We start from the raw sequence: 144,179 nt of genomic DNA on the forward strand, positions 1-144,179 counted from the left end.
TAGGGCCTAGGGAATCGCTGGGAGCAGTCAGGACAAGCAATGCTGAAGTCGGGAATGGCCCTCGGGATTCGGGAGATGTGCGGAAAGCGCACGCATGCACCAATGTTAACCAATGGTGCGTAAAAGTTGTAAAGTTAAAGTTAAAGGACACTTCCGCTGAACCTAGAGGAACAAAACTTAACACACAGACCCTAGAGGTGTGCACCAGTGTGGGAACACCGGCGGAGCAAAGTTACCTCACCCACAGGAAGTGGGTGCACAGGGTCGAAGTGGCGTCGGGTTTTGACACGCAGGCTCTTGGTGCTTGGAGCTGAAAGGGCTGCAGGCGGGTTAAAGATGAAGTGTCCGGTGGAGTCCAAGGGTGGACTCAAGTTGTAGAGTACCTGAAAGCAGAGGGGACAGAGTCTGGGTCACTCAGCAGTGACCAGGGTGGAACCAGGACGGAACCAGGCAATGTCGGGCGCAATCAGGTGGTCGTCGCGGAGCTTCTCTCCGCTGTCACGTGGGCTCTGGGGCATCTGCGACGTCCAGGAGCAGGTCACGATCTGTCCCACGCAGGCTCTCACCGTCGGTGCAGTCGGCTTCAAGTTTGGAGCAAACAAGCCTTGGTAAGAGCAATCCACGCGGGATCGGAAGATTGCTTCTCACTCGGACCAGGAAGGTCAGAGTCGGGGCTCCTTTTCAGGGGAGCTGGTGTGGATCTGGAGCAACCAGATTCACGAGTCTTCTTAGGTAGTTCGTCGGCACAGGGACCACAAGCCAGCTGGCAAGTGACCGGGCCAACGCGTTGAGCCAAATCGTGCCAAAGGGCCCCACGCAGCACTCGTCGAGTGTGGAGGGCTGAACTTCGGCTCAGGAGTAGCTCAGGGTGGGGGCTTCTCAAACCCCGGTGCACAGCTTCGAGGGTCACTCGTGGGCTGCACGGTCAGCGTCTCGTGGTCAATTCAAGATGGCGTGCCCCACGCTTCCAGTCGCCTCCACGGGTCTCAGCTTTGCAGGGACTGTGGATCGGGCTGTTAGAAGCTGGGCAGGCTTGATCTCGTCGATCTCAGTCGCTCGAGTTCCGGCGGGAACTGCAACTAAGTAGACGTCGAGGGCTGGATGGTGCCTGCTGCTGCAGGGTGGTCACTCCTTGACCACAAGGGAGATTCTTCGGGCTTCCACGTTGAAATGGAGGGCGAAGGGTCCAGAATATCGTTTCAAATGTTTCTTCCAGGAAATCTGATGTGCATTGGCACTGCTCCCACTCTTATTCGAATCTGGTGGGCGTGATTACCTGCTAGGTCCCCTCCTATGGGTGGGACCCAGGAAGTGGGTGGATACACCCCCTTCCTTTGATCCAGGCCGCCCTGGCACGAGGGCTGGAGTGCCCCAGAACCGGTTTGGCCGGATTATGCAAGGGGCAGCCTTGTGCGCCCCAAGCAGTGTCTGGTTTCTTTCAAACCTCCCTGCTACAATACACTATCTCCTGTCTGGAGGGCGGTGACACCCTCCTGTGACAGGAAACCCTTTGTCCAGGACCCCCTTGACTGAGTTTCGGTCAGCTCCAGGGGTCCAGACATTTGTCTGTGGCAGAGGCATCCATTTTGTGGATCTTAAGGTCTTTGGAGAAATCAACCGCATTAAAGTAAAGTAACATGTCTTACCCCTCTAGAGGGGTGGAATGCCATCCCCGTCGCCAGAACTGGCGAGGGGATGGTATTCCAAAGCGTATGACACCTTACACGACATGTTTTGATAAAGCCAAACCAAAGTTGCTAAATAACCGCGAGGATTATAAGGCACTTAATAGTATATGGTATGGCATTATCCTGAAACAGCTTAGGGATTTGTTCCCGACGGCTGCAGACAGGCTCAGCTCATGCTAGAGCTCCATCTCACATAAAACCACGCACTCAGCCTCCAGGATTGATGAGGCCTGACTATAGGAGTGGCTCACAGGTTTACATGTGTCCAGATATAGGTTTAGACATAGGTATACTATATCTAAGCAAGGGGTGTGTACACCACCTTACCCCAGCTGAGTGATCAGCCAGTTGTGTCAATTTAAGAACCAGCCAGGGGTGGCAAAAGATATGCTGCAGCCCCTGGTAGGCCTTAGTGGCTCCTATGCCCTGTGCACCTATAGTGCATTCTACAGGAGCTGACAAGGAGTCCATTTCCAATTGGTATGTACCTAGGGTACATGGAATCCATTTTACAGAGAGAGCAGATGGCCTGGGGCCCTGATTAGCAGGGAACCAGGTCAACTAAGTCAAAAAACCAGCTAAACACAGGCAAAAATCTGGGGTAACCATAGTCAGGTAGCCACCTTCCTACATAACCCCCCCCCCAAACGAAAGGAGATAAGGCTATCCTTGGCCAGGTAAGCCTATATTGCCTGAGTGGCCATATAAGGAAGTACCTGCACTAGCATGGGTACCCCCTGTCTCATGGTCCACTAAGCAGTCCCTCACCCTTGGGGCATTAGAGGGTCTCCACCATAGGGAATCACTACCTTGGGTGTGTTTATGCATAGTTAAAGGCTGGTTTGGATATGGAGTATTGAAGTGAGGCTCTACTAATTTAGGGCTTAGCTTCCTCCAATTATCTTCCACCATGTGTGCCTTTCTCTCTTTAACTGAGTTGCACTGTGCTCTCAGGGTCAACCTCTGGCTACCTAAAGCTGGAGGCTGGGTCCCTCTGTTTGGCTTGCTGGAGGGACAGTTCAGGTTTGGGCCCCTTGGGTCCCAGGTTTGGCTGTGCCCAACAGAATCCATCTGTGGGAGGTCCCTAACTGTTTTTAAGGGGGCTCCCTCAGGAGTTTTTAAAGTTTTCACCTTACTAGGGCTACTAGTTTTGGTGCACCTAATCTTTTGATGGGGGTGCTTTATTTGACAGGGGGCCCTCTGGGTCTCACTGTCCTTCTTGTCCTCTGCAGCCCTGGGCTGGCTAAGGCAAGGTAGAGAGGGGCAGGTTACCTGCTCCAGACTGGGTCCCACCTGAGAAGGGTCCACCGCCATCAGAGGCTCTGCCAGGCCAGGCCTAACAACCTCTGGGGCAGTTCCTTCATCAGGGGTAAGATCAGTTCCCTGAGGAGGCTGATCCTGTCCTAAAGTCTGGTGAGGGGGAGATTTCTCTTCCTCCTCCATGCTCTCAGTTTGTGTGGAGTTATCCATCATTTCAGGTTTCACAACACACATGTCAGTTTGAGTTTGGGCTGTGGCCATCACAGCCCCACCAACCTTTTCAGGAGGAGACTCAGTTTGGGTTTCTGCTGTTATCATAACAGCTTTGCTATTCTGTTCAGGAAGAGCTTTTGCTAAAGATGGGGCAGAGAGTTTCTCAGCCCTACCAACCTTTTCAGGAAGGACATCTTGAATTGGGGCTGTAGCCATGACAGCCCCACTAACCTTTCCATTGGAATTCACCATTCTAGAATGGGTTTCCTGTTCAACCTCAGCCCAGGCTGAGATTTCCAAATCATTACCAAGTAGGCAGTCTACAGGCAAGGTTGGTGACACTGCCACTCTCTTTGGGCCAATGACACCTCCCCAGCTGAGACTTACTACTGCCATGGGATGATTTGTTTGGATTCCATCAATGTTTGTAACCTGGTATGTGGCACCAGGTAAAAGTTGCTTAGAGGGGACTATGCCATCAGCCACCATGGTGATGCTAGCCCCTGTGTCTCTAAAAGCTTCAACTTTCAAACCATTGATGATGGGTTCTTGTCTATACTTGCTCAAAGTATTTGGGCAAGCAGAGAAATTGGCAAACCCCATGCCAGTCTCATAAACAAGATCATTGGGTGATGGGGACCTGGATAGGCCAGGGTCCACCTGAGCTCCAACAGTAAACCCACCCAGATTCCTGGGTGTGCTTCCACTTCCTGGGGGATTACTGCTGACAGTAACAGGAGGTGTTGAAGCTGGCTTTGGAGGTATATTTTCTTTATTGTTATTCTTGGGACAACAGTTGTCTGTTTTGTAATGCCCCACCTGTTTACAGGCATAACAATAAGGCTTTTTCTCAGTTGAAGAAGTGTCTTGGGACCCACCCCCATTCTTGGAGTTTTGGGGCCCTGGGGAAGTCTTTTCTTTATTTTTATCCCCACCCTTATCTTGAGGCTTGGTAGACTCCTACTTCTGGTTACTGTCCTGATTCTTAGGCCTAATCCTGGTTCTGACCCACTAGTCTGCCTTCTTTCCCAATTCTTGGGGAGAGGTCAGATCAGAGTCCACCAGGTGCTGGTGTAAGAGCTGGTTCTGACAATTACTTAGGATCTGCTCCCTCATAATCAAATTATACAATCCTGTAAAGTCATGTACTTTGCTGCCATGTAGCCAACCCTCCAGAGCCTTAGTTGCACAATCAACAAAATCAGTCCAGTCCTGAGTCTGTGTCTTCTGGGTGTCTCTGAACTTCAACCTGTACTGTTCAGTGGTTAAGCCAAACCCATCTATCAGAACACTCTTCAGGACTTTGTAATTGTTTGCATCCTCATGTCTAACAGTGAGGAGCTTATCTCTCCCTTTCTCTGAAAAGGAGTACCACAAGATTGCTGCCCGCTGTTCCTCAGGAACCTGCTGTACCATGCAGGCTCTCTCAAGAGCAGTTATCCACTTGTGGATGTCATCCCCTTCCTTGTAGGGGGGCACAATCTTTGTCAGGTTTCTACTATCATAGGACCTGGGTTTCTCTTTTGGAATATTGCTGCCACCAGTGGCATCTAAGCCACACAATTTCTGCTCTCTTGCCAAGGCAAGTTTAGCTTGAGCCAAGGCTACCTCCTCCCTCTCTATCTGGAGTTTGACAGCCCTCATTCTGGCCCTATGCTCTAGCTTTTGAGAAGCATTCATGCCTCTCTGTGATTCTCTGGAGGCACTAGAAATATGAGAGTCCCCTGAGGGGGATCTCACTCTTCTGTTGCCTGGGAGAATAACATGTTGGGTTCTGGGGAGGTGCTGGCCCTCTCCATTCCCCAGTAGGTCCAAGTTGGCCTGGCTAAGCCTACCAACTGGAACCTGGCTACCCTGATCCTGTACTTCTAAGTCCTCAACCTCTGAGTCCTCATCCAAGTCATCATCATCCTCCTCTTCAGGGGGATCAACTGCAGGGGGGTTCCCTCCAGTTCCTGTATCTAGGGAAGCTGCTTTTGCCTTCTCTAAGTCATCCTGTTCTAGGATTTCTACCAGGATTAGGCAGGTGGGGCTTCTGCCCCTTTTTAACCCTCTTGCTTTGCACAAGGCAATCAAGTCTCTGCGGGTTAGTTTGTCATATCCAAAAGTTGCCTGGGTAGGGTCAACTGTCACAGGACTAGACCCTGAGGCCTTTCCTGTGTCAGACATGGTTACTAGTGAGGTGTAAGTGATGCACTTACCTACACTAAGTGTTTTCCTACTGGACCTTGCTAGTGAGTTGTAGTCAGGGGTGTGCTACTCCCTTCAACCTACAACTACTAAGTTCAGTAGAACTTAATATGCTAAGCTTTTGATTTTATATGTACCTAGAGGTACTTGATGTGATCTTTCAATTTGATATAAAGATTGCAATGGTAAAACAACAGCAAGCTCAAATCCGCACCGCTGCTCACCAATGTGAGAAGTTGGCCTGGTAGGGGATGTTTCCAATTCTGGAACCACCTACTACCTGACCAAACAATCCCTTATGGTGTCTGGTTGTAAGTCAACCTTATTAGACAAGCTATCCTAGGGGTAGCATGGACTAAGCAGCCTAAAGGCTTAACTTAAGAGGTCGTGTTAAGCGAGCTGTTTTACCACATACAATCCTGTAATACCAAATGAAAGGACACCACACAAGTATATATTATAAAAATATATGTGTTTATTACTAAAAACAATCCCCAGTATTCTTTATGAATAAAGGGGCACAAGCGTTAAATCAAAAGCACTGTTTAAACATACAAAGTTGCACAATTATGGATGAGGGCAGGGGGCCACTCAAACCATATACTAAACAAGTGGTATAAGAGATGCCACTCGAGCAGTGGTTAGGCCTAGGGCCTAGGGAATCGCTGGGAGCAGTCAGGACAAGCAATGCTGAAGTCGGGAATGGCCCTCGGGATTCGGGAGATGTGCGGAAAGCGCACGCATGCACCAATGTTAACCAATGGTGCGTAAAAGTTGTAAAGTTAAAGTTAAAGGACACTTCCGCTGAACCTAGAGGAACAAAACTTAACACACAGACCCTAGAGGTGTGCACCAGTGTGGGAACACCGGCGGAGCAAAGTTACCTCACCCACAGGAAGTGGGTGCACAGGGTCGAAGTGGCGTCGGGTTTTGACACGCAGGCTCTTGGTGCTTGGAGCTGAAAGGGCTGCAGGCGGGTTAAAGATGAAGTGTCCGGTGGAGTCCAAGGGTGGACTCAAGTTGTAGAGTACCTGAAAGCAGAGGGGACAGAGTCTGGGTCACTCAGCAGTGACCAGGGTGGAACCAGGACGGAACCAGGCAATGTCGGGCGCAATCAGGTGGTCGTCGAGGAGCTTCTCTCCGCTGTCACGTGGGCTCTGGGGCATCTGCGACGTCCAGGAGCAGGTCACGATCTGTCCCACGCAGGCTCTCACCGTCGGTGCAGTCGGCTTCAAGTTTGGAGCAAACAAGCCTTGGTAAGAGCAATCCATGCGGGATCGGAAGATTGCTTCTCACTCGGACCAGGAAGGTCAAAGTCGGGGCTCCTTTTCAGGGGAGCTGGTGTGGATCTGGAGCAACCAGATTCACGAGTCTTCTTAGGTAGTTCATCGGCACAGGGACCACAAGCCAGCTGGCAAGTGACCGGGCCAACGCGTTGAGCCAAATCGTGCCAAAGGGCCCCACGCAGCACTCGTCGAGTGTGGAGGGCTGAACTTCGGCTCAGGAGTAGCTCAGGGTGGGGGCTTCTCAAACCCCGGTGCACAGCTTCGAGGGTCACTCGTGGGCTGCACGGTCAGCGTCTCGTGGTCAATTCAAGATGGCGTGCCCCACGCTTCCGGTCACCTCCACGGGTCTCAGCTTTGCAGGGACTGTGGATCGGGCTGTTAGAAGCTGGGCAGGCTTGATCTCGTCGATCTCAGTCGCTCGAGTTCCGGCAGGAACTGCAACTAAGTAGACGTCGAGGGCTGGATGGTGCCTGCTGCTGCAGGGTGGTCACTCCTTGACCACAAGGGAGATTCTTCGGGCTTCCACGTTGAAATGGAGGGCGAAGGGTCCAGAATATCGTTTCAAATGTTTCTTCCAGGAAATCTGATGTGCATTGGCACTGCTCCCACTCTTATTCGAATCTGGTGGGCGTGATTACCTGCTAGGTCCCCTCCTATGGGTGGGACCCAGGAAGTGGGTGGATACACCCCCTTCCTTTGATCCAGGCCGCCCTGGCACGAGGGCTGGAGTGCCCCAGAACCGGTTTGGCCGGATTATGCAAGGGGCAGCCTTGTGCGCCCCAAGCAGTGTCTGGTTTCTTTCAAACCTCCCTGCTACAATACACTATCTCCTGTCTGGAGGGCGGTGACACCCTCCTGTGACAGGAAACCCTTTGTCCAGGACCCCCTTGACTGAGTTTCGGTCAGCTCCAGGGGTCCAGACATTTGTCTGTGGCAGAGGCATCCATTTTGTGGATCTTAAGGTCTTTGGAGAAATCAACCGCATTAAAGTAAAGTAACATGTCTTACCCCTCTAGAGGGGTGGAATGCCATCCCCGTCGCCAGAACTGGCGAGGGGATGGTATTCCAAAGCGTATGACACCTTACACGACATGTTTTGATAAAGCCAAACCAAAGTTGCTAAATAACCGCGAGGATTATAAGGCACTTAATAGTATATGGTATGGCATTATCCTGAAACAGCTTAGGGATTTGTTCCCGACGGCTGCAGACAGGCTCAGCTCATGCTAGAGCTCCATCTCACATAAAACCACGCACTCAGCCTCCAGGATTGATGAGGCCTGACTATAGGAGTGGCTCACAGGTTTACATGTGTCCAGATATAGGTTTAGACATAGGTATACTATATCTAAGCAAGGGGTGTGTACACCACCTTACCCCAGCTGAGTGATCAGCCAGTTGTGTCAATTTAAGAACCAGCCAGGGGTGGCAAAAGATATGCTGCAGCCCCTGGTAGGCCTTAGTGGCTCCTATGCCCTGTGCACCTATAGTGCATTCTACAGGGGCTGACAAGGAGTCCATTTCCAATTGGTATGTACCTAGGGTACATGGAATCCATTTTACAGAGAGAGCAGATGGCCTGGGGCCCTGATTAGCAGGGAACCAGGTCAACTAAGTCAAAAAACCAGCTAAACACAGGCAAAAATCTGGGGTAACCATAGTCAGGTAGCCACCTTCCTACACTATGTTTGCTATCTGACTGCCGTCAGGGAAGATGAGACGATGAGACCTGGGAGCCGAGGGAACACGGAAGGTCCTACTGGAGCAGCACGGCAATCCTATGCCTGATACCGAGACAGCCCTAGTGCCCGGAGTCCCTGAATGATGCCAGTCATACGGACGAACAAGGTCCAACCGACTGGCAGGGAGAGTGAGCAACTGACGGTGGCGCCCAGTCACAGTGCCTGGTAAGTGTGGTGGAGCGGGCCTGCACCCAGTACTGCGGAGGTGGGAGCGGGGGAGCAGGTCTGCGACATTGCATGAGCAGGAGCGGAGGCGCGCACCCGGAGGCATCGAGCAAGACGTGTGGGCTCGAGCTGGGAACGACACAGGGCGCAGAAACATTGCAGGCTAGGCCCGGAGTGCGCTGCGAACAGGGGAGGAGTGCGCATTTGGGCCCTGTGGACGCCAAAAAAGGGGCATTTGAATGTCTCCAGGAGGGCAATACTCTGAATCCAGAGTCATTGGGACCGACAAGCACCGGAAAAAGGAGACCACACTATTGAGAGCTGTGCTGTACACGCTGTGACAGGGGCCGTGAGTCTGCACAGGGAGCGACTGGGTGCGCAGTAGAACATACGCACCACAAAATCTGGGCGGAGGGAACCACTGGGCCCAAACCGGTGAGAGGTGCAGGGGTCTCCGGGCTTTCCCGGGATTGGCTGTGGAACTAAGGTACTGCCAGGGGCTGCTTGATGATAGTTCCTTGGTATATCAACACTGTGATAGTGCGGGCTTTACCAACTGGCATAATCATAGGATGTGAGTCCTGCCAATCTCTCTCTACCTAAAATTTCAGGACACGTGAAGGTTTATGAGAAGTCCTTGCGCAGGGAAGTATACTAGTACCGCACAGAGCAACAACTAGCCACACGAGATGAAACCAAAGAACAAGAAAGAGGAGGCTGCGGGGCAGGATGACACTCATGGCGCAGAGGGTGGGCCCGAGCCAGCGATGATGGAAATAGGACTGAGTCAACACCTTGATAAGATACTCGAGGCCATAGCGGCGACGAAGGACGCCCTTCAGCAGGACATTGCGCAGGTCGCGACGGGGCTAGGGCTCCTACGTGCGGTCCACTCGAAGCTGGCAGACAGAGTGAAGGAGACCGAGTTGGCCATACAGGACCTGAAGCCGGCACAAGCTCCCATGGAGGCCAAGCTGGGAGATGCGCTAGGACGTTTAGCAATGTTAGAAAAGAGAGCTGAAGATTCTGAAAGTAGGAACCGGCGAAATAACATACGCGTGGTGGACCTGCCGGAAAAAACAGAGGGAACTGATATGATTGCCTACTTGGAAACCTGGTTCAAAACAGAGGTCGCTCCGGAGGGGCTATCTCTCTTCTTCACACTTGAGAGAGCTCACAGGGTGCCAGCTCGGCAACCGCAGCTTGACTGTCCTCCTTGACCTGTGGTGGTTAAGCTACTGCACTATAAAGATAGAGATATGCTGATCCAAAGGGCGCGTGAGGCAGGTCCCTTCAAAGTGGGCAATGGGACAGTCACATATTCCCGGGTTACACCCAGGAAATACAAAGACGTAGGGCCTCCTATCTGGCAATTAAAAAAGAACTCAGGGAAGAGGGGATCCAGTACTCACTGATCTTCCCGGCAAAATTGAGGGTGATTGTGGATGGCACGACCCAGTTCTTCCTGACGCCCGAGGACGCATTGACATGGCTCGAGACATACAGAGCGGGCACTGATCGTCAGGTTCAAGGACGCTCAGGTCCACCTAACCCATCTCAGATGCGCAAATCCCAGCGTATCCGTAAAAAGAATAAAATTCGGAAGAAGCAGCAGCTGACTCAAATGGCGTTGGAAAGGCAAGGAGCATTGGCAGCGACAGCGGAGATAACGGGCTCACAGAGAACTGAGTCAGCAGTGGGAACGGGATCGGATGAGGAAAAGAGGAAGTCGGACACGGAGCTATCGGACAGTAATATGTGACCTGTGGTCACGCCAAGAACAGCAGAAGGAATGTTGGATGAATAGCCTATCTAAGCACACACTGGAGGTTGGATAGCCGCCACGGACTGCTCAATAGGGTTACCGTGCCTGGAAGCGATGGGGGCCAGAACGATTACAGAAAGTTACCATGTGGGATCTAGGGCGGTGGGGCTTGAGCGAAAGCTGCTACCTGTCGGGCCGAGTTACCCTTCCATTGCCCATAAGGCAACCTGTGGTGACTACTACAGGATAGAACTGTGTGTACTGTTGGAAGTTTGGATGGGAACTGATAGCTTGTCATTGGGTCCTGTTCTGGGGGGAGGCTTGAGGGGGTTGCATGGGATGTTGGTATTTGGGATCTGATGGTGGTGTGGGCACATACTACATGTACAGCTTGAGGCTGCAAGGCAAGCGCAATGGCAACATTACCTGATTTGAAATGCATCACATGGAACGTGAGGGGTTTGCACACAATGACTAGGCGCCACAAGGTTCATGCGTATTTGATGAGAAGAGGAGTCCACATAGCTCTGCTACAAGAGACACATCTTACTAGAGCGGAAGGCCAGGCGCTGCAGCGCAGATGGAGGGGACAGGTGTTCAGTACAGCGTATTCGGCGTTTGCCAGGGGAGTGCTCATATGGGTAAGGGCGGCTGACCCTTTTCAGGCCACCAGACATGTGTTGGATCCGGAGGGCAGGTATGCTGCGGTAGAGGGAAGGCTATATGGCAGGGATGTTGTGTTATGTAGTATATACGCCCCAAATGTAGACCAAGCTCATTTCTTGGATAGCTTATCAGGCGTGCTGGCGCATTACTTGGCTGGTCCTGCGGTGGTGGGTGGGGATTTTAATGCCATAGCAGACGTAGAGATGGACAGATCGCATCCTCCTCTAGCTAACACGCCGGTTCGGAAATTGGCTAAAAATAGATCTGACTGGCAAGAGAGGTGGGGGCTAATGGATGTATGGCGGGTGCAACATCCTCAAGACAGGGATTATTCTTTCTTTTCATCCATACATGAGCTTCATGTTAGAATTGATGCAATTCTCTGTTCCCACTCGATTGCTCATGTGGCGGCACACACTGAATACCTTACCAGAACTATCTCTCATCACAACCCGTTGTTGATGTCGATTAACTGGCAGCGAGTGCGATCCGTGATTCTGACGTGGCGCCTGCGCCCCGAAACTCTGGAAGATCAGGTCTTTAGAACTGAAATAGGAGAGGGCATCGAACATTATTTTCAAGAAAATCAGGGAACAGCTTCTACGAGAGCACTTGAATGGGACGCATTTAAGGTGGTCGTCAGGGGGATGTGTATTAGCAAATACGCGGGAGCCAGGAAGACAGTGCTTGAGGATATAAGGAAAGCAGAGGAGAAACTGAGAGACTTAGAACAGCAGAGGCCAGAACAGCCGGCGCTCCAGGGACAGCTATTAGAGGTGAAAGAAATGCTTGCGGTTGAAGTTGAGCGGTTGCGCAGCTTTGATCATAAAGGCTACCTGTCGAAGGTTCATGCAGAAGGGGACAAGGCCGGTACATTGTTGGCCAAGTTAGCAGACCCAATACCGAAGAATGGCCCGATTATGAGAATAGAATCGGATACCGGCCTACTGGTCCACTTGCAGGCGCTCTCTCGGTTCCTCGCTTATTATAAGTCTCTGTATAGCAGTAAGCTGGAAGCTGCAGAAACGGACGTAGAGGGGCATTTGGCGGAGATTTTGCTACCCCAGTTAGATGCAGACCAGGCAAAACTACTAGGGCAAGATATCACTCTAGCTGAGATCCGCAGCGCAATTAAACACATGGCCCGGAATAAGACGCCGGGGCCTGATGGGCTGCCCATTGAATTCTATGCCCAGTATGTTGATACTCTGGCGCCCCGTTTAGTGGAGATTTACAAGGAAGCAGGGGAAGTAGGCCAACTACCAAAGTCGATGCGTGAAGCGTTGGTTATTCCTCTCCTGAAACCAGGGCGGTCTGATATAGATGAAGCCTCTTATAGACCGCTGTCCATGTTGACGGTGGACTATAAGATTCTGAGCAGGATACTGGCGACCAGACTCCTTCCATATATGACCACGCTGGTACACACGGATCAAGAGGGATTTATCCCGACTAGGAACACTGCTTCGAATATACGACGCCTCCTAAGAGTTCTAGCTGAGAGATACGATGACCTCCAATCACCAGCGGTCCTCTCTATAGACATAGAGAAGGCGTTTGACAGCCTGCAATGGGCTTTCCTACACAAAGTGCTGGAACGATTCGGACTGGGCGACCAGTTCGGGAACTGGACGAGAGTGTTGTACTCCTCGGCCGTTGCCAGTGTACGGCTGGGGGAGGTGATATCTGACCAGTACCCGGTTATGAGAGGAACGAGGCAGGGCTGCTCGTTGTCGCCACTGCTATTTGCGCTGGCGATAGAGTCCTTGGCAGTTCAGGCGCGGGTGGGAGTGGCCTACCGGGGACTGCAGCTCCGTGGCATACCACACCATATTTCACTGTACGCAGATGATTTGCTTCTCTTTTTGAGAGATACTGAGGAAGCTTTACAAGGGGCGACCTCTTTGTTATCACAATATGGAGCTGTCTCTGGACTCAAAGTAAACTGGAGCAAGACGTGCCATTTCCCGATCCATCGGGGAATGAGCCCGCCACTTTTAATTGGTGAGATCACCTGGGAACCAACATGCTTCACCTATTTAGGGGTTAGGATATATCACGACAATATAGATCTGTTGGAGGGAAATGTAGGGCGCTGTATCAGGGCCTTGAAGGGATGTATGGCATTTTGGTCGACACTCCCTCTATCGGTGATAGGCAGAATCGCTTTACTTAAGATGGTGGCACTCCGCAAGCTGCTTTATTACTTCCGCACTTTGCCGATTTGGGTCCCACCACGACTCTTTAAAGAATTGAGGTAATTGACCATTGGCTTTGTGAGAAGTTGGCCTGGTAGGGGATGTTTCCAATTCTGGAACCACCTACTACCTGACCAAACAATCCCTTATGGTGTCTGGTTGTAAGTCAACCTTATTAGACAAGCTATCCTAGGGGTAGCATGGACTAAGCAGCCTAAAGGCTTAACTTAAGAGGTCGTGTTAAGCGAGCTGTTTTACCACATACAATCCTGTAATACCAAATGAAAGGACACCACACAAGTATATATTATAAAAATATATGTATTTATTACTAAAAACAATCCCCAGTATTCTTTATGAATAAAGGGGCACAAGCGTTAAATCAAAAAGCACTGTTTAAACATACAAGTTGCACAATTATGGATGAGGGCGGGTGGCCACTCAAACCATATACTAAACAAGTGGTATAAGAGATGCCACTCGAGCAGTGGTTAGGCCCAGGGCCTAGGGAATCGCTGGGAGCAGTCAGGACAAGCAATGCTGAAGTCGGGAATGGCCCTCGGGATTCGGGAGATGTGCGGAAAGCGCACGCATGCACCAATGTTAACCAATGGTGCGTAAAAGTCAAAGAGTTAAAGTTTAAGGGCACTTCCGCTGAACCTAGAGGAACAAGACTTAACACACAGACCCTAGAGGTGTGCACCAGTGTGGGAACACCGGCAGAGCAAAGTTACCTCACCCACAGGAAGTGGGTGCACAGGGTCGAAGTGGCGTCGGGTTTTGACACGCAGGCTCTTGGTGCTTGGAGCTGAAAGGGCTGCAGGCGGGTTAAAGATGAAGTGTCCGGTGGAGTCCAAGGGTGGACTCAAGTTGTAGAGTACCTGAAAGCAGAGGGGACAGAGTCTGGGTCACTCAGCAGTGAACAGGGTGGAACCAGGACGGAACCAGGCAATGTCGCGCGCAATCAGGTGGTCGTTGAGGAGCTTCTCTCCGCTGTCACGTGGGCTCTGGGGCATCTGCGACGTCCAGGAGCAGGTCACGATCTGTCCCACGCAGGCTCTCACCGTCGGTGCAGTCGGCTTCAAGTTTGGAGCAAACAAGCCTTGGTAAGAGCAATCCACGCAGGATCGGAAGATTGCTTCTCACTCGGACCAGGAAGGTCAGAGTCGGGGCTCCTTTTCAGGGGAGCTGGTGTGGATCTGGAGCAACCAGAATCACAAGTCTTCTTAGGTAGTTCGTCGGCACAGGGACCACAAGCCAGCTGGCAAGTGACCGGGCCAACGCGTTGAGCCAAATCGTGCCAAAGGGCCCCACGCAGCACTCGTCGAGTGTGGAGGGCTGAACTTCGGCACAGGAGTAGCTCAGGGTGGGGGCTTCTCAAACCCCGGTGTACAGCTTCGAGGGTCACTCGTGGGCTGCACGGTCAGCGTCTCGTGGTCACTTCAAGATGGCGTGCCCCACGCTTCCGGTCGCCTCCACGGGTCTCAGCTTTGCAGGGACTGTGGATCGGGCTGTTAGAAGCTGGGCAGGCTTGATCTCGTCGATCTCAGTCGCTCGAGTTCCGGCGGGAACTGCAACTAAGTAGACGTCGAGGGCTGGATGGTGCCTGCTGCTGCAGGGTGGTCACTCCTTGACCACAAGGGAGATTCTTCGGGCTTCCACGTTGTGATGGAGGGCGAAGGGTCCAGAATATTGTTTCAAATGTTTCTTCCAGGAAATCTGATGTGCATTGGCACTGCTCCCACTCTTATTCGAATCTGTTGGGCGTGATTACCTGCTAGGTCCCCTCCTATGGGTGGGACCCAGGAAGTGGGTGGATACACCCCCTTCCTTTGATCCAGGCCGCCCTGGCACGAGGGCTGGAGTGCCCCAGAACCGGTTTGGCCGGATTATGCAAGGGGCAGCCTTGTGCGCCCCAGGCAGTGTCTGGTTTCTTTCAAACCTCCCTGCTACAATACACTATCTCCTGTCTGGAGGGCGGTGACACCCTCCTGTGACAGGAAACCCTTTGTCCAGGACCCCCTTGACTGAGTTTCGGTCAGCTCCAGGGGTCCAGACATTTGTCTGTGGCAGAGGCATCCATTTTGTGGATCTTAAGGCCTTTGGAGAAATCAACCGCATTAAAGTGAAGTAACATGTCTTACCCCTCTAGAGGGGTGGAATGCCATCCCCGTCGCCAGAACTGGCGAGGGGATGGTATTCCAAAGCGTATGACACCTTACACGACATGTTTTGATAAAGCCAAACCAAAGTTGCTAAATAACCGCGAGGATTATAAGGCACTTAATAGTATATGGTATGGCATTATCCTGAAACAGCTTAGGGATTTGTTCCCGACGGCTGCAGACAGGCTCAGCTCATGCTAGAGCTCCATCTCACATAAAACCATGCACCCAGCCTCCAGGATTGGTGAGGCCTGACTATAGGAGTGGCTCATAGGTTTACATGTGTCCAGATATAGGTTTAGACATAGGTATACTATATCTAAGCAAGGGGTGTGTACACCACCTTACCCCAGCTGAGTGATCAGCCAGTTGTGTCAATTTAAGAACCAGCCAGGGGTGGCAAAAGATATGCTGCAGCCCCTGGTAGGCCTCAGTGGCTCCTGTGCCCTGTGCACCTATAGTGCATTCTACAGGGGCTGACAAGGAGTCCATTTCCAATTGGTATGTGCCTATAGCACATGTGTCATTAATTTAGTGAGAGAACAGCAGGCTGGGGGTCTGATCAGCAGGCCCACAGCCTCAGTAGTCGAAAACCAGTGAAGCAAAAAGCAAAAATTTGGGGTGACCATAGGATAGCAGACCCTACTCTCCTACACAACCCCCCCCCAAACGCAGGGACATTAAACTAACCTTGACCAGATAAGTCTTCATGTTCTAAGTGGAAGTACCTGGAGAGACCATCTGCATTACCATGGTCAGTCCCTGGGCGGTGCTCCACTGTAAAGTCCATCCCCTGTAGGGAAATGGACCACCTGAGTAGTTTGGGATTTTCACCCTTCATCTGATTAAGCCATAAGAGGGGCTTATGGTCTGTTTGCACCAGGAAGTGAGTTCCAAACAAGTAGGACCTCAACTTCTTTAATGCCCAAACCACAGCAAAGGCCTCCCTCTCAATGGCTGACCAACGTTTTTCTCTTGGGGTTAGCCTCCTGCTAATGAAAGCAATTGGCTGGTCTTGACCATCTTGATTAAGTTGTGAGAGTACAGCTCCCACCCCCAACTCAGAAGCATCTGTCTGAACAATGAACTGTTTGGAGTAGTCAGGACTCTTTAGGATAGGTGCAGAGCACATGGCCTTCTTCAGGTCTTCAAATGCCTTCTGACAGCTAACTGTCCACTGAACCTTTTTTGGCATCTTCTTGGATGTCAAGTCATTTAATGGTGTCACTATAGACCCATAGTTTTTCACAAACTTTCTGTAATACCCAGTCAGGCCCAAGAAGGCTCTGACTTGTGTCTGGGTAACTGGAGGAGCCCAGTCCTGTATGGCCTGGATTTTGCTTTCCAGTGGCTGAACCTGGCCTCCACCTACTAGGTGGCCCAGGTATACAACCTTACTCTGCCCTATCTGGCACTTTGTGGCCTTGATAGTTAGGCCTGCCTTTTGCAGGGCCTCCAAAACTTTCTTCAGGTGGATCAGGTGATCCTCCCAGGTGGAGCTAAATACAGCAATATCATCTAGATTAGCTGCACAAAAGTCATCCAACCCAGTAAGGACTTGGTTCACCAACCTTTGGAAAGTGGCAGGTGCATTCTTCAAACCAAAGGGCATTACCACAAACTGATAATGTCCACTAGGGGTAGAGAATGCTGTTTTGGCTTTTGACTCCTCAGCTAGTCTGATTTGCCAGTAGCCAGCTGTCAGATCAAATGTGCTCAGAAACTTGGCAGAAGCCAATCTGTCAATGAGCTCATCTGCTCTTGGAATGGGGTGAGCATCTGTCCTAGTGACAGCATTGAGACCCCTGTAATCCACGCAAAACCTCATTTCTCTCTTACCATCTTGGGTATGAGGTTTTGGCACCAGGACTACTGGGCTGGCCCATGGGCTCTCTGATGGCTCAATCACTCCAAGCTCCAACATCTTTTGCACCTCAGCCTTGATGCAATCCCTGACATGATCAGGTTGCCTGTAGATCTTATTCTTGACAGGCAGACTGTCACCAGTGTCCACAACATGGGTACACCAGTCAGTTTGGCTGGGTGTGAGTGAAAACATTTGCCTGTGAGCCTGCAAAACTTGTCTGCAGTCCCTCTGTTGTTGGTCAGTGAGGCTGCCTGCCAAGGCTACTCCATCAACTGAACCATCATCAGGGTTCTGAGAAAGCAGGTCTGGGAGAGGGTCACTCTCTTCCTCCTGTTCCCCATCTGTGGCCATGAGCAAGCTCATGTCCTCCCTGTCCACAAATGCTTTCAAGCGGTTCACATGGATTACCCTGTGAGGGCTCCTGGGTGTTCCAAAGTCTACCAAGTAGGTGACTTCCCCTTTCTTCTCAATAATAGGATAGGGTCCACTCCATTTGTCTTGGAGTGCTGCTGGAGCCACTGGCTCCAGTACCCATACCTTCTGTCCTGGTTGGAACTCTACCAGCACAGCCTTTTGGTCATGCCAAGCTTTCTGCAGTTCTTGGCTGGCCTCCAGGTTTTTGGATGCTCTTTCCATGTACTCAGCCATCCTGGAGCGGAGACCAAGTACATAGTCCACTATGTCTAGTTTGGGCTTTTTGAGAGGTAACTCCCATCCTTCCTTCACCAAACACAATGGACCTCTCACAGGGTGGCCAAACAAAAGTTCAAAAGGGCTGTAGCCAACCCCCTTCTGTGGGACCTCTCTGTAAGCAAAGAGCAGGCAGGGTAAAAGAATGTCCCATTTCCGCCTGAGCTTCTCTGGTAATCCTTTTATCATGCCCTTTAGGGTCTTGTTAAATCTCTCCACAAGCCCATTGCATTGTGGATGATATGGGGTGGTAAACTTATAGTTTACTCCACATTCCTTCCACATTGCTTTTAGATAGCTGGACATAAAATTCGTCCCTCTATCTGATAGTACCTCCTTAGGAAAGCCCACTCTTGAGAAAACTGCAATGAGGGCCTTTGCCACCACAGGTGCTGTGGTAGTCCTTAGGGGAATAGCCTCTGGGTACCTGGTGGCATGATCCACTACCACCAGTATGAATCTGTTCCCAGATGCTGTTTGGGGGTCCATTGGACCCACAATATCAATTCCAACTCTCTCAAAGGGGACCCCCACCACAGGTAGTGGTATTAGGGGGGCCTTTGTTGTGCCACCTGACTTACCACTGGCTTGGCAAGTGACACAGGAGCGACAAAACTCCATGACATCCTCTGACATGTGAGGCCAGTGAAAGTGTGGAACAAGCCTGTCCCACGTCTTGTTCTGGCCTAAGTGTCCTGCAAGGGGAATATCATGGGCCAAGGTAAGGAGGAATCCCCTAAACTGCAGAGGTATCACCAACCTCCTGGTCATGCCAGGCTTGGGGGCTCTAGCCTCTGAGTAAAGGAGTCCCTCATCCCAATACACAGTATGGGTACCTTGGGCATCCCCAGCAGCCTCAGCAGCAGCCTGCTGTCTGAGGGGTTCAAGTGAAGGGCAATCTAATTGAGCCTGCCTCAGGTCTGCCCTTGAGGGTCCCCCTGTCCCCAGAAACTCAACCTGGTCAGGTTCAAGCTCCTCAGAGACAGTCTCCTCTTGGACTGCAGAATCAGTTTCCTCTGAAACCTGATCCTCAACCTGGGGCAAGGTGGAAGGCGAGGCCTTTCCTCTCTTGCTCCTTCTCTTGGGTTGTGGCTGGTCTATTGTCTCAAGATCCACCACTGGTTCAGGAAGGCACTTCTTAGCCTGAGCCCTTGTCATGGCAAGGACATGCTCTGAAATCCCTAGCATTTCTGCATGAGTCCTGTACTCCACTTCTGACCATGCTGAGCTTTCAAGGTCATTGCCTAACAGACAGTCTACTGGTAGGTCTGCACTCACCACAACTTTCTTTAGGCCATCAACCCCTCCCCAGGAGAAGTTCACAACTGCCACACTATGGGAGGTAGTGGAGTTGCTTGCATTGGTTACTAGGTAGCTCTCTCCTAGTACAATCTGTCCAGGGTCCACAAAGCCAGGGGTCACCATGGTGACACTAGCACATGTGTCCCTGTAAGCTTGAGCCAGTTTCTCATTTATTAAGGGAGTCTGCCTGTATTTGCCCAGGTTAGTGGGGCTTACTGCAGTGGGCAACTCAATGTCCACATCATACAGGAGAACTGCCTGTGTAGGGACTCTGACTAGGCCAGATCCTACTTCAATACCCAGGGTCAACCCAGCTACACCCTTGGACTGTGTTCCACCACTGCTTACTGTACTTGGGGTTGCAGTTGCTTTAGGAGCTGTAGTGGTGGGAACTGGATTTGCCTTGGTGCACTCACTGCCCCATTGTGAAACTGATTTGCAGGTATTACACCAAGGTGTCTTTGGACCTTTGTTCTTCTTCTTCTTGTTACCATTTTGGGAACCACCCTCCTTACTATTAGTTTGGGGGCCTGAAGACTTCTGGTCTTTTTCTTTATCTTTCTGATTCTGATTACCAACCTTCTGGTCTGTTTTCTTCTGGTCACCACCTTGGTTCTGGGGTTTCTGCTTAATCCTTGTTCTGACCCATTTGTCTGCCTTCTTTCCCAATTCTTGGGGAGAGGTCAGATCAGAGTCAATAAGGTATTGATGCAACAGCTGGTTTGTACAGTTATTAAGGATCTGTTCTCTCATCATAAGATTGTACAATCCTGTATAGTCTGAAACTTTACTTCCCTGCAACCAACCCTCCAAAGCCTTAGTGGCACACTCCACAAAATCAGTCCAGTCTTGAGTCTGTGCTTTCTGGGTGTCTCTGAACAACAACCTGTATTGCTCAGTGGTTAGGCCATACCCTTCAATGAGAGCACTCTTCAAAACAGAGTAGTTTTTGGCATCCTCAGGTCTAACTGTGAGGAGCCTGTCCCTCCCTTTCTCAGAAAAGGAGTACCACAAAATTGCAGCCCACTGATTCTCAGGAACCTGCTGTACCATGCAGGCTCTCTCAAGAGCAGTCATCCATTTGTGGATGTCATCCCCTTCTTTAAAGGGGGGCACAATTTTGGTCAGGTTTCTATTATCATAGGCCCTGTCTTTTTCTCTTGGAAAATTGCTGCCACCAGTGACATCTAAGCCACTTAATTTCTGCTCTCTTGCCAAGGCAAGTCTAGCTTGAGCCAAGGCTACCTCCTCCCTCTCTATCTGGAGTTTGACAGCCCTCATTCTGGCCCTATGCTCTAGCTTTTGAGAAGCATTCATGCCTCTCTGTGATTCTCTGGAGGCACTAGAAATATGAGAGTCCCCTGAGGGGGATCTCACTCTTCTGTTGCCTGGGAGAATAACATGTTGGGTTCTGGGGAGGTGCTGGCCCTCTCCATTCCCCAGTAGGTCCAAGTTGGCCTGGCTAAGCCTACCAACTGGAACCTGGCTACCCTGATCCTGTACTTCTAAGTCCTCAACCTCTGAGTCCTCATCCAAGTCATCATCATCCTCCTCTTCAGGGGGATCAACTGCAGGGGGGTTCCCTCCAGTTCCTGTATCTAGGGAAGCTGCTTTTGCCTTCTCTAAGTCATCCTGTTCTAGGATTTCTACCAGGATTAGGCAGGTGGGGCTTCTGCCCCTTTTTAACCCTCTTGCTTTGCACAAGGCAATCAAGTCTCTGCGGGTTAGTTTGTCATATCCAAAAGTTGCCTGGGTAGGGTCAACTGTCACAGGACTAGACCCTGAGGCCTTTCCTGTGTCAGACATGGTTACTAGTGAGGTGTAAGTGGTGCACTTACCTACACTAAGTGTTTTCCTACTGGACCTTGCTAGTGAGTTGTAGTCAGGGGTGTGCTACTCCCTTCAACCTACAACTACTAAGTTCAGTAGAACTTAATATGCTAAGCTTTTGATTTTATATGTACCTAGAGGTACTTGATGTGATCTTTCAATTTGATATAAAGATTGCAATGGTAAAACAACAGCAAGCTCAAATCCGCACCGCTGCTCACCAATGTGAGAAGTTGGCCTGGTAGGGGATGTTTCCAATTCTGGAACCACCTACTACCTGACCAAACAATCCCTTATGGTGTCTGGTTGTAAGTCAACCTTATTAGACAAGCTATCCTAGGGGTAGCATGGACTAAGCAGCCTAAAGGCTTAACTTAAGAGGTCGTGTTAAGCGAGCTGTTTTACCACATACAATCCTGTAATACCAAATGAAAGGACACCACACAAGTATATATTATAAAAATATATGTATTTATTACTAAAAACAATCCCCAGTATTCTTTATGAATAAAGGGGCACAAGCGTTAAATCAAAAAGCACTGTTTAAACATACAAGTTGCACAATTATGGATGAGGGCGGGTGGCCACTCAAACCATATACTAAACAAGTGGTATAAGAGATGCCACTCGAGCAGTGGTTAGGCCCAGGGCCTAGGGAATCGCTGGGAGCAGTCAGGACAAGCAATGCTGAAGTCGGGAATGGCCCTCGGGATTCGGGAGATGTGCGGAAAGCGCACGCATGCACCAATGTTAACCAATGGTGCGTAAAAGTCAAAGAGTTAAAGTTTAAGGGCACTTCCGCTGAACCTAGAGGAACAAGACTTAACACACAGACCCTAGAGGTGTGCACCAGTGTGGGAACACCGGCGGAGCAAAGTTACCTCACCCACAGGAAGTGGGTGCACAGGGTCGAAGTGGCGTCGGGTTTTGACACGCAGGCTCTTGGTGCTTGGAGCTGAAAGGGCTGCAGGCGGGTTAAAGATGAAGTGTCCGGTGGAGTCCAAGGGTGGACTCAAGTTGTAGAGTACCTGAAAGCAGAGGGGACAGAGTCTGGGTCACTCAGCAGTGACCAGGGTGGAACCAGGACGCAACCAGGCAATGTCGCGCGCAATCAGGTGGTCGTCGAGGAGCTTCTCTCCGCTGTCACGTGGGCTCTGGGGCATCTGCGACGTCCAGGAGCAGGTCACGATCTGTCCCACGCAGGCTCTCGCCGTCGGTGCAGTCGGCTTCAAGTTTGGAGCAAACAAGCCTTGGTAAGAGCAATCCACGCAGGATCAGAAGATTGCTTCTCACTCGGACCAGGAAGGTCAGAGTCGGGGCTCCTTTTCAGGGGAGCTGGTGTGGATCTGGAGCAACCAGAATCACAAGTCTTCTTAGGTAGTTCGTCGGCACAGGGACCACAAGCCAGCTGGCAAGTGACCGGGCCAACGCGTTGAGCCAAATCGTGCCAAAGGGCCCCACGCAGCACTCGTCGAGTGTGGAGGGCTGAACTTCGGCTCAGGAGTAGCTCAGGGTGGGGGCTTCTCAAACCCCGGTGTACAGCTTCGAGGGTCACTCGTGGGCTGCACGGTCAGCGTCTCGTGGTCACTTCAAGATGGCGTGCCCCACGCTTCCGGTCGCCTCCACGGGTCTCAGCTTTGCAGGGACTGTGGATCGGGCTGTTAGAAGCTGGGCAGGCTTGATCTCGTCGATCTCAGTCGCTCGAGTTCCGGCGGGAACTGCAACTAAGTAGACGTCGAGGGCTGGATGGTGCCTGCTGCTGCAGGGTGGTCACTCCTTGACCACAAGGGAGATTCTTCGGGCTTCCACGTTGTGATGGAGGGTGAAGGGTCCAGAATATTGTTTCAAATGTTTCTTCCAGGAAATCTGATGTGCATTGGCACTGCTCCCACTCTTATTCGAATCTGGTGGGCGTGATTACCTGCTAGGTCCCCTCCTATGGGTGGGACCCAGGAAGTGGGTGGATACACCCCCTTCCTTTGATCCAGGCCGCCCTGGCACGAGGGCTGGAGTGCCCCAGAACCGGTTTGGCCGGATTATGCAAGGGGCAGCCTTGTGCGCCCCAGGCAGTGTCTGGTTTCTTTCAAACCTCCCTGCTACAATACACTATCTCCTGTCTGGAGGGCGGTGACACCCTCCTGTGACAGGAAACCCTTTGTCCAGGACCCCCTTGACTGAGTTTCGGTCAGCTCCAGGGGTCCAGACATTTGTCTGTGGCAGAGGCATCCATTTTGTGGATCTTAAGGCCTTTGGAGAAATCAACCGCATTAAAGTGAAGTAACATGTCTTACCCCTCTAGAGGGGTGGAATGCCATCCCCGTCGCCAGAACTGGCGAGGGGATGGTATTCCAAAGCGTATGACACCTTACACGACATGTTTTGATAAAGCCAAACCAAAGTTGCTAAATAACCGCGAGGATTATAAGGCACTTAATAGTATATGGTATGGCATTATCCTGAAACAGCTTAGGGATTTGTTCCCGACGGCTGCAGACAGGCTCAGCTCATGCTAGAGCTCCATCTCACATAAAACCATGCACCCAGCCTCCAGGATTGGTGAGGCCTGACTATAGGAGTGGCTCATAGGTTTACATGTGTCCAGATATAGGTTTAGACATAGGTATACTATATCTAAGCAAGGGGTGTGTACACCACCTTACCCCAGCTGAGTGATCAGCCAGTTGTGTCAATTTAAGAACCAGCCAGGGGTGGCAAAAGATATGCTGCAGCCCCTGGTAGGCCTTAGTGGCTCCTGTGCCCTGTGCACCTATAGTGCATTCTACAGGGGCTGACAAGGAGTCCATTTCCAATTGGTATGTGCCTATAGCACATGTGTCATTAATTTAGTGAGAGAACAGCAGGCTGGGGGTCTGATCAGCAGGCCCACAGCCTCAGTAGTCGAAAACCAGTGAAGCAAAAAGCAAAAATTTGGGGTGACCATAGGATAGCAGACCCTACTCTCCTACAGGCTTTATATGGGGCAATGGCAGACGCCGGGTAGCACTAACAACTTTGATGAGTCCTAAAACAGATGGGGGACTGGCGTTACCCGATTTTGAGCTCTACTACCTGGCGGCACAGCTGCAGGTCCTTACACAAAGTATAGCGCAGGAATTCCGAGGTCCCGACCATAAGCGAGGACAAGGGATACAACGACACGTCCTCTCTTACATAGTCCTACAACAAAAGCTTGATTTGAGTGACCTGACCATAGAGAAACGGACCCTGAGGCTTTGCTGGAATAGTAGCCAGCGTAAGGCGGGGGCTTCCCACCCATATGCACCGGAGATTCCATTGGGGATGCTGACGGCGCTCCCACACGGGGGGATTGGAACCCGTTAGCGGATTGGGAACAACTAGGTCTCCACATGATGGGGGATTTATACATGAATGGGGAACTGATGCCCTTTCAAGCGCTACAAGACATGTATGGCCTCCCCGAGGGAGACTCTCTGATTCATGCAGCGGTTGCAAACGCGATTCAAAAGCACTGGGGAGGTGGCCGAACGGAACCTGTGAACACATTGGCCTGTCAGTATGTCGTAATGGCTGCGGGGACCATCAAGGCGGTCACGTGCCTCCAGTCTCGGATGATGCGTGAGAGATGGCGCCAATTGGCGGACCTCAAGGCGAAGTGGGAAGCGGGTATAGGCTGCCCGATCCCGGATCCAACTTCGGAATCTATCCTTAAGAGGGAATGGAAAGGGAGCAGAAATGCTCGGTTTCAACAGATACAGTTCTTTATTCTGCATCGGGCTTATCTGACCCCGGGTAGGATCCGGAAATACTTCCGGGTCCAAGACGCGGCGTGTCCTAGATGCTTGGAGGAGGATGTCGAACTGGAACACATGCTATGGCATTACCCGAATATTGGGAGTTATTGGGAAGACGTAGGACACCTTTTGACTACCGTCACGGATAGACAGCTAGATTACGATATGGCTGCCTGTTTGCTGCATTGGTTCCCGCACACGGCTAAAACTAAAATAACCAGCAAGTTTATTGATTTAGGTCTATTGTTGGCCAAACGTGAAATAACTTGGCATTGGAAATCGAAAGAGGGGCCTTCGAGCAAGCGCTGGGGTACGGAATTCTGTAAGTGGGCAAAGTGTGAGAGTGCGGTCAGGCTCCGACAAGCGACACGCGTAGGTAGTGATAAAGCTTTGGAAATGGCAAGAGCGTGGGAGGCCCTAGCTCAGGCTTTGAGGGACTATCAGCTGGAAGAAGGGGATGAATGAGCAATACTCGTGCATGTGATGATCATACAGAGAACAATGATGTGCAAGCTTTCTGTACAACTGGTAATATAATGGAATATGAGACGCTGAACGTGCCCACACCACCGAGTATGTAGGGGGGAGGGCGCTAAGTGGGAAGGGGGGGTGAGTTGGGTATTAATCTGGAGACATATTTGGCAGATTTGAATGAGGCGATATATGTTTTATTGTATAGTAACCATATAAAATTCAATAAAATATGTTTTCAAAAAAATGAGGAAACACAGGATTGGCTGATTCAACAATTTCCGATTTTTTAAAATACTGAATCGCTAATTACTGAATCTGTATTAAGGAATTGGTAATACCAATTCAGTAATGGGGAATCAGTATTTTTTTTAGCGATTTTTACAAAATCGCTAAATATTACCGATTGTTACCGAATGAGTAATTTTTACCGACCGCTGGGGAACCTGTCCTGGTTTTCCCTGTGAGATGGTCCCTTTCTGGGTATCTCCAGGGTGAAACCAGGCATCCCCGGCGTCTGTGGGGGGCTGTTGTAGAGATGAGGCAAGCTTAATGCCCAGAGTTGCCGAGTGTGTTCCCTGGTTAGAGTAGGCACTGAGGCGAGAATTATCGAGTCCGTTGACCCTGGTCCCAGACCCTGCCGCGTCGGGAATTGAACCCTGGTCCCGGGCCGTTCTCTGCTTACAGGTCTGCCGCCTCTAACCAGTGAGCCACACCACTCCACTAGCCACCTCAATATTGTAAGCTGGGTAGTCAACGAACTGTCTAAAAGGATGGTTACTATTTTGCTGAGCTAAATGATTGGGTTGATAGAAAAAACCTAAAGGAAGAACATTTATACTCGTATGTGTGATACTTGTGTCTTGGCATCTTAGCAAGATTTCCTAAACTAGGGATTGTGAACCTAGGGGCATATGTAGGTCATTTCCATTTTGCGATTCTCAAATAGCGATTTTTAAGGAATCGCTATTTGAGAATCGCAAAATGGAATGTAGGTAATAATTCGCTATTTTCCTTTTACATTCCTTAATTGCGATTAGCAAATTGCGAATCGCAATTAAGGAATAAGTGTCCCATTCATTCCTATGGGCCAAGAGGCCCATAGGAATGAATGGGGATACATTCTCAAATTGCGATTTTCTATGAGAAAATCGCAATTTGAGAATCGCAATTCCAAGGGTGCCAGGGTGTCCAAAGGACACCTGTTGCACCCGTTGGAATGTGCCTGTAAGTACATATGGTGCACATACATGCCCTAAGGGCATGTCTGTGCGCCACATGGCACTTTGAATTTTTTTAATAAATGCCTTTTTGAAGGAAATCACAAAATACCATCTACTTGAAGTAGGTGGTATTTTGCGATTCCTTATGCAAAAATCGCAATTTTTAAAGCACCCCTGCATAGCATTTAAGGAATCGCAAAAATGCGATTCCTTAAATGCTATAAGCAAAATAAGGAATCGCAATTTTTGCGATTCCTTATTTTGCTAAGTGGCACCTACATATCAAAACTTCGTTTGCGATTCGCAAACGCCGAAATTCGCCGAATTTCGGCGTTTGCGAATCTCAAACGGCTACCTACATATGCCCCCTAGTGAGAGGACAAAACATTTGCCTTGAAAACGTTTTCTACTATCTCCAACCCAGTCTATTCTCCTGACCATTTTAAACTCTCGGAACATATCCCTTGTTAGTCCAGTTCTACTCCCCAGGTAGTGTATAGTTGTATTCCTTAATGTCATCCAGGTTTCTTTTTCCTCTGTTGCTAGAACTGGGACGTTAGCTAAAATGACCAAATAAGGGATGACTGCCGGAGGTAAGTTAAAGGTCTGTAGCCTCCTTACATTCTTCGTAGCACTATGCATTAAGTGTGTACCTGTTTTTACCTCGCCCTCCTCGCTCCCCACTCCCGCCTAGATAGTGTCCTGGTCTTTCTGTCCTGGTTTGCCTAGGAATATATCTGCTGGTTGGTACAGGGTTGTGAGTGATTCCTTCCGGGTTAAAGTGTGTCCCTGTCCCCAGTCCCCTCACCCCTAACTCTTTCTCCTGTCTGCCTTTTTTTGTACTGTGATCAACTCTTTTTGCGGTACGCACTCAGGCTGTTGGTGTGAACTTGATGGAGTAATAATATGTAGGTTCAATTTTTCTAAGACTTTCTCTAAACCTACTTTGATTTTGTCCAGCGTAACTGTCAAAACATTTATAGATTGTGATTGTATCAGTTATTACAGAAACAAGATACATTAGCAGTGCCTGGCTTATTTTGATTTTTTCCTTTTGGGCCCTGCTGTTTTTTCGAGTTAGTCTTTGACAGCCTAGGTTTCTGTAGGGTTGTGCGTGCACCATTTGACTGAATGTCTAGAGTTTCAGCACTTGATAACTTACAGGATTTTTTTGCGGGGGTACAGTGTCACTGTCTACGTCACTGTGAAGATATCATCATCAATTATCTGAATACACCCGTTTTTCAGTTGTCCCTCCTCTATGTTTCCCAAACTGTGATTAACAGTGTCCCCCCTACTCACACATACAGTAGTGTTATCCTTTGCTGTGGGCCCTAGAGTGTCCATTTTTAATGGTTCCTCAACAGAGGTGGTTTGTCTTTCAATAACACCTACCGCCCCAGGGAGATAGTTTAGCAATGTCATGTTAGCAGCTTTGGTCTTACTTATCGATTTCAGTGAATGGCTGTCCGTTGTTTTTCTTTTACCCCCCTTCTTCCCACTAGCTCAGGCAAGGATAGGGGTGCGATGTACCCTTCTGACAGATGCTGGATGATGTAGCCAAGAGAATGGGCCCAGTACAGCCTATTCCGACCTCTGACGGGCACGGACCGGCCCGAGCCCGCCCTTGGCCCGGTCTTTGCCGGGCAGGCCCGCTCTGCGGGAGCCTGGTTTCGTTTGTATGCGCGCCTCCTGGCGCGAAAATCTGGCGTCGGTTGTGGTGGCGACGGTAGAGGCCACGGGGAGCCTGAGACCTGCGGTCCGGCTCTGCTCCCTCTCCCTCAGGCCGGAATTCCCATGATGCACTGGGCCAGGGACAGACTAATTTGCATACAGCCAGGTTCTGAAACTGGGATGGTGCAATGAGCTAAAAAACGGTGTTGGATCTAGCCCTGATATCTTGACTGGGTGAGAGTACTCTGCTTAATTCAGAGACTCTGTCCATCACCACCCCTTGTTGTAAATAATTTTGTCCACCCTAAGCGTGGAAGGGTATACTCAGATGTGAGTCCCTTGCTCATTGCACCATCAGGATTCAAGCAAGCCGGGCCGAAGACGCCTGAAATGGCAGAAACCGGTCCCCGGAAGCTTGTTTCCTTCCCAGTGTAAGAATTGGCTTTTGTAGTCTGGTCTGCCCTGTTCCCATGATGCACTGGGCCAGGGACAGACTAATTTGCATACAGCCAGGTTCTGAAACTGGGATGGTGCAATGAGCTAAAAAACGGTGTTGGATCTAGCCCTGATCTCTTGACTGGGTGAGAGTACTCTGCTTAATTCAGAGACTCTGTCCATCACCACCCCTTGTTGTAAATAATTTTGTCCACCCTAAGCGTGGAAGGGTATACTCAGATGTGAGTCCCTTGCTCATTGCACCATCAGGATTCAAGCAAGCCGGGCCGAAGACGCCTGAAATGGCAGAAACCGGTCCCCGGAAGCTTGTTTCCTTCCCAGTGTAAGAATTGGCTTTTGTAGTCTGGTCTGCCCTGTTCCCATGATGCACTGGGCCAGGGACAGACTAATTTGCATACAGCCAGGTTCTGAAACTGGGATGGTGCAATGAGCTAAAAAACGGTGTTGGATCTAGCCCTGATCTCTTGACTGGGTGAGAGTACTCTGCTTAATTCAGAGACTCTGTCCATCACCACCCCTTGTTGTAAATAAGACCTGCTATAGACAGCAGCGAAGGAAGTGGGTGCAAACCATAAACCAACTGTAGTGATGGTTTTGCCATTTTCCGAGTTGTCTCTGGGGGCTGTGGTCGTCCTTTGACAGATCTGCCCTCATAAACTGGAGTGTGGCTCGACTCCGGTATTAAAGGCACTAGGCAAAATGGACGACCAGGAGCCCCTTATTGACTGGACAGAGCATCGAGAGGTATTGTTGCACATTTCTACTTGCACCTGCACTTTATAAAATGCTCGCTTAGGTGTTGGACGTCTATTGGCCCATATCTAAGGGTTAATTTCCATAGGGCTGTCAGCAAAACTGTAACTATTTGGTCAAATCCTCGTTTTTGTAACATAATAGATAACGTTTGCGCAGCAGGCTTGTGCTCTTGTTTTAATTCTGTTGCTTATAAGACAGCTTTCAGGCTTCCTAATAGGTTTAATTGCTCTGAGTAAGCAACAAGCAGACGGAGACGCCGGTGTCTGCACCTCGGTATGCGCATGTTATTTGGGACGCTTTGTAAGATCTAATGACCGCTCTATCTAATTGATTGGTTTTAATAGTGATGTACGTCATCCGTTTGCACTTGCACTTCACGTCAGATCATGGATTATGCGCAAAGTGTAGTATTTATATGATCTATGCTTAAGTCATTTTAAATGAACAAGAATTGTGATTGTTTTATTACGTGCTGTAAATATCAATGTTTTAGGCGTTATGGCCAATGTTCCCTCTAATTTTTTTCCTCTGTGTGCGGCAGTGGAGGGTCTCTGTGCGCTGCAACCATGGCTATGTGCGCCAGGAACCGAACCTCGCGTGTCTGCAGCGCCAAATGCCACTCGTTTTTGGTGCCCTCCTGCCCTCTGCCCCACTCGCTTTTGGTGCCCTTCTGCCCTCTGCCCCACTCGTTTTTGGTGCCCTTCTGCCCTCTGCCCCACTCGCTTTTGGTGCCCTTCTGCCCTCTTCCCCACTCGTTTTTGGTGCCCTTCTGCCCTCTGCCCCACTCGCTTTTGGTGCCCTTCTGCCCTCTGCCCCACTCGTTTTTGGTGCCCTTCTGCCCTCTGCCCCACTCGCTTTTGGTGCCCTTCTGCCCTCTGCCCCACTCGTTTTTGGTGCCCTTCTGCCCTCTGCCCCACTCGCTTTTGGTGCCCTTCTGCCCTCTGTCCCACTCGCTTTTGGTGCCCTTCTGTCCTCTGCCCCACTCGCTTTTGGTGCCCTTCTGCCCTCTGTCCCACTTGCTTTTGGTGCCCTCCTGCCCTCTGCCCCACTCGCTTTTGGTGCCCTTCTGCCCTCTGCCCCACTCGCTTTTGGTGCCCTCTTGCCCTCTGCCCCACTCGCTTTTGGTGCCCTTCTGCCCCACTCGTTTTTGGTGCCTTTCTGCCCTCTGCCCCACTCATTTTTGGTGCCCTCCTGCCCTCTGTCCCAGTCGCTTTTGGTGCCCTCCTGCCCTCTGCCCCACTCGCTTTTGGTGCCCTCCTGCCCTCTGCCCCACTCACCTTTGGTGCCCTCCTGCCCTCTGCCCCACTCGTTTTTGGTGCCCTGCTGCCCTCTGTCCCACTCGCTTTTGGTGCCCTCCTGCCCTCTGCCCCACTCGCTTTTGGAGCCCTTCTGCCCTCTGCCCCACTCGCTTTGAGTGCCCTTCTGCACTCTGTCCCACTCGCTTTTGGTGCCCTCCTGCCCTCTGCCCCACTTGCTTTTGGTGCCCTTCTGCCCTCTGCGCCACTCGCTTTTGGTGCCCTCCTACCCTCTGCCCCACTTGCTTTTGGTGCCCTTCTGCCCTCTGCCCGCCTCGTTTTTGGTGCCCTCCTGCCCTCTGTCCCACTCGCTTTTGGTGCCCTCCTGCCCTCTGTCCCACTCGTTTTCGTGGTTGCTTTTACTCAGGGCGCCACTCAGCACGGGCAGCATTGTTTGGCAGAGCAGCGCGCTCTTCACAGGCAGGCCCCTCCCTGTTAGTGCACTTCTTAGAGTTTCTTGTTGCTCAAATGGGTGTCATTTTTGATAATTATATGTTTCTCCATATGTTTCATGCTTGATTTTTGCTTCCGATAAAGTGTCACTCATAGTTGTTGAAATGTCACTCAAAATTACAATGAAATTATGAAAATGTGACACATAGCAATTTGTGGCGCTTGAGGCTATGAGGGAGGGCGGGGTAGACTCTGGCCTTTTGTTTAAGTATTGCTGTTAATCAGAGCCCCTTCACAGGCTCCGATTAACAGTAATACTTAAACAAAAGGCCAGAGTCTTTCCCGTGCTTTTCTAACAAAAGCGTAGGCAGTTTCCAAACACACGCTCTTTTGTTAGGAAAGCGCGGGGAAGACTCTGGCCTTTTGTTTAAGTATTACTGTTAATCGGAGCCCGTGAAGGGGCTCTGATTAACAGCAATACTTAAACAAAAGGCCAGAGTCTACCCCGCCCTCCCTCGTAGCCTCAAGCGCCACAAGCCCTCCCCCCACCTCCTTACCTGCACGCCTCACGACCGCTCCGCCGCATTCGCGCCGCTCTCTTTCAAAGCGGCCGGCGGCTTGACTTCCTGACTGTGTGCGCGCTCCACGCTAGGTGGTGCGTGGTGAGGTCAGGAGCGGTGCGAGCGCGCGCGCACACGCCTTAGAGGGAACGGTGGTTATGGCATAAACCGCTGACAATAAACCTTTGCCATCAAGTACCACACATGCAGGAATGCTCAGTGGGTTGTGCGCTGCTAGATTTAACATGGACGTCTGTGGAAGTGTGTCCCTCCAGAAAGCAGAGTAGATCATACGGGGGTCAAGAAAGGTTTATTTAAGTATCACAGCTACAGAGACCCTATCCTTCATCAAGCTAAGACTGAATGACAAATGTCTCTATCCCAGCCCACGGCCCAGCACCCATCCTCACATTCCAGAGTATCATGACACAGGACGACACACCTTCTCCCCCTCACACATTCTAAACTTAAAGAGAATAACAGGAAACTTAACTATGAATGCAAAGGATACAAAGAACATAATAGAGAATGCATGTAGGATCTTTGAAAAACTCAACAAAGCGATTTTATAGGCAAAGAGAAAACTGGAGTGCATGGCAAATGGGAAAAGAGCTCACTTTAAGAAACACAATTGTGCAAACGTCGGGGAATACATTTCAAGTGAAGTGGCCCAGAGCCCCTTTCTCCTGCAACAGGCTCTTCCACCTCAGAGCCTGTATCAGGCCCACCAGTTGCGGTGCTAGTATCAAAACTAGCACTAGCCTGGCACTTCACCACTCAACTTAAATTCCAAATTCTATGGTCACTGGTCTTTATTGCATTTTTGAAAACATTGATACCCTTAAACGGAAGACTGAATTTGTATCTGGGAGACTTCATCTTGACCCAGTCTCCCACGTCGACCACTGTTCTCTTCACAGCCCTCCTTTTATCATACAAGATCTGTATTTTTTTATCACCTCTTTCTCTCTTTCCAGTCCTCAATACTGCCCACTGTTAGACCTGGTAGCATTGGCATGAGACTCCCTTCCACTTCTAGTACTGCCATGTCGACTTGGTAAGTGCACCCACTGACCAGTCCCTAAACCTTCCCTTTTCGACATGGTAGTCACCCCTAAGGTAGGCCCTAGGGCAGGGTGTATTGCATGTGAGCACTGTGCCACTGCTATTCAGTGCCACAGTGCAAGTGCTCCCTATGTTAATTTGATGTCATGGATTAATAACTCTATGATTGGCTTATTTGGTTTACATGTCAGTCCCTAGTACACTGCACTGCGTGTGCCCAGGGCCTGTAAGTCAAATGCTGCTGGTGGGCTTGCAGCACTGATTGTGCCACCCACAGAAACAGCTTGTAAAGTGTGTCTCAGGCCTGCCATTGCAGAGCCTGTATGCAGTCTAGTACTGCCATGTGTACTTGGTAAGTGCACCCACTCACAGAATTATGTTAATTATTTCTCACAGGGGTTCATTGGGCACATATACACAATAGTAAGCACGGTTATTTTGTCTCACTATCACTTGTGTCACCACTTTTTTTGTGGTTCTCGAAAAGGAGAACAAACACAGTTTTTTCCTGTGTTTTCTTTACTTCTTACACACTCAGAGAGAGAGTTACCGATGATGAGAAGTGGGTAAGCTGGCGATTGTTAGTCAGCAACCCCGTTGGCGGTTCTACCATGAGGTACTCTCTCCCTTCTCTCACATTTTTTCACTGCTGGAAGGTGGGGAGTCTGGATAGTAGCAGTTGTTGTTTTTAGTGAGACACTGTGACAAACAAGAGTAGTTGAACTGTACACACTCGAGGGAATTGAGAAGAGTATTGAAAACCCGGGATTTTTTATTTACGTTAGGACTAAGTGTCTTTTAGGTGAGGCCTTATGTTGTTTATAAAGTGCACCCACTGACCAGTCTCTAAACCGTCCCTTTTCTACATGTTAGCCACCCCTAAGGTACGCCCTAGGGCAGGGTGCATTGTATGTGAAAGGTAGGACATGCACAGATGAGTGTAGCATGTGCTGGTAGTGAATTACAGCCAATTTTGTTTTTCACTACTGCAAGGCTACCAGTCCCCATAGGCCGGAATGGGCAGTTTGGTTATAACACCTTATAATCTTAACTATCCCAGGGAAAATGGAAGAAAAATGAATTTAATATGCCTGAACTCAGAATGATAAAATACATCTTTTAGTGAAGTTGGTTTTAAACATTCTGTGTTTGAAACTACCACTTTTAGAAATAGGTATTTTCTTGCCTAACCATCCAAGCCTGCTTCTGCAAGGATGTGTATTCCATGTCTGGTCTGTGAGTGACAGGGGCTGAGGGGGCTCCAGGAGACAGGGTGAGTCAGCACTGGGCTGAATAGACCTATCTGCATGTAGAGTGGTGAGAGGAGTAGCACCTGGGCCTGAATAGGGCTTTGCCTGCCTTCCACAATGCTGGCTCCACCTCCTGTGGTGTGTCTGTTGACCCTGGCCCACCCTGACAAAGGAAGAAGTTGTGCACTGGCAGGATGCACCCAGAACTGGTTTAGACTAGGTACAGACACTCTCTAACTTCAGAGACAAATGATTTGTGTGTATAAAAAGGGGGACCCAGACCCCAGAACTTTAGATCACTTCTGGGAATCAAGGAGAAGAACAAGAGAATCAGCAGGAGTTTTTGACTACCCCTATACCAGTGTGTTGTTTGCTGGGGATGACCTGCAGTGGTTTCTTTATTGTCAAGGAAAGGAGAAAAGACTTTTATTGAAACTTTCATCATCTTGCAGAAAATCTGCAAGGGCTTGAATTTGAGCATGCCACCTGTCTGAAGTCTCAGGGATACAAAGACTTCACCCCATATGCTTGCCTGCATCTGGAACTTGCTTTTCTGGCTGCTACAGAAGGAAATTGCAAAACTGACATCGGTGAGCAAAGCCATAATCTGCATCGAAGCCGTGATCGCTGCTCTGACTTACAACGTACCCGACGCCGGCCGCCGTGCCATATCGACACCAACAAGCGACATCGTAACCTGCCACAAGCCCTGAGCGCTGCTCCGACTTTGTGACGTAGGCCCGATGCCAGCTGCTATCCCGCATCGCCTCCAAAGCCGACATCAATGTGGAGCCAATCCTCGAAGTGGGTGGTCAGGAATCCATCGACATCGTGACATTGTAGGGAACTGTCGTTTCGGCGCTATCGTAAGGACCCAACGCCTCCCCTGCCTTGTGCAAGCATCGAGGACCTCACACGTCGCCTCCCCTGAAGCAAGGAACCGACGCAGCACAGTGCCAACTACGCTGTGAGCTGTCTTTGTTTTCACTTTTCCAAGGTACTGTTCTTTGTGGGTCTGTTTTGACTGCGCGTTCGAAGCCGCGCACCTCACGGTCGGCGCCGTACTTTGGGATTTCTTTGACCTCGACGTCGTGATAACTCCAGTTGGGGTTATCTGTTGCTAAAAACTGCGTTTAAGTGAATAACCTATTTTTGAGCTACTTCTACCATCTTATTTCTGCTTACAGTAATGTGGATTTTTTTGGTTTGAGTCTTGTGTTAAGTCTATATTAAGAATACTTATTTTTATAAAACCTGTGTAGTGTACACCTGTAGTGTTTTCCCTGTATTACTGTAAGTGTTCACAAATGCTTCACACACTGCCTCTGAGATAAACCTTCCTGCTCGTGCCAAGCTACCACAGGGTTGAGCAGGGGTTATTTTAGGAGTGTCACCCCCTTACTCTGTCTAGAATCAAGGGTCCCAATTTGGACAAAGGTGCAAGCCATTGCCGACTAGAGACCCCCAGTTCTAAAACCCACCTTTTCATCCACTAAGGTTCTTTTGATCATTACCCACAACAGAGTGACCTCCATGTTGGGGACCCTTCCTTTAAATAAACAAAAGGGAGTTTCCCCAGTGGACGAACAAGAAGTGAACCTATACTCGCTAACCTACTTCCTCATGGCCAACTCCCAACTTTCACCACAGACAACAGCTTGTTGCAGAGTCTCTTTAACAACCTTGACAAACCTTTCCACCACACCATTGCTTTGTGGATGGTACAGGGGCGCCTTCTTATGCTTGATCCCCCTGGAACTCCGAAACTCTTCCATGACTAAGGTTGTGAACTGAACACCATTCTCTGACAAGAGTGTTAACTGGAAACCCTCACGTTCAAATAACTCTTCTAGAAACTCAATCACTTCACCAGACTCAACGGAATAAACCACCTTTGATATCAGGCCAATGGGAAAACATATCAATACACACGATCAAATAGAGATCCTGAGTCTTCAACTTCACAGGTCCCAAAATATCTATAGAAGTGTCCACCACGGACCAGTAGCCTGTTCCCTAATAACCATGTGTTGCATCCTGCACTTCAATATCGTGTCACAACACGCACATTCAGCACATTCATGCACCAACCTCTCTACATGTACATCCATAGCAGGCCACCAAGATGCTTACCTGATCCTTTCCTTTGTCATGGCAATGCCCAGGTGCGAGGTGAGAGCACTCTTTACTAGCTTATCCCTTAGTGCAAGGGGTGCAACCAACTTACTACCACACACGAGGAGACCATCTTCCCCCACCAGATCATCCCTAACTTGCCAAATACCTTCAAGGACCTCTTCACAGTCCTTCTTCTCACACTAACCACCTTTGACCATGGTGAGGACTTTCTGCAAGTCTAAATAGATCATGTGATGTTCCCTCCACTCACTCTCAGAAATCAACCCTTCACTAATCACACACAAATTAATTCCTTCCTCCAATTATTCACCTCCAAACCTCTCAACATCATCTGTCAGTTCATACTCCACACCACGAGTCTTGACAGACAGTCTGCCAGAACTGTAGAACCACAACCCACTTCCGTAACCCATGGGAGACAGAGTCAATGCCTTTCTTGGAGAAGACCTCCCTAAGAGGTTTGTGGTCAGTACGAACTCTGAACATTTTCCCCCACAAATCCTTTCTCAGCTTGTGCACTGCCCAGGAAAAACCCAGAGCTTCTTTTTCCACAACAGAACAGTTGCATTCAGCACACCTCAAGGGCCTAGAGAGGAAAATAATCATTTTAACCTCCCCATCAACCTTTTGCAAAAGAACTGCTCCTAACCCCTTTGAGCTGGCATCAGTGATGAGATAAGATTCCTTTGTGGGGTCAAACCTTCCTAGACAAGGTGCTTCATTCAGATGTTTCTTAATGCACTCAAACTCTTCCTCACAGCCCTTGGACCAAACAAATGTGCCTCCCTTCTTGAGGAGAGACCTCAAACAAGAGGTTTTCCCTGCAAAGTTCGGAACAAACTTGTAATAAATTCAGCCATGCTTAGAAACTTTACAAACTCTTCTTTGTTCAAAGGGTTGTGCAAATTAAAATGGTGCTTACCAATGAGTGTTTAGGTTTGATGCCTGCAGCGGACACAAAACGCCCATGGTACTCTAATTCTTTGACATCAAATTTGCACTGGTCAATAATAAGGGTGAGGTCAGCATCACATAACTTCTTCAATACTGACCTCAGCCTCCCATTATGATCCTCAAGATCCACACCAAAGATGAGCACATCATCTGGGTACACCTTGAAACCCTGAAGGCTTCCAAGAATGCCCTCCATCGCCCTCTAAAAAACGGAGGCTGCAGAAATCAGTCGAAAGGCATTCTTAGAAACCTAAAGGTACCAAAGGGTGTTACCCAGGAGGTAAGGTCCTGGGAAGAGGTGTGAATGCTCTGAATGTTCTGAAGAGGAGTGAAGGCCGGCCTGGTGATAGGCGGAGGTCAAGTTCAAGGAAGAAAAATGCCTTGCCCACTCAAGAGAACACAGCATTTTAGTTATGTGGGTGAAAGCATAATGATCAACAATAACTGCTTTGTTGAGCTCCCTCAAGCTGACACAGAGCCTAGCCTCCCCATTGGCTTTGCGGGCCATAACAACAGGAGAGACCCACTCCGTTGCTTCAACTTCTTGAATGATAAACTTGGCTAGGAGATTGCCTAATTCAACTTTCATGCTCTCCCTTACTTACAGAGGTGCATTTCTGACCTTAGCTGTTTTTGGAACAGAGTTAGATTTGACCTTTATCCAATGTACATAGTTTTTGAAACAAACACAGTCCACCAGCAAAGACCTCAAGGAATTCCTTGATCCAGTCTCGATTAGCATTACTAACAACCCTAACTGGTGGTAATTATTTTAGGCAGACAGATCTCATTGGGATAAAGGCAGCTATGTAGATCACGTTGATGGAAGCAACTTATGAGCGAGTCCCGCTTCATCGAGACATAGATTTTACCAGGGATGACTCTCCCTTTGAAATCAATTGTGACCCACAAATAACCCAGCAACTCAATAGTCACCATACCGTAACCTTTTGGTCTAATGTCTGGCTTCAACAGGGTGAGTTTGCCCAGCAGATTACACTCATAAAATGTTTTGGGGACTTGCGGTATCTTGGCCCCAAAGTCGAAGAGCATGCTCACTGGAGCATCATTGATCAAAACTAGCTCCTGAGGGCCATCTCTAGCATTCCCTGTGACAGGGAGAACATTGATTCCTTCCAAATCTTCTTCATAAAGATAAACTTCCCTGACTTTTTTATGCCCGTGGCCCGATCTGCAGCTTTTTGATACGTGACGTTTTCTCTCTTTTTGCACATAGCCTTCCAACCTGGGCAGTCTTTAACCCGTTGACTGTGGCGTGAATTTCACCGCTGTGCGGGCATATTAATGAGTGGGTGCAGTTCGGACAGCCCCTAGTCGTCCTCCGCACATGCCCACTGTGACGTTAGGGGGCCGTCCGACGCACGCAACGGGTTAAAGTTGGCCATATGGCCAGAGTTGCCACACCTGAAGCACTTCCTCTGAAAATTCTTTGTGTTAAAGGGCTTTGAAGTGGTGCTCAATTTGGGTTTAACAAATGTATCCACCACCACCTTGACAATAATGTTCTCCTTTTTTCACCTGAACTGTCTTTGCGTATAATATCAACACACACTTTTGAATGCCCTTGACTTTTGGATATGGTCAGCACTTCTTAAGGCGATGGTGTGTCTTTTTGCCACAGGGCATGTCTCGTTTTGTCGAGGGCGCATCCTAACATGAACTAATCTCTTAAGCGATCCTCTAAAGCGGCACTAAAATTGCATGTGGAAGCCAATGTGCGCAAGGTAGTTATGTACTGTTCGACCGACTCATCCTGCCTTTGCATCCTTCTCCCGAAGTTATATCTTACAAGGACAGTACTCACTTTGGGGAGGTGGTGCAAGTCCAACTTTTTGAAGCAGATCTCGTATTCATTAAGAGTGTCGGAGTCACTATCAGAGAGTTCAGGAAGGTACTCAAAGAATTCTTGTCCCTCAGAGCCCAAGCAATGCATTAATAATGAGGCTTTCCTCTCTGCACTTAAGGAAGTGCCACAGACACGAGCATAATGTGTGGAAACCTTCTTCCACGAGAGAGGAGGAACTTCTGGAGATGTCAACAAGAAGGGAGGGGCAGTGACATTTTGCATGATGTAGGAGCTATGTTTTGACCTAGTTACTACTTAAGGGTGATTTTCAGTGATCTGCGTACAGTGCACAATATCCACAAACCTTATAAGCTGTGCGCATCAGGGGAACTGCGTGAAACTTCAGCAATTAAAATTTAGGCCTATGCGCACAATGCCAGAAACTGTATTTGCTGTGCGCATCAGTAGAACGATCAGCCCGATTACTGATGGCACATATTTATTCAGGGAGGAGTCACTTTAGTTTGGTGCTCAATTCCATGTGTAGATATGAGTCTGGTGGTGCCTGATAACTGAAAGGCACACATTTGTTTACATACAATTTCATATATGTCTGATTTATTATTCCTATTACAGTGCCTTCTACCTTGAGAAGGCCCGTCCTAGACCAGTGTGAGGACAAAACCCATGCCGACAAATGAGCGACCTGAAGTCTAATACTGAGAAAAAGTAACCTGGAGGATTGCTGTAAATTAAAGTAAATGAAAAAATAATAATAAAGAACTGCATAACAACAGCTGTGTGACCTGGAAGCCGATTGTTTCTCAATATAGTCCTAGTTTGTGATTACCTTACAGTGCTCACATTATCATCCACGCTAGAAGAGATGGGAGCCTGGGGTGTCTGGTCACAGAAGCTCATTTACATACAAAGGGGGTGACAGCCTGTTCACAACGCACAGCACAACTTGTTTACGTAAAGTACTAGTACACAGAACAGGTTACAGTCTTGTGTCTCTTTTTTTCATTTTCTTTAATATATCCTGCACCTTGCTCTGTTCTTCTCTTTCTCTCATTTCAATTCATAGCAAATTACTCAAATTCATTATTGCTTTATCAGCACGGCACAAGTCGGGGGTAGCCACAGTTTGAAGCGGTCCCCCCACTATTATCTAGAAACGGGACTCAGTTCCACATAGCTCCTTAGCCTGCAACTGGTAATTGTTACTTCGTGCCCCAGCACTGCAGACACAGGCCTCTGAGTGTTTGTTTGTGTGAGTGGCGCAAGAGAGGAACAGAGAACTTGACACAATTAGTCTTTCTATTGCTTAATACATTGGATGGATAAAGAATAACGTCAGGAAACAAGCGCAAATTAAAAGCATATTTTATTTATTCGCTGAAAACTTTTTTAAAATGTAATTTCCAAGTTCCACATATCTGTTTAAAAATATTTACACTTTCAGTCCTTTTTCGAGTTTAGTTACAAACTAATAGTGGGCAAAATACATGATGTATAAAAACTGAAACCAAAAACTTATTTTTACATTATTTTATGTTTCTTGTTTATTGTTTTTAAAACAGTCCATCAACCTTTCACGTGAAAATTATAAGGGCCTGACATCACTTCTTGTGATGTCACTACATATGACGTCACTGTGATTTGCATATGATAAAGGGCTCCTTCACTATTTTCCTTACTTGTGCCCTGTATATTGGCATGACATGGGTCTATAGGTATTAAAAATAAACATTAAATTCACAGGTGTTCAGCCCATTTCTCTGGTTATGTCACACATTGGCATGTATTCGGCTGCTTCTTCCATTTTTTAGATGAGTACAAATAACGTACGTTCCCCCTCCTTCCAATTCGTTCTTTTTCTCCCCCTTTCTTTGTCTCTCTCACTCTCTTTATCTCTCCCCCTCTCTATCTCCCACACACTCCTGTTAGCTTTAGCTTTATGAATGTCACTGCCACTTCTGGCATTCATACGACAAATCCTTCAGAACATTTGAGGACAAGGGACAATCAAGTGTGGAAGATGAGTTACTGGGAGTGCAACTGATTGTCCTGGCACATATATGCTTTTGTTGTGGGATTTGTTTTGGCAAGTCACAAAATGAATAGGGAGAGCCAAGTTGGGGAGGAGCCATGGGTCACACTTAGTTATAAGGCCCAAGCTGATCCATCAACCGATAACAGTGTGTAAAAGATGCAGCAAACGTTACTTAAAAACAAGGTATATGCTCTTTTATATCTGAAAATAGGTTATTTCTTGAACACCTGTGCTTCGCTTTAATTCATTATCTACACTGCAGTGGCATTTGTTAATAGTAATACATGCATTTTACCAATGAAGCTTCCATCTCCAGAGCCCTGACAACATGTCCACTCTGGGTGTGTTGGGTTTATAGGTTTTATCACTAATCCGACAAGTTAGCTGAAAATACCACTGTTAGTCCCAGTATTGTTCAGTTTTGCTTTTACAGGTAGTGTGATCAGGTGCGATTAAATGTTTTTCTTTGTATCTCTTCTTCACCAAATAAAAATCAACAATGTTTCTTTTCTTTTAATCCACATTGTGCTTGTCTCCCACTGTGCATCCTGGTACATAATGTCACTTTGCTATGTGTACGGAAGTGAACAATCACTGGAAACAAACACTTTTATAATCCTGCAAATACTGTTATCTGTTTTACTTCTTTACTGCTATTCGGGTCTTTTATCATCTGGTATTTCAATGTCCCACATAATTTGTATTGGATCTTTTTCTGTAATTCATTCCTCTCACAATAACTGCACTGTTTTGCTCTTTTCTATTTCCTCAGAAGGGTCAGAAGTGGAGAAATGTGGCTCAATGGTTAGAGCGGCAGACCCTGATGCAGAGGTCTGCCCCGGGACCTGGGTTCAATTCCCACCTCGGCGGGTCTTGGGCTCAATTTCCTCGGACCTGATAATTTTCGCCTCTGTGCCTATTCTAATCATGGGTCCCACTCTGCAACTCTGGACAATAGCTTGCTTAATCTCCACAACGGCCCCAACAGTGTTGGGATGACTGGCTTCACCCTGGGGGTGCCCAGGAGTGGACATTTTACAGGAAAGCCAGGAAGGGTTCCACAGCGGTATGCGTTACAGCACCAGGGCACCCCAGTTGGGGTATTAGTGCACTTTACAAGTACAAATTACATTTACATTTACAAGGGTCAATATTATTTTTGATGTTCTTAAGTGCTTTCCCGAATCTCTGCAGCTCTAGGATTATTTCCATGTGAGTTAAATGAAGGAGTGAATTCACTGAGGGCTGTGTGGGATCGAAAATTGACAAAAGCACTTCTCACTTTCAGTGCCCTTCTATGTTTTCCCCCTGTGAGTTTGCTGATGACTTTGTAGCTCTAATCGTCGACTAAAGCTCTTCCCACATTCATTGCACTTGAGTGGCTTTCCCCCTGTGTGTGTTTGTTGATGTTTTCGTAGGGTTGATAACTGACTAAAGCTCTTCAAACATTCACAGCAATCATATAGTTTTTCCCGTGTGTGTTCGCTGATGTCTTTGAAGGTGTGATAACTGACTAAAGCACTTTGCACATTTACTGCACTTGAATGGTTTTTCCCCTGTGTGTGTTCGCTGATGACTTTGAAGGTGTGATAACTGACTAAAGCACTTTGCACATTCACTGCACTTGAATGGTTTTTCCCCTGTGTGTATTCGCTGATGTCTTTGTAGTACTGATAATTGACAAAAGCTCTTCACACATTCACTGCACTTGAATGGTTTTTCTCCTGTGTGAGTTCGCTGATGATCCTTTAATGCTGTAGAGAAGCGAAAACTACTGTCACATTCACTACAATTATAGGGTTTTTCCCCTGTGTGTGTTCGCTGATGTCTTTGAAGGTTTGATAACCAACTAAAGCTCTTCCCACATTCATTGCACTTGAATGGTTTTTCTCCTGTGTGAGTTCGCTGATGATACCTTAATGCTGTAGAGAAGCGAAAACTACTGTCACATTCAGTACAATTATAGCGTTTTCCCTCTGTGTGTATTCGCTGATGTCTTTGTAGTACTGATAATTGACAAAAGCTCTTCACACATTCACTGCCCTTGAATGGTTTTTCTCCTGTGTGAGTTCGCTGATGATCCTTTAATGCTGTAGAGAAGCGAAAACTACTGTCACATTCACTACAATAATAGGGTTTTTTCCCCTGTGTGTGTTCGCTGATGTCTTTGAAGGTTTGATAACCAACTAAAGCTCTTCCCACATTCATTGCACTTGAATGGTTTTTCCCCTGTGTGTGTTCGCTGATGACTTTGGAGGTTTGATAACTGACTAAAGCACTTCCCACATTCACTGCACTTGAATGGTTTTTCCCCTGGGTGTATTCGCTGATGTGTTTGAAGGCTTGATAACTGACTAAAGCACTTCCCACATTCACTGCACTTGAATGGCTTTTCCCCTGTGTGGGTTCGCTGGTGTCTTTGTAGTTCTGATAACATACTAAAGCACTTTGCACATTCACTGCACTTGAATGGTTTTTCCCCTGTGTGTATTCGCTGATGACTTTGAAGCCTTGATAAGTGACTAAAGCACTTTGCACATTCACTGCACTTGAATGGCTTTTCCCCTGTGTGTGTTCGCTGATGACTTTGAAGGCTTGATAAGTGACTAAAGCACTTCCCACATTCACTGCACTTGAATGGTTTTTCCCCTGGGTGTATTCGCTGATGTGTTTGAAGGCTTGATAACTGACTAAAGCACTTCCCACATTCACTGCACTTGAATGGCTTTTCCCCTGTGTGTGTTCGTTGGTGTCTTTGTAGTTCTGATAACCTACTAAAGCACTTTGCACATTCACTGCACTTGAATGGTTTTTCCCCTGTGTGTATTCGCTGATGACTTTGAAGGCTTGATAAGTGACTAAAGCACTTTGCACATTCACTGCACTTGAATGGCTTTTCCCCTGTGTGTGTTCGCTGATGACTTTGTAGTTCTGATAACCTACTAAAGCACTTTGCACATTCACTGCACTTGAATGGTTTTTCCCCTGTGTGTATTCGCTGATGACTTTGAAGGCTTGATAAGTGACTAAAGCACTTTGCACATTCACTGCACTTGAATGGCTTTTCCCCTGTGTGTGTTCGCTGATGACTTTGTAGTTCTGATAACCTACTAAAGCTCTTTAAACATTCACTGCACTTGAATGGTTTTTCCCCTGTGTGTATTCGCTGATGACTTTGAAGGCTTGATAAGTGACTAAAGCACTTTGCACATTCACTGCACTTGAATGGCTTTTCCCCTGTGTGTGTTCGCTGGTGTCTTTGTAGTTTTGATAAGTGACTAAAGCTCTTTACACATTCACTGCACTTGAATGGTTTTTGTCCTGTGTACGTGTTCTGATGAAGCTTGCGTTGTGATGACAAACTAAAGCTCTTGCAGCATGTGTATGATTCTTCTTTCTTGGTTAGTGTCTGTGGGTCGGGTATATATTTGTCTACATCCCATGAATGCATTTCCTGATGGACCGACATGGCTTATAAAGCACTTGTGTTTTTCTCACACACTTTATATGTATGCAGTATTTTGCATGTTTTATTTCTGTTTTCACAAAAAAATGCGATAGCCACCAAATATTTGCCACACTCCTAATACGTAGAAGGTGTCTTTGTAGGCGATTGTGCTTTTAGATTGGATTATGGCTATGCACGATTGCGGGTAAAGATGTATCTTCCTTCAAATTAGGACAGTCTATTGTATTGTAGCTACAAGAACTCCTCTTTCCTTTACCCGTCAGTTGTCCGGCTCTGCTCTGTTGTGCTTTTCTCTGGTTACTGTGGTTTGTCAGGAAAGAGTTTACAATTCTCCTAGAGCACGGAATGATGGCTTGTCATCATTTTATAAAACAGAGCTCTGCGGTAATCACACCATACAGATCCCATGATATTGGACACTTGTTTATACAGGAGGCGGTTTGTTATTGTTGTTGCCTTAATTTTCCTAAGGTCATTTCTTCGTCTTGTGGCGTGGAGGTGCACAGCTCAGCGTCTTACAATCACTGAACTGCCCTTGATGCTTGATCCGGGATATGTCAGTTTGTGTGCAGGTTCCTCTGTCGCCGACTGCGCTGATGTTTTCCTGAATACTGTAGCTCAATATTTCTGCTATTATTGAAGATTTACAGCATTCGCTTTATTATTGATGTTCATTTCACACATTCAAGGCTTGTTTTCTGTTGGATGTAAAAATATTTAAAATTACTAAATTGAAACATAATGGAATGAGAATTCACAATAGTTGTAAAAGACATTTCGGGGGAGATTTACCAAATCTCCACACAATGCAGCACAGCCCTCCCCCCGCGAGGCTGCGCTGTGTGGCGCGACAGGAAGGGAACAGGAGAGCACCATATTTTCAAAGATATGGCTCTCTCCTTCCCTTTCCCTTGCGCCATCACTGATTACAGCAGCCGTGCGCCATGCACACACCTTAGCACCAGAGCGCTAGGGTGTGTGTGTGAGTGCAGCATCGGTTTTGTACAGGAAGGACATCCTTCCTGTACAAAATACTATGTCAGACACGAGGGAAGGCTTTTCCCACTTTGGATGCATGTTGCTCAGTGCAGCACGCATGCAAAGTCAGAAAAGGAAGGAGAAATTAAATAATTTCTCCTTCCTTGTGTCTAGTTTAAAATGGTGCAGTTTTCTCACGCTAAACCCAATCTACTGAATTTGGTAAAATGGGTTTAGCATGAGAAATCTTGGGTGGTTGCACGGGAATGCCCATGCACCCCCTTTGGCAGGCCCCCATGGTGCAAAGTAACGCGAAGCAGTGCTATGCGCTGCTTCACATTACTTTTACATTATTTCCAGCGCTAAAAAAGTTTAGCGCTGGAAAGTAAATTAGGAAAAAAAGATTTTGCGCTTTTTTGTGCCACTTTTGTGATGCAAATACGGCACAACATATTAGTATATCTCCCTCTTCTTCTTTACCGCCTTTAAAAATTAGCAAGAAATATTTCATCATACACAGATATTTAACTAAAGGTTCTGTTGATCAGGTGACATCTTATTAATGTCTGAAAAAGAGGTGATTTACCAGTGTTTACAGAGTAACTTAGCAAAGTAAGGGCGCTCACGGAGCACCCAAGTGCTTGAGGTTTTGCTTAAGATAGACGCATATGGTCAAGATTTCATTTAAACAACAATAGAGTTTACAAAAAGAGCTGGATCAGGCTGGGCTGCAGAATTTCCAGTAACTCTTCATGAAGCATACAACAAAAGCAACTCCATTCACACACTTCTTCTCATTCTTTCCGATTCACTTAAGATCATCTCAAATGCCAACTCCTGTCTTTACTCGCTGTTCATAAGCCACCTTTGACACTTTCAACAGCTCCCTTGGTTCAAGCATTTCTGGTTCCTTCTAACCTGGAAGATTGGAACATTATTGTGGGTTGAGGGGGGTTGCCTATCGCCATAACATCTGTCCATATCCCTGAAACTAGTGCCGCTTACAGAGCCTGGTTCTGGCCCTGGAAGACAACTTTAAAAAGCAAGTCTTTAGTTCTTCCTAAAGTAGATAAAGTTCTGTAAGATGCAGCTCCATCCGGGGCTTTTGTGTAAAACAGAACGAGGGGTTCAATGTAAGGCCCATCCTTTACATTATAAGCGCAGATCAGGCAAACAAACGTTGATTCATATAATTTAATATTCAATGAGATCAGTCACTTAGTACTTATAGAGAATCCATCACAACCAATAATTTACCTGACATATCCCCGCAGCAGATATGCGCCTATTACTCGTTTTCCCCCCTTTTCCAACATTACATGGCATCTGGCATGACGTTGTCCTTTTGGGGCCCAGGATGCCATTTGTGACCGGATGGTATTTGGAAGAGCGGGAGGAGGTGTCAGTTATCCACAGGTGATGCGGCATTTCTACCTTTCCATATTTCTCATATTCAAGTTGACCTATCGAAGCAAAAGGAGGGGCAGAGCCCTATGATCCTCTAGAGCCTTGGCCGCTCACTAGAAAACGACGACAAAGGACAGGACTCTAACAGGATAAACTGATTCAACACAAATATGAGGTCAATGTATTATTTATCGCCTTAATGGTCCAAAAATCACTCTGGAATTAAATCAATACAATTTGAATAATCAATGTTCGATTCATAATAGAGGCATTGCTGTGCTGCAATAAAAGAAATCAGTGGCAACAATAGCTATTCTCACAGCAAAGTGTACTTATTTCAAGTTTGGTTTGCATATTTTACAAGAAGGGAATAAAGCGACAACTGATAGACAACATTATAAAGCTTACCGACTTGCCTTATAAAGGTTACTGGTACTTTTAGAACAACACAAAGGTTAAGGAAAAGCCGAAGTATCAAGGTAGACAGTGTATCTGCAATGGCGGACAATAACCCCTTATTAATAGTGACCACATAACAACCGTCTCCAGGTAGGAGCGCCTAATTACAAAAGACCTGCTAATACGGCGAACGACTACAGTGCATCAAACTGTGACTATGACATTGTTCTATCAAAACATTTGAATTCTGCGTTTGTTCTTTTCGTTAGGTCTTGATCCTGAAAGATATAGGCTGATGGGTTTCGGGCTTGTGCTTTATGAACGCTTCAGGACTTCGCGGAACGAATGTCACCCAAACATCGCACCATTTGAGGAGGCCATTGGGGGGAGAGTTGGTCGCGTAAAATGGAGAGCCACGATAAAAGAACTGTTCGAAGAAGCACTGGGGTCACCAGCTTCTCAAAAGGGCATGGCCAGAGGGCCAGAGAGCTGGGTGGGGCCATCAATGTAAGCAATGGCCTGTAGCCGCCACGGCTAACTTGTAACTCCTGGGTCAGTTTGCCTGTGTGGTGGCAGCACAGTAAAAATATACAAGTCACTATTCATAGTGCACCAACCAGGATTTGCGACCCTCCAGTTTGAGACAAAGACATCAGAAATTATAACACTAAGCCCAGTGCCCCAGGCGATCTGAACGGCATCGGAGTTGAGCCCATTTACGTACATGCAGGCCACGGGCTGTGTGTCCAGCAGCTTCATACGAGATCTCAAACTCCCTGACATACCAAGCCGCCTAAACGTTTCTATCATAAAAGGCTACTCCAGGGAGTCAAGTGCCTTATCGGCATCAGCCTACTTCATGTCCCGCCCTCCCGCAGTATTTAAATCCTGTCATTCCTAACAGCGCGCTGATTGCTACCGTGCTGTTTTTTCTCTCCCCTGAGGCGGAAGCCGGGGGTTCTCTCAGCTACCTTGCTACTTTTATTTTCCACATTACTGTCATCACGATATTTTAAATCGCCGCATGTTCTCAAGTAGAGTACTTACTTGTTAGAACTTTTAGATCACTTGTTAGCCAGAAAATCGCCTTTACCGATTCCTGCGCAGCCGAGTAGGAGCTGGCGCAGAGAGATAGAAATAGGGCTTACCGCCACTGAGAGCCGCCATATTGAGAGGGGTAAGGGATTTACACTCTAGCAGCAGGACGCCTCCCACCCTCCTAAACACCCTATAAATTCCCTATGTCATCTCGTCCGCGCAGCAGGCGGGCGCAGCGGGCGCGCCGGCGGCACGCCAAAGGCAAGCCCGTCTGCGCCCGACCGGGACCAGGGGCCACCCCCCCTGGTTGCCCCCAACCACAAAGGCTAGCTTATAATAAGGACTTTCTACTTCGATCCTGTCCTCCCATTCCCAATGGCTGCCTTCATCACGTCCCCCCTCTAGAAACCCCCCATGTATGTCCTCACTGTAAACTTGAGCTAATTGACCACCTCACCCAATTGGATTCTAAGGACTACCAAATGTTTCTCCTTAACTGTCGATCTCTGGCCAAGCATAGTCTGGAGATGTCGCTGTTGTTAGAGGAACATATGCCGGATGTGGCATTTTTAACTGACACCTGGCTTACCCAATATTCCCAGCCTGATATAGTGCAAGCCCTCATTCCTGGCTATCAGATAGCCCGGTTAGATCGACCACAAGGCAAAGGTGGAGGGCTGGCTATCATTTATAAAGACATTTACACATGTCGCTGCCTAACGGAATCTATTGCGGACTGTGAAAGTTTCCCTTTTGTCATTGAATTTACACCTAACAATAGCTTCGCTGGCATCCTTATTTACCGTCCTCCTGGTCCCATAAAAACCAGGAGGTTTTGACTGAATTAGTCACCTGCCCCTCTAATTTTACCTTACTAGGAGATTTTAACATTCATTTTGATAACTTGCTAGACACCACTGCCATGGGAGTCACAACCAGTTTAGCTGCTATGCAACTAGATCAATTGGTGCCAGGACCTACACACAACAAGGGTCATCTTTTAGACCCAGGATTTAGCAATAGCAAAACTCTAAAGGTTGGCAATATTAGCCATCTTCCTTGGACTGTTCATTTTTTAATTTCCTTAACTTGGTCCATTCCCAAAATGTTACCTTCTATCCCCCTTTCTCGTACCACCCGAAATTGGTCAAAGATCAAAACAGACGAATGGATGAGCAATCTTACTGCCACTAATCCGTCACTCTCTCTTGATCCTTGCGCTAACAATGAGCTGTTTAACAACTGGATAACAAGCTCCTTGGACTCTGTACTTCCCTATCGAACCTCCGGTGCTAGAAGGAAACAAAAAACCGCCCCTTGGTACTCAGAAGATCTAAGGGGAAAAAAACGCCTCTGTAAAAGACTAGAGAGGAAGTGGTGCCTATCCTATGAGCCTACGGATAAAGCGACCTACAGAGAAGCAATTAGGAACTACAAAAACGAAATCAGAGATAAACAATCCATACATTATACGGAAAAGATTAAACTGGCAAAATCTAAGCCTAAAGAAATTTATCAGATTGTGAAAACACTGACCAGGTTGCCATCACCGTTATCAGCTGATGACAACTCATCCTCTCGTTGCGAGGAACTGGCCAATGCCTTTTTTCTAAAAGTAAACACAATCTATCTCTCCTTCTCTGACCCAGAAACTGATTTGTCTTTGCAAAAACCTAATCCATCGATTACATCAGCGGTCTCCCTCCATAACAACTCTCTGGACCACTTCCCAATGCTGCACCTTGACACCCTTGAGACCTTGATTAACCAAATCAAATCAGACTTACATTGTGACCCTGCCCCCCCTTAGATGTTGACCCAAGTTAACAAAGTCATTCTTCCCAATCTAATGGAGCTGTTGAATTCTTCCATTACGAGTAAGATAGTTCCACAGTCCTGGAAACAAGCCATGGTCCGAGCATTGTTAAAAAAAACACCCTTGACCCAACTAATTTTAATAACTATCGCCCGATATCATTGCTTCCTTGGGCTACCAAGATCTTAGAGAAACACATCAACATCAGTGTAACCCAGTTCTTCGAGCATAACCATCTGCTCGACACCTCCCAGATTGGCTTTCGCCCAAAACACGGCACGGAGACAGCCCTGTTGGCAGTGACAGAAGAGACTAGGCGGATACTCGATCAGGGAGGGTCAGTGGCAGTGATCCTCCTTGACCTGAGTGCCGCCTTCGATACGGTCAACCATAAAATACTTCTGGACCGCCTCCTCGATATGGGAATTTTGGGAGAAGCCCTGGAGTGGTTCAGGTCTTTTCTATCAGACCGAACCTTCCAGGTCTTTGAAGGCACATCGGTCTCCTCGAAGAAGCCTCTGGGATGTGGGGTTCCGCAGGGCTCTTCATTGAGCCCTACGCTCTTTAACGCCTATATGAGACCGCTGGCTGGAATAGTACGTCTGCATGGTATGAACATCATCACCTATGCGGACGATACCCAGCTAGTGGTCTCTCTTGCACAAAGGAGTACCCCACTACCGCAGTCCAACCTAACAACCTGTCAAGAGCTGGATGACTAAATCATGTCTGAAGCTCAATGATGATAAAACTGAGCTGATGCTTCTAGGCCCTCCAACTCTTTCCACCTTGGAGATGTCATGGCCTCTGAGCATGGGCACAGCTCCCACCCCTAGAGACAACATCAAAAGCCTGGGGGTGTGGATAGACAAATCGTTGACCTTCGACATGCAGGCAACTAAAGTCTCTGCGACCTGTTTTGGCCTCCTAAGGATGGTAAAGAAAATCCTACCACTTCTCCCCTTTGAGGCAAGACAGATAGTTATTCAGGGCTTAATTCAATCCCGTCTAGACTTTAACAATGCTCTGTACCTTGGGGTGCCGGAATACACCCTACAAAAATTACAACGCACTCAGAATTGTGCTGCTCGCACCTTACTTGGCACCCCCCGGAGAACTTCAATAAAAACTGGTCTAAGATCATTACACTGGCTCCCCATCAGGGAGAGAGTCAAGTTTAAATCTCTGTGCATTGCACATCAGGCGTACTGGAAATCAGGTCCAGAGATCAATCACCCGCTGGTATCACCAGATGAACCCACCAAAGTTCTACGATCTTCACATGCTTTTCTAGCCCAAATCCCAAGAATTCATAGAGCGAGGGCCGGAGGTTGTTCCTTCGCATATAAAGCCCCAAAAATATGGAATACTCTACCACTTCATCTTAGAGCAGATTCTAACCTTCTAGTCACAGGTAAAGTAGGTTCTTGTTACTTTTGTAATCCAGGACTGTACTCCTAAGTTCAGTATTCGGGTCTCTACCTAAGACAGGGAAGTAATTACGTTTCAGTATTTGGTACGATTTTTAAGGAATATTTGTAATTTTCAAAAGTAGACAGAAGAAATTTCAGAGAAAAACAGTCAATGGTTTCCTATGGAAGAAAATTCAGGTTACTAGTAAACACGGTTAGTATTACTTTTGCGGTTCAGTACTGGGCTAAAAGGTACACTACTGGCTTCTCTCCTGATCACAGGTGAGTACTTCGGAATTCGTTATTCGGCTGATTTTAGATGAATATTTTAAAGTTTCAAAACTTCACACTTAGAAAATCTTTCGAGTCAAACCAGTCAATGTTATCCAATAGAAGGAAAGTGAGTTATCGGTTTTCAGGTGAGTACTCGACTGGTGAAGTTAAGATTCTGGGCATAGACTCAGGGGTCCCCCAGGGTCAGGTAGGTACAGTTGGTACACCCTCAGCGGCACAGGGGCAGCCGGGTGCAGAGGTAGTTAGACTCAATGTTATCCCATGAGAGGCAGGGGGCCTTCGGTTGGTAGCTGCTGGCTAGCAGGCCACGCGGTTGTGGAAGCGGGGCTCTGGGTTACTTGCTCAGGACAAATGGGGAAGTAGATAGGGACAAAGGTTGCACTGCCAGGGGCACTCGGGCGGCTGGTTGCAGGGAGCTTTTGGGCCGTCGGGCGCTCAATGTTATTCAAGGGAGATCTTGAAAAGGGAACAAAGGCTGCAGGCTCAGGGACGGAGGTTCTTCTGGAGCGACCATCACTTGGAGGAGTAAGTTGGGATCTTGGAGGATAGGTAAGCACCCAGAAATTGGGCATAGGGGGCCGTGGGGCACCGGGGGCAGGGGTGTCTTTTGAGGTCTGGGAATCTTACCACCTGCTGGTTTCGGCCAGAGGGGTCCTTTGTCCTGAGGCTGCAGGCGTCGTCTGGGTCGTCGAGGAGGGTCCTTGGGCACTGGATTCAAGTCAGAATCGTCGGGGGGACGTCCTCAGGGTCTTAGTTCACTCCAGCACAGGCCAGGCTTGGCGGGTGCAGAGTATGCAGGGTTCGCGATTCCGGGCTGATGCCAGGGCTTGTTACTTGCTTTGAGCAGTACCACGGCTCGTGGGAGACCCAGGTAGTCAGAGTCACAAGGCAGTCAGGTCCTCTGGGGTTTTTGAGGTTCCTGACCACTGGAGACGCCGAGGTTTAGCAGGAGCAGGTTCGAGGGTCGACAGGCCGGTAAGGCTGGGTCAAATCAGTTGGTGTCTTCCTCTTTTTAGCAGCTGCACGGCAGGTCTTCTTGTTTCTTGTTCTTCTTTTTTGTTTCATAATCTGGATCTGGGGAAGAAAGGTTCAGGGTGACCCTAAATACTACATTTAAGGGCATTACAAGTAGGGCAAGGGCAGGGACCAATGGGTCGCTGTCCTGGGGTGGGTACATCCACTAGCCTGCTCCTCTCCTGTGGGAGGGGGGCAGGAGCCTAGCTGTGATTGGGCAGGTCTCCCCATCTTCAAGATGGCCGGAGCCCGGGGTCATGCATCACCTCTCCTCTCCCACCTGAGGGGTGGAGTTGGCACAGGCTGGCACACCCCTGTTCCTGACGTAGGGTTTCCCACCAGTCTTCCCGCCAGAGTGTGGGTTAGAACTGGTGGGGGCCAGTTGCTCAGTACATCAAGTGGTCTGAAGAAGCACACAAAGGCGGAATGCCTTTGAAGCTTCCCCTGCCCATCCTGGGGGAGGAGGCTTGGTACCTCGTCCCAGGATGTGCATTGTTGCAGGCCCAGGAGAGCGGGGGCTCTCCACCCAGGGGTCCAGCAACATGTCTGCTGTGTGGCAGCCTAGGCAGCCTGTCAGACAAGACGTGGATTGTAGGTTAGGTTTCAGGGGGCATCTCTAAGATGCCCTCTGTAGTGCATTTTAGGTTTAAATTTGTTTTATTGGTCTCAGAGAAAAACAAATACAGTGCAATGCATTGTTGAGTCCATGAAAACATGCAAATGACAGACTGAAGTAACCACTGGGCATGAAGTTGCACATACCCTGCAAGGGCTGTCAGGCCCCACGGATTTGACATTAAATCCCACACTGGCATCAGTTTGGGTTTAATGTGCTGAGAAGTTTGATATCAAACTTGTCAGTCTTCAGTGTAGCCATTATGGTGCTGTGGAGTTCGTAATGACAACCTCCCAGCACCATATACTCTTAATGGCATCACTACACTTACAGTGCCCAGGAATGGCTCTGGGTACTGTAGGGGCATAGGGCTCATGTACCTGTGCCCACACCATTGGCATAGGGCCCCCAGTAGAGGGGTGGCTGATGTATGCCAGGGCAGTGGGTGTGTGGGCATGGCACACAGGGATGTGTGCCATGTTGACTCTTTGTTTAGTTTTGCACCAGGACACTCAGCCTGCAAACGCAGTGTGTGTGTGTCAGGGTACAGGGCCTCTAAGGGTGGCACAATAAGTGCTGCAGCCCTTAGCGGTCTTCTCTGGTCACAATGCCATGGGTACCTAGAGTACCATTTACTAGGGGCTGACATGTGGCCAGAGATGCCAATTGGGTTTAGGCTTTAGTACAGTTTTCAGGGAAGGAACACAGGCCCTGGGCACCTGATTGGCAGGGACCCAGAGCACACCAAGGAAAAGTGCATCAGGTATCAGGTAATAAGTGGGGGGGTACTGCAACAGAAACTCACTTTCTCACAGCCCGTAGATGAACCGCTGTGGATTTATGTGGGACAAATCCCGACTGTACAGTGGAGACTATTTTCTCTAGTAGGAGGGATTGCCGAGTCGCATCACCTCAGGCAGGAATTTATTATCACTGTTACGCAGTGGCAAAGGGCGATAAGAGGTACACTTACAGGGTCTTTCCAGGCTTAGGGGGCACCGATATGATTGCATCACTTATAGACGCCAGCGACACACCGCCCTTCAATGCCTCAGCATACACCTCCAGCAGGTATGCAGCTGGTATTTGTTTGTAAAACTCGACACCAGACCTTCATATCCCGGTGCCTTTCCTCCTCCTAGGGCGTCTATAGCGGCAACAATCTGTGGCCCAGAGAGCGATGGCTTATGACGGGATATGAGAGCCAATTTATATAGCGCTGCACAGCTAGTTCAGAAAAGAAGTGTCCTGGCGCTAATATGAGCACATAAGTATCAAAATCCCACAGCCCCTGAACACAAGCAGAAAGGGTTTGATTTATTTCCTGAACGAACTCATGTTTTCTTGGGTGCACAGGGCAGGTGGGACGGCATTCCATTCCAGGTACCTGCAGTCACCACAGGCAGAGAGCAGCCATCTATTCTGATTTTGCTAAACTTAGAGACTTTACCCAGAAAAGCATGGTGGTATCTCACCACTTGGCAAGCTGATGCCAGGGAAAATGAAAGGACAAATAAGAATGAACCCCTGATTGTAGAGTGTTTATGACATAAAGTGCTTTAAATTGACATCTTTTCAGGACAGGAAGCCGGTGCAATTTGACCAGTTTGTTGGAAATCAACGTTGATTTTTTTATCCTCAGAACCAACCCAGCTGCTGTTTTTGTAGCAGCAGCAATCTATGAAGGCGATACGTATAAAGAGATGCAGAAATTCCTTCTCGATAGAATCAGAATTAGAACCAGGTCCTTCTTAGATGAAACAGGGATGAACGGAAGTATTTTTCTGATAACTTTCACCAGTCAGAATCCTGTAGAGCAGGTGATTTTAAAGTATCCTTTTCAGGACAGATGCGAATCCACCCAAACTCCCAGGTTAATGACCAGATGGAATGGGTGGACAGAGATCAACACTAGCCACCACCCATGTGCCGTGAGGCTCCGGACCCAAATACCACTATTTCAGTTTTTTTCACTTTTCAGCATCAGGGATTTGAGCTCATCTAATCATCAACTTCCTGGCGGCAGCTCCTGAAATTACTGGGCCTTTTATCTGTATTTAATTCTAATCTAATGCTTGGTGTATATTCGAGTAGAGGTGATATCGAATGACTCGATCAGGCTGGTCAAGTGGGCCAAGTAAAGATTGAAAAGATTGTGGCTCAAAACAAGTCCCTGGGTGAGGCTCTGTGGTTTTCGACTTCGCTTCATATTTAGCTGCCATTTTGTGTCCAGCCGCCATTTTGTGTTGCCTCACTCAGGCAGCATGGCGAACGCAGTGTTTTTGCTTTTTCAGCTGCTACATGTCTCTTCTGTTAAAAAGTAACCCCTTGTCCTTGTTTACGAAACCGATGTCAGGGTCTGACCAAGTTTGTTAATCCATGTCTAGACTGATTGATCCTCGTTTAGTCCACTGTTTGGGTCCCACCATTCTTTCTTACCTTATCTAATTTGACTGGCCTTCGCTATTCTCTTCGTGTATTCTCCTTACACAACTATCCTTTGAAGCACGCGAATATGTTCTACCACCTGCAAATTATACTACGGGCACTAATATTGATTAACGTAAGGGGAGGAGAGCATACGGGGTCTGAAAGAAGGGTGTGCTCAAGATACTTGATAGCTTGTTTTCAAACTTTTCCTATTTGTCAGTTTTATATGTTTTGGGAGTAGGCATTGTAAATATGTGTACTATAAAAGATTGTGCGCCACGGAATTAAGTGGCAGTCTCCTGAGAACATACCATTGGTGTACTTCTTGGACAACTGTGCTTAGCTGCAGCTAATAAACTCGATTTTCTATGCCTAACAGAGTGTCTCGTGTCTCTGTCCGAAAAGGCAGGTGAACCCGGAGATTACAGGCGTGCCCTGCGCCGCTCGGCCCATAAGGCCCGGTTCTCCAACTGGCGCCCAACGCGGGGCGACTTCAGTGGTAGTGGTTCAGCCCGAGGGTCGTGAGGAGCTTCGCAAGAAAATTCTGGAGGATTCGCGAACCACGTAAGCGATCCCTGTATGTCAAAGTGGACCGAAGGTCTTTTTCAGCGCGGCTACTCCTTTCCTACGGCTGCTGACGACTGCTGCCCTGACTGTCGCCCTACCTTGGCCCTCTGGTGATGATTGGTATCGCAAGACGTTAGACGGACATCTGCTGGCGTGAGAAAACATTTAGTTAAGTATTCGTGGGTAGCGCCCACCCTTTTGTTTTGTTTTTGTTATTCGACTAGTGCACTTGTCGAAGCCAAGGGGTAAGTACGTTTGTGTTGTGATTATTATTTTAACCCCTTGAAGTTTGTGAACAGTCCAGTTCGTTACGAAATGCCTGGGCTTAGTAAGTTTAGGACGTTTTGCTGTTTAGACTGTAATAGGGATTCCCGGCTAGAGGATTCTTGTCCAATTCCTCTGGTTGGAACTCCCACTTATGAAACATGGATTCGATACACAAAGAAAGATGGTGTCTTGCAGTGGCCACAAAATGGTAGCTTTGAGCCTGACATATTAGATAATTTAGAAGATATTTAGTTTAAGAGAAAAGCCCGGCCGGCAATGTTTGACTCTTTCCGCCTATAGCGCAAGGAAGTCAAACAGAAAGAAATTAAACAGGCGAAAAAAGATAAGTAAGCGCAAGATATGACGATTTTACAGGCTGCCCAACAGTTTAAGAATAATGAGACTGATCAGATGATTGAAGTTTCAGAAAGACAGCATCGTATGGCAATAGATAGATGTTATCCTGTGTTGCCTACTTCCCCACAGAGTAAGGATCTTGACGAAGTTCCCTTAATGTCTCATTTGTTGAGATTACCTCTGCCTTATGTACTAGGTGCTAATGCACCCTTATTACAACCTGTTGTTCAGCAACCAGTTGCTCAACCAATTGTTCCGGTTCTTCCACAATTGCCTCTTCCAGTAATTCCACCTCCACCTCCTTTGCCACCGACTTCTGTACCTCAGTCTCCTCTACGATCAGTTTCTTTTGCAACTAGCTCTTCTCCTACTGTACTTAATACGTTGTCTCCCGTTCTAGTGTCGGATTCTCCTAAGGCTCGTCAACGATTAGTTGATACTGTTTCTGGTCTCTTGTCACCTTTCTTTGGGTCCCTTAATATGACTCCTGTTTCGTCCCGAAGACAATCCTGTAGTCAAATTCCAGATTCTGATGAGCAACTTAAGTTAGACTCTCTCGCTCGCAATTGGATCATGAGTGGTCCACAGTATAGCGTGCGTGATGTCCTGGATACCTTTCTTCAGTGGAATGCGCCTACACAGAGATATGTTTTTAATGTCATGTGTAATACTCTTGTTAAAGCATGGGTAGATATGGATTTGGATTTACCTCCTCAGGGTTTGTTTGATATACAGGATAAATTTGATAAAGGATTTATTGTGGGTTCCGATGTAGAGGATGCCGTCCAAACACTTGTCACTTTTAGGTCTTCCTTTTTCTCTCAAGCTTCTCTCGAACCTGATCCTGCGGTTCGGCGTAAAATGAAACACTATCCTATGCGAGAAGTTCCCCCGATATGGAGGGATGCGGTTCCACAGGCAGGTGCTGCTCCAGGTGTCCCAGCTCATTTCCAGCGTATATGGGTACATGTCCCTTGGAAAAGATCTGAAGTTATGGCGCTTAAACAGTCTTTACCGGACCCTCGTAAGAATCCTGCTGGGTATTATAAGGAGTTGTCCCAGACTGTTGATGCGTGTATTATGAATTTAGCAGATATTGATTTGCTGATGGGAAATGTAGTCCCACAAGCATTATGGGCTCGGATTCGTAGGGAAGACCACGACCATGCTTTAGGTGGTAATTGGGCTGCTTTAACTGCTGCAGATACAGCACAAGTAGGTGGTTCTAAACCCGATGATTTGATCACAGAATTGCCTGGTAGAATAATAGCTTTAATGAAGACGATGCTGCCTGCCGTACGTGTTAATTGGGATAAGTTAGCTGCGTGTAAACAAAAGAAAGATGAGAGTGTCTCCGATTTCTTTACCCGTTTCGAAGAAACGTTCATCGTTCAGATATGAGTACCGAGGGTGGACAGCGATTATTTGTGGATACATTTGTTTTTAATTTACTGCCAGAATTATCGCACAAATTGAAAGACTCAGAGAGTTTGTGGGCTGTTTCATCGTCTGCCCAGATATTAGCTTCTGCTCAGTACTACGAGAATAGGGAGAAGGAAGAAAAGGATAAAGTGGAGAAAAAGACTAAAGAGTTCAAAACAAAGGTTCTGTTGCAACAAGCGTACCCCCCTCCTTCTGCTCAGCGTCAATTACAACAGCCCCCACAGTTTCAAAGATTGTTACAGAAACCTGCACCCTTTGTTCCGCGAACATTGTTGGGTCCTAATCAATGTGCCTATTGTAAAGAAGAAGGTCATTTTTAGAGTAGTTGTCCGGTTTTATTACAGCGTAATGGTGGATTGCCAGTGCCACGAGGCCGTGGTGGTTTTCAGTCAGTACCTAGGGGTACAGGGCGAGGTGCGTTGTCTCAGGGACAGAGTTCTTTTCCCCCTCAGAATACTAGGAATTATTTCGATCAGCAGAGTTCTCAGTCTGCGCAATATTACAATGACGATTATTGTACCGAAAGTGACAATCCTGATTTTCATACTAGATAGGACAGCCATGGACAAAGCAAGGTAGTGATATCAGGTCCAGTGGATCAGAATGGGCCTTATGTTGACGATGTTGCATTGGGTGTTACAGAGCCATTTCTTTTGGATACTGGTGCGATGAGAAGTTCTATCATTCATTCCAAACTCCGTGGGGCACCTTTGTCTGGCTTAAAAAATGTTTCTGTAGGATTTTCTGGCGCCCCAGTTCGCAATCCGGTTTCTTGTCCTTTGCCTATTTCCATTGGTCCTTATGATTTGGAAGCTCCGCTCATTTTAACAACTGGTTGCTGTGAGAATTTGTTGGGTTTGGATTTGTTAAAACGTCTACATGCAACATTGTATTGTTCCCCCTCTGGTGTACATCTTACTTTGGGAGATAAATTGGTTTCTCCTATGTATTTGTCTAGAGATCAATTGCCACTTGAACTGCATTCACTTCCTGCTACTCTTTGGGCCACAGGTCCGAATGATGTTGGTCTGCTCCAAATTCCATCTTACGTGGTTACTGTCAAGCCTGATGTTAAATTACCACGCATTCCTCAGTATAAGATTTCCAACGATGGCGAAAGAGCTCTCTTGGCTATTGTTTATAATTTAGTTCAGAAGGGTGTTATTGAAGAAACAAGAGGAAATGTTTGCAACAGCCCTGTTCTGCCAGTTCTGAAACGTACTGATCCTTCTAAGCCTCCTGTATACCGTTTTGTGGTTGATCTCCGAGAGGTCAACAAAATTGTTGTCCCTCAGTTTCCTGTTGTTCCGGATATTACTGCTTTTCTCACAATGATTCCTGCTTCGGCTGTTTGGTTCACAGTTATTGATCTCAAAAATGCTTTCTGTAGCATTTCTATTGCTGAGGAAAGTAGGGATCTCTTTGGTTTCTCTCTCGGAGGCCGAAGTTTTCGATTTAAACGTGCACCTCGAGGCTATTGTGAGAGTCCCTCTATTTATAGTCAGGCTTTGAAATCCCAGCTTGATGCTTTTTCTTTGCCTCCAGGTGCTACTCTTATTCAATATGTGGATGATCTGTTAGTGGCTGCCGATTCAGAGGATGTTTGTAAGGATGAGACTGTTTCGCTTTTGCGACATTTGTCTGATCTGCACCACAAGGTGTCACCCTCTAAATTACAATATTGCCGCCAAGAGGTTACCTATTTAGGTCAACTCTTTTCGAAGGAGGGAAGGCGATTGACCCCAGAGCGTATCCATGCAATTGCGCGAATGTCTGTACCATCCACACAAAGGGAGGTGCGTGCCTTTCTGGGCATTACCTCTTATTGTAGACAGTGGATTCCAAATTTTACTTTGTTGGCTAAACCTTTGTTGGCACTTACTCTGAAAGATACACCCCAACCTCATCCTTGGACTGATTAATGTCAGCAACGTTTTTCTGATTTACGTATTGTTTTGTGCTCCGCTCCTGTGTTGGGTACTCCAGATTATAGTAAACCTTTCACACTCTATGTCCATGAAAGAGAGGGTTGTGCGTTGTCAGTCTTGACACAACAATTTTGAGACAAACAAAGCCATGTGCCTATTTTTCGGCTATATTCGATCCAGTAGCCAAGGCATTGTCTAGTTGTCTCAGAGCAACAGCAGCAGCAGCGATCTCCATTCGTCAATCTGCTGGATTGGTATTGGATCATACTCTTGTTGTTATGGTCCCACATGCAGTGGATACTCTCTTGAATAGAACAAAAACGCAACATCTTACGAGTGCTCGTTTGTCTAGGTATGAGTTGACGCTCTTGGCTAGTCACATACATATCAAGCGATGTAATATCTTAAATCCAGCAACATTTTTACCCATTCCAGAAGAGAAAGATACCCAACAACAGCATGATTGTTTTCTTTAAACAGAGGAGGAAGCTAAAGGCAGAATAGATTTAAAAGATACGCCACTCGTGGATCCAGATGGGATCCTATGGGTAGATGGGTCTTGTTTTAAGCTTCCTAATGGCGAGACGTCCGCAGCCTATGCTGTTACTACCTTGCATACCGTAGTAGAAACTGCACGCATTACACAGAATTCAGCACAAGCCGCTGAGTTGATTGCACTAACGAGAGCGTGTGTGTTGGCGAAATGAAAAAGAGTGACTGTTTATACTGATAGCCAATACGCTTTTGGCGTGGCTCATAGCTACGGTCGTTTGTGAAAGGAAAGAGGATTCTTTACTTCCCACGGGACTAAAATACAGCATGGTCAGTTGGTAACTGACCTTCTCGAATCACTTGCCTTGCCTACTCAGATAGCGATTGTGAAATGCAGTGCACACAAAAGGATCACTGATGATGTGGGTCGCGGGAATGCTTTTGCAGATGAGGTGGCGAAAGAAACAGCGAAAGATGTTAAAAGTCACATGTATGTTGCAGGCCCTGCAAGATGGGTCAGAGAAGGAGGTATGTGTGAGGACACAGTAAAACGTGTGAAAATGATTGAAGAAGAAGCAACTGAGAAAGAATTGAGTAAGTGGAGAGAAAGTACGGGAATGTTGGACGCAACAGGGTGTTGGACGGAATTGTCAGAACACCAACGTTGGTTGTTACCAGATGCTTATGTACTACCTGTAGTTATTATGGCGCATGGTCCAGCTCATATCAGTGTGAAAGGAATATGCAAGCTTCTGGCTCCAGTATGGCAGAATGAAGGAATTCCCAAATGTGCGGAGAATGTGGTGAAGCATTGTATCATTTGTTTAATGCATAATCCAGGAAAGGGAACACCAAATCCGGCAGGTCATTTTGCTCCCCCTACGTACCCTTTTGAGGTATTACAAATTGATTACATTAACATGGAACGTTCCAATAACCTTAAGAATGTTCTGGTGGTGGTCTGTGCCTTTTCCAGATGGATAGAGGCCTACCCCTTAAAGGATAATACTGCTTTGTCCACTGCCAAAGTCCTCTTGAAGGAATTCTTCCAGAGGTTTGGTTTTCCGCGCATTGTCTGGAGTGACAATGGAAGTGAATTCGTAGGCCAAATTATGCAGAAGGTGTGTGTGGGTCTTGGTATTAGACAGAAATTCCATGCGGCAAACCACTCTCAGTCAGCGGGTTCGGTAGAGTGTTATAATGGCACTCTCAAGCTCAAATTAGCAAAGATTCAGGCCAGCACGGGCCTTGCTTTGCCCGATGCCTTGCCTTTGGCACTTTTCTCTACAAGAACAACTGTACACTCTCGTTTAGGACTTAGTCCTTATGAGGTCGTTTTTGGGCGCCCAGCCAATGTTTGGGGAGTCCCTCGACCTAAAAAGTATTCCGATATTCCATACCCATTGTTGGTTGATTACTTGCATGACCTCACCACTAAATTACGTGTTATTCATAAAAAGGTTCAAAACGCTTTGCCGGAGGCTTCCTCAGATCCAGGCCATTCCATTCAACCTGGAGATTTCGTATGTTTGAAGAATTTCCAGAGGAAAAAGAATTTGGAACCTCGTTGGGGGCCGCCGCGACAAGTGCTTCTTGTTACACGTACAGCTGTGAAGGTCGCCGGGAAGAAAAACTGGATCCACGGCGTGTATTTTAAGAGGGTACCCTTGCCTTTACCGTACGACCAGTGGGTCCGAGAAGGCGTTGGTGACAGTGAGAGTGAGAAAGTACCCCAATTTGTACCTTTCAGTAGTGCACGCCTGGACTGGACAAATTCTGAGAAAGAAGATGAAGACGTGTTGCAAGAAGCTGTACCAACACATTTGCGACTGAATACGATGAACCCAGAGACTTTGTTTCGAGACCAAACGATACCTGGCAAGACACGGTACAACCTAAGACCTAGGTTGACTAAAGACAATTGAACTTTGTTTTTCTTTTTTATACCTTTTTTTTAATTAAAAGACATTTCCTTTTCACTATCCATCAAGTTGCAGGGACACGGTATGAGTCTTAGGCTGTGACCTGAATAGTGACCTAGGTCAACAGGACTTGCAGTGTCATAGGACGGCTAATAACCACAACGAAGTGATCCAGGAAGATTACCGTGAGCAACGCCTTTAGAGAATGGATAATAAAGTGGAAGGGAATAATATTAAGATTGTAAAGAGAAATAAGTACAAGAAATTATTGTTTAGTCGATGTGGCGTAGCATTGTGTATTCTAGTATGTTTATGTATTTTATTAGCTTGTGTGGGTTGGATTGCCCACACTATGCAGCAAGCACCTGTTCCTACTTCTGTTTCTTTGCCTTTTCCTACTACTATTTCCCCGCATAAGTTCTATACACTCCCACATCATGAACAAATTAGGAGGACAGAATACTTCAACAATTCGTTCATCCAGTTGTTACATCAGCATCAACTGGTAGTTAACACTACTGACTGTTGGATTTGTGGGCTCATGCCACATAACACAGAGAAAGGGATGCCATACTTAGTCCTTCCATTTTCCTATGAAGGTTCCGCTTGGGCTTATTTGGCTATGTTTTCCAATGCATATCAGAATCAAATCCAATATTTAGTCATAGTCCTTTGATAAAGGTAACAGTGACAATGGCTAAAATTGCCGACATTGGTAAGATTCCCGTTGATGAGAAACGAGCATATGATGGTTGGAATGTGACTCGTTACGTTACTAGTCTCACTGATAAGGCTAGACAAAGAAGATCTTCGCCAATTTGGACCATACCTCATAAAGGTAACCTATGTCTGCAGATAAATGGTCAGAACATTAAGAACAAACAGGAAAAGAGTGTTTGCTCCCATACATACATCTATACACCCTTGATTTCTTCACCACTGGTACCATATCAAGGTACATATTTTGTTTGCCATGATAGAGCCTACACATGGCTTCCCACCTATTTTTCAGAAACATGTTATGTGGCTTTTCTTCTTTCCCCGACATATACTGCTCCTTCAGGTCATCACAGAAAGAGATATGGCAGAGGGGTTATTGATTCTAAAGACACAGCTGGACAAGAGGGAGGAGACTTTATCAAAGGGTTTCTTCCTGTTTGGGGTCCAATGGCCAATAGCAGAAACATTAGACAGCTAGAGCGCGTTGTCGAGGCTACCATAAATGTGACTTCCAGAGCCTTGAGTAATTTGACATCCGAACTTCAGGCGGATCGTCCTATAACTTTGCAAAAACCGAATGGTTTTAGACATTGTCCTTGCAGATAGAGGAGGAGTCTGTAAATTGATTGGGTCTAGTTGCTGCATTTACATTCCTGATAATGCCCCTACAGCATAACAAGCCATTTCTAAGTTACATGTAATTTCCGAGTCTATTCGCCAGGACACAGGAGATTGGTCTGCGATGGGATGGTTTTGGGGACTACTGTCCACATGGGGATGGAAAGTGTTAACTTTCCTTGGAATGATTTTAGCCATCATTTTTTCTTGTTGTCTTTGTTTGCAGTGTGGCCCCGCCATCTGTGGACTTTGTGCCACCTTGTGTGTTCCCAAGCCTGTGTCACAGAAAACAGAGAACATTAAAATGATGTTGCAGCAACAGCTCAGTCACCTCATGACCATTGACATCGACTCAGACTAACATGAGTCTTTTTGTGCTTTGCCTGAGTAATGGCAAAAGGAGGGTCTGAGGTGCTGTGGTTTTCAACTTCGCTTCATATTTAGCCGCCATTTTGTGTCCAGCGCCATTTTGTGTTGCCTCACTCAGGCAGCACGGCGAACGCAGTGTTTTTGCTTTTTCAGCTGCTACATGTCTCTTCTGTTAAAAAGTAACCCCTTGTCCTTGTTTACGAAACCGATGTCAGGGTCTGACCCAGTTTGTTAATCCATGTCTAGACTGATTGATCCTTGTTTAGTCCACTGTTTGGGTCCCACCATTCTTTCTTATCTGATCTTATTTGACTGGCCTTCGCTATGCTCTTCGTGCATTCTCCTATTACACAACTATCCTTTGAAGCACGCGAATATGTTCTACCACCTGCAAATGTAATTACGGGCACTAGTATTGATTAACGTAAGGGGAGGAGAGCACATGGGGTCTGAAAGAAGGGTGTGCTCAAGATACTTGATAGCTTGTTTTCAAACTTTTCCTATTTGTCAGTTTTGTATGTTTTGGGAGTAGGCATTGTAAATATGTGTACTATAAAAGATTGTGCGCCATGGAATTAAGTGGCAGTCTCCTGAGAACATACCATTGGTGTACTTCTTGGACAACTGTGCTTAGCTGCAGCTAATAAACTCGATTTTCTACGCCTGTCTCTGTCCGACAAGGCAGGTGAACCCGGAGATTACAGGCGTGCCCTGCGCCGCTCGGCCCATAAGGCCCGGTTCTCCATGGGGGGCTCCTGTGGTGATCGTCTGAGGGGCTGAAGTTAGCTGATGCCACCCCTTGGGTCAGATCTTTCAAAGAAGAAAATAACCAAGCAGGCACTTTCCCTTAAGACCAACCATCCCCAATCTCTGTAGTAAAGTGGAGTGGGGGATGGTGTCAAAGGCTGCAGCCAGATCTAATTAGATCAGAGCCCCCACCTCCCCACCCCCTTACATAATGTCTCTAATATCCCACGTGGCTTTAGCCAGCACGGTTTCTGCAGAGAGCTCTGTGGGAGCCCTGGATGGACTTTGTGCAGAAGTGGGTGGGACTCAAGGTATTTGGTGAGCTGCTTGTTCACCCTGGCCTCAGTTACTTTGGTGAACATCAGGAGAAGAGAGACAGGCTGATCATTAGAGGTAGAACTGCTGTGACTACTGTAGCAGACATCTGGAAGTAATGTTGGGTGAAACACTATGAATGGCTGCACGTTGAGGTGCGACGGACAGCTAGAACAAGAAGGTTGGCCAAGATGTGTCCCAGAGTAATTACCAGAGCCTGCGATGAACTCAAACATTCCACCCATCATTTCTCTTATTCCTAAATACGACAGGTGTGCATAGATGTGGGTACCGTGCTTGCTGCAGCGCTGAAATCAAGCTGCACCCTAGAGTCAGGGCCCAGATGCGGGTCCCTTGCGCGAATCGCTGGAATCAAGCCACATCCTACAGTCAGGGCTCAGACGTGGTCCCGTGCTTGCTGCACCGCTGGAATCAACCTGCACCCTAAAGTCAGGGCCTAAAAGTGGGTCCCGTGCTCGCTACACCGCTGGAATAAAGTTGTACCCTACAGTCGAGGCCCAGATAGGCTGAAACCAGTCTTGGGTTGCTTCTGTTCCGGTTCAGAAAGGATCTGGATTGGCTCTTCAGGCTGGAATGCTCCTATTGGAAGGAGTCTAAAGCTGATTTGCAGATGTCTGCTTCCTGTTTGAGGTGGCATTGTGGCCAAAAACCAGTTGATCTCCCTCTCTGACTTGGCCTGGTTGGGACCAGGAGGTGAGCCGGAGTCTAGTGAACATTAGCATGTGGGCAGGGCTTGTTATAGACCAGGATGTGAGCCAGAGTCTAGTGAGGGCCAGGATGTGAGCTGGGGCCTGGTGGGGACCAGGATGTGAGCCAGAGCCTTGTGAGGACCAGGCCATGAGCCAGGGTCTTGTGAGGACCAGGACGTGAGCTGGGACCTGGGGGACTAGGATGTGAGCCAGGGCCTTGTGAGGACCAGGACGTGAGCCGGCGCCTGGTGGACCAGGATGTGACCCGGAGCCTGGCGAGGACCAGGACATTAGCCGAAGTATGTTGAGGACCAGGATGCTGAGCCCGGAGCCTGGTGGACCAGGATACTGAGCCAGCTCTCGCTCCCTTTGTGAGGTCAGACTAAACACCCGGTCCGTCCTCTCTTGCAGAACCAGGCATGGGCCAGCACAGTGATCCAAGGACACCAGAGCCTCGGGCGCTGGACTTGCACCCCCAGTTTTTCTTTTTATTTTTTTATTTTTATTATTCCCCAGTAGGGACGAGCCATCAGCACAAACAAAGCATATGTATCACAAATCATATAATTCCATTTTTTAACACCATTTATACTAACAGTTGACATTTCAGCGTATCACAACTCTAAATGTTCATGGATTGCACCCCAAATTAACTTGCCACGTCCCCTTTTTTTTGCCCCCTTTAAAGCATACAACCTGCATTCTAATTCATAAAGGTTATACAATTTAGCTCGCCAAAATTCAAATACAGGAGGTTCCTCTTGTAGCCAATCTGAGGCGATGCATAAGCGAGCTGCTGTCATAGCAACAAATAAAAAATACCTATATTTATATACCACAGTTCCCTTTTTCACATTATCCCCAATTCCTAATAACATGAATGCTGGAGAAATCTTCACATTCGTTTGAATAATCGTAGTAAGGAATTTTTCAATATTAATCAGAAATTGGTATAATTTACTACAACTAAAAAATATATGAATACTATCAGCATTATCAGATTTACATCGGAAGCATTTCCCATCATATTCTGAGCCCCATTTCATCATCTGCTCTGGGGTGTAATATAGTCTATATACAGTCTTAAAAAACTGAGCCTTCAAGTTAGCCGATAGGAACGCGTCCTTAGACAATGCTAATGCGTCTTCTACTACAAGACCGGGTTCCCCTAAGTGGCTCTGCCAGTACTGATTATGTTTCTGTAAATCATCATTAACCATTAACACATTATACAGGAACCCAATTTTATTCCGAGTTCGGATAGCCTGGCAATAGGAATGGCACCTGATTGAATATGCCTTCGAGTTAAAAAGTCCCTGAGTTGAAGATATTTGAAAAAGGACGCTCTAGTTAGTTGAAATTTTAATATCAACTTTTCATAAGTTGCTATTGAGCCATCTAATTCGAACAAATCCCCTATTTTTGTTATCCCCCTGTATGACCATTCTCTTGTCACCCGGTCCCAAAAAACAGAGGGCAATATCTTCTCTGCATTAAGTGGTGTGTAATGTGTCAATCTCCCTAGTTTTATCATCCTAGAAACCCTCCTCCACACTGAGAAGGCTGATTCCAAGACATTAAAACGTGTTCTTTTATAATAATTACCTTCGAGTTCTTTAAATAAACTACATCTGGCATGGGTCCCTAAAAGTAAATAAAAAATAGAAGGTGCTTCTGCCATTTCTTCTGCACTCTCCCCAGTCAGCAATATGCGCAACCTTTGTAGAAAACATACGTAAAAATATAGCAAAAAATAGGGAATAGCACGACCGCCTCTATCAACTGGAAGTGTCATTAGTCTCATTGCCTGTCTGGGTTTCCCCGGGGCCCAAAGGAATCTCGCACATATTGATTGCAACTGTTGTAGATAGTTTAAAGGAATCTCTAAAGGTATTGCTCTAAACAGATATAAAGCTTTTGATAAAATACTCATTTTAATGATATTCCCTCTTCCAATTATCGTTAATTGTAATCGTCCCCACCTGTCTAACGACTGCTTAATATGTTGTAATGTACTAGCCCAATTCGTATCAACTATTTCTTTCATAGAGGTCTTGATTATAATACCAAGGTATGTTACTTCTGGTACAACTCTAGGGTCGTTAATTTGAATATTACGGGTGCATAAAACTTGAGTCTTTGCAGTGTTTATTTCATAGCCTGAATTCAAAGGCCAGCCGTTCAATCTCTACTAAGGCCTCACCTGGATTAACCGTTGCCACCGCGATATCATCCGCGTAGGCAAACACTATGGGGCTCATTACGATCGCGGACGGACTTGCGTCCGTCTGCGAGCCTTGAGTAGGAGGGAACGTCCCATGTGCTGCGGCGTTCCCTCCTGTGCAATTAGAATGTGACCGCCACCCTGGCGGTCACATCCTCTATATTTAACATTGCGGCGGGTGCGGCTTCAAGCTGCACCCGCCGCAATGTTAAAAAGGTATGCATTGCATTTACATGCAGAAAGCAGCAGGCAACACGCGGTGCCTGCCGCTTTCTGCATGTAAATGCAGGGGGGTACCCCCCATGTGCACCCCCCACCCAACCTTCACCCAGGGGGCCCGCAACGGGCCCCCAAAGTGAAGATCCGTATGCTTTTCCACGGTGGAGAATCCGCGGGGGAAAAGCATGTTTTAGAAGCCATCCTAATATGTCTGGCGGTGTCTGAGAGACACCGCCACCATATTAGAGCTTTTCCGCCGCGGTTGTAAGCCGACCGTGGCGGAAAAGAGGCGGACTGAAACCAAGACCCACCAGCCATCCTAATGTGGCGGTGGGTCTTTGGTAGGTCCGCTGCGGTTTTCCCGCATCCTCCGGGCCGCCGGTGGCTTCCGCCGGGCCGGAGGATGCGGGAAAACCACGATCATAATGGGCCCCTATATGCGGTATATTTTGAACAATGAACGACTTTATAGATGGGCTATTAGATAATCTATTTAAAAAAGGATTAATAAACAACGCAAAAAGTAGCAGGGAGCATGGGCACACTTGCCGGGTCCCTCTTGTAAGGGAATGAGAGGCAAGATGGCGCCCGCGCGAGTGGACGTGTAAGCTGACCTCTCCTGCCTTCTCCACAGGGAGATCGTCAGAGAAAGCATTTTTTGCCAAGAGCTTTATGCTGAAATTCGGCCGATGAGCATAATCAGGTTAATGGACGCCAAATATTACATTTAAGGAGCAAGAAAAGCCCTTACAGTTTGATTCCCGGCGTACTACAGAGTGAGGAGTGTGCACTGATGCTGGGTATTTTTGCGGCGTTTCGCGTCCTGCCGATCAGATACCGCTACGTATGGTGGGCGGTTACCAGCGCAGCTGCAGGTAGTTTGCGGAGCCTGAGCAGTATCGCTACTGGGACACAGAAGACTGGAGGCAAGTTTGGTGGTCGAAGTATGCCCCCGAAGGGAGCGCGAGTAAAGCGGACTCAGGAGGTGCTCACTACCGGTACCGGTTCTGGTGTGGAAAACGGGTCGGAGGATGGTAATAAAACCGGCAAGTCCGTCAAGACCACAGCTGCTGAGAAGAGGAACGATGCCGGTAAGAGTAAAAACACGGCGGATAATAGAACGATACCTGAAATATTTACTGCCGCTGAGGAGAAGAGAATTTTTTTTATTTTTTTTATTTGTTTACATTTGTAATGCGCACAGCTACCCAACAAAGGGTTTCCCGGTGCGGCAGATCCCAATAGCAATGCGGTTACAGAAAACTAGATGTTAAAGAGCCATGTTTTTAGGGCTTTTCTGAATTTGATGTAATTCGACTCAGACCGCAATGTATGTGGCATTGAGTTCCAGAGAGAAGGTCCTAGGAATGAGAAGGACTTGCCACCCATGCGTGACAGCCTGGTCCTTGGAATTTCAAAATGATTTGCCGTGGAAGACCGAAGAGATCTGGAAGGACGATAGGGGCGCACCAGGTTTTGCAGATATTTAGGAGCGGTGTTGGTGGAGATCTTGTGCATAAAACATAGAGATTTGAATTTAACTCGGTTTTCAATTTTTAGCCAGTGTAACTTCCTGATGTATTTAGTAGTTGGAGTAGAGATGGGAATTTTACAGAGTAGTCTGGCTGCTGCATTTTGCACTGATTGCAACCTGCGGACAGTAGCTTTATTCGCCCCCAGGTACAAAACGTTGCCATAATGTGGAAGAGGTGTGGCGCCGCGGCCAGGGCGACTGACGCTGGAATCTGGGGACCACGGTTCGATCCCCGGCTCCGGCGGCAGGTTAGCCCAGCACCATGTGACTCTGGGCAATAGCTCGCTTAATCTTCCCGACGGCCCCCAGCGCCTAGAGACCCTTACGGGTGATTGTGCGCTATACAAATGTGGACTTTACTTTTACTTATAATCCAGCCTAGATGTTATTAGGGCATTGACAACTGTTTTCTTGGTGTTTTCAGGCAGCATCCAACAGATCTTTTTTAGCCATTTTAATATGGCAAAGCAGGTGGCTGAAGTCTTTACCGCTTGCTGATGTAAACTGAGTGAGTCGTCAATAATGACGCCCAGGTTGCGAGCATGAGTAACCGGGGTAGGGGGGGTGCCCATTTCAGTTGGCCAATGTTGGGGTCCCCAAAGTTGTTTATTTTTGCCCAACACGATTAACTCGGTTTTTTCGCCGTTAAGTTTTAGGACTTTTTTTGCATCCAGTCGGCGATTTTACAGAGTCCGAGTTGTAGGGTGGAGGAATTGTCAGAATCTGCAGCTGATAAAGAAAAAAGCAGCTGGGAATCATCAGCGTAAGAAAACATTAAAAGCCCGGAAAGCTAACCCGGCTACAGTATGTGCTCTAACTAACGTTAGTGCTGATAACGCTGAGAGTCATGAGACCGGTGAGAATGTTGGGAACGCCGGCATTAATGAGTTAGACAATGCTGCCTTCGACGTTTGCGCTGATAAGATGGGGGATTTATCGGAGAGTCATGTGGCGACTACGACTGCGACTACGACCCTGACTAAGAGGGGAGAGGAGTACATAAATGAGGAAACATTGTTGGACAAAGTTGGTACAGAACATGATATGCCTGCAATCATTCACACAGCTGCAGTCGTTACTACAGATGCAGGTACAGTGCTAAGGCAATCCCGGATTAATCAGTCCCCAAGGAACAACAATTACATACAAAATGAGGCACAAATTCAGTCAGCACAATCAATATCTACATTACAATCATCTGCCACAGATGGGGAGTCTGGGGACTTTTATTCCCTTTCTGAAGAGTCGGCCTCATCGTGCGATGACTTAACTGCGCAGTATTCAAGACATATGCACATGGCTGATGATAGTGATTTTGAAGTAGAAGACTCCACAGACTTTGTAGAAGATAGCCCAGCACCAATACGGGAAAGGGGACAATCATCGACGGAGTATAGAGCTGAAGGCACGGAGTCCCTATTGGGGGCTGACAGTGGCAAAACAGCGGCATTGGCGGAGGAGGACATTACCCTGAATACGATTTATCAAACAATCCTATCGCATATGGATAAGACTGAACAAGATAGTCAAAGAATACAGAATTCGTGTCGCAAGTTACAGAATTCAATAAGGCGTCTGGTAAAATCGCAATCTGACTTTGGGGAAAGATTTACCGAAGCAGAAACAAGGATTTCTAATATTGAAGACGAACTTGCCCAACAGAAGACAGCCACAGAATTATTGAGCTCTCATAAGGAGGACATACAATGGAAAATGGCGGACTTTGAAAACCACGCTCGTCGCAATAATTTGAGACTCATGCAGATCCCAGAAGGGAAAGAGGGTCAAGATTCACGTAAATTTATAGTAGAGTTATTTAAACATGCCTTTCCAGAAATAACAAAGTGGGACTGGGATAGAGAAATAGAGAGGGCACACAGATATCCCTTTAATATTCGCTTACACCCTGGGGCAACCGATACTAGACCTAGGCCTTTTCTTGTAGCATTCAACAGTTTTCTTGCAAGGGAGGATGTGTTTATGAATACTCGGCCCAATAAGAAAAGAATGGGGGAAGGTTTTGAATTTTTTGCAACGCCAGATTTTTGTAAGTATACGATGGATATTCGATGGCAGCTATGCCAGTTGGTCACACAGTTTCAGGGCAAGGGGGCGCAAGCCTATATAATGAATCCAGCTAACCTTAAAGTAGTTCATAAAGAAAATACTCGTTATTTCACTAATCTGGCTGCCGCAAAGGAATACTTACATGCTATGCAGGTGGTGTAGGGTAGATGGGCTATTTAGGTTCATGGGATTGTAGAACAGCCCTTTCTTGGTATTGATGGGTTATTCATGGTTATGGGACTGTAGATATCACTTTCTCTATTTTTTACTTTGGTGATTAATTTTTTCCACGGATATTTGTATCCTTGTGGGGTTTGGTAGGAGACCACGGGAGGCTTCACATCCAAAGGACCATAAGTTCTAAAGCCTCGGTAAGGGGGGGGCGGGGGAGTAAGGGAGGGGGGTGAGCTTTCAGGGTGGCGGGGGTTGGAAGGATGGGCAGCACGATGGGGGATAAAAGGGATAAAAACCTCGGTAGGCACAAGAAGCAGCACAAGAGGGAAAATATTATCAACAGAAGGACAGTTTTTTTAAGGAGTTTTGAGAGAATATATAAAGGGTGCACTCCAGTTTTGAATGTTATGAGAAAGTTTAATGGATCATAGTATCAAATTATGTTCCTTAAACGTGTCTGGTCTCAACAATTTGAATAAAAGACGCAGGGTTGCTTCAGAAATTCGTCATATACAACCAGATATTTTATGTCTTCAGGAAACACATTTATCATGGGGCAATCGATCTTTAGTAGGAGATTTAGGATATTCTCTAATATGTGCATCTCAGCAGACTTCCATGACTCGGGGGGTGATGATATTAGCGAAACCATAATTATGTACAACTATGCGTAGTTTAACTGATAAATGGGGAAGATGGGCCATTGCTTAGTTAAAAATTAACTCCTTTGGTTTTACTATATGTTCAATTTACGGATCAAATGTGGATGAAGCTGAGGTGTTAGAAAATCTGAATATGGAATTAGCAACATGGGTAACACCCCTGATAAAATGTGGTGATATGAATATTAATTTAAATAACACAGAGTTAGCTGGAGGCCCAGAACATTATAAAGGTCGCAAACCCCGTGTGTTTAAAGCTCTCTATAAATATGATAACAGATTATGGTTTAGTGGATACCTGGAGTAACATGAACCCTGCATCACCTGGGTATACTTATTATTCGTTTCCACATAAGAATATGGCGCCATTAGATTATTTTTTTGCTCCTCTATCGCTAATAACTGGTGCTCAAGTGGAATTATTTCCCAAAGAAACATCTGATCATGCCCCAATTGTTATAAACATACCTGTTTTAAAGATTATTTATAGGTGTATAACTTTTACTTTTGACAGAAAACTTTGTTTAGATGAACAGTTTAGGTCCTATATGTCAAACTGGATAACGGAATTTATCAAATTCAATCTGGGTTCAGCCAGCACTGACATAATATGGGAATCATTTAAAGCCTGTTTTAGAGGGGAGGTGATAAGCTATGGCAATTATCGTCAAAAGAATATAAGGGCGGAAAAACAAGATTTTTATATGGCGCTAAAGAACTCAGAGGAGAATTTAATACAGGAAATTCAAAAATGTGATAACCAAGGGAATATAGGTAAAGCTGAGGATATGGTAGCCAGATCTCGGGCTAGGATATCGGGAGTTTGGAACAAGGAAAACGCGAGAAAGTATCTGGTGCATAAATGACAATTACATGAATATGGTGAGGCAATCGGGAGATCATTGGCTTTACGTTTAAAAGTGCAGGCAACATCAAAATCTGTTGCTAAATTACAGGATCAGCAGGGAATTGTACATCAGGATCCAGATAAAATTCTAAATATTTTTCAATAATTTTATACGGAATTATATACGCAACAAAAAATAGATAGAGTATATTTAGACTTTGATTTAGGGGATTTCATACAAGTAAGTGAGTATGATAAGGAATGGTTGGATAGCCCTGTGACCTTGGAAGAGTTAGAAGTGGCCGTAAAAAGTCTCGCGAATGGGAAGGCGGCAGGACCAGACTGCATACCGGGGGAAGTTTACAAAGTGTTTTTTGAGCAATTAAAACATATTATGTTGGATACTTTCAGGGCGGCACCATTGGGCAGAGCACCAATATCATGGAGTGATGCTAATATCGTCGTTTTCAGTAAAAAGGGTAAGCCTCCAGAGATGCCGGGCTCATATCGCCTGATTTCCCTACTTAACTGCGATAGTAAATTGTATTAAAAAATTATGGCTAATCGTATCTCTAAAGTCATCACTCCGCTAGTATCCTTAAATCAGCATGGATTTATTCCCAATAGAGGCACTGTGACACATATCAATAAAGTTATCACTCTTTTTGATATTGCTCAAGCGGAAAATCGAGAGTTAGCTTTAATATTACTAGACGCCGAGAAAGCGTTTGACCGCGTAGAGTGGCACTATTTATGGGAAACCATGCGCAGATCAGGTTTTGGAGATAACTTTTTAACGGCAATTCAGGTGTTATACTCTGCCCCGAATGCAAGAATTGCAGCTATGGGCAGGAAATCAGCGATAATCAAGATTGCACCCCCAGTTTTTCATTGTATTTCTCCCTGAAACAGATAAAACTGTGTGAAATCTCCTTGAGAGAGATCCACGTTATCTCTGATCTCACTGGACTCACAATCTGCAGAAAGAGGTTGAGAATGAAAGTCCTTGCACATTAACTGTTCTATTCTTCTCTGCCACGATGCCCAGATAGGTACCAAATATTTCTGTAGAGTGATCCCCCGAATATTTATGCCTGAACTTTCATATAATACATAAGTGCATTCTAGGGGTTGTAGTATCCGTTACTTCACTATAGACAGTGGTTTAAAAAATAAACTCCATGCTTGCAGGAGATGTGTGCCTTTGTCATGAGCCATTTAGGGCTGAATAATAACTCCGGATACTTTTCAAAAACTCGGATTATGAGCTCTTAAAATAAAATCATATGTCTGAAAAGGAGCATCTCTGGGCGGTGAGTGCAGCGGCTGAGGCATTCCACACTCCTCCTACTTAGAGGACAAGCCAGGACAGGCCTCTCCTCCTAACCCAACATGGCAGGTTTCATAACAGCACAGGACAGGCCTCACCACCTTTGCATCACCCCACTAGGACAAGACAGGCATCTCCTCCTACCCGCGCAGGACAAGCTTTACCTCTTCTGCATTCCCCTGGACAGGCCTCAGCTCCTCTGCACCCCTGGACAGGATTTGTCTCCTCTGCACCCCCTGGACAGGCCTCACCTCCTCTGCACCCCCTTAGACAGGACTCACCTCCACTGTAACCCCTGGACAGGCCTCACCTCATTTGCACTCCTGGACAGGCCTCACCTCCTCTGCATCCCTTGGACATGCTTCACCTCCTCTGCACCCCCTTGACAGGCATCACTTCCTCTGCACCCCCTGGACAGGCATCACTTCATTTTCACCCCTGGACAAGCCTCACCTCCTCTGCAATCCCCTGGACAGGCCTCACCTGCTCTGCATCCGATCAACTGCGCCCCCTGTACACACCTCACCTCCTCTGCACCCCCCTGGACAGGCCTCAACTCCTCTGCACACCCTGGGCAGACCTCACCTCCTCTGCACCCCTTGGACAGGCCTCACCACCTCAGCACCCCCTGCACACACCTCACCTCCTTTGCATCCCCATTAACAGCCCTCACTTCCTCTGCACCCCTTGGACAGGCCTCAACTCCTCTGCACACCCTGGACATGCCTCACCTCCTCTGCACCCGCTTGGACAGGCCTCACCTCCACTGCACCCCCAGCCCAGGACAGGCCTCAACTCCTTTGTACTCCCCTGGACAGGCCTCTCCTCCTCTGCACCTCCTTGGACAGGACTCACCTCCTCTGTACCCCCTTGGTCAGGCCTACTGGATAGGCGGCTGCATCTCCACTGCACCCCCGGCCCAGGACAGGCCTCAACTCCTCTGCACCCCCTGAACAGGTCTCACCTCCTCAGCACAGTACAGGTCTCACCTCTTCTGCACCCCCTGAACAGGTGTCAGGGTGCAGTAAAAAGGAATTGTTGGACTTGGCCCTTTTCCCAGAAATTGTTTGCTTTTCGCCCCCCTAATTCTGGATGTCCCCCCTCGTAATAAAGTTGTATAGGCCCTGTGTAGTTGAGATGCCCTGTGTAATATTAAAATCACTGCTAGGTGCAGGTGCCCTCTACCCTCAACATGGCTGCCACTGACCCCTGTTACTGCAGCGTGGTCTTGTTAAGGCGCATTCTAGTTGCCACTAGCTGGCAGGGACCCCAAACATTGTTGCCATTCCAGACTGCCTTGCCTGCCCACAGTTAGAGTAGGGAAGCTCCTGGCACCTTCTAGAATAGGGGCGGAGCTTAGTTTTGCCGCCTTAGAGGGTGGTCACCTGACCTGGGCCTATAAAAGGAAAGGGAGGGAAACTTTCCAGTCAGTTGGGGCATCACTGACCTGGGGAACCCACGCAGGAGATTTAGGTGGTAGGGCCTAGTCAGGGACTTATGCCACTGAGAGTGACAGGGCTTACGTGCTGCCTCTTAAGTTGAGTGAGGTGTCCTAGACTAGCCCCTGATCTGGCCCGGCAGTGGGGAACCCCAGGGACCATCTACAGTGACCTGCAGAGGAAGCCTGCCTGCAGCCCTCAACTCAACCCCCCTTCAAGTAACAAGAAACAAGAAACTGATATTTACAAGGGCGCAAAAACCATCAAGCGCCAAGAAAAAGAAGACCTTCAAATTACCACAGGACTGCTGGGGAATCAACCAGGTACTGGATTGTGCTGCATCGGCGCCCCTTAACCCTGTCCTGGACCCCCCTTTGCTGATTTGCCACTGCTGTGTGGCCTGTCCTGTTTGAGCTGCTGACCAAACTGATAAGCGCTCCCTTCCCAGTGCTAGAACTGTGCATTGCCTGGACAGCTAAACAGCCTTCCCTGCCTACCCAGCGCTCTCCTACTGTGCCCCCTTGAGAGGTGCCGCGGTTCTGCAGTCGATTGTGCCCTGAAGTGCTGTGTTGCTCCTGTAGCGCTATTGCTGAAACTGCCTTAAAGCGCTACGAAGCTCCTGGGCGCTATTCCCGCTCTGCCAGCGCTATCGTGGAGACTGCCCCCAAGCACTGATTCTGCCAAGCCTGTGGCTAGCCCCGACGCGCAGCTGACCCGAGTGCCTCCTCCCCACTCACCGCCGCAGCCCGGAGTCTCACTGGCGCTGCCTTGAGGTGTCGACATTATCAGCAATCCCCCCTCGGCGGCCCCCGGTACCAGGAGAGGGCCGCCGTCAATGCTGTCGACTGGCATCACCGCCGTGGCCTGGTGTCTATCTGTGACAGGCCCCCGCTGAGGAGATCATTGCAGCGGCCCCCGGTGTGAGAAGAGGGCCGCCGAAATTCCTCTCAGGCCGCGCTAGGCCTGACAGGCCCCGAAGCCTTTGCCCACATCACGTGACGGGGCGCGTCAGTGACCCCGCCCCCACCGCGCTTCCATTGGCCGTTTTGGCCGCACCCCCCTAGCCGGCCGCGCTGGGAGTGGCGGCCAGCCCCACACCTTTCAGGAGCCGCGTCTGGATTGGCTCCCAGCCGGAGAGAGACACCAGAAGCCAAAGAAACATCGGGGCTGAAGGGAGGCCCCGAGAAGAGCGCCAGAGTGGCGCAGGCCTCCCCTCTGATCGGCCCATCATCCCCCCAGGCCCGGGAATAGCCTGCATCAACCGAGGAAGGGCAGCTGAGCCCCTTCCTGCCACCCACCACGCCGGACCTCACGAGAGGGCTCCGAAAGGAGCCGGAGCCCTCCCCCAGCCCCCTGAGCCTACGCAAGGGGCCAAAGGGAAGAAGGTAATCCCCGGGGAGGTAGGCGGGAGGCCGGAGAAGGCCCCGCGTTTGCCCCTCCCCGGGGGAAAGTTGAAATTGGGCCCCGTTGGCCCTCACAAGGCTCCCTGAATTGGGGAATAGCCCCATTGAAGACTGGTGACTGGGCCTGTTGGCCCCCAATTAGCCCCAACCTGAAGAAGAACTGGGCCAGAGCCCTGAGATAGTGTTGTAGAGGCCTGACCTTATTAGAGGAGTTCACCCCTGACGAGGGGAATGGTTATTGAGATATGTTGCCCAGTTCTTGTTCATAGAATGGAAATGCTGATGTCTTCAAACCTAGTGAATTACTAGGGAGTTATGATGGAATTTTGAATACCTTCTGCGCCAGTGTGTTTTTACTCCTGCCTAAGGAAATGTTTTACTCTTAGCCTCATGCAGGGTTTAACCTGGTGAATGAAATGCTCCACCCCAGCTAATTGAATGTTGTACCTTGCATGAAAGGGGGAGGCTCCTGTCTAGTGCTGCATCCCCTGAATGCCTACAGGGGGCCAATGAAATGATTATCCTTACCCACTGAAAGGTTTTACCTCTGCTGATACCCTGGGCTATATTTAATGGAAGGTTATTCCTACCTAATGTGATGTTGCCTGACCTCTAATGTCTTGGGTCTTCCTGAGTGCATGTAAAAAGGTTTATTCTTACGGAAGGCAGTGGTCACCCCATGCATGGCGTTCCTATGCTGAACTAACTGTTCTTTCTGCCCCAGTGTTCTAACTTCTACCTCCCAACAGGATTACTCTTGGGTGCTGAAATGTTGATTCTTGATGCCTAGTGTATCTACGTTCCTTTTACCTGGGGCATGGTTTATTCCAGGTTAATGAGAGGCTAAAGGAAGCCTACAGTTACCTACTGACATGTTTACTGTTGTGTAGAGAAACGCTATTTTCTTTCCTGACAGGGTTATTGCGTTATGCTGTGGCGGTTAGAGAATCACACCCTTTACTCTTGCAGGGGAATGATTATTGAAATGTGCTGCATTGATGATGAAATGGTCATGTTTACCTTATGAGGTGGTCCCTCTGATTGAGGACATGTTTTTTCTTTCTAATGACCTATTTACTCCTGATTAGGAAATGTTTGGGTTGTACCTAATGAGAGGTTGCCTGATTTTCCCTAAAGTGTTTAGGCCTGCAACGGAAGTTGTTGACTCCAGGTCTACAGTTATCTAAGGTACTGCTCACCACGGGCTAAGGAAATGTTCGACATTTAATGAAATGTTTTATTCTTTAATGCACTGCTTATTCCTGCTGAAGGAAATGTTTTACTCTTGCAAAGGAGTTTAATGAAATGTTCACCCATACTTGGTGAAAAGTTAGTCGTTTTGCCTACTGAACAGGTTACTTACCTGAAGACCTGTGGACACTTGCTACAGGATTTGCTCATCCTTGCCTGATGAGCTGGTTGTCCATGCTAATTCTTTCATGAAATGTTCATTGTTAACTAATGAAATGCTAAGTCTCTTGGAATGTTATTGCAACATGTTAAATTGGATATTAAACTGCTCCTTTTTCTCCCCTCCTATGAAATGCTTTGATGAGTAACTGATACTGTGATTTTCCACTCCTGAACCTTAATCTTATAAAAAAGTTATTTGATTTTTAACCAAACACACTGGAGTGACGTCAGTCATTGCGTGCCTTTTATTGTCTCGGTGTGTGTGTGCTGTGTAGTCACTTAACACCTAAGCTTTCGTGTGCCTACCTGCTCGTGCCAGGCTACCCCCGGGGAACTGGCGACCCCAGTTCCTACAGGAATCAAAGCACTTCTTTGTCTCGCAGTATCTGCCATTGAACCGACATTGCAAGGATAACCCACTCGCTAAAGGTCGCGGGTGATTATAGCGTGGAAACGGGCATTCTCCCCTGTACTACCAACAGGGAGGACCGTGGTACAAGTTGCCAGTCTAGTCCTGAGCTCCTGGGCACAGGCGCGAGGTCTAGACTAGCAGTGAAGTGTGCCGGTTGATTTTAGAACCGAGGCACTTCGCCAACTGATTTTCAGAGATTAGTCATGTTCTTTATGTAGTCTAGTTAGATGGAAAGTTGGAGTAGTGTGGCTCACTGGTTAGAGGCGGCAGGTCTGAGAGCAGAAGTCAGCCCGGGACCAGGGTTCAATTCCCGACGTGGCAGGGTTGTGGACCGTGGTCAGCGGACTTGATAATTCTCGCTTCAGTGCTTACTCTAATCAGGGGTTCCACTCGGCAACTCTGGGCATTAGCTTGCCTAATCTCCACAATGGCCCCACCAATTCCGGGGATGCCTGGCTCCACCTTGGGGACTCCCAGCAGGGACCATCCCACAGGGAAAGCCAGGACGGGTTCCCCAGAGTTATACAGCGCCGGGACGCCCCGTTGCTGGGGCAGCTGTGCGCTTTACAAGTATACTACATTTACATTTACATTTACATTTACAAATAGTGCAGTTTTGTGCCAGGCTTAGGCGCAGGTTAGAGCGCTTCAGTACGTCGGTTAGTTAGTTAGGTAATTTAGAACTAGAGAGAAATACAAATTTAAAGTAAATAAGAAAAAAGAAATATAAAGAGAAGAATACTTACCCATTGAATACTTCAGTTCCTGATTTCTTCGTCGCTTGGTTGACAGCGGAGGCTCCAGAAGGTTCTTAAGTGAGAAGTAAGAAAAATTCAGAAGATAAGAAAGTAAGGCAGAGAATGAATGAACGAATGAGTGAAAAAGAATAAATTAACTCACAGAGTTAAAGGGTGCTAAAATGTTGTTTATAATGCAGGTTACCAAAGAATAAAATACTCATATTAAAGAATAGAAGAGGAGCAAATGCCATAGGCACTATGGATAAAGAAATATATATATATATATTATAGAGAGAGCGAGAGCAAGAAAGTGGAGAAGGAACTGAAGGAAATTAGTAATGGTGTGCTTTTCTGTTACAGCGATTTCCACTCATGCTTGAAGATAGAGAGGGAGTAAAAAAAAAAAATGGAGTACGGCAGAAAGGAAGAAGAAGGGTGGAAGAGCCCTAAGGTCAGGCAGTCTCTTCTCTGTCCCATTCCCCTTTCCCCCGGCTGGGTTTACACAGCCACTAGTTAACTCTTCAGTTGGTGGCTGAGGAAAACCAGTGGTGGGATTTGGAAAATCTCATCGTTCTGCTCCTGGGAGTGTCGGCACTGTGAGTAACCACGACCCTTGACAGAGTGAAGTGCCCTCGTCAATACTCGCCCGAGCAGAATGGCTGAAGAGTTTGATTTAAAAAAATGTAGGAAATATTCTTAAGGAGATTCATCAAGAGTTAATAGCAGTCAGAGAGGAAAATAAGGTAATCAAATTTGAAATGAAGGCCCACATTTTCTTAACTCAGTGCTCGTTGTACTTCTTGTGTCGGCATACTGTCTTCCCAGTACACAATCTCGGATAGCATTCATCTTGTTGTATCTCAATGGGGACGCAGCCTGTGGTCAATGCCGCTGGTCACCCAAGACTCACCAATTTGATATAACTTCGAGGAATTCAAGAAAGAGTTTTTGCGACTTTTTGATCGTCGGAAGGTGGCACAGGCTACGGATAATGAATGACTGGAGTTGAGGCAAGGGAATAGAGAGCTTGTCCCTCACTGGCCCAATTTAACAAACTTGTTGTAGAAACTGAATGGCTGGAGGCCAAAAGGGCAGTCTTGTTCTATCGGGGTTTGAAAGATGACTTAAAGGATGCTTTGTCACTGATCCCAAATCGCCCTACAGAAGTTTCAGGTTTGATTGATCTTGTTTTAGAGATAGACTATCGACAAACGTAATGAAGGGGTGAAAGATTACGTGAATTTCAGCCCAGTGTACCACGCTTTGACCGGGTCAGAGCAGAGGTTGGTAAATCTTGTGATTGAGAACATAGAGTCGAACCTATGAGTGGAACTATTAGAGGCCCCCTCTCCAAAGAAGAGAAAGAAAAGCGTCAACAGAATAATCTATGTCTTTATTGTGGTATTAGTGGAAATTTTGTAAAGGAATGTCCCAAGAAGCCAAAAACCTTCAAGAAGGAAAACTCTCTGCACCACCAGTAGAAGGAGTTTGGCTGGTGGTTGCTAACAAGGATACAACTCCAATTTCGCATCAAGTGGCCAATACTCTACAATCTTCCGCTCCAAACCTCATTCTGACGATGACCCTAAGATTTCGTGACAGAGTTCTTTCAGGAGTGGCCATGATGCTGGACTCCGGTGCTACGGGGAACTTTTGTGATCTCAAATTTGCCTCGAAAATAGGTTTGAAGGCATTACCTAAAAAGAGAAGTGAGGCAGTTAGGTCTGTTGACGGTACAAATTCATCTTCCAGCCCAATAACCAGTCACACGGAAGTTGCGGAACTTGTTTCTGTAAAAGTTCAAAAGGAAGAGATTCAATTTAACTTGATTGATGCTCCACAGTTTGGAATCCTCCTGGGTTTGCCTTGGTTAACTGAACACAACCCAACAATTAACTGGAGTGATCGAACCGTGAAGTTTAACTCAAGTTATAGTTTTGAGAATTGCTTCGGAGAAAAGCGGATTGAGCAAGATGGAAATCCAGCAGCTTTATTATGCGAGCAAAAGATGATGGTGTGTGCGGTTCAAACTGTGACTCTTATGGTAGAACATCAAGAGTTGCTGAAGTTTTCAGTGAATCGGAATCAAAGAAGTTGCCCCCACATCGGTCGTAGACTGCAAAATCGATTTGGAACCTGTATCTAATCTTCCCTGTAGCCGAATTTATGTGCTTACTGAAGCTGAAAACCGTCATCTTAAAGATTACATTCAGAAATACAGAGAAAACAGGTTCATACGACCATCATAGTCCCCCGTTTCTTCACCATTATTTTTCATTCCGAAACGTGACAGAGATCTGAGAATGTGTATAGATTATCGTACCTTGATCAAGATTACAATAAAGAATCGTTATCCTCTTCCCCTGATTTCAGTTCTTCTAGATCATGGGTACTCACAAACTTTCTCGCGGGGGCCAAATTTATAGTGTGGTTTGTGGCCGAGGGCCGCACCTGTGGGGGTGGGGGCAGTGGGGGAGGGGGGCGTGTCTAAAGCAAAAAAAACTGAGACCATGATGTTGAACACAGGTCCCTGCAGTGGACACTTTCGTCCACTGAGCCACCAGACCCAGCACACACACACACACCTCTCTCTCTCACGCTCTCTCGCCCTCACTCTGACTGTCTCCCTCTCTCTCTCCCTCCCTCTTCCTCCCTCCCTCTGTCTCTGTCTGTCTCCCTCCCTCCCTCTGTCTCCCTCCCTCTGACTAACTCCCTCTCTCTTTCTCCCTCTGCCTGTCACCCTCTTTCAACCTCCCTCTGTCTGTCACCCTCTGTCTCCTTCCCTGTCCCCTTCCCTCTGTCTCCTTCCCTCTGTCTCCTTCCCTCTGTCTCCTTTCCTCTGTCTCCTTTCCTCTGTCTCCCTCCGTCTCCCTCTCCCTCCCTCTCTCTGTCTACCTCTCTCTGTCTCACTCTCCCTCTGTCTCACTCTCCCTCTGTCTCACTCTCCCTCTGTCTCACTCTCCCTCTGTCTCTCTCTCCCTCTGTCTCCCTCTTCCTCTGTCTCCCTCTTCCTCTGTCTCCCTCTCCCTGTCTCCCTCTCTCTGTCTCCCTCCTTCCTCTGTCTCCCTCCTTCCTCTGTCTCCCTCTCCCTGTCTCCCTCCTCCCTCTGTCTTAAAGTCCTTGCACATTAACTGTTCTACTCTTCTCTGCCACGATGCCCCAGGAGGTACCAAATATTTCCGTAGAGTGATTGCCCGAATATTCATGCCTGTACTTTCATATAATACATAAGTGCATTCTGGGGGTTGTAGTATCCGTTACTTCACTAAAGCCAGTGGTTTAAAAAATAAACTCCATACTTGATGGACATGTGTGCCTGTAGTGTAGTTCCTATATTCCCAATAGGCTCTGCGCATTGAATAACATAAACAGCAGTCTAGACATAGGACTGAGGTCCTCTAGGTCTCTACTGACTATGTTAGACTTAATTAGGTTTGCCAGCTAGCTCAGAGGTTACTAGAAACGTTCTCGAGTGAACAGGAATGAGTTAACTTTCCTGATCAGACAAGAAGGGATTAGTTTCTGACAACCGCATAAACATGACAACTTTGCTCCCTCAGAATAAAGAGTATATCTCTAGAGACGTGTGAAAACAATAGACAGCTATTTCACTCAGTCAATCGTGCATGCTTAGTTTCACCAGAGTGCAGAGAAATAGAGAGATGGGCTTTTTCAATAAAAGTTGTTATTTATTGAGCAGTCTTCTTTCTCATGCAAGAGAAATGAATTGCCACAATAGCAATACTTATAATTAAGTAAAGTGCGTACAGTAAAAGGAGTATTATGAAATAATACTGTAAAAGCATTGATATGGTTTCTTAGCCATATGATACTTTAAAGCGGATAAAATATATACATACATAAAAACATTGACTAATGGACTCAACTGGTGCTTCTAAGATACGCCTACCCCGGTGTACCTGACCTAAGCCTAATACGTGGGAAGGAGTAAGTAAGTTGCAGTTTAAGTTAAGTTGGTTTTTGCCAAGAATCTGAATCAAGAATTCTCTTAAGGTTTTAATCAGCTCCGTACCTTGGTTCTAGAATGAAGGAGGTCTTGTATCTCTCTCTCAGGACTCGATCTCCCAGCAACCCGCAAGGGTGACTGGAAACACCGGAGCTGGAATTTCTCGGCAGGAGAAAAGACAGCGTCTCTCTCAGTGCGTCAAATGGGAGGGACGGCTTCCTTCGGCTCTCGCATCAGCTGGGCGTCGGGCAAGTAGATAGCCGCTCTGCTCCAAACCACCGTGTGTTTGCTTAAGGCAATGTTGGTATATTTATACCTGAAAGGTGCCGGGTTTGACGTAAGGTTGGACATAAGACGTCACTAAGAACTAACAGTTCTTTCTGGACTCCAGGAGTTCTTGTGCAAATCAAAACAAAAGCAGGGGGAATTCCCGGGCTGCTGGAGGCTTGGTTTGTTTAAAGAACGCGTTGTACTTTCTAGGAGTCTAGGGGAGTAGCCTTGCCGTATTTGGACTGCATTGGCTATTACTAAATGTGGATATGATTCTTATGCCTGTATAAGGATATTATTTGTTATAACCATATAAGGGCATACATCGGGAATATCGAATTAGGGTCCTAGATAGAATCACAACATGCCTTTGTCATGAGCCATCTGGGGCTCAATAATAACTCTGGGTACTTTTCAAAAACTCGGATTATGAGCTCTTAAAATAAAATTATATGTCTGGAAATGAGTATCTCTGGGTGGTGAGAGCAGCGGCTGAGGCATTCCACACTCCTCCTACCCAGAGGACAAGCCAGGACAGGCTTCTCCTCCTACCCCAACATGGCAGGTTTCATAACAGCACAGGACAGGACTCACCTCCTTTGAATCACCCCACTAGGACAAGACAGGCCTCTCCTCCTACCCGCGCAGGACAGGCTTCACCTCCTCTGCATTCCCCTGGACAGACCTCAGCTCCTCTGCACCCCTGGACAGGATTCGCCTCCTCTGCACCCCCTGGACAGGACTCACCTCCTCTGTACCCCCTGGACAGGCCTCACCTCCTCTGCACCCCTGGACAGGCCACACCTCCTCTGAATCCCTTGGACAGGACTCACCTCCACTGTAACCCCTAGACAGGCCTCACCTCCAATGTAACCCCTGGATAGGCCTCACCTCCTTTGCATCACCCCCACCAGGACAAGACAGGCCTCGCCTCTTCTGCACCCCCCCCCCAAGACAGGCTTTACCTACTCTGTACCCCCTGGACATGCCTCACCTCCTCTGCACCCACTGGAAGGCCTCACTTCCTCTGCACCTCTCAGGACAGGCCCAACTTCCCCTGCACACCCTCTGGACAGGTGTCACCTCCTTTGCACCCCCTGGACAGGCATCGCTTCCTCTGCACCCCCTGGACAGGCATCACTTCATCTTCACCCCGGACAGGCCTCACCTCCTCTGCACTCCCCTGGACAGGCCTCACCTGCTCTGCATCCCTTCGACAGGCCTCCCCTCCTCTGCGCCCCCTTCACACATCTCATCTCCTCTGCACCCCCATGGACAGGCCTCAACTCCTCTGCACACCCTGGACAGGCCTCACCTCCTCTGCACCCCTTGGACAGGCCTCCCCTCCTCTGCGTCCCCTTCACACACCTCATCTCCTTTGCACCCCCATGGACAGGCCTCACCTCCACTGCACCCCTTGGACAGGCCTCAACTCCTCTGCACACCCTGGACAGGCCTCACCTCCTCTGCACCCGATTGGACAGGCCTCACACCTCCGCACCCCTGGAGAGGCCTCACCTCCACTGCACCGCAACCCAGGACAGGCCTCACTCCTTAGTACTCCCCTGGACAGGCCTCACCTCCTCTGTACCCCCTTGGACAGGACTCACCTCCTCTGCACCCCCTTGGACAGGCCTCACCTCCTCTGCACCCCTCCTGGATAGGCTGCAGCTCCACTGCACCCCCGGCCCAGGACAGGCCTCAACTCCACTGCACCCCCAGCCCAGGACAGGCCTCAACTCCTTGTACTCCCCTGGACAGGCCTCAACTACTTGTACTCCCCTGGACAGGACTCACCTCCTCTGCACCCGCTTGACAGGCCTCACCTCATCTGCATCCCTCCGGGATAGGCTGTACCGCCACTGCAACCCCAGCCCAGGACAGGCCTCAACTTCTCTGCACCCCCTGTACAGGTCTCACCTCCTCAGCACAGTACAGGCCTCACCCCCTCTGCACCCCCTGGACAGGTGTCAGGATGCAGGAAAAAGGAATCAAAGCTCTTCTTTGTCTCGCAGTATCTGCCATTGAACCGACATTGCAAAGATCACCTGCTCGCTAAAGGTCGCGGGTGATTATACTGTGGAACCAGGCATTCTCCCCTGTACTACCAACAGGGAGGACAGCGGTGCAAATTGCCGGTCTAGTCCAGCGCTCCTGGACACAGGCGCGAGGTCTAGACCAGCTGTGAAGTGCGCCGGTTCATTTTAGAACCAAGGCACTTCACCAACTGATTTTCAGAGATTAGTCACATTCTTTCTGTAGTCTAGTTTGATGGAAATAGTGCAGTTTTATGCCAGGCTTAGGCGCAGGTTAGAGTGCTTCGGTGCGTCGGTTTGTTAGTTCGGTAATTTAGAACTAGAGAGAAATACCAATTTAAAGTAAATAGGAAAAAAGAAATATAAAGAGAAGAATTAATACTTACCCATTGAATACTTCAGTTCCTGATTTCTTCGTTGCTTGGTTGGCAGCGGAGGCTCCAGAAGGTTCCTAAGGGAGAAGTAAGAAGAATTCAGATAAGAAAATAAGGCAGAGAGTGAATGAACGAATGAGTGAAAAAGAATAAATTAACTCACAGAGTTAAAGGGTGCTAAAATGTTGTTTATAATGCAGGTTACCAAAGAATAAAGTACTTATATTAAAGAATAGAAGAGCAGCAAATGCCACAGGCACTCTCGGTAAGGACATATATATATATATATATATATATATATATATATATATATATATATATATATATATTTATTTATTTATTTATTTAATGCCATTTTATATAGCGCGAACATTACCCGAAGGTGTCAGAGCGCTTTACATAAGAACCAGTAGTGATACATAAGGACTTGGAATTGCATGAGTTACATAAAAGATATACACAGAAAAAAATTGCAAATGTACAAGATGTAGAGTCACACACGGAAGAGATAAACACAGAAAAAACTGCAAACGTACAAGTTGCAAGTCACTCAAGGAAGAGATACAAATGGATATACTCTAAGAGTCACATAGGAATGCTAGAGAGTACAAAGGTCTTCTGCATATACTAGTGATTAGAGTTATCTCTATACACATAGGGAAGGGATACGAATGGATATACTCTAAGAGTCACATAGGAATGGTAGAGAGTACAAAGGTCTACTGCATATACTAGTGATTAGAGTTATCTCTATATACATAGGAAAGGGATACAAATGGATATACTCTAAGAGTCACATAGGAATGGTAGAGAGTACAGGTCTACTACATATACTAGTGGTTAGAGTTATCTCTATATACATAAATATACAAATAGTAGATTTTCTCAGGTCAACACCCAAAAAACCAGGAGAGCAGAGTTCCATTAAGGAGGGGAGACGTAGTCACAGCACCAAGGAAGGGTGGGAGGGATACAAAGGAATGGAGAAAAGGCAAATCAGAGGATCGTCAAAGGGGAAACGAGGGACAAAGGGTTAAAGGACGAGGGAATGGACAAGATTGCGGGTCAGGGTCGAGAGAAAAGCGGCCGAGTACAGCAGCAAAATGGCGGGCAGGAAAAAAGTAAAGAAGTCCATGAGAGTGACCCAGTTAGTATGAATCAAAGTGCCAGAAGAGGTCCAGGGGGGTACACAGTTCAAAAATCAAATTACTAATGGTGTGCGTTTCTGTTACAGCGATTTCCACTCACGCTTGAAGATCGAGAGGGAGTAAGAAAGGCATAAAATGGAGTACGGCAGAAAGGAAGAAGTAGAGTGGAAGAGCCAGAAGGTCAGGCAGACTCTTCTCTGTCCCATACCCCTTTCTCCTGGCTGGGTTCACACGGCCAATAGTTAACTCTTCAGTTGGTGGCTGTGGGCAAACCAGTGGTGGAATTTGAAAAATCTCATCGTTCTGCTCCTGGGAGTGTTGGCACTGTGAGTAAACACAACCCTTGACAACAGGCCTCACCTGCACCCCCTGGACAGGCCTCACCTCATCTGCACCCCCTTGGACAGGACTCCCCTCCTCTGCACCCCATTGGACAGGCTCACCTCTTCTTCTCCCCCTGGACATGCTCACCTCCTCTTCTCCCCAGGACAGGCCTCACCTCCTCTGCACCCCTGGACAGGCCTCAACAACTCAGCACCCCCTAGACAGAGTCACCTCCTCTGCCCTCAGGACAGGCCTCACCTCCTCTTCTACCAATGGACAGGCCTCACCTCCTCTGCTCCCCCTGAACAGGCTTCACCTCCACTGCTTGCCATGGACAGGCCTCACCTCCTCTGCTCCCCCAGGACAGACCTCACCTTCTCTCCTCCCCTTGGACAGGCCTCACCTTCTCTGCACCTCTTGGACAGGCCTCAACTCCTTTGCAACCCCTTCCCCCTAAAGGAAATGCTTCACCTCCTTTGCACCCTTTGGACAAGCCTCACCTCCTCTGCAACCCTGAAAAGGCCTCACCTCTGCACCCCCTAGTCAGGCCTCACCTCCTCTGCACCCCTCTGGACACGTCGCACCTCCTCATCATCCCCTGGACATGCCTCACCACCTCTTCACCCCCTGTACAGGCGTCACCTCCTCTCCACTCCCTGGACAGGCCTCACGTCCTCTGAGAGCCCCTCACACCAGACAGGCCTCACCTCCTCTGCACCCCCTGAAATGGCCTCGTCTCTTCTTCACCCCCTGGACAGGCCTCACCTCCTGTACACTCCCTAGACAGCCTCACCTCCTCTGAGCCACCCCCCCACACCAGACAGGCCTCACCTCCTCTGCATACCTCTGGACAGGAAAGGCCTCGCCTTCTCTGCACCCCCTTGACAGGGCTCACCTCCTCTGCACCCCCCTGGACAGACCTCACCTCCTCTGCACCCCTGGACAGGCCTCACCTCCTCCGCACCCCGGGACAGCCTCACCTCCTCCGCACATCCTGGACAGGCCTCAGCTCCTTTGTACCTCTGGACAGGCCTCGCCTCCTCTGCACCCCTGGACAGGCCTCTCCTCCTCTACCCCTCCTCTGGACAGGCCTCACCTCCTCTGCCCCTCCTCTGGACAGTCCTCTCCTCCTCTGCACCCCTGGACAGGCCTCACCTCCTCTGCACCCCTGGACAGGCCTCACCTCCTCTGCACCCCTGGACAGGCCTGTCCTCCTCTGCCCCTCCTCTGGACAGGCCTCTCCTCTTTGCCCCTCTCCTTTGCACCCCTGGACAGGCCTCTCCTCCTCTGCACCATAAGTGAACAGTAATTGTGCCAAACCATACTCTAAACCGTAATAGGTAAACATTTGATGTTCTGATGGTGAGGCAGCTTTGGTTTTTGTCCGACATGTATGGTTCAGGACAAACTCTGGGTAGTGATCTTTATTTTCTTACAAAGCAGACATCCCTCACTGAGGGACGACTATTATGACAAATGCTGGCCACTCAAGATGGAATCATTGGGCCAGATGCATCAAAGGGTTTTGCCCATTGTCAGCCACATGCATCATTGCACCCGTTTCCGATTCCTAAGTTGCGAAAATTAAGGAATCGCAATTTAGAAATCGCAAACGGCAATGCATGAACAAATCGCATTTCTTTTTGCGATTCAGTATTTTTCCTTAATTGCGATTCACAATTTGCGATTCGCAATTAAGGAAAACCCTTCCCATTGATTCCTATGGGCCAAAAGGCCCATAGGAATGAATGGGAAGGCATTCACATTTTGCGAATTTCAAATTGCGATTCGCAAAATGTGAATGCAATTTCAAGGGTGCAGGGGGGGGGGTCCAAAGAACCTCTCCCTGCACCCCTGAAATGTAACTTTAAATGCAATTTACACACACACATGCGCCAAGGGCATGTGTGTGTGTAAATTAAAACTTTCAAAAATGCAATTTGTGCATATTTGAAAGTTTTCGGTAAATTAGCATGAAGTTCAACTTAATGCTAATTTACCACTTCCAAATTGCGAATTCGCAAATAAAAAATGATCATGCATTGCATTTAAGAAATCTGAAATTGCGATTTCTTAAATGCAGTCGCAATTTTAGAAATCGCAACATGGTTACGATTCCTAAAATTGCGAAATGCATGATGCATTCCAAATTAGTCAATTGCATTCGCAAACGGCCGAAAATTGCGATTCGCACCGTTTGCGAATGCAATTGACTTTGATGCATGTGGGCATCTGTGTCTATGGGAAAATGAGTTCATGCATATGGCCCATTGTGGTAAAGCTGCTGCCGAAGTCTAATTCTATCACAGCTCTGTGGCAAGTATTAGCGGTGAAACCTCGCGGCTCCAACCACAACCGTTTTGATGGCACTGCCTTCTTTTCTGATACCTTGTTCATACTGATAACACAGGATTCATCCAGCGGTGTATCATAAGCATATAAACACATTTCCATACACAGAATTCCTTACAGTTTGTACCAAGGAACATCAAAACCCTTCTGGAACAGACAAGATTGATAAGAGTTTCCCTTCCTTAGCCCTGATACCAGCTAATCACGAGTATTGCCATTTCATATTTGAGCATTGCCACACAACTTGTTCTCATATCAGTTGTGCCTCGCTAGCACAGGCAATGGAAATGGCTCTGGGATCTAATCGAGCCCTCCAAGACTCTCACGTAGCACTCTCCTTTGGGTAGTTTTATCGCCCTTTTTGTGCCTCTGTAAAAAAAATTAGGTCTTGTTTGTTGACGATCCTATAAACTCATCACCAAGTATCACTGCAAGTTCTGTTTGGGACTGCTGGTAAGACTGCAATACCTCAGTCATCAACCTGTCTACCCCGCCGCTTGCCTCACAGTGAGGCACAAGCTGGGGTACACCAATGAGTTTTCTATATGGCCATTATGTGTTGCAATGTCACAGTCATTCAAATGAGAACCCTGTGAGATGATACTTTGCTGTAAGTTGAAATTAAATCTTCAGAACTGTCTCTTAAGAAAGGATTCCGCACACCCCTGCTCTTGCCTGATGTATTAGAAAAGCTAACCTTCGCATTGGCGGAGAAAACAGAGCTGTACTTGAGATACACTCAAACATTTACGTCCATTTCTGATGTAGGGCTGGATCACAGATGTTTTGTAAATACCAGCTTGGGTTTGAAATGCTTGTTACTGTATTTTATTGCTTTGCAATACCTTATGCAAAATGTATACTGTGTAAATATATGATACTGATTTTCCAGTACAGCGGACACCATGTCATTTTATAGAACTTTTTTTCCTCAAGCGAAAGCTGTACTGTGTAAAGTCAATATTGTCATAGTCTGCACTACACATAAGAGGTACATTTTTTTGGAAGCCCGTATAATTGATTTATGAAGTAGGCCAGGCAAATTGATTTATGTGCAGTGCTAGTAGATTTCTGTAGCTTATTGTCCCTTGGACAACTAGATTTGTAAAATATTTCCACATCCCAGATAGGGTCCCACTCTATCTGCGTTGTGCATTTTGTTTCCTTAATTTTCCAGGCCACATATTGATCTGCATACATTGGTGACATATTCTAGAACTAACTTTTCACGCAAAGCAATTGCAACACCCAACCGAACACTTTGTAGCCAATATGATTAAATAACCAAGTTCTGATGGACATGGGGCAACCCCATTATTTTGTAAGGTAACTTTCTATAAGTGGCATTTTCAGAATTGTAATTTAAAATTCGACATCAACATGAGTTAGGATTGTAATTCAGGATTCCAGAGACACCAAACTTAAAGCAAACATCTCTTACCATTAGGAAATTACACTTCTAAAATGTAACACGGCAACTCCAATGTTATCCTATGGGATGACAGGCTGCGCTGTAGTAAAAAACAAATGTAAGAGCTTTTCACTACCAGGACACGTAAAACATAAAAGTACATGCCCAACTTTTTTAATACTGCACCCTGCTCTTGGGGCTATCCAGGGCCTACCTTAGGGGTAACTTACATGTATTAACAAGTACTGGCATAGCCAATAGGTCTCACCAGCTTCAAAACAGACCTTAAAATACACTTTCTCACTAAATATTGGGGAAATTAATTCCCTGCTCTCCTTTCTGACTACTTTCCCTCCTCCTTCCTCAGGCAACTCTGCCTACCTCGTGTACTCACCCCCCCCCCTCCTGACACCCTCCACACCCCTCTCTCCTCCCTTACCAACCCATTCTTTTCTCAATCCCTCCACTCTTCGCTTTCCTATATTCTCTCACACCCTACCAAGTCTGCCGAGCCCTCCTTGGTATACTGTTAAATTGTTATCAATAAAGACATTCTTGTTCTTTTAATTGTTTTTTGTTTACCTTCTACTCACTCATCTCACTACGTACTCTAAATTTTTCTTTTTGCTCTGTCAGACCACCTTGTATAATTTGTTTCACTCATAACAATTGTTGCTTTCTTGTTTATAACCTTGCAAATGTAAAGGGCTCTGATACCCTCGGGTGGAGCTAGCGCTATATAAAACCTTGAAAATAAACCTTTGGGACCTATAAGTGATTAGCCAGAGCTATTGACTTTGGCAATGTTTTTAAGCTATGTTACCCAAGTAGACAGATACGCCTAAGTAGAAAAGAGAGCGTTTGGTGTACCCAGCAGATGGACCGTGAAGTTTGCGAACTTAGTTTGGTGTTGGAGCAAATCCTGCAATGTCCATTTTTGACGTGTTTCACTACTACTGCTGAAACAAGGCCCATGGAGGCACCAATGGGTGAGGTGTACTGGCGTCAAGGGTCCTTTGACCTCAGTGCCAAAGTTACTGTCGCTATTCCTTAAGGACTTGAACTGTACCTCTTATTTCTTAGATCCTTCTACGATGACTGACATCACCAGGAAGGACATGAAAAAATTATGCCTAACCCATCTTAGGGAATTGCGTCTTTCTCAAGAAATAAGCAAACCCTCAAACGTACAGATTCTATCAGTCCAGACTGTTTTGGGTATTCAACCATACTTAACATTCCATCTAACTAATTATGAAAAATATGTACTGACTAGGTTTCGTTTTAATTCTTTCTTTCGCCTAGTCACTTTTCCAAAAGAGCAGGACTGGTCACTTAATCCACCGAAATGCCCTTGCGACGGTATATCATTTCAGTCTACGATGCATGTAACATTATTCTGTAGATACTATGAGTTCCCTCGCAAGCGCTGGATTATTCCTTTACTGCGAAAAATGGGCCTGAGAACATGTCGGCCCGCTTATCTGGCTCTGCAGTTTCTGGATTCTCAATACACTGCTAAGTGCATAGCTTGTTTTCTAAAATCATGTTTAAAAATTTGCTGTAATTCCTGAGCGATCCTGTTTATTCCATTTCTTGTGTAGTATGCCAATGAATTATTGTTACCAACTGGTTTTAAACGATAATTGTTTCTAAATGTATCTCGATACCGTGATTTTTTACATGTACTGTAGTATTTTATCTTTGTACTTTTTATGGTTTTGTTAGTTGTAAACGAATAAAGTTTTATGACTTGACTTGACTACTGTCGCTATAGGGTGTGCTACTTAGTAGGCCTGCCTGCAAGACTGGAGGTGAACTTCAGTATGGATTGTGGTAACCTTTATGGTTAACCCACACCTGCCACTGATAGGGTCCACCTGCTGGTGCCAAGACACCAGGGCTTTGAAGGTCCTGCTGGGCCTCCTAAGGTCTAGCATGGGAATATGCTCCCTCAGAAGAATGGTCTGGTGGTCTGGTAATGAAAGCTGAACCTGGTTCCCCAGTTCCAAATTCGGCATCTCTGGCCATAGTGCCAAACTCTCACCCCCACTGAACACCACACTGCCCCACTGAGAAAAACTTGCAGTGCCTTCAGCTACAACCCAATTGTGCCCCACTATAAACACCTGGATGCGACTCATTTCAAATTATGCAACAGACAAGAGTAATATGCTGCCTGAAAGAAAAACAAGTAAACATCCTAGAAAAGCAAACACTTATAGCATGGCTCGACAAATCCACTCGCTCGCTCGCATTTGCGAGGGAGAATGGATGAGGACGAGTTATTTTTAGGTCGGAATGCAAGATTAAGTAACGCATGTGAAATATAAACAGGAACAACATGGTTACCTCAACCCTTTTACACTCGCTATTTAGAAATCAAAGAGTGCGTTGCCTGAAAAGCAAAGGACATGACTACAGGGCCCGGAAGGGACCCGTTCAATGTCCATTGCTTATATCCTTATAAAACGTAAGCAGTATGATTTAAAAAGACCATATCCCTAAACACAGAGCTGCGGTACACATTTTATAAACAAAAATAAGGAAAACAGCCGATAAGGATTGCATTAAACGTTTTCCACTCCACGCACCAACAGAAAGACGAGAAAACGAAAGTACTGTTTCACTGGCAAACTCCGTGAAGTGGCGCTAATGTGTTTAGGTGTGAATAAAACCAATCTGGCCACTTTGCGACCCCTCTGTTTTGCTTTACTTTGTTATTTTTTTTATTTTGTACCTTTTTTTCTCTTCATCCCGAGGCTGCACTTTTGGAAAAGAAAAATTTGAGAACTAGATGACAATTCCAGCACAAGTGTTTCTTTCTCTTTTGGATCCCTTTCACAGGGGAACAAATGAAGTCAACGAGAGGAAATAGAGGGTAATAGCCGTTTCTTGAAGTCACGCTTTCATTTAGCAAGTGAGGAAGAGCGAGACAGACACAGAGAGAGGGAAGAAGAGGAAGAAAGGAGGGGGCTGCTGACCGCGGCAAAGCAGGAGAAGTGGACACTCTCCTTGTCAGAGTAGAAGGCGGAAGTGCCTCTTTCTGGCCAGACATATCCAGGCGCGGCCTGCCTGTCGATGGGTGCGTGAGTCCAACCTCCCATGGTATAAAAAAATCTGCAACAATGAGAATGTAAATTTCCCTCAAATGTGCAGGTAAAGAAGTGTGGTGGCAAAGATTCCTCACAGTGCAGTATAAAGCAGTGCAGCGATAAGCATCTCTCCTAGTGTAGTAAACATCAGTGCAGTGTATACATTTTCACTGTGCATGCCCCCCTATGGTACAGTACAAAGCAGTCCATTGTGAACATAGTCCTCATAGGGTAGTAAAAAGTAGTACATTGCACAGAGATTTCTCATAGTGTGGTAAAAAGCAGTACATTGCACAGAGATTTCTCATAGTGTGGTAAAAGCAGTGCCCTGTGCACAGATTACCTCTTTAAGCTGTAAATATCACTTAGAGTGCTATGAAAAGCTATGCAATGTGCATATATTTCTTATAGTTAAGTAATAAACACGTACAATGTGCACAGATTTTACACAGTATTGTAAAAAGAAATACAGGGGGGAAACATTTCTAATAGTGTATAAGAAAAAGTTTTCTCATAGAGCAGGACAAATCAGAGCAGGGCGAAGACAGTTCTCATAGTGTATTAAACAGAAGTGCAGAATTCATACATATTTGCTTTGTTTATGCTGCTTGTAGTGCAGTAAAAAGCAGTCCAGTGTGGACATATTCCTCATAGTGTAGTAAAAAGCAGCCCAGTGTGCAAAGATGTCTCACAGTGTAGTAAAAAGAAGTAAGGTTCACATAGATTTCTCATACAGTATTGAAAGTCATGCAGTGTGCACAGAATTAAAGATTAAGCTGTAAATACCTCCGTGTGCAGTGAAATGCAAAGTAACAAGCAGCATTTCCCAGAGAGCAGTAAAAAGCAGCACATTAAGCACAGATTTTTATATAGTAAAGTAAAAAACAGTTTATAGTGCACAGAGATCTCAGAATGCAGTAAACAGAAGTGCATTGTGCATTGATTTCTCTGAGTGTAGGAAAAAGCAGTATAGCGTGCACTGATTTCTCATAGTGTAGGAAGCAGACGTGCAAAATGCACAGATTTTTTGTAAGTGCAGTAAACAGCAGTGTGCAATGCTTTATAATAGTGCCTTAAAAAGCTGTTTTGTGTAGATAATTTTTTCAGACTATAGTATACAACAGTGCAGTGTACACAGGTTTCTCATAGTGCAATAAACATCATTGCAGCGTTCACACATTCCTCATAGTATTGTAAAAAGCAGTGCGGCGTGCACACATTTGTCAGTGTAGTAAAGAGCAATGCAGTACATATATTTTTCACAGGCCAGTAAAAAGCAGAGCAGTGTGCACTACTTCCTCACAATGTAGTAAGATGCACTGTGCAGAGATTTCTCATAGTGTAGTACAAATCAGTGCAGAATACAGACTTGTCATAGTGTGCAGTGTGTACAGATTCCTCATAGTGCAGTAAAAGCAGTGCAGAATGTAAAGATATCTCATATTGCAGTAATAAAAAGCAGTGCAGTGTGCAGATCCCTCACAGTTCAGGAGGATGCCCTGCACGAGCCATCCCTTTAACACAAATGATGATTCGAAAAAAAACCCGTAGAGTGCCGCCCGACCTCTATGACAGTTTACACTACGGCTACCACTCTACACAGTATCCATTCCACACTACATTAGTAGCTCTCACGACCTGCGTGCCCGAACCCTGTAAGCACGACAACCCTGAGGGAAGGAAGGAAAGCCTGCCAGAGCCCCCTCACCGCCCCCTCCTCCGGATAGAAGAGCCCAGATCAACTCCGGGGGCCCCTGGATAGAAGAGCCCAGCTCAGCCCCAGGGGCCCCTGGATAGAAGAGCCCAGCTCACCTTCAGGAGCCCCCGGATAGAGTAGCCCAGCTCATGCCCCCAGGGGCCCCCGGATAGAAGAGCCCAGCTCAGCCCCCCAGGGGCCCCTGGATTGAAGAGCCCAGCTCAGCCCGAGGGGCCCGGATAGAAGAGCCCAGCTCAGCCCAAGGGGCCCCCGGATAGAAGAGCTCAGTTCATCCCCCCAGGGTCCCCCACATAGAAGAGCCCAGCTCAACCCCTGGGCCCCTGGATAGAAGAGCCCAGCTCATCCCAAGGGGCCCCGGATAGAAGAGCCCAGCTCAGCCCCAGGGGCCCCAGATAGAAGAGCTCAGCTCAGACCCAGGGGCCCCAGATAGAAGAGCTCAGCTCAGCCAGAGGGGCCCCAGATAGAAGAGCCGAGCTCAGCCCCAGGGGCCCCGGATAGAAGAGCCCAGCTCAGCTCCAGGGGCCCCCAGATAGAAGAGCCGAGCTCAGCCCCAGGGACCCCCGATAGAAGAGCCCAGCTCAGCCCCAGGGGCCCAGATAGAAGAGCCCAGCTCAGCCCCAGGGCCCCTGGATAGAAGAGCCCAGCTCAGCACCATGGGCCCCGGATAGAAGAGCCCAGCTCAGCCCCAGGGGCCCCCGGATAGAAGAGCCCAGCTCAGCCCCAAGGGCTCCGGATAGAAGAGCCCAGCTCAGCCCCAGGGTAGAAGAGCCCAGCTCAGCCCCAGGGGCCCCGGATAGTAGAGCCCAGCTCAGCCCCAGGGGCCCCCGGATAGAAGAGCACAGCTCAGCCCCAGGGCCCCTGGATAGAAGAGCCCAGCTCAGCACCATGGGCCCCGGATAGAAGAGCCCAGCTCAGCCCCAGGGGCCCCCGGATAGAAGAGCCCAGCTCAGCCCCAAGGGCTCCGGATAGAAGAGCCCAGCTCAGCCCCAGGGTAGAAGAGCCCAGCTCAGCCCCAGGGGCCCCGGATAGAAGAGCCCAGCTCAGCCCCAGGGGCCCCCAGATAGAAGAGCCCAGCTCAGCCCCAGGGGCTCCGGATAGAAGAGCCCAGCTCAGCCCCAGGGGCTCCAGATAGTGGAGCCCAGCTCAGCACCTGGGGCCCCAGCTCAGCCCCAAGGGCCCCCAGATAGAAGAGCCCAGCTAAGCCCCAGGGGCCGCGGGATAGAAGAGCCCAGCTCAGGGAACCCCGGATAGAAGGACCCAGCTCAGCCCCAGGGCCCCCGGATAGAAGAGCCCAGCTCAGCCCCAGGGCCTCCGGATAGAAGGACCCAGCTCAGCCCCAGGGGCCCCCGCATAGAAGAGCCCAGCTCAGGGGACCCCGGATAGAAGGACCCAGCTCAGCCCCAGGGCCCCCGGATAGAAGAGCCCAGCTCAGCCCCAGGGGCCCCCGGATAGAAGAGCCCAGCTCAGCCCCAGAGCCCCCGGATAGAAGAGCCCAGCTCAGCCCCAGGGGCCCCGGATAGAAGAGCCCAGCTCAGCCCCAGGGCCCCCAGATAGAAGAGCCCAGCTCAGCCCCAGGGGCCTCCAGATAGAAGAGCCCAGCTCAGCCCCAGGGGCTCCGGATAGCAGAGCCCAGCTCAGCCCCAGGGGCCCCGGATAGAAGAGCCCAGCTCAGCCCCAGGGGTCCTGGATAGAAGAGCCCAGCTCAGCCCCAGGGCCCCCAGATAGAAGAGCCCAGCTCAGCTTCATGGTCTCTGGATAGAAGAGCCCAGCTCAGTCCCAGGGGCCCCCGGATAAAAGAGCCAGGCTCAGCCCCAGGGGCCCCAGATAGAAGAGCCCAGCTCAGCCCCAGATAGAAGAGCTCAGCCCCAGGGGCTCCAGATAGTAGAGTCCAGCTCAGCCCCAGGGGCACCTGGCTAGAAGAGCCCAGCTCAGCCCCAGGGGCCCCAGATAGAAGAGCCCAGCTCAGCCCCAGGGCCCCTGGATAGAAGGGCCCAGCTCAGCACCAGGGGCCCCGGATAGAAGAGCCCAGCTCAGCCCCAGGGGCCCCCGGATAGAAGAGCCCAGCTCAGCCCCAGGGGCTCCGGATAGAAGAGCCCAGCTCAGCCCCAGGGTAGAATAGCCCAGCTCAGCCCCAGGGGCCCCGGATAGAAGAGCCCAGCTCAGCCCCAGGGGCCCCCGGATAGAAGAGCCCAGCTCAGCCCCAGGGGCTCTGGATAGAAGAGCCCAGCTCAGCCCCAGGGTAGAAGAGCCCAGCTCAGCCCCAGGGGCCTCGGATAGAAGAGCCCAGCTCAGCCCCATGGGCCCCCAGATAGAAGAGCCCAGCTCAGCCCCAGGGGCTCCGGATAGAAGAGCCCAGCTCAGCCCCAGGGGCCCCCAGATAGTAAAGCCCAGCTCAGCACCTGGGGCCCCAGCTCAGCCCCGAGGGCCCCCGGATAGAAGAGCCCAGCTCAGCCCCAGGGGCCGCCGGATAGAAGAGCCCAGCTCAGCCCCAGGGGCCCAGGATAGAAGAGCCCAGCTCAGGGGACCCCGGATAGAAGGACCCAGCTCAGCCCCAGGGCCCCCGGATAGAAGGACCCAGCTCAGCCCCAGGGGCCCCCGCATAGAAGAGCCCAGCTCAGGGGACCCCGGATAGAAGGACCCAGCTCAGCCCCAGGGCCCCCGGATAGAAGAGGCCAGCTGAGCCCCAGCGGCCCCCGTATAGAAGAGCCCAGCACAGCCCCCAGGGCCCCCGGATAGAAGAGCCCAGCTCAGCCCCAGGGGCCCCAGATAGAAGAGCCCAGCTCAGCCCCAGGGCCCCCGGATAGAAGAGGCCGGTTGAGCCCCAGCGGCCCCCGTATAGAAGAGTCCAGCTCAGCCCCAGGGGGCCCCGGATAGAAGAGTAATGCTCAGCCCCCCCAGAGGCCCCTGGATAGAAGAGCCCAGCTCAGCCCGGCTCCTGCAGAGATTTCCTCCAGGATTATTCAGTCTATTTCTACAAACGCGGCAGAAGGTGCTGACAATCTCCTACCTGAGCAGAGACCTGTGCAGACGTGTCCAGGCTCTCTACCCCTCTTGGGGGGAGTGGCGGGGGTAGATCTGGGGTCTGTGAGGGTCTGAAGATGAAGGTCGCTGCACAGACAGACAGGGCTCCTTCCTCCTCGGCAGCAGGCTCCACACAGGGGGAGAGATAGGAAGTGATGTCACCAACACTGCTGGTGCTGTCTCTGCCGCCGCTGACCCGGAAGAGGAAACCCTTCTCTCTTTCATCCATGTGCAGCTCAGTTGATTCATCAGCAGGTGGGGAGCTCCATCTGGCAGCTGACGGAACTGCAGTCTCCAGGCACCATCAGGGAAACAAGCATTGGCGCCTGCAAAGACACAGACATGGGTGTTCTAAGACGCTCCCCGTCCATGGAGACAGGGTCTCATATGGGAAACAAGCATTGGCGCCTGCAAAGACATAAACATGGGTGTTCTAAAACGCTTGCAGTCCATGGAGACAGGGCCTCATATGGGAAACAAGCATTGGCGCCGGTAAAGACACAGACATGGGTGTTCTAAGACCCTCGCAGTCCATGGAGACAGGGTCTCATATGGGAAACAAGCATTGGCGCCTGTAAAGACCTGGGGGTTTAGATGTGACAGTCTGCATGATGTGAAAGTAAACTCGTGGTTGACTCGCGCTTGTTTTACTTGTACTCCTCAGCTTGTAGCTGGCTGTTGGGCAGTGCGACGCCGGGTTGTTCTGTTCTGTGCAATGGCGACCATTGTCTTCGAGGGTAAGGAGATCACCGAGCTGCGCGTCGTGGCCTGGACATCACGGGAGTCAAAACTGCACTCATTCCTCGCCTTAAACAGCTATGCCATTATACAAAGGGTGAGGCCACGTTTAAATCAAGCCTCTGTCTGGGCTGTAGTTGTCAGTCTGGGCTGTGGTTGTCAGTCTGGGCTGTGGTTGTAAGTCTGGGCTGTGGCTGTCTGTCTGGGTTTTGGCTGTCAGTCTAGGCTGGAGGAGATGGAAGGAAGTGTGAGAGGCAGCGGGTCCTCCTGGAATCCTCAGCAGCCACCCCTGGCCTGGAGGGGCTCAGCACTCAGAGCGCAGAGCTGCGGCTCGGAGGCCGGTGGACAGAGGCAGGGCTAGGGGAGAGAGTAGGGGGTGCAGGCTATGAGGGCACAGCCCAGGGGGCACAGCTCTTGAGTCTCTGGAGGGAGGATGAGTCAGACGGAGCGCGGCCCGCGACTCGCCCCTCTCGGCCTCTTTACAACCCGGGGGTGCGGGACTCTTAAGTGTCTGGAGTGAGCAGGACCAGAGAGCAGACTGCATATGGGACCACCTTTGAGCACAAGCGCCGCACACTTGCTTTGACCAAAGATAAACATAAAACACAACAGTGGAGAAGTGTGGCTCACTGGTTAGAGGAGGCAGACCTGGAAGCAGAGATCAGCCCGGGACCAGGGTTCAATTCCCGGCTCGGCGGGGTTTTTGAGTCCTAAAATGTCCATGGACTCGACAATTCTCGCTCCGGTGCCTACTCGATTCACGGGTTCACACTCTGCAACTCTGGGCAATAGCTTGCTTAATCTCCACAACGGCCCCTCGAAGCGGGATGCCTGGCTTTCACCTTGCGGATACCCTGCCGGGGTTATCTCACAGGGGAATACCAGGACGGGTTCCCTAAGCAAGCGCTTAGAAACCGCTTGGTGATTTGTGCTATATAAATTCCTGTACATTTACACAGGGATTGATTGCATTTCACAACTTCAGTTCAATTAACGAGCCACACGCACTATTCTTGCAGACTGCCCAGAAGTGTGAGAGTTGTGTGACAGGCACCTGGTTTGACCACCAAGTAATCTGTCTGCTACTTTACCAGTTAACCACGAGCTTCTGTGAAACCGTCTAGGTGTGATTTAAATCAGCCGTTTCAATATTTCCTCATCAGTCTGCTGTAACTGTGCTCTCATAAATGGTGCTTCCTACAAAGAACCAACAGCCTGATTCATGAAGCGAAATTGCGCCCGCAATGGCTGCGAAAATGCAATTGCGGGTGCAAAACACGGAATCGGCATTCAAGTACAAAATAGCGATTTCGCAAACACAGAATAGCGATTAAAATAGCGATTACGCTATAATAGTCGCAGAGTCCCGGTAGTCGCGCATTAGCGATACGGAAATAGCGACCAACCACGGAATCTGCGAAATGAATAGCGAAACGCAATTTATTCTCAATCGGCATTCATGAAAAATATACAATAGCGGAAAACCCCAAAATCGCTATTTAGCGCGGCGCAAATTAAGGACAACTCAAAGCAGGTGGTAACCATAAAAGCCATGATTAAGTAAAATTTGAAAAACAGTTGGCCAATCACCAACAGGTCCAGGCCTGACCAATCACACATAAGGACATTCAGCAGCAGCATTAGGCGTTCCACAATGCCAGGAATGTACATGGTGGTGAGGCGGCGAAGGCTACAGCGAGCATCACGGAGGAGACGCATGAGGCAGGAAAGGATTTACCGGCAGCGGGTCACCTTGCTGGGCCAAACCAGAGAACAGATTTATGCCAAATACAGGCTGAATGGGGAAATGATCACCTGGCTGATACAAGAACTTGACCCCCTCATGCAGCACCCAACAAGGCGAAACAATTCTGTGCCTACACATGTGCAGGTATTGTGCAGCCTGCACCTCCTGGCCTCCGGCAGTTTCCAGGGCATAGTAGCGGCTGCTGGGGGGATATCCCAGCCCACCATGTGACGCTGCCTCCACACTTTTGTTGACGCCATGCTCACCCAGCTCCACCGCCACATCACATTTCCCACGAGCCAACAGGAATTGGACCTGACAAAACTACAATTTTATAATGTAGCCCATTTTCCCCATGTCCTCGGCTGCATAGACTGTACCCACGTCGCCATCTGCCCACCAGCTGCCACGGAGTATATGTACCGCAACAGGAAGTCCTACCACTCCCTCAACATACAGATGGTCTGCAATGCCAAGACCATCATCACTGACATTGTGGCCCAGTACCCAGGGAGTACCCATGACTCCTTTATCTTCAGGCACAGCGGACTCCACACACGACTGCTCAGGGGAGAGTTTGGGGAAGGACACCTACTTGGTAAGTACACTTTGTCGACAATGTCACATTGCTATGAAGTAACTGCGCTGCACAGGCAATCAACATCTGCTCCTCTCATTCAGGTGACAGTGGCTATGCCCTACGGGAATACCTCCTGACCCCTTACCTCAACCCTGCCACACCTCAGCAACGGCGCTACAATGTTGCGCACATCCGGACAAGGAACTGTATAGAAAGGACATTTGGCCTTCTCAAGAGCAGGTTCCGTATACTGCACAAGACAGGTGGGGCCATGTATTACAGTCCTGCTGCGTGCTGCCGCATTGTGGCTGTCTGTGCAATGCTTCATAACATTGCAACCAAACGCCGGATACCTGTTGACATCTCAGGCAGTGAATCTGAAGGGGACGACCGGCCACCAGCACATGCGCACCATGCCCGCGGGGAGAACCCAGCTGAAGGCCACAGACGTCGCAACCACATCACAGCGAACAATTTCTAGCCCACCCTCTGCCCCCACCCCACATATCACAATTGCATGCATAATGTAATGATTACACAAGGCTAATGTGTTCAGCAAAAAAAATGTATTTGTTTCATTCACAAGAAAAAGGTCATGAGTTCAACTATTTACAAATTACAGTATTCCTTCATACTGCAGTGTGAAGGTCCCTGGCAGGCTTAGCGTCAGCCTGTGCCAGTGTACTTCAGACAGTGTCAAAGGCGCCTCCTGCGCGTGATGCCCAGGCGCCTGTGAGGCTCATCCTCATCCTGGGCACCTGTACCAGGCATTGCCCTGGTGCTGCGCCTAGGTGGCGGGACCTGTGTGGCAGATTGGCTGCTCACGCTGGAGGCACCCTCACTGGCATCGTCACCCCCTACAGTGGCCGGTAGCGCAGGTGTGTGTAGTGCCGTTACCGCGGTGGTTAGGTGCTCCAGGACCCTGGTGATGTCCTCACAGCACTGGACTGGTTGGTGCTGCTGGGTGAGGGAGCGCCGCGACAACTGGGTGGTGGCATTTGCAGCCACATAATTTGACCTACTATAGGAGGACAGCCGGCTCATAAGCTGGTGGTGGCGCCGGCTTGCTACACTGCGGTGCTTGATGAGCGCAGCAGTGTTCTCCTCCATGGCTGCAGTCATGCGGCCCATGGCCGCCGTCATGCGGTCCATCCGGTCTCCAACTCCCGCCACATTGCGGCCAATTTTGTGCAGCTGGAGCTGGATGGCTCCTTGCTGCTGTGACTGGCGCTGGTGGATCCTGAGCATGCGCCTCTCCACGCTCATACAGGCATGGCGATGCCCATTGCCCCTCCTGCTGTTCGGCCGCTGTGTTGCCGCTGTCGCAGCCCCAGATCTCGTAGCACCAGCTGCAGGTGGTGTCGCAGCAGGCGTTGCTGGTGCGGCAGGGACTGGAGGCACATTAGTGGGGTGCCTGGCTCTGGCTGCCGGTGGGCCGGCAGATGCAGATGCAGCTACGGTGGGGGGCCTGGCCTTGGCTGCCGGTGGGCCGGCAGATGCAGGAGCAGCTACGGTGTGGGGCCTGGCCTTGGCTGCAGGTGGGCCGGCAGATGCAGGTGCCGCAATGGTGGGGGGCCTGGCTGCTGGTGTTGTTGCAGCGGCAGGGGCTGGTGCCTGGGTTTCAGGTTGTGAATCCTCCTCCTGGGCCTCCTCATCTATCTGCAGCCTCTCGCTGTCACTGCTTTCTGCGCCACCTGTGAGGGTAAGTGGATACTCATTAGTTGCATGTGACTGTCAGACGTGCAGATGTTACATGCATGCTGGGTGACATTCCCTGGATGGATGTGGATTTGCATACTTTGGTACCTTTCTGGCTGCATTGTGGTACTACTACATTGTGGACATACTACATCTCCCACAATGCTTCAGGGCATTTCCTGATGCACTACAAAGGCATGACTAAGGGCCAATGAGTGAGCCTATTTGGTCAGGGACGGTCATAGGGGACAGGGTCGCAGTCGCATGCCACTTACCTTGGGTGTCTTGGGTGGGGCGGGAGGAGTCCAGAGGGGTCACGCCAACGCACGCCTCCCTCTCAAGGGTGTCCTCGACCTGGTCCTCCAGAGGTGTGTTGGGTGGGACTGTCGGTCCGCCACCTCCAGTGCCCGATGCCTCTCCAAGGCGCTCCGCCACCCTCTCCTTGGCACGACCTCGGAGGTCATACCAGCGCTTCTTTAGCTCCTCCAATGACCGATCGGCCACACCCACCGAGTTTACGCTGGAGGCTATTCCCAGCCAGATCCTGCGCTTGTCTTGCTCTGGGACCTTTCTGGAGTTGGTCCCGAAGAGCCGGTCATGGTTGGCCACCACCCCTTCAATAAGGTTCTCGAGCTCCTGCTCTGAGAACTTGAGCTTTCGCTTTCGTCCTGCGCTGTTGCTGGAGCCAGGGACAGGTTCCTCAGACATGGCGGTCGCTATTGCAGTCGTTTGTGGAGTCGCTATCGCTGGTTTGGCGTCTGCTTTCCGACTTGCTCCCTCGTAGGTTAGCCTCACTGTGGTGTTTGGGGGTGGGAACTGCCTGCTTCCTGGTTGTGATGTCATCACGGTGCTCGGAATGCGTCTTCCCGTTTTCCCGATCGCGCGAGGATGCGAGTCGCATTCCCGATCGCACGGGATTGCGAGTCGCAATCACGATCGCACGGGATTGTGAGTCGCAATCACGATCGCACGGGATTGCGAGTCGCAATCACGTCGCAGGTAGCCGGGAATAGCGATTTTTCTGCGTTTTTAGTTGGTCGCTAACGGCTTTAGCGACCGCGTGCGACTCGCTATTTTTTTCCCGAAAAGTACATGAATGCCGTTTTGCGTTTCCTCAATAGCGAGTCGCTATTAATCGCTATTAGGGACTCGCAAAACGGCCCGTACATGAATCAGGCTGATAGACATTTTTATGACATTAGAGCGACCATGGAGTGAGAGATGCAAATGGTCTAATCTCTCCAGAGTCTGATTGACATTTTTAATCGTTAGTAACATATTGATTTCTGGTATCTGCTCTACAAATGGTGTGCTCTTCACCCCCAAATAGGTTGCTACTGGGGCTATTGGAAACCCTTCCGGTTTTGAGTAATCTGAATGTATGACTTGGGTTTTGTCGAGATTAAGCCTATAACCCGAGACTGCACCAAATTGCTTGGCTAAATCATAAACTGCTGGCCGAGCAGAGCCGATATCCTTTGTGAAGATGGAGACATCGTCAGCGTAGGCTAGTGTTTTATAAGCCACACCATTGACAGTAGCAGCCTGAATCCGTTGACCGTTGTCCAATTTACTTGAAAAGAGTCAATATAAATTGAGTATAGAAGCGGAGAACAGGGGCACCCTTGACGGGTTCCTCTGCTGATAGAGAGGGAGCACGACTCTTGACCAGAGATACGAACAGAGTCCTCTGGGGAGATATATAAGGCTTGGATGGCTGTGATGAACTCCTGTGGGAATCCCTTAGTTTTTAACAACAGCCATAGAAAGCCCCAGGAGACCCTGTCGAACGCCTTTTCGACGTCCAACAGGATCGTTGCCAAAGGTTGTTTGCAGACCTGGGCCCAATCAAATAATGCTATTGCCCCCCTGAAATGGTTTGATGTGTCACGGCCAGGTATAAATCCATGTTGGCGGGTGAAAACCAGGGTGGCAATGACCTTTCCTAGCCTGAGTGCAATGATTTTAGCATAAATGTTGCTATCAGCACAGATTAGGGAGATCGGGCGATAGGAAGAAGGACTGAGCTCTGGTTTGTCTTTTTTTCTAAAGGTTATGATAGTAGTCTTGTGCCATGAGTCAGGGGTCCGGCCATTCTGAGCGAGCAAGAACAGGGATTCAAGCTCTCCAAATAGAGTGTGCCTGAATGTTCGATAGAATTCGAGAGGCAGTGAGTCAGGACCAGCAGCCTTCCCCGCTGCCAGTGAGGTTATCACTAGTTCCATCTCCTCCCTGGTTATCTGGGAGGAGAGCACAACCCTCTGCTCCGATGTGACCTTGGAAGTTATATATTCGCCCAGAAATTCCTCACCCGGTATATTTTCATCGCCCATATCTGGAGAGTAAAGCATCTTATTGAACTCTTGAAATACCTCCAGCACCTTGCCCGGTCGTTCCTGAATCTGGCCCTTTTTTTCTTTGATTCGGCATATCCAATTTGAAACACCCTTATGCTGTAGTCTTTTAGCCAGCAATCTGCCTGTATTTTCGCCATACTCATAGATGTCAGTTTTAAATTGAGTAAACTTAGTAGCAAGTTCCTCCCCGAAGTATTGGTGTATTCTATTTCTGCCAATTTCTGCCAATTGCTATCTGACGTTGACATTCCTTGCTTTTATCCTGATATGCAATAACTCGCATGAGCTCTTCCTCTACTTCTCGAATCTGGTTAACCAAACTAATAACCCTTTCTTTGATCACCTTCTGATGATGAAGGGAGAAACTGAGAGTCTCCTCCCTCACGGCTGCCTTGAACGTGTCCCAAGACAATTAACTAGGAGGCTGTACCCTTGTTCCTCCGGAAAAAATCTGTAATCCAATTTGTCATGTAACTACAGTACTCTTGGTCTAACAGTAGTTTTTGCTCAAATGTCCAGGTTACCACAACTTGTTTTGGGCCACTGGTTGGAATTTGCATAATTAACGGATTAACGGATTACTCTGAGATGTATCTCGCAGCTAGTCCCTTCAAGAATCGGGTCTGAGACAAAAAATTATCTAAACGCACAAATGTGCTATGGGGAGCAGAAAAAAAAGTATAGCCAAGTTCAGTCGGTCGCAGTCTTTGCCAAACATCTACCAAGGCATGTTCGTGGCAAAGCCAATGAATAGCTTTGAATGTCTTGCCCTTCCTCCCGAAGTATGGGGTATTACTATATAAGTCAAAGTTAGCATTCAAATGGATATTAAAATCCCCGTATAGAACTTAGGGAGAGGGCCACAAATCAAGTTCAAAACCCAGGAAATTTAGAATAGAAGGGTCATCGAGGTTGGAGCCATACAGAGAGCAGAGAGTGTATGGCGACCCCCTGATTAATAAGTCAGCGATTACCCAATGACCTAAATTGTCCACCTTCACTTGCTTAGTGATACAAGTGCCTTGCCTGGCCATTATAGCTACACCCCTAGTAGTTGTAGCTTGTCAGGAACATGCAATCAGATCGAGACCGACTTCTTTTACCCAGGCACGGTTGTTCCAAGAGACGTGAGTCTCCTGCAGGCATAATACGTCTATGTCAAAATGCCTAATAAGTTTAGCTAAAATGCACCTCTTCCTTCTATCATTTAACCCACAGCAGTTTTAAAGAACAAATTTGAGAGAAGTTATGCCTACCCATCATCATTTACTACTGTCCAGACCAGCCCAGTGAACCCAAAGTGCATCAGCTTGGTGTCTCTGATCAGGATATCGCCTAGAATGAGATTAACCAAGCAAGGCTTTAAGAGAATTTTGTATTGTTTGCCATAACTCGTTTTAGAAAAAGCAGTTTATACCCCCACCACCAAACACCCTTGCACCCCCTGACCCTCCCCCTACCCTTTTAACCTTACCCCCGTACCCTCCCCTCCCAAGCACCCTCATCAGAGGCATGGGGACCAACGGTCCCTGGTGATGCTGAGCTGGAAACAACACTCTCTCACCACTGCACACTAAATGTAGTCAGAAAATGTATACAAGAACAATGAAGAGCAACTAAGTGGAAAAAAACAGAAGAGAAGGAGACCCTCAACCAAGAAAGACCGGGAAAGCCCAGGTCTAACAAAGAGCGGAGAGGGAACGGGAAGCCCTCTGGACCAAGGTAAATTACAAAGTTAATTAAAACAAAAAGTCAATCAGATCCCAGATTATAGACAAAGTGCTGTCCACTAACAGCTCTAAAATTTAAATCAGGGATTTTGCCCTGTTTTCATTGAGAGTAGATACTCTTTAGCCTGAACCTCTGACTGGAAAAAGTGAGTTTGCCCTTTAAAGATCACTTTTAATTTGGCCGAGTTCAGGAGAAAAATCTGAGCACCCTTCTCCTGGAATTCGGGCATCAATTGTCGAAGGTGCCAATGCTGTTCAACTGTCTTCTGAAAGAAATCAGGGCACATGAAGAAGTTGCAGCCTTTCCTAGCTCTTTTGCGGTTGGGCCTGGCCAGATCATACAGGGATTCCCGGGCCAAAAACTTGTTGAGGGAGATCAAGATGGCACGAGGGGATTGTCAGACTGCTCCCCTGAGCTACGTTGGTTAAATGGTAAGCGATGCGCCCTTTGAATTTGGGTTTTCCAATCCCATTGAGGGAGATCTGCGAATTTGCGGATGTTGGAGCCTTCTTGGCCCTCAGGAATACCCATAATTCTTAAATTATTGCACCTAGCCTGATTTTCCAGGTCAGTTAATTTAAACAGAGTGTCATCTCTAATCGATTGTGTAGATTCCATCTTAGATTTATGGGTGGCCAGTTCATCTTCGAGTTGGGAGATCCTGGTTTCTGCTTTTCCTGTTCTAGAGGAAAATTCTGAGCATGTATTAGCTATACGACGGATATAATTTTGAAGTTTCCTACAAGACCCTTGTGTGTGTGATTTCTTCAGGGCAGGTGAGAGCTATAGCCATTGTAACAGGTATTGCTCCCTCCATAGTGTTGTTTTTGTCTCCCAAGTCTGGTGAATAAGAATAGTCCCAAGACTTAGCCCCTGTGGCCTCCTCAGTCAGGGTAGGACAAGCAGTAATTGTTCTTGTTTTTTTGACAGTGTCTGAGTTCATCTGAGAGTGATCAGCTTCACCCTCCCAATGGAAGCTACTGGTGTCGCTTCCGTCACCAGTCATCTTCTGAGGAATTAGATACATCAGATAGAGAAAAAAAATTAACAGCTGCGCCATCCTCCCTATTAGAATCAATACCTTCCATCTGAGTATTTAAGGCTACTGTTTTAGATGTATCCGTGATCTCTGACTCTTGCGGTCCAGCTAAGGGAACTGCATTAACCAGAATGCATTTTGTTTGCTGGGTGGAAATTAGGTCGGTTTCTGGTCTTTCTGGGTAGTCAGTCAAAGTCCTGCCAGAGTCTTCACCTAATACTGCACGATAAGACACCGATGACTCTGCATCCTGGAGTGTCAGTTCGTCCCCCGGCAGAAGCGCAAGTAAAGAGGAGGACTCCCCACTGACATGAGCAGCCGACACCTCTGCAGAGCCATCCGGAGTGAGAGCTGGCAGGTTTAGTGATGCCGATCCTCTGGTTCCTACGGGAGCATTAAGCGGCGGCTTGGCTTTCTCTGACTGCAATTTGAACAACGCTGGGACAGTCTGTTTCCCCCAGCCAGCCGTGTGAATTTTGCCGTTGGACTTTAACACGGAGGTAGGCGCTGCTTTGAAGTTGCCAACCTCCCTGCCCTCGGCGCTAATATCGGCTGCAGGAGTTTTCGCCAGGTTGCTTGGGGGAGACGATGAACCGCGGCCTCTGCCACTTTTGTTGGATACCTTTGGCGTCATGGTAGCAGGCAACGGCGTCCGTACCGCAGACAGTACAGCTGGCGAGAATGCGACAGATGCAAGACCACACCAGATCTGGCTCCGAGATGCCAAAAAGCAGGGGAGCGGGATGCTCCACGTCCAGAGCTGAGAACGCCAAATCATTCAGGGGACTGGCCAAGACAACGTTGGTAAGCACCCGGTTCTTTCAGTTCAGGCAGCGAAGTTCTTCATTGCAGGATAGGCAGGTCAGTGGTGGAGAGTGAGCAAGCAGCTCATTCAGATCCGTACGGCCGCCATCTTGCCTCGAAGACTTTCCTTGCCTCAAAGACTTTCGCTTGTAGTTTGGTGAATGAGAGTGAAGGGCTTTGTGAATGATACAAGCAGTCTTGAAGCTGCATCTTCCTTCAATGGGAATCCAGTTGAGGCTCTTGAGTCTCGGAGTGATGTGTTCAAACTGTTTAACGTCTGCGATGAGCCGGGCTGCCATGTTAAGAACTAATCTCAGGGGGGCGAGGTGAGTTTTCGGCGTCCCAGTGAGAATGGCAATAACATAGTCTAGGGTAGAGAGGACCAAAGATTGCACCACATTCTTGAAATCATCAGTGGAAATAAATGGTTTAAGTTTCTTGAGGTTTTTGAGTGTGTACAGCTCTCCTATTGCTGTATTCTTGATGTTCCCTTTCATTGACATGTTGTTGTCCAGGAAAAAGCCAAGGGATTTTGCAAAATTGAATATAGTAAGAGAGCAATTTAAAGCATTTAGGTCGCTGAGCCATTCTTGTATTGGAAGGTGGTTACTTTTGGGAGAGGAAAGAATTAACTCTGTTTTGATGGGGTTTAGGTTTAAGTGATTAGCCTAAAACAAGGATTGTAACTTGTTCAGTGTGCAGTTGAGATGATTTGATTTTGTAGTAAAGTTGAGTGTCAGCAGCATATAGGTGGTATTTGATCCCTGCCTGTTTCAAGATGACCGTTAAGGGTTTCATAAAGAGATTGAAAATTGAGGGGGATACAATTGAGCCCTGAGGAATGCCAAGATGACAAAATTGATCCAAGAGGGTTTAGACAGGCAAGAGTTGATTTTGATTTGTTGTGAGCAGTGTTGAAGGTAGCAAGAGATCCATTTTAGTACGGTGCCATTCAAACCGAAACACAACTTCAAAGATTTAAATAGGGCTGGATGGGGGCGTGGCCAAGATGGCGGGGTAGGAAGACGTGTTTGCCGGAGCTCCCGACCCCATCCGAGGCCCTAAGCCCTGATTGCTGCTAGAACTCCCCCCCGGAGCCATACAGAGCAGCTGTGCTGTCCAGGGGCTGGTCGCCGCCTGGTCGCCGCCGCCGGTGCCCCGCAGAGCGAAAACTCACCGAGTTCGCGGTGACGAGCTGCGGACCAGTGACGGCGCCGCGCCTGGGTCCCGCCGGATCAGTAGCATCGGGATGGCGAGGGGGCGCTGATCTCCCCAGCTGGAGAGTACGGAGCACCTGGAGGGCAACGGACTTCGGAGCCCCTATAGCGGTGTGGTGCGGCACGGTGTCCGGGGCGTCCCTGCTATCCCCTCTATGCCCCAAGATGGCGGCGCGCCGGGACCGGAGATCCCCGCCCGGACTGGACGACAGCCCTGGGACTGACAAGTGAGTGCGCTGGCAGGAGCGGTTGCTCCCCGCTGCTAGGCGGGGCCTCCCTGGCAACGAGGCGGACGAGGCGCCGGACACAGCGGTCCCTCCGGCCGGTGCTGGGTGATCTCCCCACTCAAGGTACAGACGTGACCGGGGTAGGACCTACGCGAGCGCCCGGCTTGGAGGCCTCCCCGACCTTTGCGAGGAGCCGGGCGCTGCTTCCGGCAAGATCAGCCATATCGAGCCCAGATTGAGACTGCATGGGCACAAGCGCCTCGCCTACTTGTGGCGCCCCCACGCCCCTGGCACTGACTCACTTGTGCATGAGGCCACCAGCGAGGCCTGCAGAGATTTGAGGCGAGTGGGGGAACAGCGGTCACACCCTGGACAGAGCTCACGTCCCCCAGATACAGGGGGGTGACGTGGGGGTTCTGGCCTCCCCTCTCGACGTTTGCCACGTCTACAGTCGTCCACGGGGTGACACAGGAGCACGACCGGGCTGACGTGGTGAGCCCTTTGGCCACGAGTACCGGCTGGACGTCGGTGAAGACACCGGAACCCCTGAGCCGCTGTTCGCCCCGGAAACGCAGCGCCTGTGACCCCCTGTGAATAGCGAGCGCGAATCTCCACGTGGTTTCTGGTGCTGCAGTGGACCGCCGCCCGCCCTGGCCTGGAGGTGGACCCCTAGGGGCACGGGAGTGGACGTGCTAAGGAGCCGAGACGGGCGATAGGCCGGGTGGAGGAGCTTACATCATGGCTGGTCAGCGAGGGGGTAAACGCAATGACCGCACGCTTCCAGAGATGCTCAACAGACAGCCGTCCAAGGGTGACAAGACCTCCTCTTCGCCTGGAGCAGCTGGGAGCTCGCACTCGGGTGCGGCGATGGAACCCCCGGTCACCAGATCCTTTTTGGAGTCTCTATTCAGCACATTGAGGGACGACTTCCAAACCTTAAAGCAGGAAGTGGCAGGTGAGGTGAGAGAAGTCCGCAGGGAAGTGGAAGGTTTGGGCGAGAGAGTGGACACTGTGGAGAACTCCACGCACAGACAGGATGAGGAGATCGCTCTTTTGCAGCAGGAAGTACTGACTCTCAGGGAACAGCACTTGGATCTCCAATCGCACAATGAAGACTTGGAGAATAGGTCACGAAGAAACAACATTAGGGTCCGGGGTGTGCCGTCATCGGAAGAGAACCCTGATATAGTTAGGTACCTGCAGGAACTCTTTCGCATGGTCTTGGGAGAAGGGGACGATTTCCTCATTAGAATTGACAGAGCACACAGAGTAGGACCCCGCAGAAGGGCTAATGGCCCCCCCCCGGACATCCTGGCGTTCCTCCCGGACTACCCGCTGAAGGAAAGTATCATGGCAGAAGCACGAAAAGCGCACTCGCTCACCTTCCGAGATCACCCTGTGGCGCTATATCAGGACTTGTCTACCCTCACGCTTCAGAAGCGTAAATCATTTAAGATTGTGACGGATTTTCTCAAGCAACACGACACGCCTTACTCCTGGGGGCACCCCTTCCGTATCATCTTTCAGTGGCAGGGAAAGACTCATCAATTGCAGAACCTACAGGACACCTGCGAGATCCTGGGCATCACCACGGAAGGGGAAGAGCCCAGCACACCGAGAAGACGGCGCACAGCGGAGGGAGATTGGCAACAGGTTGCACGCAGGAGAAGGACGACGGAGAGGTCCCGGAGGCCAGGGTCTCCGACTATTAGAGCGGAACGTGAGGCTGCTGTTCGGACAGCGTCCGAGGAACTTGGAGATCCGGTGGTTGTCGCATCGACCGCTTAATCGTGCTCCGGCGGGAGTTCGTCACAGCACTGTTCCAACAGCTGGCTGAAGGGGGGGGGGGCGAAGGTTGGACACGTGTGGCTGGACGTCCACTAAGGTAACATTCCACGGACTGGTCCGTTAGGGCCTGTCTGGGACTATTTCAGGAAGTTTTGGGTAGTTTGGGGTGGAGGGCTGGGGTTCTGATGCTAGGGGTTGTGCGGGAGAGGGGGGGGAGTTGGGGGGTGGCTTGAGAGGGAGGGAGGGGAATGGGTGTTGGGGGTTGGGGAAGGGGATAGTTGATGGGGTGAGTTGGGGTTTGCCTTGTCCAGTGCTTCTTCGGTGTCTGCGAATATCCCGCTAGGAACGTATGCTCACTTGGGAGTCATTATGGTGCCACACACTATGGTCCACACATATAGAAACAGTAGTCCCGACTGTCCATGGCTGAGTTAAAGATAGTCACCCTGAATGTTAAGGGCCTGAATAATCCCACGAAGAGGAGGGCTGTCCTCTCGTTATTGGAAAACTCCCAGGCTGACATCTGTCTGCTCCAGGAAACCCACCTGTTAGCCGGGGACTGTCACAGGTTGAGGTCCCGCCACTTCCCTACACAGTTCTTCTCCTCCAACACGGCCAAAACGGCGGGGGTGGCCATTCTTTTGTCCAAATCATTCAAGGGGGAGGTGCTGCACAAACTAGTGGAACAAAAGGGAAGACTTCTAGCCTACAGATTTAAATTGGGCACCCTGGTATTCACGGTGGGCACAGTTTATGGCCCGAACGAACAGCAAGATAGATTTTTACGCAAGGCTTTGGAGGATGTCACAGCGTCACCGGACATGTATATAATACTGGGAGGGGACATTAATTTAGTCTTTGATTCCTCGAAAGACAGATCAGCGCAGCGATACCCGCAGACTGGGGAACTCTCGCAAGCGGTGAAGGCGCAGCTAGTTGAATCAGACCTGCACGACCTCTGGCGCGAGCTCCACCCAACCGACAGGGACTTTTCCTACTACTCGCACGCACACAAGACGTATGCCAGGCTAGATTACCTACTGGTCTCTGGACCGGCTCGTGCCTTAGCTACCGCCTCGGATATGGGAGTCCTATCCCTTTCGGACCACGCACCGGTCTCGGGGACCTTCCTTCTCCCGCCGGGCTCGCCCCGGAAGGGGGTCTGGAGGCTCCGAGACACGCTTCTGCATAAAAAAGCGGTAGTGCAGAGTATAGTGGATTCTATTAGGGATTTTCAGCTACACAATTCTAACCCTGACACCTCGCTATCGACTCAATGGGGGGCTCTTAAGGCGGTAATTCGGGGAGAATTCATTGCGATCTCGACCGCAGACAACCGCGATAGGAAAATGAAGCGGGACGAGCTCACTCAGAGGGTTAGGAGCTTGAGCACGTACACCGTCGCACAGGGGCTCCGAGAGTCTGGAAACAGCTGAAGGTGGCCAGGAAACTCTTGTCCTCACTAGACTTAGATAGGGCTGAATATGCGGCGCTGCGCTTAAAACACGCTTACTACACAGGAGGGGACCGCTGTGGCCGCCTCCTTGCGGCCAAACTGAGAGTAGCACACCAGAGTCGCCAAGTGAAGGAGTTGGCGGGGAGCGCGGGACAAGGGATTACGGGTGATGCTGAAATTGCCGAGGCCTTCCGTCGATTCTATGCCGACCTATATGCAGCTGAGGCCGCACAAATGGGGAACCCGGAAGATTACCTTGACTCGGTATCACTGTCCTCCCTAACCCCCGAGCAAGCAGACTACCTAGAGAGAGAGATTAGGGTAGAGGAGGTTGTAGCAGCGATTTCTAGGCTTAAATTAGGGAAGGCCCCGGGTCCGGACGGTTATACCGCCCTCTTCTACAGGACGTTCTGCACGACGCTAGCCCCAATCTTGACCAGGCTGTTTAACTCTTTCTCTGACCCAGGGGCTATTCCTCCAGATCTCCTACAGGCGACGGTATCGGTAATTCCCAAACCGGGGAAAGACAGGACACAGTGCGGCTCCTATAGACCAATCTCCCTACTGAACGTGGACCTGAAACTCTACACGGGGATCCTGGCGATGAGATTGGCACAGTACCTTCCCGGCCTGATTGACCCTGATCAGGCTGGCTTCGTGAACGGAAGGCAGACTGTGGATAACACTAAGAGAATAGCTCACATCTTGGAAAAGGCCTCCCGTATTCCCGGGGAGAGGATGCTGCTCTCGGTTGACGCCAAGAAGGCGTTTGACCGGGTGCATTGGCCCTACCTCGAAAGGGTGATGGCGCGGTTGGGATTGGGAGAGAAATTCCGGAACATGGTGTTTAACTGCTATAAATTCCCTTCTGCAACTGTACGGGTGAATGGCTGTGGATCCCGAAGGTTTGCTATCGAACGCGGTACAAGACAGGGATGACCGCTCTCCCCCGTCCTCTTCGCGCTCTACATGGAGCCCTTCGCCCAGCGGGTTCGGCAGAATGTAGCCGTCACTGGGGTACGAATGGGTGGCTTCTCCCATGCTGTAAGCCTGTACGCGGACGATGTACTTTTTACGTTGGAGAATCCGGGGCGCGCCCTGCCCGCTTGTATGGCTGAACTTAAGGCCTTTGAGAGCGTAGCTGGCTTTCGGATGAATGTGGAGAAATCCACAGCCTTGGACATTTCCCTGTCTCCGGCGACAAGAAACGACCTGCAGAGGCTCTTTCCCCTGCGTTGGTCACGGGATCAGGTGCAATACCTGGGGATTGCACTGGCCCCGACACTGCAGGCAATGGTCTCCATTAACTATGAGGCCATGGGTGTGAAGGTGAGGGAGGAACTTGGTAGATGGAGCAAAGGGACGATCTCTTGGCTGGGCAGGGTTGCGGCGGTCAAAATGACTGTTTTACCCCAAATTTTGTACCTATTCCGAGCACTACCATTACAGCCCCCCAAGGGTTGGATTCAACGGATGAAAACTGAAGTGTCCCGCTTTGTGTGGCAGGGCCGTAAGCCCCGAATGCGCCGCGCCCTCACGACTCTGGCGCCGGAGGCTGGGGGGCTGGGAGTCCCCGACCTCCGCAAATACTTCCAAGCGTCCCAATTGCGTTACTTGGTGGAGTGGAGTAGGTGGGAGTCCGACAAACACTGGATCTTCCAGGACCAGGCTGTGGCTGGGCGCCCTTTACAGGAAATACCGTTCCTAGGCAGGCCACACCGCCCCCGAATCTCTATGCGTCTTATATCACGCGTGTTCCGCTGAAAGTGTGGGACTCTACCTGTCGCACTTTCGATCTCACCACCTTTCCCTCGCCATTCACACCTATTGTGGACAATCCTGATCTCGCGCCGGGGACAGAGCAGGGGGCCTTCTCACACTGGAGGGACCGGGGATGTAGGGCACTTTTCCACATGTACACTACGGAGGGGGTCATTCCCTTCCAGAGCTTTAGAGATGAATATCAGATGGCCGAGTCAGAGCGCATGCGTTATTGGCAGGTAAGACACTGGGCCCTGCAGCCGAGCGTTAGAGAGTCCACAGATAGGAAGTTGCTGCCGTATGAAAAGTGGCTAATAACCCGCACCTCGGGCGCCAAACTCATAACTGACCTGTACAGGATGCTCCAGCTCCCATCTTCCCACTTCCACATTCCTGGTCGGGAGCGCTGGAACAGGGAGCTGGGGAGGACGCTTAGCCCTACGGAGTGGGACCATATTTCGTATAGGGCGCGACACTCAGCTTATCACGTGGGCCTCACGGAAACCTTTACCAAGATTTCCACATATTGGTATCACACCCCTGAGCGATTGCATGAAATGAACGGGCTCCTTAGTGACAAATGCTGGCGGGAATGTGGGCGGGTTGGTACATTGACACACATCCTCTGGGACTGCCCCGTACTGCAAGCCTACTGGTCGGCGGTGATTGATGAGATTGATGCATGCTTTGAGATTGAATTGCCCCGATTTCCAGCGTATGCCTTGCTGGGTCTCCCGAATAGCTTGATGTACCCACTGAAATCTAGGAGGGGACGGCAGATTGCTATCATGCTGGGTTCGGCAGTCCAAAACATACTGATACACTGGCGCACGCCTACCATTCCATCACACACAGGTTGGCTGCACAGATTGTGGCATGTTCTGGGGATGGAAAAGCTGTCTCTCACACTGGCGGGAGACGTGACCTGTTTTGAGGAACTGTGGCAGCCCTTTCACTCGCTATTGGCCACTGAATTTAAGGAAATTACATGCCCTAGGTACCTGAGACTGCTGAGGCTTACGCCCCCGTTTTGAAGCACTGTTCCATTGAGGGGGGGAGGAGCAGGGCCATTCAGGAGCTAAGGGATTCGGGATGGATGATACGGATGGCAATTTACTTCCACGATACGCAGCACTGGACAGGGAGGGTGGTGGGAGGGGGGAAGTTTGTTGGGGGGTGTTGTTTACTTAAAGAGAGGTATAGGATGTGGGGGCAACGCTCCTTCTTTTTCCCTTTTTTGCACGTTCCCATGCCAGTGGCAGGATATTGAGGCAGCCCCCGGGGCTGGGACATTTGCACTCTACTCATGGGACTGTTCCTGCTACGTAATGGGCATATCTGTATGTTTGTTCTACTATGCGACTGTACCTTTCTAATAAAATACTTTAAACATAAATAGGGCTGGATGATTAACCATATCGAACGCTGCAGATAGGCCAAGTAGGATAAGTAGGCAGGTGTCACCCTTGTCTAAGGCTCTGTGGATGTCATCAGATATGTTCAGCATGGCCGTTTCAGTAATACAACCTTTCCTAAACCCACATTGGAGAGTGTCAAGGAGGGAGAATTTTCATATATGATGATTATGTTGTTGTAAGACACATTTTTCCAAAGTCTTGGTAAGGAACGGGAGGTTGGATATAGGTCTGAGCTTGTTGAAATTGTTGGGGTCAGCCCTGGTATTTTGGGAATGGGTGTGATTTGTTCTAGTTGGAGAGAGATTGGCACACAACCTGTGTTGAGAGATGTGTTGATGATGAGAGTCCGAAACGGCGCGACGTTGTGGTTGAGATTTTTCACGATTGTGGTTGGGAGGGGATCCTTGATGTGGCTTGTTGGCTTTAGATTCATGATTATATTGAAGACTTACTTTTCAGTCAAGTTCGACCAGTTAGCACTGTTTTTCAGTTTAGCGAGATTCAGGAGTCGTTAGTTCCTTTCTTTATCATGTGGTCAGCAACGGGATCTGGAGGTGGACCAGCCATGAGGGGAAGTGGGATGGTGAAGGTGGAAAGGACAGAGGGAGGAGAGGAGACTTGTAAGAAGGATTGCTCAATGTTTGTGACTTTGTCGGCAATAAAGCTAGCAATTTCTTCACATTGCTTGTTTGTGGCGATTATAGCAAGAGGAGGTGCTGATGTAGTTTGTTGTTTAACCATGTCAAAGAGCTCCTAGGTTTGTTTTTTGCACGGTCCAGTTGTTTGCAGAATAAGGAGGCTTTTTTCTCTAAAGATGTGTTTTTTGTTTGACAGCCATGTTGTTCTAAGTAGTGCTAGGTGATACGTTGAGGGGATTTGTCTCAAAGTCATTTCTGCTTGTCTGAGTTTTCTTCTTTTGCTGTCGAGATTGGAATTAAACCAAGCTTTTGATTTTGAAGATCTAAATTGTTTTAGTTTAGGCACGGCCACTTGGTCGTGAACATCCAATATCGATGAGGTGTAATGTGAAGTGAGCTTTTCTGCGGTAGACAAGAAGGGGAGACACTGTAGTTGATCACAAATTTAGGATTCAAGTTCAAGAATTGGGACTAGTTTGATATTTATGGTTAACAGCTTAAGTTTCTTCATAACATCAGGGCGGGGTCTGCTAGGGGTATTGATGTTAAAAAGAATTAGATGGTGGTCAGACATGTCAATAGGTGAGATGGAGCTTATGGAGATAAGGTAATTTTTCGGTATAATCGCGTCAAAGGGTAGAACCTTTGATATGAGTTGGTGCCAAATGTACGATCATTTTATGTTGGTCCTCGAGGCGCAAATTGTGAGGCGCAAAATAAAATGTACAACAGTGTTTTCAACACAGTGCGATTCCCAATGGGTTCGCAAATTGCAAGGCTCATTAATATTAATGAGCCTGTCGCAATTTGCGAGCCTATTGAGCATGACAGGCCCTCCCCGGGATGGTGCCAGGCCGTCCCATACTCAGCAGGCACCGTGTCTGGGACTGCTTTTGAATAAAGCAATTTTTTTTAAAGTGCAGCCCGTTTTCCTTAAAGGAAAATGGGATGCATTTGAAAAATTTTTTAACGTTTCCGTTTTCTTTTTTAAGGGCAGGCAGTGGTCCCTTCCCGTAAAAAATATTTTTCATGCATTTGCAAAGGGGACCCTCTCCCATTTGTGAATGCATTACCACCTACTTGAAGTAGGTGGCAATTGCGAGTGTTTTGAGACTGCATGGTTTGAGACTAACTAACCCGTTTGTGCATGCAAAAACGGGTTGTACTTCTGGCTTTTGGTTCCTTACAGAGTTGATTTAGGTCGTTAATTTTCAGGATGTTCATGATTAGTCAGATTGAGGTGTCTTCTGTTTCTTTACAATGGATGTTTAAGTCTCCCAAAAACACATCCTTCTTGTCTGTTAGGGAGGACCGAGTAATTAGGTCTGAGAACTCTTCTACAAAGAGGGCTCGTTCACCAGGAGGATGGTAGATGGTGTGCAATTTGATAGGATGGGAGCCTTTGTTTATAAGGTTCACCCCGAGGTATTCAAAGGTTGAGTATTCTGCCTTACTTAAAGTGGAGAATTGAATTCCAATTTTGTGAATTATGGCTAGACCTCTACCTTTTAGGTGTGTCCTGCCTAAGGACGGTGTAACCTGGTAGGGTTAGAAGGTGGTGTTATCCTTAAGCCAGGATTCAATGAGGAACGCAATATCTATTTCTTCTCTGATGATAGATTCAGCGATATCAGTAGCGTGCTTTGCTGCCGATCTACTGCTGAGTAGCATGCAAGAGAGAGGACAAGGCTTATCCTTCGAGGAAGGAAGAGTTAGTATGGTGGTGAGTTGAGCTGGTGGCCTGGGTTCATTTATTGTTGAGTGTAATCTATCTGACAATTACTAGGATAGTGGCGGGGGATTGGGAGATTTTGACAGGTGCTTCGTAGTGTAGGATTCGCTGAGAGCAGTGGCTTAAAGATCAGAACGGGTGTGTTGGGCAGCCGTGGGGTCTGTGGACCAGATGACTTAAAGAAGTGTAGACCCAGATGATATAATGAATGGCTGAGGTGGGCAAACCTGTGAGTGGGGGTACTTTAGAACTCTCGGATGTCATATCTGGGTAGCTTGGCCTCTTGAGAGCTGTCATATCCTAGGTGAGCTATGTCATTAGACTGTGAGTCAAGATTCTGTTCCAAGCGGGACAAGATCTGAGTGAAAGTGATTTTGACACTATCAGCAATGCTTGAGGGAGGATGAGAGTCAAGTCCCTGGAGACTCGGAGCAGACAGTGCTTTAAAATCTGTGAGTTCCTTATCATTGTGACGAGGCTTGTGGTTAGCCCTTATGGGTTGAGTAGGGAAGTCAATGGTAGGGAGGGGTGTGTTGGCTATGGGTATATGTGTAGCAGGTCTCGCAAAGAGGTCTGAGTTGCTAGGATTGAGGTGCCCCACACTGCAATTCGAAACCGGGAGATTGTTGGTTCGGGTGGGCAGAGGTGTCGACCCATCGCAAGACGTATGTGTGCTGCGAGTGTGAGATGGGGAAGTAAGGATACTGGTCAGGTTCTCTGGGTAACTCCGGGCTGGAAGGTGAATTGGAGGGTGGAAGAAGTCGCGCACGTCAGGGGAGCGAGTCGAAGGTCCTTGGGATGAAGGCAAGTGGTCTAGATTTCCCTGCAGTGATAGTGGTTTGAAAAGCGACAGGAAGTGATGATCTAATAAGGAGAGGTGCGGGTCGGTCGCTTGAATGAGGATGTTACCATTCTTGAAAATGGATATATCAATTTCACCTCTAAAGTAGAGGAGGGGGTCGTCATCAGTTTTGTTCCATAAGGTATCTTAATGGTCTTCTTCAGTTGCAGGAGGAGAAGGAAGATGTTTTTCCAATTTGTCGGGCGTTTGTAATAGGTGACTAAATAAATTTTCTTGGAGTCATTGGACAAATGGTGGTAGGTATCCGCAATTAGAGTTTCAGGCTGTTGTTTTAGAAGTTTGTGTTTGAGATTCTTCCTTGCATTCTTGAGACATTTATAGGATAATCAATAGTCCAAGTGTTAGGACCATATCTGACCGGTGTTGTGTCTAGAGGTTTATGGGGGAGCATTGTAATCACCATAATCGTGGCTGGTTTCCAGTTGAGGGCGCAACAAACGGGAGTGCGACTGCAATGAGAGACCGGTGAGGTGAAGGCGTAACGAAGAGTGCGGAGGGAGGTGAGTAGTGTAAACTAAACCCAGGCAGTAGGATACTGTCACAAGAAACTAACGTCCAGATGAGGGTGTTTGAGCATCTGCAGGGCATGCCTGGAAGAAGAGTGATAAAAGGGAATGAGAGGGAGAGCTGGTGTGAGGATTAGTCTTACAGTTTTTAGATTCCCTGATTTTCTCGAGAAAACGTCAATTATGAATAAACGCATTTTGGCTTCATACAGATGACTGTTGACACTACACGCCTTTTGCGGGCATCTTTGAATATGCAACTTTATATTAAAGAATGGCAGTGTCTGTGCATGATTGGCCATTGCAGGTAATGCACTTAAGAGACATTTGCAAATACCTAGTCACTCAACATTTAATGAAAGTGCTGACACTGTTCATTATTATTATAGAACACAAGCTCTCTAAGAAATGTTGGCAATTTAAAATATACATTGAACTAAAATGTGCTTTTCACTTTCTTGTTCTTTTTCTCTGTCACTTATTTTGTCTTCCTTTCTCTTGCTGTCAGTAAGACACACACTCTTGTTTCTCTACTTCATGCCCCAAGCTGCTCAGGGACATTTCAATGTAGTCAATGTGGTAATGACTCTAGATGAGCTCTTTTGTAGTGTGAGCATTTGTCACCACATTTAATCCAACCCCTGATTGTGTTCTCAAGGTGCCCTGGTATGCTGTGGGTTCAGTGAGGGCATTGTAAATGAAGGATTTATGAATCACTTTCATGGAGAGTATAATAGTGGCTGTATAATTAATGCCAACTTATTTCATTTTGTTTTTTTGTCTTTTGAAGTGAACCTGATGTATTAGATATATTTAAGTGACTCAGTTTCAGTTTGAAAAGCTTTATTCGATCATTAAAAACAATCATAAAAGCACATAAAAACGCAACAAGTTTAACATGACAATAAAATAGGGGGGCATCAATCATGGGCAATGACCATTGGTTAATTAAAAGAAAAGACCGTGCTTTTCCTAGCAGCCACAGATTTCAAGATATAAACAGCTGTAAAAAAACACACATCAGGTTCATCAAGTGCAAATAACAGCCTCATAGCAGAATTAACAGACAACACAGAATATTTAAAAAAAAAGTGACTTAAGATAAGCAATACGAAAGTACAAGTACAGAGGGCAAATAAACAAAAAGTGCACAGTACTTTGCTTTGTGCTCCCATCACATGGGCAGAGAACAGAAGGATGTTTTTTATACAGGGGAAGGCCACCAAATCGTGTACAATACCTAATCTTAACCTAGTGAGGACATACCGATGAGGGGGCCAAGTGACCACCTTTAAATACTTTGGAAAGACAGAACTAACAAAATTGTAATCATAATAAAATTGATGGGTTACGAGCTGGCTTGAGGCGTCACTACGCCGTTTGGCTTTTTCCCCCAGATATGTAAGTTTTAGCTCCTTCTTGGGGATATCAATAGCACTGGCTGGATCTTCTAAAACGTTCAGGTCAAATATGTCTTTAACAGATGTTACCACATAATTAAGCCAGGGGATCAAGGAGCATTTGTCCAAACGGAGACAATCATTAATGATTCTCCTTTTAAAGCCTGTTTCCTCCTTGGCCCATAATCGATCGCCAGGCTAGTAGGGGTCTTAATCCAATGAGGTCTGTTAAATACTCCAACCTTACATCCTGGTGTGTCAGCCCAGTAGAGGCAGATGTTGGGAGGCAGAGGAGTTTTTTAAGAAATTTATTTTTCTCTACTTGCAGATCCCCGTGAGGACAGTGGCCCCAAACTCCAGAACCATAAAGAGCTACTGAAACACATCTATGACGATATATATGCAACATGTCATGCACACGTCCACTGCCCAGTTTGGAAGCAAATTTAAAAATACCAAAGGCACTTTTGCCCATCTTCGCTTTGACGTTAAAAATCTCCTGTGTCCACATGCCACTACTGCTAAAGGTAATACCCATGTAGTAGAATTTATCTACTACCTGAATTGTTTGCTCTTCGATCTGGAAAGATCTTAATTTCCTTACTTTTTTTCCACATGACATAATAAATGTTTTGGAATTATTGATCTTCAATTTCCTGCCCCTAATGAAATCTGAAAATCTATCCATAAGTCTCTGTAAGCCTAAAGGTGTTCTTGATAAAAGGACCGTATCGTCTGCATAAGTGACTCATATTTCTCCCAGTACAACAATTGGAAGTGGTGTGAACCATGCATGTTTCAATTAAATACTATGCATGAATATTAAACGGAGGAATGTATTGTGGAAAGTCAAAAGAGCAGATCAAATGCCACTTTCCAAATTTCAAAGGAACTGTGCCAGTGGCAGCTCACCCATAGGGGCGTATCAATATGGAAAAGTCTTTCTCAATGTGCTTTTTTATCGTCTGATAATCTTTTTCGTATTGTTCCTGTGTGGGTTACCAGTTCCAGGGCCAGACTGAAAGAATTTGTATTTCAGTAAATCGTTGAAAACACTGCAAACTCTGCTGTTCCATAGTGTTTGTTAAAAAGAAATGTTGAGGTTAGATAATTGTATGCATGTCGCCGGATGTTAACTTTTTCTGTAGCCATTATCTTAAAATAACTTTCAGAGATAGCATTGAATTCAGTTTGCCCACAACATCAATGATGCAGACAGAAGGTTTATTAGTGGATAAAGTTCATAATGAAAGACCACACTGTCTAGTATTTTATTAATCATAATTATGACTATTAGATCGAATTCTAAAAAAAATATTTTTCAAAACATTTTCATGTAAAAGAGTCATGCCGTATAGATTTCAAAAGGAAAGTGATCCACGTCATTATTTAATATCCATGTTGCTTAAAATAATGAGCACGAGCCACTACATCATTGGAAAAGCCATTCTCCACGTCTGCATAGCTTTTGATGCGTACAATGCCAAAATTATATGCAGCAATTCCACCTACAATTAAAACACAGAAATAAACGTCATTAATTTTTTGCAAGTTTGTGTAACACACACATTTTTTTAAAATCAATTCAATAATACAGGCTTCTACAACCTTGGTAACATAAACCTGTCTTCTGGGGAGGTATTCAGAGGGGAGGAGCAAAATGGGGTAGCCTCTCCTCTTAGAGACCTGAGGATTTGGGTATCTAAGGGAAAACGTTCGGTCTCCCAAGTGAAGCCACTTCCGCTGACTCAGAATTCCTCCTTTTCAGAGGATAATAATCGGTGGAACTGGCTGCATAGTGCCTTATCCACAAAAACAAAAGATAATCCCAGATTGTTTCAACATCTTTAACACCTCATTAAATATTATTTCCTGGAACGCGGCAGGGATTCACAGTAGCCCAGAGAAATTTGATTTTTTATTTTCTCTTGGAGCTAACATGATCTGTTTACAGGAAACGAGGTGTATCAATACGTTGAAGGTCTCTAAGCTTTATTATGCCCTGGAAGTGCCTGCTGTTCCTTCTAAGAAAGGTCACGCCAGGGGGGGTCTCGCTTGTTTACTATCAAATAAATTGCAATGGAGATTCTCCCATTATATTGATCCTAGCAAACTTTTCCATGCTATAACCATTGATAACCTGTTTAATAACGGCATAAAGTCCCCTATTGTAATTTTGAATGTTTATATTCCGCCGGAGGAGTGTTTTAATGTGATATTAAAGCAGGTATTTCGATATATTGAACTAATCAAAAATGTCCCATCCCCTCCGGAAATTATGCTTGTGGGAGACCTGAATTGCAAAATCTCCAATGTTAGTTTGGAACTTTTTAGGAATAAACCTAAGGAAGAGGCATATTTTATTCCTCAATCAATCCAATCCAATCCAAAAATTCTTTATTTCGGCCTCATGGGCCATAAAAGAAGCAATAAAAATACATACAGATAAAAGACAATATATACAGTAAAAACCAACTGAACCTGCAGAGTTTAAAAAGCGTGGTAAAATGGTTTAACCAGACATTTTCTTCCTTATTATCCATGCTGCCATTAGGAATTTAGAAACCGCAAACACAATGTGGCCCAGGGTATTCGTTTTCAGCACCCTGTAGGCTTGTAAATAATTACTGAAGCCCAGATTCCGACATAGAGGGGCTAGCCAGCGCCTCCTCGGACTCCTGTAGACATGGCAGCAGAACATTATGTGCAAGTCATCTTCTTCCTTAACTTTACAGCATGGGCAAAGCTTGTCGCCCCCAAGCGACCACTTGTGGGTAAAAACTTTAGTAGGGAGCGTACCAAACCTCCATTGCAGGAACAACTTCCTCGCCAGAAGAGGGTAGATAAAAACCATAAAAGGTTCAAAAACATAAGAATTTTTGGATACAATAAAACATCCGGTCAGGGTGCCACTATCATGTGCAGTGTCCATATCAGCAAGGGTTTTGTTCTTGTAGAGCTGTGCCAGGGTTTTGCGCGAGATCCTTCTACATCCCTGCGCTGGGTCATCCCATAGGTCTGGCAAATTCAAGCTGACACATTCCGATTTGATAAGTGCCAGCCACGGGATCTTACCATTGACATCCAGTCTCAAGACATGTATGAGGTCCTGCCTATAGTGATGCAGCTCCTCAGTGGACCATAACCGATGCCAATACTTCACCGGTTTCGCCCGCAAGTCCTCTGTAATTGACGGGAGGCCCAGGTCAAGTCTTAAGGGGAGGAGTGGTGTGCCCTGCGGGAGAGCAAGAAGACGTCTGAGGAAACAATTTTCCACCCCTGTGCCATGACCTTCCCAGCTTTATGGCCCCACAGCTCACTGCCATACAGGGCAGCCGCCTTTGCCTGAGTCCTGTACATTTCTAAGGCCGGGCTAACAGGCTTGAAGGTGGACTTGTTAGATACCCTCAGGAGTGCGCCCGAAAGCTGGGAGAGTTTCAGCCTAGATCTTGCCACCTGGGAATCCCAAGTCAGATTTTCTTGAAGTGAGACCCCCAAGTATGTAAAGGTAGAAACCCTTTCCAGACTGGTTCCCTCGAGTTTTGGGCTGGGTCTGGTCTTGGTCGGAGGGTTGAAGATCATGAACTTAGTTTTTTCCGTGTTCACCTCCAACTCGTGTTGTCTACAAAAGTGACCAAAACCATCCACGATCCTCTGAATCCCCATGGGGGATTTGGAAAGAAGGAGGGTGTCATCGGCAAACATAATTGCCGGAACCCTCCTTCCTGCCAAAACCGGGGCATCATTGTCCCCGACAGCGTCAAGGTGTTGAATGACGCTGTTGATGTACAGACAGAACAGTGTCGGAGCCAAAACACAGCCCTGTCTGACACCTCGGCGGACCGGGAATTTACCCGAGGGCTTGCCATCCCTCCCACACCTTACTACCGCAAAGTTGTTCTCATGGAGTCTAGTGATGATTTTAAGGAGGTGGGGGGGAACTCCTAGCTTCTGCAGAACCTCCCATAACTTCCCCCTCGGGACGAGGTCAAAGGCTGACCTCAGATCCACGAAGACCATGTACAATCGACCTCCCTCTAGCGTAACCGTCTTCCAGTACAAAAGAAGGAGGCGAAAGATTTGGTCCATGGTCGACGTGTTCTTTCTGAAGCCAGCCTGTAGAGGGCTTAAGATGTCATTGGCCTCGACCCAATCTAGGAGGTGGTCCAGAATGAGGCGCGCGAAGATCTTTTGGGGCACGTCTATGAGGCTTATAGGCCTGTAGTTGGAAGGGAGCAGAGTAGAGCCCTTCTTGTGGATGGGCACAATCTCTGCCCCCAACCACGACCCAGGGATCGCCATACCTCCAAGAATGGCATTAAATAGAACAAGAAGGTATGGGCCCCAGATATCCGGGTGATGCCTAAATAGATCCCCGGGTAACCTATCCAGGCCTGGCGCCTTCCCCACTGCTAGACGTTCTAGGGCAAGCTCCACTTCCCCCAGGGATAATTCCATTCCGGACTCCTCAGCACCCAAGGGCAATTGCATCTCCACGGCCGAGCAGGAACTGGTATCTAGGTAGAGAGCCCCAAAATGGGACTCCCATACCGCAGGGGCTATATTAGGCTCAATCGCTTTACTAAGTTTCCCTGACCCATTGTTTACAAGGGCCCAGAATTGCCGGGGATCCCTGGATTTGAGGGCATCGTAGAGGTCCTGCCAATACTTCCAATCCCACTCGGTCCTTGCAGCCACCAGCACTGATTTATGGTGGTTCCTCAGGTCACGCACTTTGGCCTTATCTGACCCCTCTTTTATGGCTGCAATAAGGTCAGATTTTGCAGCCCTGCAGTCTGGGGTATACCAGGTGGGAAGAGGTGTCCTTTTCTTTCGAATTGGGACCTCCGGATGAAATACCTCGGCCAAGTCCCTCACTAGAACCTGGTGAATGTTTCCCAGTTTCTCACAGTAATCAGCGGTTCTAGGTTCGTTCAGAAGGGTCTCCACCTCCATGAGGCTAGGGAGCGCCAGCTCGTATAATTTCTTGATTGACTCCTCCGAATTTACAAGCTTCCCCCACTTAACTCGGCGCCTATTTGTGGTCAGGAGCAAATCCCCCATATCAGCCCCTTGGCCAGCTGGGGATGAGTCCGTCAAGGGCGAAGGGCACACAATATTTAAGCAGAGAGCGTTGTGGTCGCTGTCTGTCCTCTTAATAACCCTAAAGTCCCGCACTTTGGGCCAGAGTGAGATATCCACCATAATATAATCTAGCCTCGACTCATGGCCCCTCCTGTTGAATGTACACACCGAGGGGGTATCGGACGGAGTACGACCATTACACGCCCTCAGCGCGCCATTCAAAGTAAGGGACATGAGCTGTAAGGCTAGAGGGGACCAGGCTTTAGGGTGAGGGGAAGAAGAGGGTGGAACCCCCCAATGGTCGTCCTCGGCCGTAAGGGCACCATCGAGTAACCCTTCCAAGGGTTCAAAGTGGCAATTGAAGTCTCCTCCAAGTACCACCTTGTGTTCACCCGGGAGTTGACCCAGGAAGGAAGCCAAATCATTTAAGGTAGGTGATTCACTTGACGAGGCGACCGGGCGCGAGTAGACATTGACAATGGCCCACGGAGTTTTACCAGGCCAAGTGAGCCGCACACACTGGATGTCCTGCGAACACGTGAGTACCCGCTCCGCCTGACAGCCAGTGTGACTCGCAATCCAGATTGCCAAACCACCAGATGGCCTCCCCCTCCCGGCCCATTTGGCAGGGATTTCAAATACTTCAAACCCTCTCCTGGTCTGAGCGGCCCTCGCCCAAGTCTCCTGAAGGAGAACAATGTCACATCCACCCACCAGGGAGTCCCATTCAGGAGAGCCCTCCTTGTTCGCTAATCCTGCCACATTCCAGGAGAGAATTCTCAGTCCTGGGTCAAGTGGCAGGCTGCCCTTGGCTCCAGCATGGGGTTGCAGGGTAGCCTTCGGTGGACCGACGTCTGAGGCGCCGGTTCCGCCGACAGCGATGGCAGCGCGACCAGCCCGCTCTGCTGCCCCTGTTTGGGGATTATGGGCTAGCCCGGTGTTAAGTGGGGGACTCAGTTGGCATGAATTATCAATCGTGTCAGCCCCTCGCTCATCAACTGCCTGGAGCCGGGTTAGTTCCGGCATAGGGATCACAGCCAAACCCACATGGCTTTGCACCTCATCCACCCCATTCCCATGGCCAGACAAGATTGGCCGAGTTTGTGGTCAATCAACCTGGTCCAGACAGGAAAACCTGTTGTGATGAGTGAAGTTTGCCTGAGCAATTGGCAAGGAGGGCCTTGGTCTGTAACGAGAACCATCTACAGCAAAGCCCACCCTGGTCCATCCCTTCCCACCCTGGTCCTCAATCACTCTTCCCTGATAAATTAGTGACAAATAAACGAGGGAAGATTTTGCTAAAAGAACTAGCGGCCGTCGACGGACTTATATTAAATGGGAGATTTCCGTCTGACGTGCCTGCAAAATTTACTCACAAGTCTCCCTTTGGGTCTTCTATCTTAGATTATGCAATCGCAGACTATGGCCTGTTTCCTTTTATTCAGGACCTTAAGGTCATATCTACTCCTCTGAGTGACCATAGCATATTGTTTGTAACTATTTCTTTAAATCCTTTGACAATCGCACCTTGGTCTCTACATGGCAGTGACGCTGCCTTCCACGCTTCTTCTGGAAGGTGCTTTTGGAATCCTTCAGCCATTAATGGGGTGCAGGATTTTCTATCCGACACCCTATTAGTTTTAAATGAGTGGCGTGGGAATTAAATAGTTTACTTTGCAGAATTTGTGCGAAAGATCACTTCTTATGCTAAAAAAACTTCCAGACCCAGAAATGGAGTAGTGGTCCCTAGCATATTGCGTAGCCTGAACAAGGAAATAAACAAATTAGTCCGTGAACAATATCTAGACAGAGTCATGGAACGCGGAAAAGAAATTTCCAGGCTAAAAAGAAAGAGAAGTAGACTCCAGCTAAAAATAAAAAAGGAACGGGAGGATAATGTATGGATTAACTTGAGGGAATCTGTTGTTCATGGCAGGATCAGAGAATTTTGGGCAATAATCGGTAAGGGGTGTGGTTCTAGACTAAGCCCATCTCCTATCCCTATAGCGGAAGAGGTATGGACTACCTATATTCGGGATCTTTATGCAGGGAATGGGAGTTTAAATGATGATATTGCCATCGGTGCTATCACTGGTAATGATACTTACATCGGCGCCATTCCTGTGGGTCTTATTAATTACCCCGCAGAAAAAGAAATTGAGATGGCTATACAAAACATGCGTGTCTCAGGGGCAATGGGCCCTGATGAACTCCCCATGACGGTCCTGAAATCGGATCCTGCAAGGTGGAGTAAAATCCTGTATCCTCTGTATAAAGCCTGTTTTTTGTCTAAAACGGTACCTGCCTCTTGGAGGGGAAGTATCTTGGTCCCTATTTTTAAGAAGGGAACTAGGGATAGTCCTAGTAACTATCGTCTGATTGCTCTCCTCGACTCAATGGGAAAGGTTTTTGCGAAATGTCTTCTAAAATCCCTCTCCGTTTGGGTAGAGGAGAATAATATCTTGCCATTAGAACAGACTGGTTTCCGTAGGAACCACGGTACGTTAGATAACCTCACCGCTCTTCATGTGGTCACAGATAAGTATGTTCAGGTGAGAGGAGGGGTTGTGTATGCCGCCTTTATTGATTTCTCCACAGCGTTCGACAAAGTTGATCGTGGAACGCTGTGCTGTGGAGAAAATTGGCAGCGCTTGGGCTCCCACTCTATCTGTTGGAGCTGGTGAGGGCTTTACATACAGAGACCTGGTGTAGGGTCCTGTTGGGGGGCGAAAGGGGGCTATCTGATACAATTTCAACCTCGAATGGCCTTAAACAAGGCTGCTTATTGGCTCCCCTTTTGTTCTCCCTATACACGGCAGACCTACCCGCCGCCTTGGCTGCCAGAGAGGGCATTGCCCCGGTGGTGGGGGGATCCCGATTTCCTGCCTGATGTATGCCGATGATGTCCTCATCCTTGACTTAACTCCTAAAGGACTAGCAAATCGGCTACATGCTCTTCACACTTTTGCGGTAGTTCATTGCATGAAGATCAATATTACCAAAAGTAAAGTCATGTGTATAGCTGGCAAGAAGAGGTGCCGATCCGTAGATTACGGTTGGTTCATCGGGGATCAAAAACTAGAGGTGGTAAAGTCCTATACTTTTTTAGGGAAAATCATCACGGCTAACCTGAGTGAGAAGCTCCATATAGAGCATTGCTCACGCAAAGCTATTGCCCATGGCAAAGGTTTAAATTCCCTATACCATGCAACGGGGAAACGGCACTTTCCGAGTTTATTGGAAGTGTATAGATCTAAAATCCCCGCAACAATACTGTATGGTATCGAACTTATCGAGGTGAAAAACTGGGACTTTTGCCATAAGATTGAGGGGAAACTCTTAAGATCTCTCACTTCCCTAAATACTGCGTGCTCTCTGGCAGCCTGTAGGCTCGACTTTGGTCTTAGGAGTAGTTGGGTCCAGGGATTATGTGCCCTTGTAAGATGGGTGGCTTGCCTCGCGAGAGCAGAAGTAGGGACAATGAGAGCTCTCCTCAGAAGTGAATTGTTGGGTAATTTTAATGAGTTTTCTCAACTTGTTTGTAATTTTAGAAAAGCTGTAACCCTATTTTCTGTACTCCCCTTTACAGTTAAAATTGGTTTTGAAAGCAGCTTCATGGGACCTATGTTTCCAATCTGATAAAAAATTCATTTGTGAAAAAAGGAATGTAGATCTTCTCCTTGATTCTTATCAGATGAAACTACCACAACCCTATGTTTTATGGACCCTACCGCATGGTATACGTAGATTTTGGTTTCTTCTACGCTACGATTTAATACCTCTTAATCGATTGTTATCTAAATGGTATGGCTCCTCTCCTCTGTGCAATTTATGTAAAGTGAATATCCAGGACTGTATGCATGTGTTACTGATTTGCCCTACGCTTCGTAAATTGCGCTCTAGATGGTTAAAAGCTATCTGTCTTCGCCTTGGCATTGTCACTTTGAATGGCTTTCTTTCTGCACTTTATTGCCCTCCCAATGGAATGTTCTGCTTTCATATTTTTAACTTCTTTAAAGGTTTCCTAGCTATTTATTAATATGTTCCTGGAGATGTTTTGACGTTCCGACTTTTTGTAGTTTTGTTTCACATGTCAGTATTGTATTTAACCTAGGTTTCTTAAATGGTATATGTTTTGTTTTCTTTTTTGTAATGTATTTGCTCTGTGTTGAATTCTGTACATCTTTATGTGGCCCTCTTCCGAGAGCCAAAACATAATAAATAAAATTGAAAAAAATACAGGCTTCTCTGTTTCTTATATAGTTCACGTGGGTAGAGAGCGCACTTTGCTCCAATGTTGCTGAGACAATATTGACCAGCCACAGTTTTTGGAGATAAGTATGGCACCTCAGAAGAAAGGGGAATGAAACATGCACTGCTTGGCCATGGTGGCTTCCAGAGCGCGAATGGGCACGCCACTGACATAACTCTCTCAAACAACCCACAGCTGATCCCACGCCGCTGGTTAACTTTCCCCTAATATCCCTTTGGCATTTCATTTCTAAACCCACCAAATCTCTGTACATTTGCTACTTGACACATTTATACAAGAGTGTGGCCTGCTTGATACTGCCCAAGCAGGTCTGCACAAGGGGTTAGGGCCATTCTGGCCTCTTTCTCTTTTCTTCATAATCTCATTCTGATTCTGGACGATAGCAGTACTTCCACCCTGGTCCTTTTAGACCTTTTCGGTGCATTCAGATAGTCTCTTAATTTTCTCAATCATCTCTGGAGATGACGGTGAGAGAACGTGCTGTGGAATGTATGAGCTTGTGTGTTACTGATTGCACCCTGCAGCACATTGCTGATTGCACCCTTCAGCACATTGTTGATTGCACCCTTCAGTACATTGTTGATTGCACCCTTCAGCACATTGCTGATTGCACCCTTCAGCACATTGCTGTTTGCTCCCTTCAGCACATTGCTGATTGCACCCTTCAGCACATTGCTGATTGCACCCTTCAGCACATTGCTGAATGCACCCTTCAGCACATTGCTGATTGCACCCTTCAGCACATTGCTGATTGCTCCCTTCAGCACATTGCCGATTGCACCCTTCAGCACATTGCTGATTGCACCCTTCAGCACATTGCTGATAGCACATTGCTGATTGCACCCTTCAGCACATTGCTGATTGCTCCCTTCAGCACATTGCTGATTGCTCCATTCGGCACATTGCTGATTGCTCCCTTCAGCACATTGCCGATTGCACCCTTCAGCACATTGCTGATTGCTCCCTTCAGCACATTGCTGATTGCACCCTTCAGCACATTGCTGATAGCACATTGCTGATTGCACCCTTCAGCACATTGCTGATTGCTCCCTTCAGCACATTGCTGATAGCACATTGCTGATTGCACCCTTCAGCACATTGCTGATTGCACCCTTCAGCACATTGCTGATTGCTCCCTTCAGCACATTGCTGATTGCTCCCTTCGGCACATTGCTGATTGCTCCCTTCAGCACATTGCCGATTGCATTCTTCAGCACATTGCTGATTGCATCCTTCAGCATATTTCTGATTGCACCCTTTAGCACTTTGCTGATTGCACCCTTCGGCACATTGCTGATTGCACCCTTCAGCACATTGCTGATTGCACCCTTCAGCACATTGCTGATTGCTCCCTTCCTCTGAATCTACAACGATGCCGACAACATGCAGCTACTCCTTATGATTAACAACTCACTCAGAAAGCCTTTCAAAACACAATGCTATTCATCCGTGATTGGATAAACAGCAATCATCTAAAGTTACATTCTGAAAAAACTGAACTTGTCATAACCAGAAACAAGTATGGTTTTTGTGTCCCTCATTTTAGCCTCCAGTGATGGGCGTTCCCCCACAACCCAAGAAATCAGTAAAAAGTCTCAGAGTCCTTTCTATGAAGCCCCTGCTAGGAGTGGTCACTTCTTCCTGTTTCTTGCAACTCTGAAGAATCAGGAAAATCAGGAAACTCCTTACCTTTGAGGCCTTTGCCCTGGTCATCTCTAGGATAGACTACGCAAACTCTCTCTACCTGGGCCTCCCAAAGAACCTCAATCGGCTCGGAACCAGCCAGCCAGGTTCATTTCCCATCAACACAGACACTGTCACATTACACTTCTGATGAGACAAATACACTGACTTCCTGTAGAACAAAGGACCGTCTTCAAGACAGGCTGCATCATTTTTAAATCTTTTCATGGAAGAAACCCAGCTTTCATATCTCCCCAAAACAAAAAAAAACATTTGCAACCATAACCTAAGAACCATCCGCATGAACCTTCTCACAATTGCGAATTTTAAAAAGAACAGAATGTGAGGTTCCATATTTTCTAGGCAATTGGGCATAATATCGAATTTTAAATATCGAATTGCAGTATTATCAAAGTAATAATATCGGTATTACCATTATATCGAAGTTAATAATATCGATGTTAAAAATATCGTTTTCTTTATCTTCAAAAATATTGAAGTACAAATTATCGAATCAGCAATATCGTTTGTAGATAATATTGTTTTTTTATTGTAAAAAATATTGAAAATAAAAATATAGAATGTGTAAAATATCGTTTTTGTTAAATATCAAAATAGTATTTATTGATATTAATTTATTATTACTTTGATTGTATTAATATATGTATGAAATTGTATATACATTTATTTTGTAAAATATGTTTAAGGGTCGGGGTGTTGGGTTATTAGGGGATTAGGGTGGGGAGTGTTTTAAAAATATTAGTATAAAATCACACATTAATTTAAAAAAAATGTACATTTGAAATTTAAATTTAATGTCGAAATTATATGTTTGTTTAAGGAGCGGGATATTGAGTTATTAGGGGATAAGGGTGGGGAGTGTTTTAAAAATATTAGTTTAACATTACGAATTAATTAAAGATTTATAAAATAAAAATTATTTTAAACTAAGAAATGTAATTGTCATTTTGGATATATAATTTTGTTTTAGAAGCGGGATGTTGGGTTATTAGAGGATAAGGGTGTGGAGTATTTTAAAAATATTAGTATAAAATTAGAAGTTTAAATAAAATTTTGAAATTTCAAATTAATTTAAAATAGGAAATTTAAAATTAAATTCTAAATTATCCTTTTGTTTTAGGAGTGGGTTGTTGGATTATTAGGGGATATGGGTGGGGATTATGTTTAAACAATATTTGTAGAAAATTAAATCTTAAATTGAAATTGTGAAATAAAATTATTTCAAATATGAAATGATAATTTATATTCAAAAATAGGTTTCTTATTTAGGAGTGGATTGTTGGGTTATTAGGGGATAAGAGTAGTGAAATTATTTGAAAAATAATTTATATTTATAATTTTACATTTAAATTACTAACATTTATAGAGTACTGGAATGATGTTTTATGGTAGGAAAAGGGTGAGCTAGTTATAGTATTATATAAGTAATGTTTATTGTCTGGCATTTTTACAGAATTAATAATTATTGGGTTTTGATTAGTTATTTATATGTTTACTCACCAGCATTTTGCTAAACTTAATATTGAATGGAGTGGGATTAGTAAACTATATAAGGTTAATGTCCAGCACCTTCCATGAGTTAATAATAACTGGAGTGAGAATAGTAAATTATATAAGGTTAATGTCCAGCACCTTCCATGACTTTGTCCTAACTGGAGTGGGAATAGTAAATTATATATGGTTAATGTCCAGTAACTTCAATGACTGATATTTAACTGGGTTGGGAATAGTAAATTATATATGTTCATGTACATATTTTTTTTAATTTATTTGTAATTTATGTAAGATTTTAATATTACATATATGTTATTTGCTGTCTGTTTACTAAATGTATATAAATAAATGTAGGAATATTACAATATGTGTTTTTATATGCGAACAAATATAAGAGGTTTTTATTATATGCAGTGATAATGTATTTGCATTGTGTAATTGTTGTATATTTTAAAATGTACTAAGAAAAAAATACATATTTATAGTAATTTAAGATACTACATTTATCAAATAAATACATTTAAGTAAAATAGTAAATCATATTACATGCATATAAAAATAACTACACATTTTTAATTTTATACAAGCTTTATTTTTGTAGAAGTAGGTAGAAAGAAAGAAATAATACATTTTTATTCACAGCATGGAATACATATTAGTAAAAACACAGAAAACAGGTACATTTTTGTTTAAGGACCAATATTTATTTTGTACACATTTATTAGTTAATGCAATATTTTTATGATTTTTTTATGGTATAATCACATTTTATTACAGAAGTAGTAATATTTTGAGACACAAACCATATCTTTTTCATTATTTTAGAACAGTTGTTGGAAAATCATAATATATTTATTCAATTAATATAAACAATTTTTGAATATATATGCATAACATAAAAGATTGTATATTTGATATTTAAGAAATATTGTAACATTATAATGCTGTAGTTAACAATTTTTTACATTTTGAGAAAATATTAACATCATGACATGTTATTATAATTGTAATGTATATTTTAATATATACAATACGGAGGCCACCCCCTTTTCTAATCCCCTCTCCTTAACTCAGCTTCCCTCTATACCCGAAGAAGACTTCCGCTCCCTCCTTAACAAAGTCTCATCTGGTTCCCCCACTGACTGCTGCCCTCCGGCGATTCTCCGGGCAGCTTTTTCGGCCTGCCCTGCCCCCCCACTTGCACTATTGAACAATTCTCTTTTGCTCGGTGAGGTCCCCAGTGAGTTCAAGAACGCCGAAGTGGTCCCTATATTAAAAAAAAACCAACGCCGACCCCTCGGTATTGGGCAATTTCCGTCCCATCTCCCTTCTTCCTTACCTGAGTAAGGTACTTGAGACACATGTGACCAGTGTCCTCAGCTCCTTCATTGAGGATTCCAACTTTCTAGACTCCCAGCAAGCCGGGTTTAGACCTGCCCACTCGACAGAGGCTGTTATCCTATCCGTCATGGAGGAACTCCGCAAAGGCGCTGACTCCAACACCAGTCAAGCCTTAGTGCTCTTAGATCTGTCGGCAGCCTTTGACACGGTCGACCACACCATCTTGGTCGACCGTGTCAAAGAGGTGGGCATCAGTGGGACGGCCCTTAACTGGGTCCATTCCTTCCTGGCGGACCGTCACCAATCGGTCCGTCTTTCCCAATTCACGGCCCGCAGGACGAGGCTCACCTGTGGTGTCCCACAGGGGTCGTCTCTGTCACCCCTCCTCTTTAATCTGTATCTCACCCCCCTGATCCGCTCCCTCCGCGGTAGGAATGTCACTGCATTTAACTATGCAGATGACATTCAGCTCGTCTTCAAGCTTGACTCCTCGGACGAAGCGGTTCAAGATTTTCAATCCACCCTCTGCCATATCAGTAATTGGATGGGAGTTCATCATCTCAAACTTAACCCCGACAAGACGGAGCTTGTTCTTGTCGGAGGCCCATCCAATCCCTGGAATCCAACTTTCTGGCCCCTTTCCCTTGGTCCCCCTCCCCACCCTGCTGACAAAGTGAAAAGCCTAGGGGTTTATATCTCCCAGGACCTCTCTATGAAGCACCAGATCAGTGCCACAGTGTCCTCCTGTTTTTTCCAGCTCAGGAAGATTCGGAAAATAGCCCACTTTCTGACTACTGAAGCCCTCACTTTAGCACTGTTGGCACGCGTCATATCTCGGATTGACTATGCCAACGCTCTGTATGCTGGCATTCCACAATACCAAATCAACAGACTGCAGCTGATACAGAATCAGGCCGCTCGCCTGATTTATCACCAACCTAAACATCACCACGTCCGTCCCCTCCTTAAAGCCCTCCATTGGCTTCCAGTCTCAGAGCGCTGTAAGTTTAAATTGGGCTGCCTGACCCATAAATCTCTGTCCGGTACCGGTCCCTCTTTTATCTCCTCTCTTCTACTTCCTTATGCTCCCTCTAGGCACCTTCGATCCTCTCATCTTGCGCTCCTTCAGACCCCCCGGTTCAGACGCAAAAAACACGGTGGTCTTAGATTCTCCTTCTTGGCACCTTCATTCTGGAACTCTCTCCCGTTGGAACTAAGACTTTCTCCCTCCTACCCTCACTTCAGGTCTCTCCTTAAAACCCACCTATCCGCTGCATCTACACGTAAGCCTTCCCCTCCCCGTCCTCCACCTCTCATTGAACAAAGTGACCAGCGCCAAGAAACCGTCTGGTGAATGTCGCGCTTTACAAATAACTTTTACATTACATTTTACATTACATTACATTACATTACAATATTAATAATATGAATTATTACATTGTTGCATTGCATGGTAAATTTACTTTTATATTTGTACATAATTAATACGTATTTTTAATAATGTTTAGAATGAAAAATATACATATATACATATATCATTATAATAATAATAATAATAATAATAATATGTTTATATTAATTATTATTATAATTTTACAAAGTGTAATAAATTAAAAAGATATTTTTCCATACAAAGAAATAATTGTAAAGTATAAGAAAAATATATGTAACATTTACAGTTTACTATAATGCATGTTTTTACCCTTCTTCATTTATTTTAATATATTTAAGCAGCCATTTTAATTTCCCAGTGACTATTTTGTAACCGCATAATGTTATTTTAGGTCAATCAGAACCAGGGAAGCTTGCGGTTGGAAGCTGCATCGCATCAAGCAAGGTAAGTGGAATTCCAATTATTATATATATTTTAATATTTATGTTTAAGTCTAGTTAGGATGTATATAGTGTATTTATTGTTAGGTTGTCACGTTTTTCTTGTGCTGTAGGTGTTAGTTATATTTTAGTGAGATGTCGTGAGTTAGTGTTTGAGGCCTAGTGTAGATAGATGATATTGTGACGAAATATGTCTTGTTCTGTTATTTTAAATTAATGTTATTGTATTTAATTAATGTATTTGGGTGTATTTGTGTGGGTGGGTATACTTGTGACATTTTTTGCAGGTTACTTTTAATCGATGTTACGATGGAGAGAAAGACGCTTTTTTTTAAAGTAGTGTGTATTATTTGGTTCAACTAATATTGTTATCACACTTTCTTTAATTTTTTGGGATTTCCAGGAGTGATTTTTATATTTACAGATAGATGCAAGGATTATTACTTGTTGGAATACTTTGTCTACGGTACATAAATCGTAAGTCATATTTTTTTGGGTGGGAACTGTTAATAATTATGATATATAGTATATTGTGATAAATAATATTTAATTGTAAATACATATTTATTATATTAAAGATATATATATGACAATGACATATTATTTGTGAAAAGATAATATTAATTTATGTGTGCAAAATGTTTGTTTTGTGGACATTTTTTTTTAAAATAGCTGTGAAAATGTAGTTTTTAAGATGGTTTTGGCTATTAGGAATAGGTACTATAGGCCTCTTGTTGATGGGTATAGGGTAACCTGACTTTGGAGTAGCTCAAATATTTTTTTAGATTGTTTCATTAATTTTGGACCTATTTGAGTCACATATTGTTCCATCCATAATTCTTGATAGTTTTGTTCTTTCTGTATAGATTCCAGTAGTTTCTGTAGGGTAGGTTTCCCTCTGCGTGTTGTTGCTTGGAAGGCATTATGCCATCCTTCAACATCATAATTTGTTTTGGATTCTTTGTTTAAGGTACTTAGGTACACATTCCACCAAGGAATGTGGAACTTAGGCTGCCTTCTATGCCCTGATCTATGCAGTCTTCCCACCCGGGTGTCCTCAAAGTAGTCTAGGAGTGGGGATAATTTGTCTTCGTTCCATTTGTAGTAGTGGCTTTCTATTAGAATATTGTAGTGCTCTGCTACATCAGTCACGGGTACATATGCTAGTGCTATTAGTTTTTTAACTTGGTAGGTGAAAGTACTATCTGTAGCATATTGTAAACTTAGGGTTGATTTTTGCAAATGTCTCCAGAGACTTTGGTAAAAATGATAATAGCAAACCTGGATTGCTGTGTGTGGATACATTTTTTGTGTAGCATTTATCATGGCTAATTCAAAATCAATAATTAATTTTTAAGGAAAATAAATATTGTTTTCCTGTTTTATTTTAGTTAGTTTATCTATGTAGGTAGTTTGCGTTTATTTGGTAACAGGGAATAGATTAATGGCATGTTTGAATGTTGGTATAGTCCATGCACTGTGTACAGCTGGTAGAATGGTTTGGTAGCTGGTAGAATGGATGCTCCATCCATCTTCCAGGTATCACATTGCTGTAATTTAATTTCATTGTTTGCAGTAGTAAACAGAATTATCCTTTTATCAGGGCATTTGTTATAAAAAACAAAATGGTTCTTTAGTGAGAGTAATGCTTAATTCAGGGGGGATAAGTACTTCTTGAACAGTTTTAGGCGCAGGTACAGTATTTGTAGTTGCTTTTTTCTGTCTTGCAATAGTTCTTTTTAAAGACTCTATGGAGGGTAATTGGTCTGACGCATATGAGGTACCTTTAATAATTTCTCTTTGAGTATTAGGGAGGTGGGTTTATCAGTACTAGTGTTTGCTTCTTTAATACTTTCCAGAGCCTCTCTAACCTCAATCTCTGTTATATTTGGGGGGTGAGTATGTTCTTTTACAGAAAGAAGAGTAGTTTCATGAGTAATAGCGCTTCCATATCAGTTGTTAGAGTAGTATGTGCTACACTTCCAAAACACTTTGAGACCAGTTTGTTTCTCCTGTGTGTAGACATAACCCATATAACATGTCCATCATCATCATCATCATAACGTCTTTATTTCGATTATAAAACCATAAAAGACATTTACAAACAATGGTGGATGAGTTCATTAAAAAATACAATGCTATAAATAATTAAAACATACACAATGAACCCTTCAAAAAAGTATTACACCACGACCCAAGACTCTTAATATAAAACAGTGATTATTATGGGCAATATAACTAGAATTAAGGCAGAAGGCCACACAACATCTAACACTTGATACAAATATAAAGGGTGGAGACAATTCATACTACCCCATGGCTAAAGACACTAAGACAGACCAGAACAGTGAACCCTAAGTTTGTAAGCCTGAATCCTCCACGCCCACCCTAGGAATTTAGCGATGGCAATAAGTGTAGCCTCCTGAGGACTTGTCTGTAAAATCCTTATGGCTTCAAATGCAATCCTTGTGCCAATGATAAGACAAATGGGTCTAAGCCATTACCTCCTCAGTTGGCTATATGCCGAGCAAACAAATAACATGTGGGGAATTGTTTCCGGGTATGCCAGACACATCGGGCATTGATCTGTTGTAGGCCTGTGCCATCTACTGGAAAAGGCTCTTATAGGCAGTGAGCCTCCCCTAAACTGATAATAGAGGTTCCTATCCTGTGGTTTTAAAATCAAGTCCCATTAGGGTTCAAACACAGCTTCATGCTTTATTGATAGGAAGTCTCTAGTTAGGGAAGGACCAGTTATAGAACAAAATGTTTCACCTTCATGAAATCCATGTAAGCGGCCTAAAACTCCTTTTTAGATGGGAAAGGGGTCGAATCTGGATACTCCCACAGGATACCCCTCTCTGTAGCTGTCAGGGTGTTTTGAATATGCTGTAGCCATCTGATCTTCGTTAGTGAGCCTTCCCCTCTGAAATCAAGAAGGGCTCTAGCATAGGGTACTAACTCAGGGGTAACCCACAGCCTTCTCCAGAAGGCTATAGGACTAAATCTAACTAGTTCCTCTAGATGATGACAGTGTTAAAGATTGCACAGGAACAGCTTGATGACTATAAGAATATTTATTGTCAGCAGCACAGCAACAGAGAACGCAGCTACTTGGCATACAGGAACAGAATAACTGACCTGAAGCCTATCAGCCAGTAAGATTCTAAAGCAAACTCAAAGCATAACAAGGAAAGCTTAAAGGTACAGCATAACTTAAAATGTGAATGAGAATGTAACACATCTCCTTTCATTAGAAAACAAATAATAAAATAAGGAAACATAGATTAAGAAACATAGTCATCAAATTTCTTGGGAACGCATCTTGGTCGAACAGACGTCTTGACTCTAGATGCAACCGACCCCTTTGTTACTTGTTGTGAAAAGGGATACATGGTATGATGAACAATGGGACATTTAGCAACCCGTTTGATGTTCCACAACTTGCCATCTTGGGTGATAACACTATTGTTCAACACCCTTACCACTTTCATTGGTTTGCCAAATTTATTAGAACATTTTGTTATAAAACCTGGTCTTTTAATTCTAACCCAATCACCCACAGAGAAATTCGGAGTTTTGACATTCCATCTATTATCATACCACAATTTTGTTTTAGCTTGTTTACTTTCAACTTTTTGAGCAACCTGTTCAACCAATTCCTTTGAAAACAATGTATTAGAACATTTATTTCTGAACCACCAAGGACAAATAGTTGAAGCAGGATCTCGTCCTTAGAGAAGACGGAAAGGACTAACCTCAGTGGTTGAATGCGGAGTAATCCTATAAAGCCAAAGTTTTTCTCTCAATAAATTTTTCCAATAACTACCAGACTTAACAACATCAGAAATAAACCCTTTCAAGACCCTATGAAAGCGTTCTACTAAATTATTTTCATGAGGTTCATAGACAGACACAGTATGATGTTTAATGTTATGTAGTTTAAGAAAATTCTCCATCTCTAATGAGGTAAGTTGAACCCCATTATCAGTGACAATTGTCGAAGGACACCCCTTTCTAGAAAAAACTTCTTTAAAAAACTCTATTACCATATTAGTAAAGGCAGAAGAAACAAATTTGACTTCTGGCCATTTAGAGTGGTAGTCCATCAGTACAAAAGCATAGCGAGAATCACTTGGAAGACACATAAAAGGACCAGAAATATTAAATGCTATTTTCTTCCAAGGATCAATGGGCCAGGAGGTATTCTTCAAAGGAGGAACATTGACTCTTAACATTTTGTCATTTCCCATGCAAACTGCACAATCCCTTACCTTTCGATCAACCATCTGAGGAAAATTGAATTTTGCCTTGTCATGTGTCCCTACGTGTTCCCCATTATAT

General features: G+C 47.3%; 1 protein-coding gene and 1 long non-coding RNA gene across 2 annotated transcripts; both read right to left on the reverse strand.

Moving 5' to 3' along the window:
- Positions 1 to 40,279: 40,279 nt before the first annotated feature.
- Positions 40,280 to 44,418, reverse strand: LOC144807235 (uncharacterized). Its single transcript, XM_078673088.1, has 2 exons — positions 43,036 to 44,418; positions 40,280 to 42,866 (listed from the first exon to the last, which is right to left on the reverse strand). Exons 1-2 carry the CDS (start codon positions 44,366 to 44,368, stop codon positions 42,358 to 42,360), a joined length of 1,842 nt encoding a protein of 613 aa, XP_078529214.1. The 5' UTR covers positions 44,369 to 44,418; the 3' UTR covers positions 40,280 to 42,357.
- Positions 44,419 to 44,428: 10 nt separating this feature from the next.
- LOC144807236 (uncharacterized) lies at positions 44,429 to 100,519 on the reverse strand. The gene is made up of 3 exons (XR_013606139.1): positions 100,393 to 100,519; positions 87,351 to 87,415; positions 44,429 to 45,066 (listed from the first exon to the last, which is right to left on the reverse strand). It is a non-coding gene; the product is annotated as an uncharacterized LOC144807236 (long non-coding RNA).
- Between the last annotated feature and the right edge of the window lie 43,660 nt (positions 100,520 to 144,179).

This window comes from Lissotriton helveticus, unplaced genomic scaffold (assembly GCF_964261635.1).
Source record: "Lissotriton helveticus unplaced genomic scaffold, aLisHel1.1 SCAFFOLD_698, whole genome shotgun sequence".
Taxonomy (NCBI): Eukaryota; Metazoa; Chordata; class Amphibia; order Caudata; family Salamandridae; genus Lissotriton; species Lissotriton helveticus.

Coding starts and splice junctions, on each gene's coding strand:
- LOC144807235 (XM_078673088.1), bottom strand. CDS start 44,368: ATGTCGGTCCATCAGGAAATGCATTCATGGGATGTAGACAAATATATA. Junction 42,867..43,035: donor AACACACACAGGGGAAAAAA/CCCTATTATTGT, acceptor CAGAGGGAAAAC/GCTATAATTGTACTGAATGT.